Raw genomic sequence first — 144,179 nt, 5'->3', positions numbered from 1 at the left:
AAAGGAATATGTCCCAGACAAAGGAACAAGATAAAACCCCCATAGAACAGTTAGGTGAAGTGGAGATAGCCAACCTATCTGTGAGAGTGCAGAGTGGTGACCTTAAAGAGGATCCAAAAACCTGGAGAAAGAATGAAGAGCTAGAAGATTTAACAAATTTAACGAAGAGCTAGAAGACCTAAAGAGCAAATAGATGAACAATACAATAATTGAAGTGAAAGATACACTAGAAGGGATCAATAGCAGAATAAATAAGACAACGAATGGAAGAGACTCCTGGGATAAACAGTAAATGCACCAATATTTGCATCACAGTGGGGTCACAGAAGGAGAAGAGGGAAAGAAAGGGCCTGAGAAAATATTTGAAGTGGTAATAGCTGAAATATGGGAAAGGAAATAGGCACCCAGCACAGATTCCCATACAGGATAAGCCCAAGGAGAAACCCACTGAGCCACAGAGTAGTCAGATGGACAAAAAAAATTAAAGACAGAAAATATTAAAAGCAACAAGGAGAAGAGCAACAAATAACACACATGGGAAATCCCCTAAGGCTGTCAGCTGATTTTCCAGCAGAAATTCTGCAAGCCAGAAAGCATGATATATTTAAAGGGATGAAAGGGAGAAACCCACAACCAAGAATACTCTACCTAGCAAGGCTCTTGTTCAGATTTGACAGAGAAATAGAAAGCTTTATACACAAGCAAAAGCTAAGAACTCAGTACCATCAAACCAGCTTTATAGTAAACTCCAGAGGAACTCCTTTAAGTGGCAAAGCCCAAAACCAGAAATAAAATTACGAATGAGAAAGCTCACTGGTAAAGGCAAACTTCAAAATACAGAGCAAATATTGACAGACATAAAAGGAGAAATGGACAGTAACACAATAATACTGGGGGGACTTGAACACACCATTTACTAAATGGGCAGATCATCCAGACCAAAAATTAGTAAGGAAACAGGCCTTAAATGACACATTGGCCTAGATAGGCTTAATTGATATTTATAGGACATTCCATCCAAGAGCAGCAGAATACACTTTCTTCTCAAGTACACAGAGAATATTCTCCATGATAGATCACATCTTGGATCACAAATCAAGCCTCAGTAAATTTAAGAAAATTGAAATCATAATCAAGTGTCTTTCCCAGCCTCAATGCTATTGGATTAGAAATCAGCTACAATAAAAAAACCTCAAAACACACAAATATGGAGGGAAAAAATGAATCTATGTATACACTTTGTATGACAGATGAAAAACAGAATTATAACTCTCATGGTGTCAAGTTTTCCCAGGAATTATGAAATGAGCATTTTCATATCAACAGGATAAGTATTGTTATCCTCTTGCAAGATGGATTACCAAGGCCCTCCGAGGATCAGTAACTTTACCACAAGGCTCCTTATCTACCGAGTCACCTCATGAACCCACATCTGTCTGTGCAGCCTATGGTCTTTTCCTGGCTTTCTCATCCAGGCTTACATATCAGAGCCACCTGAGGTTGTCTGCTAAATATGTATCTTTGCTGGTTGGGATTCACGTTTTGCAAAATGTGTTACATTGATTCTAATGTACATTGATTATTCAGAATATCCTGTTTTCTTAAATGGGCTTAGCTTTATCATTATGTGTAAACTGTAAATACAACCCAGAGCTGTTAAGAGTATTTTTTCATAAATATATTATATCAAACTTGAAAAAAAAAAAGAATATTGTCTACAGCCCTGGAGGAGAAACTAAAGTCCTTGACTTTGTTTAATGGCTAAACTATCATTATTTTGTCTTTTGTTGTTTTTCAGGGCCATTAGGTATTTATTAGGCTTAGGAATTTTTTTAAATTAATTTCTTGCTTGATGGTTTTTCTTTGCTTTTGCGTTTTCCCACTTCTCTGATTAAATTTATACTTTGAAAACTGGTGAAGGCCTAGGAGGCTAGTTTTTCTACAAACAAGAGGCAGGTGGAGGTCATGGGCAGAGGGAGGGGGTCAGCTCTGGAAAGGCGTCAAAGTGTCCTGCTCGGTCACAAATGTGCTATTTTCTAGGTTGCCGCGGTTAGCCCTGGTAACCTTCCTACTGTTTGATATGTTGAATAAGGTGGATTTATAATGTGGTTTCAAGAATGACAACTAATGAACATAGAAAACGGCTAATGGAAAATCACCAGATTTGACCCCAAAATTCGCTCTGGTGTCTTCAGGCGAGCGTCAGAGAAATTTCCTACCTCTCAAGGTCCCCCTTTCCTTTATCCTCTACCATCCCCAGAGAAACTTTCATTCCCAGCCCTTGGAGTCTTTCTTCACTGTCTTCTTTCATCTTCCTTGAGGTTCAAACTCAACTTACCAGAAATCCTTAGGTCTGAGTCTCCATGTTCTCCGTCCCACGGCCCAGGTGAGTTCCTAATCAGACATCTCCAGCTCTGACTCTATCCCTGGAGACTCTGCCAGACTAGGAGTCAGGATTCTGAGAGCAAAGGCAGTGCTGATTCTCTGCTTATGCTCCAGCGTCTTGGTATGTCTAGCAGCATTGTTAGATGAAGAAAGATTATCTTTGGGTTGTCTCATATAATGTTGGTGACAAAACTTGAGAGCTTTGAAACTGGTCCCCATGCACAGAGGGCAAGGAGAGATGAAAGAGAGGCAGACCACTCCAGTCTAGCAGGTGGCAGATTTAACAAGCAAGGGAACTTACATACAAGGCTTGGCTTTGGCAACTACAGGATGAGTAGATTTCCACACCTACCCACCACAATCTTAAAAGTTTATAAGAGGAGGGATTTCACTGGCGATCCAGTGGTTAAGACTTCACCCTCCAATGCAGGGGGTGCAGGTTCAATCCCTGGTTGGAGAGCTAAGATCCCATGTACCTTGCAGCCAAAAAAGCATAAAATAGAAACAATACAGTAACAAAATCAACAAAGACTTTTTTAAAAATAAATACAATTACCTTAAAACTTTATTAAAAAAAAACTTGACAAGAGGAGATCTTAACCAGGTATAGTCATGTATAACACCCAGATGGTCTCAACAACACATTGCTCACTTAAGGGTGAGTCCTAGAAAAATAGTTTCCACTGTGGGAAAAGTGGGTAGAGCATACATTCCAAGGACAGAGGAGGAGGTTAGGAGCCTTCCATTGCCTAGGACCAGCTCAGGGGTCAACTGGCAGTCATGTCCTCTCAATGACCTCCTTCAACATTTATCTAGTGACTATGAAAACACCATCCCCAGAGAAATTTTCTGATTTGGAAAGGAATCACACAAAGTGATTCCTTATGTCAGTAATTATGTACATTTCATTTGGTTACCATATTAAAAATCTATGATGTGCTGGCCATGGGGTTCATGATAGTCTTGTTTTCACAAACAAAATATATAAGTCAGCAGTAAAGTGGAATTCTAAGTTAAAACTCACCATCCACCCACATCTGGCCAGTTCCCAATGGATGGCCTCTGCTGGAGTAGAGTTCTAAACAGGTCTCCCCAAGATTACCCAATCAAACACAAATCCAGGTACTGCTATATAGAAATCACAAAGGTGTAATTAAGGTTCAGCTCAGTTGCTCAGTCACTGCAACCTCATGGACTGCAGCACGCCTGCTCGTCACCAACTCCCAGAGCTTGCTCAAACTCATGTCCATCAAGTTGGTGATGTCATTGAACCATCTCATCCTCTGTCATCCCCTTCTCCTCCTGCCTTCAATCTTTCCCAGCATCAGGGTTTTTTTCAACGAGTCAGTTCTTCACATTATGTGGCCCAAGTATTGGAACTTCAGCATCAAACCTTCCAATGAATACATGAGGTTGATTTCCTTTAGGAATGACTGGTTTTATCTCCTTGCAATCCAAAGGACTCTCAAGAGTCTTCTCCAACACCACAGTTCAAAAGCATCAATTCTTCTTTATGGCCCAACTCTCACGTCCATACATGACTACTGGATAAACCATAGCTTTGACTATACAGACCTCTGTTGGCAAAGTAATGTCTCTGCTTTTTAATACGCTGTCTAGGTTGTCATAGCTTTTCTTCCAAGGAGCAAGTGTCTTCTAATTTCATGGCTGCAGTCACCATCAGCAGTGATTTTTGGAGCCCAAGAAAATAGTCTGTCACTGTTTCCATTGTTTCCCCATCTATTTGCCATAAAGTGATGGGACCAGATGCCATGATCTTCATTTTTTTGAATGTTGAGTTTTAAACCAGGTTTTTCACTCTCCTCTTTCACTTTCATCAAGAGGCACTTTTGTTCCTCTTCACTTTCTCTCTTTAGAGTGGTATCATCTGCATATCTGAGTTATTGATATTTCTCCCAGCAATCTTGATTCTAGGTTGAGCTTCATCCAGCCCAGCATTTTGCATGATGTACTCTGCATAAGCAGGGTGACAATATACAGCGTTGATGTACTCCTTTCCCAATTTGGAACCAGTCTGTTGTCCCATGTCTGTATGCTTCTTGACCTGTATACAGATTTCTCAGGAGGCAGGTCAGGTAGTCTGGTATTCCCATCTCTTTAAGAATTTTCTACAGTTTGTTGTGATCCACATAGTCAAAGGCTTTGGCATAGTCAATGAAACAGAAGTAGGTGTCTTTCTGGAATTCTCTTGCTTTTTCTATGATCCAACAGATGTTGGCAATTTGATCTCTGGTTCCTCTACCTTTTCTGAATCCATCTTGAACATTTGGAAGTTCTCGGTTCACATACTGTTGAAGCCTAGCTTGGGGAATTTTGAGCATTCCTTTGCTAGTGTGTGAGATGAGTGCAATTGCATGGTAGTTTGAACATTCTTTGGCATTGCCTTTCTTTAGGATCGGAATGAAAACTGACCTTTTCCCGTCCTGTGGCCACTGCTGATTTCCAAATTTGCTGGCACACTCAGTACAGCACTTTCACAGCATCATCTTCTAGGATTTGAAATAGTTCAGCTGGAATTCCATCACCTCACTAGTTTTTCCCATAGTGTTGCTTCCTAAGACCAACTTGACTTCACACTTCAGGATTCTGGCTTTAGGTAAGTGACCACACCATCGTGGTTATCTGGGTCATTAAGATCTTTTGTGTGTAGTTCTTCTGTATATTCTTGCCACCTCTTCTTAATATCTTCTGCTAGGTCCATGCCATTTCTGTCCTTTATTATGCCCATCTTTGCATGAAATATCCCCTTGGTATCTCTAATTTTTTTTTAAGAGATCTCTAGTATTTCCCATTCTATTGTCTTCTTTTATTTCTTTGCATTTATCATTTAGGAAGGCTTTCTTACCTCTCCTTGCTATTCTTTTGAACTCTGCGTTCAGACGGATATATCTTTCCTTGTCTCCTTTGACTTTTATTTCTTTCTTTTCTCAGCTATTTGTAAGCCCTCCTCAGACAACCATTTTGCTTTTTGCATTTCTTTTTCTTAGGGTTGATTTTTGATCACTGCCTCCTGTACAATGTTCCAAACCTCCATCCATAGTTCTTCAGGAACTCTATCAGATCTAATCCCTTGAATCTATTTGTCACTTCTACTTTACAATCGTAAGGGATTTGATTTAGGTCATACCTGAATTGTTTAATGGTTTTCCCTACTTTCTTCAATTTAAGTCTGAATTTTGTAATAAGGATTTCATGATCTGAGCCACCAGTCAGCTCCTGGTCTCATTTTGCTGACTGTATCAAGTGTCTCCATTTTTGGCTGCAAAGAATGTAATCAACCTGATGTTGGTATTGACCATCTGGTGATGTCCCTGTGTAGAGTCATCTCTTGTGTTGTTAGAAGAGGGTGTTTGCTATGACCACTGTGTTCTCATGGCAAAACTCTGTTAGCCTTTGTCCTGCTTCATGTTGTACTCCAAGACCAAACTTGCCTATTACTCCAAGTATCTCTTGACTTCCTACTTTTGCATTCCAGTCCCCTATGATGAAATGGACACCTTTTTTGGGTGTTAGTTCTAGAAGGTTATGTAGGTCCTCATAGAACCATTGAACTTCAGCTTCTTCAGCATTAGTGATTGTGGCATAGACTTGGATTACTGTGTTATTGAATTGTTTGCCTTGGAAATGAATAGAGATCATTCTGTCGCTTTTGACACTGCAACCAAGTACTGCATTTCAGGCTCTTTTGTTGTCTATGAGGGCTACTCCATTTTTTCTAAGGGATTCTTACCCACAGTAATAGATTCAGTGGTCATCTGAATTAAATTCACCCATCCCAGCTCATTTTAGTTCACTGATTCCTAAAATGTCAATATTTACTCTCGTGATCTCCTGTTTGACCACTTCCAATTTACCTTGATTCATGGACCTAAGATTCCAGGTTACTATGCACTATTGTTCTTTACAGCATCAGTCTTTACCTCCATCACCAGTCATATCCACAACTGGGTGTTGTTTTTGCTCTGGCTCAGCCTCTTCATTCTTTCTGGAGTTATTTCTCTGCTCTTCTCCAGTAGCATATTGGGCACCTACTGACCTGGGCAGTTATCTTTCAGTGTCATATCTTTTTGCCTTTTCATATTATTCTTAGGGTTCTCAAGGCAAGAATACTGAAGTGGTTTACCATTCCTTCTCCAGTGGACCATGTTTTGTCAGAACTCTCCACCATGACCCGTCCGTTTTGGGTGGCCCTACATGGCATGGCTCACAGTTTCACTGAGTTAGAAAAGGCTATGTGGTCCATGTGATCAGCTTGGTTAGTTTTCTGTGATTGTTGATTTCATTCTGTCTGTAATTAAGGTTACAGATCTTAAATTAGGGAGATTATCCCAGATTATCTGGATAAATCCAATCTAATCACTTGAGCCCTTAAAGCAGAAATATTTCTCAGGCAGTAGTCAGAGGGATGTAGAGGAAGAAGATGATGAAAGATGAGGCAGGAAGAAGAGGTCTGAGAGATATGAAATGTGATGAGGGGATGTCCCTGGCGGTCCAGTGGCTAAGACCACGTTTCCAACGCTGAGGACTCAAGTTCAATCCCTGGTTAGGTTAGGTTAGATCCCACTTGCCTCATCTAAGACTTGGCACAGCCAAATACATAAATATAAGTTTTTTTTTTTAAAGAAGAAATGTGATGAGATTTGACCCACTTTGGTTCGTTTTTATGTACAAAGAGAGCCAAGAGTCAGGAATGAGTGGCTTCTAGTAGTTGACAACAACCTCCAGTGGGCAGCCAGCAATAAAATGAGGACCTCAGTTCTTCAACATCAAAGAAGTGAATTTGCTTGACAACCAAAACAAACCTGGGGCAGGCAGAGGAATTCTCCCCCAGGAGCCTCCAGTAAGAAATGGAGCCCTGCTGACACTTTGATTTCAGCATGTGCAACCCTAAGACGAACCTGCCTGGCTTCCAACCTACAAAATTGAGAGAAAATAAATAGGTATTATTCTAAGTTACCATGATAGTGGAAATTTGCTACAGTAGCAATAGGAAATTAATGCACTAATTTCTAATGAGCAATTCATGTTTTCTAAATCCTGTGCCCTATTTAGTTTCCTAACCATCATTATCTTTGATTTGATTTCTCACTTTTTCACTCCTATTCACTAGGATGCAGAGATGGAGCCATAAAGTCCATATTTACTCAAAAACTGAGATCCATATTTATTATAGGATAAAGGTCATTTTGAGCATCTAATGGTGTGAAAATTTTCTGCCATTTACACATTAAAGTACAGGAAAGTTATTGTGTCCCAGAAATGCATGCTCATTTAACATAAAGCCAGTAGGTTTAAGGAGGTGAAAGAAAAGCTTTAAAATTCTGTCAAATGGATTTGACTCCATTAAGCCTAACTTTTACAAGAGAGAAACCCAATTTTAGAAGTGACCTTTAAGTACCTGCGTTGAATATTGGAAAGTTTTAAATGCCTTGTAAAAGCTCCAGGAATGGGTACAATATCATTTTTGTAAAACCTTGCAGTGGAAATCAAGGGCATTCGGTCAGAAATGCCAATGAACAGCTATGATAGAGCTTAAGGAAGCCAGGGTTTATTTTCTTCAACCATTTCCTTCAGAACCAGGGAACCATTTATAACTAGTGTGATGACAAAGACACGTAATGTTGAATGTCTCTCAACCATAGGGTCTAAGTGCAGTTTGAAAGAGCTGACTGTATAGTAGCACAATTAAATAGGATTTGGCTTATTGGAACTCATACTAATATCAGCTGCCCTTGCAAGCAGCAGCCATGAGTGAAGCGGCCTCACCTCCCTGATGACGGAAAGGTTGGGAAGACAAATGGGTGTACTCTGGAACTGAACGTAGCCTGCCTTCCCGCTGAGGTTTCCCTTCATGATAAAACCAGTAACCGGTGATATGTAGACTGCGTAGGCTCCGAACTGCCCTCTGTGTGCTGACGTGATGTTGGTATTGGGTGAAGGTGGTTCGGGGGTAGGCATGGCCCTAGGTGTCCTGCATTTCTGTTCACTAGAGTGGACTGTATAGAAACCAAATGCACATTTGGCATTCTGTGTGCAGTTTTTTAAAAACTTCTATTGGCACATGATTTACTTCAGATGTTATTTTTTGAAATTGTGAAAAAGAAACTCTTTTCAAAGAAGCAAAATCAGCCAATCAGCTGTCAATGGGCGAAGACACTAAAATCTGGACTCCATTTCTGGTTCCGCCAGTGACCTGGAATGTGAAAACGAACAACTTGCAGGTTAGGCACACCTTGGTTCACATTCTCCTTCTACCATAAAATGACGCTGTGCCCAAGGGCGTGGACCTCCAAGCCAGGTGGACACAACCTCTAGCCCCAGCTCTGCTATTTAGTGGCTGTGTACTTTTGCGTCACTTAAGCTCTGCAAATGTCAATTCCTTTATCTTTAACTGAGCATAATAACATTTTTAATAACATCATAAAAATGGTGTTATAATAAAATAGTATAATAAGTTTAGCATAGTGCCTTGCCTATGGTGAACACTCACAAATTGTACCTGTTATTATTATAACTATTAAATAGAACTGGCAGAAGCCTTCATGCAACACAGGCAAAATCAGGCATTCCTAATTTTCACATTTATCTACAAGTTTACATCATCAGAATCAAATGATCACCAAATAAATTGCTTTGCATAATCTGTCTCAAAAAATAAATCTCATTGACCACACACATCCCACCTCTGCAATTTTGTATTCCTGAGATGCTCCAAGCTGTAAAACCACCTCTCACTGTATGAATTCAAATAACACTGCTTGAAAAAAGGGAGAGAGAAGAGGAGAGAATGTGAGGAGGCAGCTGTTAGCAGAGGGCAAACAAAGCACGTTTGTCTCTGTCATCACCACCTGGCCCTGCTTCCAGAGCTCAGAGACCTTTTTTTTATGTTCAGTTTATTAATTGGGTTCCTGTCACCTCCTAAATCCACCACTGTCAGTCTGGAGCCAGGGTGGAGCGCTGTAATCTCAACACTAACCCTAGGAGGAAGCTTCCTAAAAACCATCAGGAGCCACACTAGGAAGGCTGCGAGGTGTCCCTGAAGGTGACAGCCCCTGCCAGTGCCCAGTGAAAGGACCGGCACGTGTTCTCAGGACCAAGGCATCCTGTCTAAACCAGTCAAGAAGCGTTTCTGATAACTTGTCAAACAAATGGAAATATCAAAAAACTAATATAGTCCGACACACACGTTGGCAAAAAGCATTACTCATGAGAAGCAATATTTGCTTCTTTTGTCCATATTCTGTGATCATAAAAATACTAGACAAGAGTATGGGCTGTCTCCAAGATAACAGAGACAGATACAGACACACATATGAGGTAGATGTACAGATCCTGTCATACATGGATATTGATCCCATTTTATATATATTGATAATATAATATATATACAGAGACACTTCGTAAATAATTAAATAAGATATCAAGGGAAAGCTCCTGGCTTTGGTATATTCTTAATAAATCTTCATGTCTGGCTTCAAGTCCCACTGTGACCTCTACCACCCTTTGATTATTCATCAGTTGATTATAAGTTAAAGGTTACACAGATCTTTTCTTATCCTTTCTCTTTCATTTTTAGCATTTCCACAGTTCTTAGGCTCTTCATTTAAAGTTACCCCTACCAGAAGGGGAAATCAATGTGGGAATTTATCAAGCATTCTTATAAAATATTATAAAAGAAAGTTATTGATACTGGGCTTAAATAAAACTTATATATTTCATTTCTCTAGATTTCCCTTGAAATCTATTAAAAATCCACCAAGTCTATATTAGCTATACAGATTCAAGAACCAATATTATTTCTTTAGTACTCATTTGGCTTAAAAACATCAGAAAGTTGGGATAGTATTTCAGTAGCAAGATCATTTTACATTAATTAATCCCATTTCAGAATCACCATTATTTTTAAGAAAGATTTTTATAAAATCTGAATTTCTTCTTTCACCTTCCTGTGAAAATATTGTAACAACATTTTCCTTTTATTGCCTTGCCCTTGATAGTTACCCAAATAATACTTTAGCTCACAGGAGAGAATTAAATGGCTTCTGTCCAAGCGAGATATTATTCTAGTTAATTATTAGCACTAAAATTCCAATTTAGAGTTCAACACACTCATAGACAGATGCTGCTGCTGCTATGGGTCAATGCTTCTATAAAAGACAATCTCGTTCTAGTCAGGTATGAAATTATGTGGAAAGGCTGAATGAGCTAATGGTACTGTGTGCTGTGGGTGTGTGCTCAGAACTCCTAGAGAAGAGGAAGGGCCACAGAGATTGCTTAGGACGAGCAAAATCTAGGACTTTTAAAAATGCAGTTCATTTACATTCTGCAAATTGTGGCTACAAATACCATTTATTGAATAAAATATAGTAAAGGACACTTTGGGGCATTTCAAAAGAAGTAGAGGACCCCCTGGCTCCAAGAAGGGCAGACAAGGCACAGAAATACAAATCCAGTGAAAAATGGCTTTACATACCAAAATACCCAAATTCAAACAGTTTAATCTGCCCTCAAAAGAATTTTAGAGGGCTCCAGGTTAAGAAGAAAGGAACAGAATTGAGGGGAGTAATTCAGGAGAGTCTTCAAGGGTTGAGTAAAACTAAAAGGGAATATTTCAGAAGTAGTAATGGTAGTATATATAAATACTTGAGTCAAGAACCAGCAGCTTCTGTGAGAGAGGAAGGAAATTCAGTACTAGCTGCTATGGAAGATATATATGAGAGTAAGAACAAAAGGTGGGGATACTTGAGGAATTGTTCTCTATCTTAACTGTGAGGATGTCTGAAGGAGAGTTACACTGCTCAAAATAGCCTGGAGTTAAAACTCCCCTCCAGGTCCTCCCCATCATTCTGTGCAAAACAAAGAACTCTCTCATCCGAAGAAAAAAATGGACATTAAGGCTGATTACGCCCAGCTGCCAGCCAGTCCAGCCTCTGGCCAATCTCCAGAATTCCTTGCTATAGCTGTTTAAGAGATAACTACTCCGAACAACCTTGGAGAAGAACAGGCCCCCTTAAGACAGTAGCTTTCCACATACATGCCTGTATATACTTACTCTTTTCTTCAGTTAGGGCAGCAGCTCACTGATCTGACTGCTGCCCCTTCTTGCTTCATTAAAGGTGATCTGTTCCTGTAAAGTGCCAGCCTCCTTCTTTTTCTGAACCTCACCTTCTCCAATTCCATTACCCTACAATGTCTACGTAGGTGTATACATTCATCAGAGTTCATTGAAATATAAATATAAAATAGGTGCAATTTCAAAAATGCAAGTTATACCTCAAAGTATATCTATATATTTTTTAATTAAAGATTTTAATCAATAGGAGATGAATTACTTGAAGGTTGATTTTTTTCTTTTTTTAAAAAAAAATGAATTTAAAAGCTAATAGTATCTAACAAGTATGCTTCCCAAATTTGAGTTTTTTAAATAAAAACACTCATAAAAATCACACTTTTGGAAGTGCATACAATTTGATTTAACCATATATGTTTTTATGTACACTGAATTTAGAACAGAGTAATTTTTATTCTTAATAGCTAACTGAACTAGGGTAATGTCTTCTTGTATATTCCCTAGTAACATAGTTAAATCCTAAATCCTTGGTTATAGATAAATGCAAATTTTATATCTTATAAGCAAGTATATTGCTTTTCCTGATACAAACTATGATGAGATCGAAGCTGTGGGGCTCTGGTCAACAGTATCATCACCATTAAATGTAACGTAGGGTGTGGCAGGCTATAGAGAGCCAACATTTCTGGCATAATTACCAAAAGAAAAAAAATTGAAAAATTAATACATTAGGGTTTTGTGGAGGCAATGAAGTTTAGAGTAATTCCAAAATCCAGAATGGGAAAAACACTTCCCAGGCGAGATGACCATTTGTTGTTCAGTCACTCAGTCGTGTCCAACTCTTTGTGACCCCATGGATTGCAGCACACCAGGCTTCCCTGTCCCTCACTGTCTCCTAGAGTTCCAAATTCATGTCCATTGAGTCAAAGATGCTATCCAAACATCTCATCCTCTGCTGACCCCTTCTCCTCTTGTCCTTAATCTTTCCCAGCATCAGCATGTTTTCCAATGAATCAGCTCTTCCCATCAGATTGCCAAAGGACTGGAGCTTCAGCTTCAGCATCAGTCCTTCCAATGAATAGTCAGGGTTGATTTCCTTTAGGATTGACTGATTTGATCTCCTTGCTGTCCAAGGAACTCTCAAGAGTTTTGCATTCCAGTCCCTTATGATGAAAAGGACATCTTTTTTTTTGGTGTTAGTTCTAAAAGGTCTTATAGGTCTTCATAGAACTTCAGCTTCTTCTGCATTAGTGCTTGGGGTATAGACTTGGATTACTGCGATAGTGAATGCTTTGCCTTGGAAGCGAATGGAGATAATTCTATCATTTTTGAGATTGCACCCAAGTACTGCATTTTGGACCTTTTTGTTGCCTATGAGGGCTACTCCATTTCGTCTACGGGATTCTTACCCACAGTAGTAGATATAATGGTCATCTGAATTGAATTTGTCCATTCCAGTCCATTTTAGTTCACTGATTCCTAAAATGTCGATGTTCACTCTTGTGATCTCCTGTTTGGCCATTTCCAATTTACCTTGATTCATGGACCTAACATTCCAGGCTTCTATGCAATATTGTTCTTTACAGCATCAGACTTTACTTTCACCACCAGGCACATCCACAACTGGGCGTCATTTCTGCTTTGACTCAGCCTGTCTTTCCTTCTGGAGCTATTTCTCCACTCTTCTCCAGCATATTAGACATCTTCCTTCGGGGTACTGGCCAAGAGATAAATGCTACTGGTCAGAGGTCAGTGACTGAGCTTGACCCACTCAGGGTGAAACCAGTAGAGCTTTTGTGTTTGCACAGATCTGGTAGATAGAAAACTAGAGGAGAATCAAATGCGAGGCTAGTTTTTACCATTGACCCTTTGCTGTTTCTATAGCAGCATGGAAGACTGGGGTCCTAGAGATGTTGGATGTCAAAAGCCAGATGAAATCTCCCACAGACTTTTGTTGCCCAGAAGGTAAAATCCCACCAAAGGAGAGGCCTGCAGCAATGCAAATAATCTCCCCCTGAAGACAGTTTCCCGGCTTTGAATTTGCACAAGGCAGCAAGTTAAAGAGTTGACATTGCCAAACCTTCAAAGAGCCAAAGTTTCAGGATAGACAGACTGAGACCCGCCAAAGCCTAAATCAAAAGCCTGGATAGGTCTTGGCTGAGGAAAAACAAGAAACAGAAGTAGATTGATCACAGACTCCTTAAAGAAGTAAACCACTGCTGTATTGAGAACAGGAATAAGATCATCAGATTTCTTTTTCAACTTAGCATTCTGATAACTCCCCTAAGTTCAGAAACTAAAAGGTGATTTATTGCCATTTTGACACGAGTCATAGTAACTATTACTGCTGCTGCTATCTCTGAGTCTGCTACTAATATTAACACTTGTTTAGCACTCTGGCTTGTAAGGTATGTCAATACACAAAATTTCTCTATAGAAATCCTAAGACACATATACAAAATTTCATTGTTATTATCATACATATGCTTATATGTGAGAAGGAAATGGAAGCTCTAAATAAAGAGCCTGTGAATTTGAGGGCATGTTTATTTTAATGGCTAGCATTGCCTAATACAGTGACCAAAATGAATATTCTGCCACTGCTGCTATCAAACCAGTCAGGGAAGCAAGTGGCATCCTATTTTCTATCTCCAACTGCTTTCCCTCTTGTTCACTATCACAAGCCTAAACACAAATGGTATCCTTCCCAAGAAAAAAAAAAAAAACAATAAAATATGAAGAAAAATTTTAGTGAATCAAAGAGGTTACGTGTAACAGTACTTTATTCACTAAAGTTAGAATTATCCAAAATACATAATTTTTAGAATACAGTAAGAGGTAACTTTTCATTTAGAGATAAATTACCACAAAAAGTCAGCATTGAGTGATGGGACACATAAAAGTGGCTGGAAGACAACATGCAGTAATACTTTTATGCCTATTTGTTTTAATGTCTTTTCTCAATCCCCACCCCCATCCGCCTCTTTGAACCTTAATATCCCCACTTATCTCCAGCACACAGCACACCATCTGGTATATACCTGCTTCTTGAAAAAATATTTTCTGAATGAATAAAACTTGCCTAACCTTGCAGTGTTACCTCAAGACTATCTCTGCTGTTTCCCAAACATGTGTCTTATCTGTTTTTTTCAAAGACAAGGGCCATGCGTGATGCTATCACTAATTCTCCAGTGGCAAATACAGCATACAAAAAAATGAATAGTATAATGATTTGAAAATCTCAAGAATTTGGACTTTGTACTATTTTCAGTTCCCGGTATCCTTGGCAATCCTAAGGAAAAATGAATATCATCTTCAAACAAAATTTTCTTTTCCTCAAAGAGCATATCTAATAATAGCAATCATGATGCCAGGCATTCTACTAGGTGCTGTGTTTGTGTGCTAAGTCACCTCAGTCACGTCCAACTCTTTGCAACCCCACAGACAGTAGCCCACCATGCTCCTCCATCCATGGGATTTTCCAGGCAAGAATACTGGAGTGGGTTTCCATTTCCTCCTCCAGGGGATCTTCCCAACCCAGGGATCGAACCCGGATCTTTTACATTCCCTGCATTGGCAGATGGGTTCTTTACCACTAGTGCCACCTGGGAAAACAGTCGAACAATTTTTAAATAAGCATATACCCCTGGGCTTCCCGGGTGCATCAGACGGTAAAGAATCCACCTGAAATGCGGGAGACCTGGGTTTGATCCCTGGGTTGGGAAGATTCCGTGGAGGAGGCCATGCCAACCCACTCCGGTATTCTTGCCTGGAGAATCCCCATGGACAGAGGAGCCTGGCAAAGCCTGTGCTGTGACTAAGCACAGCACACGTCTCAGCATTCCACTCCTAAGAATTTGTCCAAGAGAAAGGAAAGCATATGTCGGTGCAAAGACTTGTCCACAAGTGTTCATAGTGGTTTTATTTGTAATTGCTGAAAACTGGAAACAACTCAAATGTCTACTAAAGGAAGAATAGATAAACACATCATGGTGTATATATCGGAATATATTCAGCACAACATGGGTAAGTCTCGGGATGATGATATAAGTAAGAGAAGGCAGACACAAAAGAACATATACTATATGATTTCATTTATAGGCAATTTTAAAATGTAGGCTTACCTATAGTGACAGAAAACAAGACTGCTAATTGCCTAAGGATGGGTGTGGGACCTGGAGGGATACGGGGTAGAAATTGCAAAAGGACAACGGAAAACTTTTGGGGGTTATGGAAACTGACTTTTGTTCTGTTTTCTCAAACTCTCCCACAGACTTGGCACATAACAGTTAATCAGTGTTGTTGCATGAATAAATAAATAAGTAATTGCAGCCTATCATTTTGTAGAGCTTGGTTGATAAGGCAAAAACAGACATAGGACAATAGCTAAACATATGCATTTGTGTATGTATATGTATATATGTATGTGTGTGTGTGTGTGTGAATGTGTGTTTTAAAGTGGTTAATATTGCAGTAGGTTTTAAATGAGAAAGAAGGCAGCAATAAAGAAGTTAAAAATGAAGAAAGAGAAGTGATTAGAAGTGGGATAAAAGCTTATTTGTATCCTGATTTGAACATACACCTGTAGAAGAATTTGTTTTAGGCAAACAGAGTAATCTGAATATGAATTGGTTATTAAATAGTACCAAGAAATTGCTATTTTGTTAGGTGTAATAATGACATTATGGCTATACAAGAATATTTCTATTTTTTAAGCTATGAAAATTGAAATACACAAGGTAAAACGTCATGATGCTCAAGATTTACTTGTAAGTACAGCCAAATCTAGTCATTGTTGAATCTGGATAATAGCTATATGAGAGTTCATTATTCTCATCTCTGTATTTTCATATATGTATGCACAGTTTCATAACAGAAAGTTTAAAAAATATACTTAGTCTTTCACAATTCCAGCCAAAGAAAAAACAATGAATATAAAGTCACAAGCACAGAATTCAAGAGCAAGATCTGACACCTTTGAAAATTCATGCAATTTCAATCTCACCTTCTTCATCTACACCATAGAGATAAATGGTTTCTGGACCCATTTTAAGTCACTGAATTATTGTAATTTTCAAATGAGATAATATATAGAGGGGTACTTTGAAATGAAATCTTTGCAAGGTCTACGTCACTGCAATAATAATTACTTTAGGCAGAGCCACAGCCAGCTGGATGGTGCCTGTTGTAAAGAACAAAAAGGGAGACTCCCTCTGGGTGGATGAATTACAGAGGCCCTCTCTGGGCTGACCCAGCCTCTGCAGGGTCAGCTCAGTAGGAGCAATGGCGCCTCTTAGCAAAGAAAAGGGCTGGGCACCCTGGAGAAAGCAGAGCTGGATCTCTGCCCATGCAGATCCCCCAGGCTGGGTGAGTGAGGCCAGTCAACAAACCCCTCACCCTTCCATCTGAGTTTTATATGTGGTCTAGTCTTTTCATCCTAACTGGGTGGAAGCCACCTATCTCAGAGAGAGTTTGAGTGCAGTGAAAGATGAGAGACAGCAGCAGGTACTTTGGGGCCTGGGGTACCTTGAATAACAGTGACTGGTAAACTCATGGATTCCTTGAGGGCCCTGGATAGTTATGAGGGAACAGCAAGAGACAGGGGCACAGCTCAGAACAGGAAAAATTGTTTCCATGTCTTGGCTATTGTGAATAGCGCTGCTATGAACACAGGGCTAGTCTGTGTCATTTTTGAATGATAGTTTTGTCCAGGAATATGCTCGGGAGTGAGATTGCTGGGTCATATGGCAATTCTATTTTTAGTTTTCTGAGGAACCTCCATAATGTTTTCCACAGTGGCTGCACCAGCTTACACCCCCACCAACAGTGTAAGAGTGTTCCCTTTTCTCCACACTCTCTCCAGCATTTGTTATTTGTAGACTTTTTAATGATGGCCATTCTGACCAATGTGAAGTAATTTTGATTTGTGTTTCTCCAATAACTAGTGATGTTGAGTATCTTTTCACATGCCTACTGACCTGAATGTCTTCTTTGGAGAAATATCTATTAAGGTCCTCTGACCATTTTTCAAAGTCAGAAAGGGGAAGACAAATACCATATGATATCACTTATACATGGAATCTACAATGTGTCACAATGAATCTACCTACAAAACAGAAACAGACTCACAGACATAAAGAACAGATTTGCAGTTACTAAGTGTGGCTGGGAGGAAGATGGATGGACTGGGAGTTTGGGGTTGGTAGATGCAAATTATTACATTTAGAATGGATAGACCACAAGGTCCTACTATATATAGCATAGGAAACTGTATGTAGTCTCCTGGGACAAACTATAATGGAAAAGAATATAAAAAAAGAATAGGTGTATGTGTTTCACTGAGTCACACTGCTATACCGCAGACATTAACACAACATTGTAAATCAGCTATTTATTGTTCGTAGTTCAGTCACTAACTCATATCTCTGCAACCCCATAGATGGCAGCATGCCAGGCTTCCCTGTCCTTCACTATCTCCCAGAGTTTGCTCAAACTCATGTCTATTGAGTCAGTGACGTCCTCCAATATCTCATCCTCTGTCGCCCCCTTCTCCTGCTCTCAATCTTTCCCAGCATCAGGGTGTTTTCCAATGAGTTGGCTCTTGGCATCAGGTGACCAAAGTATTAGAGCTTCAGCATCAGTCCGTCCAATGAATATTCAGGGTTAATTTCCTTTAGATTGACTGGTGTGATCTCCTTGCTGTCCAAGGGACTTTCAAGAGTCTTCTCTAGCACCGCAATTTGAAAGTATCGATTCTTTTGCACTCAGCCTTCTTTATGATACACCAAGGCTTTGACTATATGAACCTTTGTTAGCAAAGTGATGTCTCTGCTTTTTAATACATTGTCTAGGTTTGTCATAGCTTTTTTCCAACAAGCAAGCATCTTTTAATTTCATGGCTGCAGTCACTGTCCTCAGTGATTTTGGAGCCCAAGAAAATAAAATCTGTCAGTTTCCATTTTTTCCCCATCTATTTGCCATAAAGTGGTGGGACTGGATTCCATCATCTTGGTTTTTCGAATGTTGAGTTTTAAGCCAGCTTTTTTTACTCTCCTCTTTCACCTTCATCAAGAGGCTCTTTGGTTCCTCTTTGCTTTCTGCCTTTAGGATGGTATCATCTGCATATCTGAGGTTACTGATGTTTCACCTGGCAATCTTGATTCCAATTTGTGTTTCATCCAGCCCAGCATTTCTCATGATGTACTCTGCAAATAAGTTAAATAAGCAGAGTGACAATATACAGCCTTGACATACTCCTTTCCCAATTTTGATCCAGTCCATTGTTTCATGTCTGGTTCTGACTGTTGCTCCTTGACTTGCATATAGGTTTCACAAGAGGCAGATAAGGTGGTCTGGTATTCCCATCTCTTTAAGAGTTTTCCACAGTTTATTGTGATCCACACAGTCAAAGGCTTTAGTGTAGTCAATGAAGCATATACTTCAATTTTAAAAAAAGAAAGACAAAGAAAAGGAAAAGGACTCGGTAACATGACACTACTTCCCTCCTTCATGATCTTGCTTTCTGCCAGCCCACACTCTTCTCCACCTGAAGGCAGAGCTGCCTTATTCTTGGAAGCTGAATTAACCATGTGGGCTAACAGACCAGAACCAGGAGCAAGCCAGGGTCAGGTTTCTGCTCTCCACTCTACATTAACTTGCTCCAAATTACTAAACCAAAAGCCATTATCACAACATCATAAACTGTATTTCTAATTAAGATGATATATGCCTCTTTCAGAATTACACATTCCAATTAGCAGGGAATAAAGTTATTCCTATTGTGTACTGCCACGCTGAAGATATCATGGAAAAAGTAAAAAATGACTTCAATTGCATAAAAGTATTAGTCTTTTGTCAGGCTTGTTCTGAAATATGGGTTCTTCAGACTCCACTTAATGGAATTATAGCTTCATTAAGTATATTTGCTTATAAAAATATATTCTTCAATATTTTAACAAAATGTCTCTCAGTGTTTTTAAATAGTAGCATGTATATATATCAGTTATGAGTTCTACAATCTCTCATACCTCATGTCCATGTAATTTGCATCTAAACAATTCACTTGACCTTATTCCAGATGATAATTTTACTCTAGGGACATGCTAGATAATTTTATTCAGGTGAGCCCTGGCATCATATTTCCCCATCATGTAATTATTCAATGTTTTTTAAAAACCCCATACTTGCTACAGTCCAATGATCCCTGAAAAAAGTAATTTATAATTATGTGTTATGATGGATGTTAGCTAGATGTATTGTGATGATCATTTCATAATATATACATATATTGAATCATCATGTTGTACACCTGAAACAAATGAGAAATGTCAGTTATATCTCAATTAAAAAGAAAATACTGACAATGCCATATATATGCAAGGACATGGAGCAACTGGAATTCTCGTACACTGCTGGTGAGAGTGAAAATTGGAATAAGCACTATGAAAAAACATTTGATAGAATATTTAATAAAAATAGACATATATGTGTGCTATGACCAACAAAAAACAAAAAAAGATGATTCCATTATGCCACAATATTTCAGTTCAGTTCAGTTGCTCAGTCGTATCTGGCTCTCTGCTACTCCATGGACTGCAGCAGGCCAGGCTTCCCTGTCCATCACCAACTCCCGGAGTTTACTCAAACTCATGTCCATCGAGTTGGTAATGCCATCCAACCATCTCATCCTCTGTCGTCCCCTTATCCTCCTGCCTTCAATCTTTCCCAGCATCAGGGTCTTTCCCAATGAGTCAGCTCTTCACATCAGGTGGCCAAAGTATTCGAGTTTCAGCTTCAACATCAGTCCTTCTAATGAATATTCAGGACTGATCTCCTTTAGGATGGACTGGTTGGATCTCCTTGCTGTCCAAGGGACTCTCAAGAGTCTTTTTCAACACCATGGTTCAAAAGCATCAATTCTTCGGTGCTCAGCTTTGTTTATAGTCCAGCTCTCACATCCATACATGACTACTGGAAAAACCATAGCCTTGACTAGACAGACCTTTGTTGGCAAAGAATGTTTCTGCTTTTTAATATGCTGTCTAGGTTGGTCATAACTTTTCTTCCAAGGAGTAAGCATCTTTTAACTTCATGGCTACAGTCACCAACTGTGACTTTGGTCAAAATCACTAGCAGTGATTTTGGAGCCCAAAAATGTAAAGTCAGCCACTGTTTCCACTGTCTCCCCATCTATTTGCCATGAAGTGATGGGACCAGATGCCATGATCTTAATTTTCTGAATGTTGAGCTTTAAACCAACTTTTGTTAAGCCACAGTATTAGCTCTCTTCTAGCATCCAGAGCAAATAAAAACTCAGAAATGTGGTATCTAGAAGTTCAAGGCTCGTGGATTTGAATTCCAGCTCTGCCACTCCCTCTCTAGCGGCTAGCCTTCCCTGGGTTTAGATTCATCACCTGCACAATGGGTTGATGAGGAGATCAAGTGAAATAATGCTTGCAAAACTCATGTCCTATAATAGGTGCTCATTAAATGCCAGTATCACCTAACTCAATATCTATAGCCCATAGTGGTGGTTTAATAAACATTCATTCAGTTTATTGAAAATGGGATTCCCAAAGAAATTTTTACTGATTCTGCAAATGAAGAATATCCTTTATGGAAGTAGAAGTTGAATCAACGACAGGCTGAGTTCTGGGGGGAAATTTCTAATAAGCCCTATGCCTTCCTTGCTATCCCATGCTGCTTGGATGTATCTTGGCACCCTTTCCCCAACTCTACAGAGGTTCCGATGTCCTTCATTGGCGTGCATTATAATCTCCAAGAAGCCTTCGCGTCACTGGGAATCAGTGGCACTCACCATTTAACCTGCCCAGAGACAGTTGCATTTTTCTTTTTTAAAAACCCAAGGTTTTTTAAAACTCTGGAGGTCCAGTGGTTAAGACTCTGCCTCCACTGCTGGGGGCCTGGATTCAATCCCTGTTTGGGGAACTGAGACCCCGCAAGCTGCAAGGAGCTCCCCCCTAAAAAAGCCTAGGGCATTAATTCAAAAGAAAAACAAATCAGCATGATTTTAGGCAACAAATAAACAGAAAAAATTATTTTGTGTGGGACAGGCATTTAGAGTCCAGGACAGACTTGGGACCCACACTCCTTAAATTATGGCGTTTAAACCACTCAGGGAGTCCTTGTTGGCACAATGGACTATGTAGTTACTCAGTGGGGCTTCCTTTGTAGGGAAAGACTCTTATACTTTGGAACCATTTCTTCTGGATACCCCTTGGCTATGCTTTTTACTCACTCAGTATGATCCCTCTGACTAAGAAATGTCAGTCAGAAGTACCAAAATCAATGTTTTATCTCACAGAAAAATTTGAATAACTTCAATAGCTTTTTTGGTCCTAGGGTAGGAATTTGAGGATTTTTTTTGTTTGTTTTTATTTTGGCCATGCCACACAGCATGTGGGATCTTATTTCCCTGACCAGGGATGGAAATCCCCCGCCCCTTGCAGTGGAAGCATGGAGTCCTGACCACTAGACCATCAGGGAAGTCCCAGGAATTTGTAATAAAAGAATACTTTTTAGGTGAGAAATGACTGAATTACAAGTTGCAAAAGTAATTTAACTTCCAGAAACTAGGAATTGTTTGCATTATGATCATAGATGCTTATAGATGATGGAGAATACACCCAGAATGATGAAATCCAGGAATAATACTTGAATTTCACTTTTGGCCATCTTCTTCAACCTGTCTTATCTCAATCATTTTATCAAAAATGTTAATAAGAAAGTCAGCAGTTTTACAGATACTAGAACATAATACACTCTTTCAAATGCATAATTATGGCTCCAACACTGGTGGAGATTTTAAAGAGGAAAGATCTTAATAAATCAAGAGAAGAAGAAATTTGAAAGCCTAGATAATTAATTTAAATGAGTGACTTTTGAATAATTAATCACTTGCAATTTTCCCTAAAATAAAGTCTGTGACCTTGGCTTTTAGAGTGCAAGAGATAGTATCCTCACATCAATGCTGTAGGAAAATCTATTACCGTTTATAAAACTATTGCTTCCTTCTGTTTCTCTTATTTCTAAAGATTTTTTTTTCCGTTATAATCCTCATAGCTCAAAGCAGAAAATAATGGAAAACTTTTCCCAGAAGTTACTAGAAGACCTTTGCTTAGACTTGTCTTCCCTTTAGATAGAGTTAGGAGAGATATCAGGGGAAACGAGAACCACTTCTTGCACTCCAGCATTTCTTCTTGAAATATCACTCCCAGAAAATAAACGCTTACTCCTCAGAAGGACAGTAAGAATTTTTCCTTAAAGCCTCTTCACTCCCTACCTCAATTAGGGCCTCACCATACCCTCTGGGGAAACGTTTGTTGGAGGACTAAGAATTGCCAACATCAACAGTACCTCCAGAAACGCTGGTGCCAGGCCCCCTAGGTGGTTTAAAGTAAGAAGGGCCTCCCAGAGAGCTTGATCCCCCACGAATATGAACAAACACAACTGGTTCTCCTACGCATTTGAGATAAGGGTGATAAGCCCAAGTGCTCAGTTTCCTGGGGTGGGGCAACACCTCAGGCCCTGGGCCACCCCAGACTAAACAAGCTGAGGCCAAGCTCCAAGGCCACACCCCCCTGGCCCCAGTTCTCAGCATTTTCACCAGCTGCTACCGACCACCCTTGACTTAACAATTAGGTCAAACCGTGCACAGGCTCTCCCTTTTTTGAACTGAACTCATTTATTCCTCCAATACCTCCGTTATCTTCCTTGTCACTTGCCTACCAGGGCTTTAAGAAATACTGAATAGTTGAATTGAACATCTTGTGAAACCCTAAAAGCGGGTGTGACTTCTTGCCTTGGTTAATCTCAGGGTTACATCACCTTCCCCTCCACTTTTTAAACTCCTCCAACACCTCTCTAACCAGCATCCTTAAGGAACAACCGCTACTACTGTCACAGGTTCTGGTTTCTTGACTTGAATTTGACCAAAGCACATATAGCTCAATAATGTTTATTTGCATGCTCTCCAGGTTTTTGCTGGTGTATGAAGGATGGATGGTCTTATTTGATCATCCATGTAAGGGTCCCTTACATCCCTTCTGGCCTTCAGGGGCATGGAGGTGACATCTGCTACTACATTCTGTGATTCCAGCCATTTGCCTCCAGTTGACAGGTCCTCAGATTCTGCACTTATTTCTTCTGCTGCCAAGCCTTTACCTCTGATTCCCTGGCCTCTGAGCAGCTCTAAATCCCATCATCAGGGCACACAGGGGCTCTGAGATCTCCTTCAAGCTGTGGTTCCCCATGGCATCAGGGCTCTCTTTCTCCATTCCATCACACCATCCCACTGTATTACTCTTTCTCTATTTTGGATATGGTGCCAATTGTTTTTCATTATTTTAATTGACGTATAGTTGATTTAGTTAGTTAGTTAGCTCAGTTGCTCAGTCGTGTCCGACTCTTTGTGACCCCATGAATCACAGCACGCCAGGCTTCCCTATCCATCACAAACTCCCAGAGTTTACTCAAACTCATCCCCATTGAGTCGGTGATGCCATCCAGCCATCTCATCCTCTGTCGTCCCCTTCTCCTCCTGCCCCCAATCCCTCCCAGGATCAGGGTCTTTTCCAACGAGTCAACTCTTCACATGAGGTGGCCAAAGTATTGGAGTTTCAGCTTCAGCATCAGTCCTTCCAAAGAACACCCAGGACTTCTCTCCTTTAGGATGGACTGGTTGGATCTCCTTGCAGTCCAAGGGACTCTCAAGAGTCTTCTCCAACACCATAGTTCAAAAGCATCAATTTTTCAGCCCTCAGCTTTCTTCACAGTCCAACTCTCACATCCATACATGACCACTGGAAAAACCATAGCCTCGACTAGACAGACCTTTGTTGGCAAAGTAATGTCTCTGCTTTTTAATATGCTATCTAGGTTGGTCATAACTTGCCTTCAATGTATTAATTTCTGGAGTACAGCAAAGTGACTCAGTTACATATATATTATATATATATTTTTTTCTTTTTCAGACTCTTTTCCATTATTACAATTTATTCAACATATGGAATATAGTTCCCTGTACTATACAACAGGACCTTGTTGATTATCTATTTTATATATAGTAGTGTGTATCTATTAATCCCAAGCCCCTAATTCATCCCTCCCCCACCACTTTCCCTTTTGGTAACCATAAGTTTGTTTTTTATGTCTGTGAGCCTATTTCTGTTTTGTAAATAAGTTCATTTGTCAATTTTTGGATTCCACATATAGGTGATATCATATAAGTGATTCTACATGTTAGTGGTTAGTCTCAGAGTTACCTCGCTTTCCCCCACTTTTTTAAATTCTTCTAGCCCCTCTCTGATATTTGTATTTGTATTTCTCTGTCTGGCTTTCTTCACTTAGCATGATAATTTCTAGGTCTATCCATGTTACTGCAAATGGTATTATTTCATTCTTTTTTATAGTTAAGTAGCGTTCCATTGTGCACCCACACACGACATCTTTATTCATTCCTCTGTAATGGACATTTAGGTTGCTTCCATGTTCTTCCTATTGCAAACAGTGCCAGTTTAACTACAGGTTTTCTAGACGCCTGCAGCTTTCCCTAGACTGTGCCCGTGGAACTTGGCCACTCATTTCACCATGTTCCTTCAGGCTTACACAAATGTTTCTATAGCTCAAGCCTTGTTGTGATTCACTCCTAAGAAAGCAGAATGAAGCAAGGACATTGGCATCTCATTCTCCCCACTCCTGCTCTGCCTCCCTCCCATCTCTCCACCTCTTCTTCAAATCAGAAGAATTTTCTTTTACTTCTTGGTCCTATTTGACAGGGCCTTGTCACAGATTATTTCCTTCTCCCTCAAAGTGTTATTTATACCCATCACTCACCTGGGAATCACACTGACAGAAAGGCTGCAGGAAAAAAATGATCTTGAGTTAAGGGAAAGAGGAATGAAAAATAATTCGCTTACATTTTAATATATTATTCCCACCACATGCTCCCTCTTGTACGAGTATGTACCCCTCAAAGGATATTTTTTCTTTTTTAATATTTATCTATTAATTTATTTAATTGGCTGCACCAGGTCTTAGTTGCAGCATGCAAGGTTTTTATTTGTGGCATATGAACTCTTAGTTGTGGCATGTGGGATCTCCCCAGACATGGAAGCAGGGCCCCTTGCATTGGGAGTGCAGAATCTTAGTCACTGGACTACCAGGGAAGTCCCCTCAAAGGACATTTATTTTTGTCTATTCTATTACCAAAAAAGTAACAGCCAGACTTCTGTCCTCCATACATCCTCTATGCCTGTGCTGTCTCCTTTATACTTGCATGTTGCTGTTCTTGTTCAGTTGCTAAGTCATGTCTGACTCTTTGCGACCCCATGGACTGCAGCCCTCCAGGCTCCTCCACCCATGGATCTCCCAGGTAAGAATACTGGATTAGGTTCTGCATTCCTACACAGGACCCAGAATCTAGTAGGAACTAAAAACTGTTTGTATTTGAATGAGTTAAATAAGCACTGTTGATCACCTATATGTACTTTTTCATTGAAATATAGTTGATGTACAAAATTATATTAGTATCAGGTATACTACATAGGGATTCAATACTTGAATATATTATGAAATGATCACCATAAGACTAGTAACCATCTGTCCCCATATGACCTTATTGCAATATTATTGACCATGTCCCTTACACTGCATGTTACATCCCTATGACATTTTATGTAACTGGAGGTTTGTAACCCCTTCACCTCTTTCCACTTCCACCCCAACTCCCTTCTGGGCACCACCCTTTTGTTTCTCTGTATCTATGAGTCTGTTCATTCTATTTTGTTCGCTTTGTTTTTTAGATTCCGCAAGTAAGATCATGAAGTATTTGTCTTTCTCTGACTCACTTCACTTGGCATAATACCCTCTAGATCCAATTCGTGTTATCACAAATAGCAAGAGTTCATTTCTTTCTTTACAGTTGAGTAATATCCCATTGTATATATACCATATCTTCTCTAGCCATTTGTCTATCTATCTATCAGTGAACACTTGGGTTTTTTTAATATCTTAGTTATTGTAAATGCTGTAATGAATATTGGTGTGCATATATCTTTTCAAATTAGTGTTTTCATAATTCTTTGAGTAAATACCCAGAAGAGAAATTGCTGAATCATATGGCAGTTCTATTTTTATTTTAAGGAAACTCCATACAGTTTTCCATAGTGACTGCACCAACTTACAATCCCACCAACAGTACATAAGGTTCTCTATTCTCCACATCTTTACCAACACTTTTTATTTCTTGCTTTTTGGATAATAACCAGTGTAACGGGTATGAGATGGTAGTTCAGGGTTTTTATTTCCCTGATGATTTTAATGGTGTTTAGCATCTTTTCATGTGTCTTTTGGCCATCTGAGTGTCATTGAAAACTGCCATAGAAATGGAAAATTTTTAAATAACATAGAAATGGAAAAATATTTAAGTAAAGGGAAAAAAATTTTAATTTTAATCAAGTTTTTGGGAGGTTTTGATGTTGAGTTATGTGAGTTCTTAGTCTATTTTGAATATTAACCCTCATTCGATGTATCATTTGCAAATATCTTCCCCCACTCAGTAGAATACATTTTCATTTTGTTGATAGTTTCCTTTGCTGTGCAAAAGTTTTGTTGTTTGATGTGGTCCCATTTGTTTATTTTTGCTTTTGGTTCCCTCCAAAAGGGACAAATCCAAAATTTGGAGGAGACAAACCCCAAAATACTGTTAGACTGATGTCAAGTAGTATACTACCTATGTTTTCTTCTAGGAGTTGCATAGTTTCAGATCTCACATTCAAATCTTTGATCAATCTGAGTTTTTCTTTTATAAGGTGTGAGAAAGTAGTCCAGTTTGATTCTTTTGCATATAGCTGTCCAGTTTTCCCAGCACCATTTCTTGCATCCTATGTCATAGATTAATTGACCACATGAGGGCGGGTTTTGCTGGACTCTGTTCTGTTGTTTATTGGTATACGTGTCTGTTTTTGTGACAGTGTCCTTCTGTTTTGATTGCTGTAACTTTGCAGTACAGTTTGAAATCAGGGAGGGTGATACTTCCAGCTTTGTTCTTCTTTCTCAAGATAGATATGGCTATTAGGTCTCTTTTTGTGTTCCCATACACAAAAAGTTTAGAATTATTTCTTCTAGTTCTGTGAAAAATGCCACTGGTATTTTGATAGGGGTTACACTGAATCTTAGGTTGTCCTGAGTAGTATGGTCATTTTAAGAACACTAAGTTCTCCAATCCCTGAGCAAGGTATATCTTTCCATCTGTTTGTGTCATCTTCAATGTCTTTGTCAGTGTCTTAGTTTTCAGAGTACAAGTTATTTACCTCTTTGGTTAGATTTAGTCCTAGGTATTTTATTCTTTTTGACGTAATTGTAAATAGGATTATTTTCTTAATTTCACTTCGTGATAGTTTGCTGTTAGTATATGGAAATGTAACAAATTTCTGTATATTAAGTTTATAACCTGGAACATTACTGAATTCATGTATTAGTTCTAATATCTTTGGTAGCATCTTTGGGGTACTTTATATATAATGTCAACTACAAACAGGGAGAGTTTTACTTATTCATTTCCAATTTGTTTTCCCTTTTATTACTTTTTTTCTTGTCTGATTGTTGTGGCTAGGATTTACAATACTGTGGTGAATAAAAGTGGTGGAAGGGGGCATCCTTGTCTTATCACTGAGCTCTAATTCTAGAGGAAGTGCTTTCAGCTTTTCACCATTGAGTATGATGTTGGCTGTGGGCTTGTCACTTATGGCCTTTATATGCTAAAGTATATTCCTTATATACCCACTTTGTTGGGAATGTTGAATATAAATGAATATTGAATTTTGACAAAAGCTTTTTCTATATCTCTTGAGATCATGATATAATTTTTACTCTTCAGTTTGTTAATGTGATTTATCACATTGATTGGTAGATATCGATGCTTCCTTGCAACTCTGGGATAAATCCCACTTGATCATGGTGTATGATCTTTTAAATGTATTATTGAATTCTGTTTGCTACTATTTTGTTGAGGATTTTTGTGTCTATGTTCATCAGTGATATTGGCCTGTAATTTTTTACTACTTTTACTGTGTATGTTTGCCTTTACCAGTGACATTTTTTCCTTTTATAATTTTCATATTTTTAGTTCCTTCTCTGTTTAGAGTAGTTTTCTTAGCACTTCCCATAAAGCTGGTTTGGTGGTGCTGAAACCTTTCAGCTTTTGCTTGTCTGTAAAACTCTTTATCTTTCCTTCAAATATGAACAAGAGCCTTGCTGAGTAGAGTATTTCATCACTTTGAATATATCATACCACTCCCTTCTGGTCTGCAAAGTTTCACCTGAGTAGTCAGCAGAGAGTCTTATGGAGTTCCCATAATTAGTTGCCTTTCCCTTTCTGTTTTTAAGATTCTCTCTGCATATTAAATTTTGCCATTTTAGTTATAATGTTTCTTGGTATGAGCCTCTTTTAGTTGATCCTGTTTGGGACTCTCTTTGCTTCCTGGAACTGTATATGTTTCTTTCCCCAGGCTAGGGAATTTTTCAGCTATTATTTCTTCAACTAAGCTTTCAGCCCCTTTTATCTTTCTGGGACCTCTTTGATGCAAATATTATTTTGCTTGATGTTGTTCCATAGGTCTCTTAAGTTATCATATCTTTCTAAAATTCTGTTTTCTTTTTGCTGCTCTGTTTGGGTGAATTCCACCACCCTATCTTCCCAGTTACTGATTTGTTCTTCTACCCCATCTAGTCTGCTGTTGAGCCATTCTATTGTATTTTTCAATTCAGTTATTGAATTCTTCAGCTCTGTTTAGTTCCTTTTTATTTTCTAACTCTTCATTAAAATTCTCACTGTGTTCATCCAGTTTTCTCCTAAGCATCTTTATGATCATTACCTTGAATTCTTTAATATCTCTACTTCCTCTAGTTCTTTTTTTGAGGTTAATCTCAAAAAAGGAGTATGTTTCTTCATTTGGAACATATTCCTGTCTCCTTATGTTGCCCAATTCTCTGTGTTTACGTCTATATGTTTAATTAGATCAGATATGTTTCCTGCTCTTGGCCTTATGTAGGACACATCCTATGGGGTCCAGCAGCATGCTCCCTTGGTCCCCAGAGATATATGCTCTAGGGATGCCCCCTATGTCAGCTGTGTGTATCCTTCTGTTGTGACAGGGCTGACTACTGTGGGTACGCTGGCAGGGAAGGCTGACTCTCAGCCAAGTTGGTTAAGAGGTCATGACTCATGCAGTAACTGCAGGCCTGATAGAGGGTGGGGTCGGCTTCCCAAGTGGCTGTCTATGTGGCCTGGAAGGATGTGGGGCTGGTGCCAAACACAAATGGGTGGAGCCAGGTACCAGAGTAGCTGTCCGTGCAGCCGGAGGGGTGTGGCTCAGAGCTGGTGCCAGCTCACTCTTGGGTGGGGCCAGATCCTTGGTGCTTACCGTGCAGAGAGGGATGATTCCAAAATGGCACTGCCTGTCTGGGGTTACCGTGGTAAAATAGGCTCTCCAAAATAGCCGATGTCAGTATCTCCATCCCTAGAGGTGCCCCAGTTACTTCCTGCATCTCTGGGAGTCTCTCTAAGATCAGCAAGTGGGTTTGGCCCAGACTTCTTTCAAACTGCTGCCTCTGTGCTGGGACTCGGAGCATATGAGATTTTGCACATACCCTTTAAGAGCAGAGTCTCTGTTTCCTATAGCCCTTCAGCTCTCCCAAAAATGAACCCTACTGGTTTTCAAAGACAAGTGGTGTAGGGGGTCATTTCCCTGAATGCAGGACTCCCAGTTGGAGTATCCAATATGGGGCCCAGACCCTTGCTCCTTGGGAAGAATCTCTATGATCATGATATTCCTCTCATTTATGGTTCTCCAACCCAGGGAGAGGGCTTCCCTGATAGCTCAGTTGGTAAAGAATTCACCTGCAATGCAGGAGACCTGGGTTCAATCCCTGGGTTAGGAAGATCCCCTGGAGAAGGGAAAGGCTATCTACTCCAGTATTCTGGCCTGGAGAATTCCATGGACTGTGTCGCAAAGAGTCGGACACAACTTTCACTTTCACTTTCTTTCAACCCAGGGAGAACTGACTGCCTCACATCTCCACCTATCTGGTTGTTTCCTTCTTTATGTCTTTAGTAGTGGGAAATCTTTTCTGCTAGTCTTTCTCTTATTCTCATAGACAGTTGCTCTGTAAGTAGTTGTAATTTTGGTGTACCCATGGAAGGAGGTGAGTTCAGGGTCTTCCCACTATATTATCTTGGTTGCCACTCTACCTATATGTACTTAGAAAAAAATCAATACTTTTTCTTTAAAAAAACAAAACAAAAAAACTTCTTCGGTGTAAAACTTTCAGTGACAGAACATCTACAAAAGTACTGGCCAAGAATTAAGCATTTCTCTTTTCCACTTTTCAACTGTGGAGTACTACATACAGTGATATTTTTTGTGAATAAAAAAGCCTTCAGTGTGACGCTATAGAAATGTCCCATTCTTGGCTGCCAGGCTGGCCTTCTCTAGATGTCCATTCTCTCACTTCTTCTAGCTTGTGATGTGTGACCCTCTAATGGCTTCCCTTTTGCATACCTATTCCACTTTTGTTTGAAATAGTTTTTGCTAAATCAAGGACTTTTTATTTTAGCAAATTCTCCAAGGTAATCAAACAGTGGATACTCTTTCAGATTAGATCACTGTGAAAGGTAGTTCACTGCAGGCAGCTCTAGGGGATAACATCTTCTCTCTCCTCGTAAGGATACCAAAAGTCAACTGGTAGATGGACAAGCAGGATATGAAATTCCCATTGTCCAATCAAGGTCATCTGAAATCGTTCCTTGGCAGACATTTTTTGTGTCTTTTACTTGCCCTTAAATGGGAAGGAAGACTGTCAAGCACCAACTTGAATACTTCAAAAGGTGCTAAACATAAACAGTGAAGAATACCAGAGAGTATTTTAAAAATTAGTTTCTAATAGAGCCTGTGTATGTGCCGTGCATGCTCAGTTATGTCCGACTCTTTGAGACCCCATGGACTGTAGCCCACCGGGCTCCTCTGTCCATGAAATTTTCCAGGCAAGAATACTGGAGTGGGCTGCCATTTCCTCCTCCAGGGAATCTTCCTGGCCTAGGGATCAAATCCACATCTCTTGTGTCTCCTGAATTGGCAGGCGAATTCTTTATCATTGTGCTACCTGGGAAATCAACAGAGCCTGTAGTATCTTCATATTGCTAGGAAACAGCACTGCTGCCATGCTGATTTACTACAAAAGCAATCACTCTAGGTTCAAAAGCCCCACCCACAACAGAGCTAATAAAACCCAGAACCTCTCAACTGGACACCATCCTGTTAGTTTTCTCCACTCAAAGAAAAGAAAGAAAGTGAAGTCGCTCAGTCATGTCCAACTCTTTGCGACCCCATGGACTGTAGCCTACCAGGCTCCTCCATCCGTGGGATTTTCCAGGCAAGAGTACTGGAGTGGGTTGCCATTTCCCTCTCCATCAACACAAACTCAAAAAAGGAAAAAATGTAGAGAAAGAAGTGAGTAACTAACCTGAAAGTATTCCTGTCCTTTATTTACTCATGGCATTGAAGTTAAATATTGCAGTGAAATAGCTCAGACTTGACTCAAATCTTGAATAATAATCCACATTGGTCATAGGCTAGACAATAGAAGACCTCAAGGGGCAAAGCTCTTGCATATTGTAATTTGGTATTTATGGTGTTCTATCGCCATCTCCTGGAAGAAAAGACCAAGAACACAAAAAGGGGCTGTAGGATTTCAGGCTTTAATGCAGATAATTTTCTTTAATTCTCAAGAAAGTAAACACTACTGTCATTGAAGATACATACTTGTATCCCCTTCCAGATGAATTAACATAATGTTGGGCAACCAAGAAACCTCAAAGGCAAATGTTCAGAACTCCAGCCTTGGTTACTTGAGAGCCAGAGATAACATCAAACCATTGAGTAATGAGCTTTTAGAGTTGTCAGTCCCCAGAGAAGATCTGACTTCTCATTAGTAAAGAGATATGAGAGCTCATTTTGCAAGAGTCAAAAGTACTGCAGAAACACAGAGAGACGCTAAAAGAAAAACTTCCACACTCAGCTTTGAAAGTAATCATCTTTATCTTGGCTTCTTAAGTCTTAGAATTTGGCAAAAGAGTTCTAAGGATTTTAAGACATTATTAATGAGATTAAGTATTTTTTCCAGATTAACTCTTGTTACCCAGGCTAGCTTGTGTTGGAGTTACTTACACATATGGCACAAACACAGCCAAATGAATTGGAGTGTAAAACAGTGAATTGTTTTACATAAGAACAAAAGATCATTGTGAAACATTTAAAAATATTATTTTAAAACACACTTTTATTTTGATCATTATGTATTTTCCATCAATATCCTCATGCAATGAGTGTACCAAAAATTATAAAACTTTACAGGAGAAAGGACTTTGGCCCAACCACTTCACAGATCCTAATCACAAGTTATATTCATACCATGAGGGGATAGCCTAAGGTAAACTCCCACTAATCATCAGGAGGGACAATTTAAACCATCTATTCTCTCTAAGTATTTGGCCCCCATCCTACCCCACTGCCCTGACTTTGGGGGAGTTTTACAACTTAGACAATGTTGCAATGTCCTAAAGTAACCAGAGATTGCTGGTTTCCTTTCTGAATACTGATTAAGCTTATTCATAAAACATGAAAATGGAACACAGTCTTAGGATTTTACAGCTGGAAGAGGCTCTTCTTAAAGAAATGATGAAAGTTATTTGCTGGTGATACCTGATGGCCTCTTTTGGAAGATGGCAGGTTTGAACTCAGTATTGAAATATGTCAGACTTTTTTTTTTCTTCTTAATTCAGCTTCTCTTGAGGGTCTACCCTATAAAAAGTACTGTGAGGAATATCTAAAAGGTATAACTCCTGTTCCCAAAAACCGACTATGGTTGCTCCTATGTTCCCAAGCTAGCCATAAATTGAAAAGAAACTGAAAATAAAAACATCATGGTTCAACAGAAAAGTTGATGTCTTAGAAAGACCCTGACCTTCAGTCTGTTTACAATGTATCTCATGTAAATGATACTTACTGTGGTAACTTGATAGAGTTAATGTGGGAATTCTTTCTAAAGCTGATAGCTAAGAGGAGAAATAACCCTTGTTACTGCCAAACTTCTTGGGGCAGGAACTGCCTACACAACATCAACAACAGAATTACAGTATTTCAACCTCCCAGTGAACCCACATTTGGGGTCAGAAGTCCAGTCTTCATAAACATCTAGAAATTTGAAATGCTTCATGGACCACAATCAAATTTTGAGATCTTTTAATAAAAGTCCATCCTCTCCTCCTCTTCATTCCTCTTCCTCCCTCATTGTTGGAGTCTTGGTTGCTTTGATGCTCAAGAAGTTTCGAATCCTTTCCCGAATCTTTCTGCTATCAGAACACTGGCATAATTTGTGTTTTATGACAAACCCATAGAGCTCCACTGCTTGATCGATATATAGAGGGTTTTGATACTATCAATTCAGCAGTTTTCTTTCAGCTTCCTGAAATCTCTCATCAAAATGAGATAGCCGTGCTGTAACTCGTCAGTAAGATGATACCACAGGAAACTGAGAGGCTGGTCACCTTCATAAAATTCATTTCAAAAGTTTCAAAAACACATCACAACTGCCCCTGGTCCTTTCCCTTCAGATTTCACCAGTCTCTAATCAGTTGATTTTAGGCAGTTTCTCAGCTCCCACCACAAACTCGACTGTCAGCATGCAGAACCACTTGTAAGGTTCCCTGCACATGCCAAGTGTACGTGCTCCTGCTTCTACCTCTTACACCTTTCCTTTGACAGTCTGGATAATACCTATCTGTCCTTTAAACTTCAGCCCAGGAGTTGCCTTCTCTAGGCAGTTTGGAGTCCCTGACACCTCTATGCTCCTCAAAGACCCTGCTTAGACCCCTGTCACAGCACTGTCACATGTTAGTAAAATTATTTTCCCCTCTCACAAGCTCTGCATTAATTCTGGGAAGGGATTAAGAGTTTGACTCTGGGACTTCCCTGGTGGTCCAGTGACTAAGAGTCTGCCCACTAATGGAGGGGACATGGGTTTGATCCCTGGTCAGGGAAGATTTCACATGACACAGGGAAAGTAAAAGCTTCCCTGGCAGCTCAGCTGGTAAAGAATCCACCTAAATGCACGAGACCCAGGTTCAATTCCTGGGTTGGGAAGATCTGCTGGAGAAGGGATAGGCTGCCCACTCCAATATTCTTGGACTTCCCTGGCGGCTCAGCTCGTAAAGAATCCACCTGCAATGTGGGAGACCTGGGTTCGATCCTTGGGTTGGGAAGATCCCTTGAAGAAGGGAACAACTACCCACTCCATTATTCTGGCCTGGAGAATTCCATGGACTATACAGTACCATGTGGTCACAAAGAGTTGGACATGACTGAGCGACTTTCACTTATTCACTTATCCAAAATCCAGGGCAAGTAAGCCCCATGTGCCCCGACTCCTGAGCCTGTGCTTTGGAGCTCAGCTCTAGGGAAGCAGCGTCCACTCACCACAACTAAAGAAAGCCCCATGTGCAGCAATGCAGGCCCAGAGCAGCCAATAGTTTGACTCTGTACCCAGCATTCAGCCTTGAGTGTAACATATAGCAAGTGCTATGCAAATGCTTACCAGATGGTGGCCATTCCTGATGGCTGAGACACTAGGGAAGGGCCTGCTTCCCAGTGGCACACAGCACCGTGGACAGACCCGACAGCTCAGATAGGTTAGAAAGATGTGACCCCATCTCTTCTTCCCTCCCCTCTTGTCATCTGTCTGGTGTTCTAGACAGTTCCATTTTCCACCAGCCAAAGTGTTAGATCCATCGAGAATAAACATTTAACTGAAGCAGGTTACAACTCCCTGGCTTTCCCAGGCCTCCCTGGAGAACTGCTGGCTCTCTCTGAAGTCCAGCAACACACAGGACCCCAGCAGTCGTGTGACCAGTCTTCTTGAACATGGGGTCACATAGCGTTGTGCCAGGCATACAGTTGACACTCGGGTATTGTAAGATTCTCAATTTTTCAGTCATAGCCTCAGCATGGCTGTCAACACTTGCCCTTCTCTCCCAACTCAACTCACTAAAAACCCAGGCTTTGTTGTTTTTTTCTCCTAAAGTCATCTTTGCCCTGAAAGGAGGTCTGTTTTCTCTCCAGGGTAGAAATTAATTGATTACCTTATATTTTAAATTTCTGGCTGATTCTATGAAGTCACCGTTATTTTGTTCAAGGGAAAAAGGATATTCAGGCAGATTCCTTAACTTTTGAAGACCATGTAACAAGGGAAACTCCATCTCTCAAATAACGTGTTTTGAGATCAGTGTCAGAAAGAATATTGAGCTGGTTAGAACAAAGACATGATATGTAGAACTTTCAGATGTACAAGCTGGGTTTAGAAAAGGAAGAGGAAACAGAGATCAAATTGCCAACATTCATTGATCATACAGAAAGCAAGGGAATTCCATTAAAAAGAATCTATTTTTGTTTCATTGACTATGGTAAAGTCTTTGACTGTGTGGATCACAACAAACTGTGGAGAAATCTTAAAGAGATGGGAATACCAGACCACCTTACCTGCCTCCTGAGAAACCTGTATGCAGGTCAAGAAGCAACAGTTAGAACCAGACATGCAACAACAGACTGGTTCCAAATTGGGAAAGGAGTATAACAAGGCTGTATATTGTAACCATGCTTATTTAACTTATATGCAGAATACATAATGAGAAATGCTGGACTGGATGAATCACAAGCTGGAATCAAAATTGCTGGGAGAAATATCAACTTCAGATATGCAGATAACACCACTCTAATGGCAGAAAGCGAAGAGGAACTAAAGAATCTCTTGATGAGTGTAAAATAAGAGGGTGAAAAAGTTGGTTTAAAACTCAACATGAAATTAAAAGATGCTTATTCCTTGGAAGAAAAGTTATGACCAAACTAGACAGCATATTAAAAAGCAGAGCTATCATTTTGCAGACAAAGATCTGTCTAGTCAAAGCTATGGTTTTTCCAGTAGTCATGTATGGATGTGAGAGTTGGACCATAGAGAAGGGTGAGAGCTGAAGAATTAATACTTTCAAATTGTGGTGCTGGAGAAGACTCTTGAGAGTACCTTGGACAGCAAGGAGATCAAACCAGTCAATCCTAAATCCTAAATATCCTAAACCAGTCAACCCCGAATATTCATTGAAAGAAGTAAAGCTGAAGCTCCAATACTTTGGTCACCTGATGGGAAGAGCCAACTCATTGGAAAAGACCCTGATGCTGGGAAAGACTGAAGGCAAAAGAAGGGGGCTGCAGAGAATGAGATGGTTAGATAGTATTATCATCTCAGTGGACCTGAATTTGAGCAAACTCTGGGAGATGGTGAAGGACAGGGAAGCCTGGTGTGGTGCAGTCCGTGGAGATGCAAAGGGTCAGATACAACTTAGTGACTGAACAACAGAAAATGTGGTTTCCAGTATTATTTTTTATCTCAATATTCTATATTATGAAGTAGCAGTTACTCCTTTGACCAATTTTGATGATCAACAGAGATAGGGCATATATAAAATAACACATATCATATTTTAAAACACCAATTTCTGTTAATTTATCATTAACACTTGGTTCAAATATCCCTTTTATTTTTTTCAGAAAAGCCTTCTTTTTTAAGTCTCCAATTAATTATTTTACTTTACATTCTCTAATACTACACTTTCACCATGTTATATAATCATTCAGTAATATTTTAATATTAAATTGTATATACTTTTTCATTTCCTCTCATCTCTACCACTGCTCCCAGTCTCACATGCCCACACTCAGGTTGCAGGTGGAGTTTTCTGTATGTACTGCCCTGAATTGTAAAAAACCACGCCTTCCAATTATCAGTTCAGTTCAGTCGCTCAGTCGTGTCCTACTCTTTGCAACCCCATGGACTGCAGCACGCCAGGCTTCCCTGTCCATCACCAACTCCTGGAGCTTACTCAAACTCATGCCCATAGAGTCAGTGATGCCATCCAACCATCTCTGTCGTCCCCTTCTCCTCTCACCTTCAATCTTTCTCAGCATCAGGGTCTTTTCCAATGAGTCAGCTCTTTGCATCAGGTAGCCAAAGTATTGGAGTTTCAGATTCAACATCAGTCCTTCTAACGAATATTCAGGACTGATCTCCTTTAGGATGGACTGGTTGGATCTCCTTGCAGTCCAAGGGACTCTCAAGAGTCTTCTCCAACACCACAGTTCAAAAAAGATCAATTCTTCAACTGTCAGTCTTCTTTATAGGCCAACTCTCACATCCATACATGACTCCTGGGAAAACCATTGCTTTGACTAGGTGGAACTTTGTTGGCAAAGTAACGTCTCAGCTTTTTAATATGCTGTCTAGGTTGGCCATAGCTTTTCTTCCAATTATAAAGGCCAGGAAACTGAGAAAGGATGGCTTTGTGTGTTGTTTTTCTGGAGGAGGGGAGTTGATTTTTTGGTCTTGCTTTTGGGTTTTTGTAGTTCTAAGAAACTGAGCCTTAAATTCCACAAGCTGAATCCTAGCAGACCTAGGGCAGAGACTTTACAGTAAACCCCATGATGTGATAATAGCAGGTGCTATCTTATACCCCAAATAAAAATAAGAGTTTAGAGTAGAAAAGGGAGAATCAGAGTCTACGACAGCATAAATAAGCTGGAGGTTCCCTGAGAATGAGTCTGCCCTTGAGGTCATAATCTGAGAGTCCTGGGAGCAGAGAGGTAGAAACCCCAGGAAAGCTGGGGAGGATCCCAGCACTGATGGGACACTGCCCAGCTTCTCAGAGTGTTGTCCAGAAGTGTACCAACCTTACGGAGACATTCACATTTAATCTGGAAGCAACAGATCGAGAAGATGTGTAGGTTGTTGGCCTGAGGGATGTCCCACTAAGCCTCATTGCCTGTGTTCCCAAGCTTTCTGAGAAGTGTGCAGAGTGGCTGAGAACCAGTCAGCAGTTCCTAAGAGCCCGTGCAAGTGAAGAGAGTGGGCGTGACAACCTGTTGTCTCAGCAAGATCCCTGTCAACTCCAGGGAAGGAATGGCTATGAGACATGATGTCCAAGGGTCAGGCAGAGAGCAACACACCTCCACGAGGACAAGTCAGGCCGCGGAATGGACTGACTTCCATGCCAGCAGGATGTATGAGCCCTGTCACAACCCCTTCAGTCTGCTGCAACAAAATGCCATTGACTGGGAACGCATAAACAACAGAAGTTTATTTCTCATGGTTCTGGAGATAGGGAAGTTCAAGATCAAGATTCCAACAGATTTTGTGTCTGGTGAGGACCCACTTCCTTGTGGATGACAGTCTTCTGGCTGGGTCCTCACCTGGCCAAATGGGTGAAGGAGCTTTCCGGCATCTTTTTTGTAAGAACACTAATCCCATTCATGAGGGCTCCATCCTCATGACCTCATCACCTCCCTAAGACCCCACCTCCTAACACATTCATTGGAGGTTAGGTTTCAACATATGATTTTTGTGGAGACATAAACATTCAGCCTATTGCAGGCCCCTAGGTACATGGACCCTCTGAGCTACCCCTGAGGAAACTGGAGAGAATTCTAAAAGAGACACAGACTTAAACCTGAATAGACTAAGTTACATTGAATTCGAAGGATTGAGTTTACCATTACCCAGTGGAAATGAAGGTTTATAAGCTGTATTAATTTTAATGAAGGAAATTTATCCTTTTCAAGTATATATTTAAAAGTATATTTAAACTTTTCCAAGTCCTTACTCTTAATGCACTAGCATCATTTATTCATTCAACCAAAAATCAAATGTCTGTTCCAAGCAGTATGATGAAAGCCAGAGATACACAGATAAATAAGCTGTCTTTAAGAAAGTTATGGAGAGACCCTATAGTCACATGTGATAAGTACTATTGTAAGTAAATACTATTGTAAAGATATATGTCAGGTTTCCCTGGTGGCACGGTGGTCAAAACCTGACTGCCAATGCAGGAGACCCGAGTTTGATCTCTGGGTCAGGAATATCCCCTGGAGAAGGAAATGGCAACCCAGTCCAGTATTCTTGCCTGGGAAATCCCATGGACAGAGGAGCTACAGTCCATGGGGTCACAAAAGTGGCAACACCACTTACTGTCTAGACAACAACAAAAATATATGTATTTGTTTCCTGAGGTTGCTGAAACAAAATGCCATAAATTTTGTGACTTAAGACTACAGAAATTTATTCTCTCATAGCTCTGGAGGCCAGGAGTCTAAAATCAGAATTGTGGTCAAAACAATATTTGTTAAATTAGGAAATCCATGGAGCACTCACAGGTAATTCACATATAATATACAAATCCATCCAAAATATATTTGCATAATCTGCTAATGAAAATAGGGTGGCTTTTACATATGCTATATAACTACACAGTCACACCTCGGAGATATTGAGGGTTCAGTTCCAGACCACTGCAATGAAGTAAATATTACAGTAAAGGGAGTCAAACAATGTTTTAAATTTCCCTGTGAATGTTCAAGTAACACTATATTGTAGCCTCCTAAGTGCACAATAGCATTGTGTTGTAATAAATGTACATTAATTTAAAAATACTTTACTGGTAAAAAAATACTAACCATCATCAGAGCTTTCAGCAAGTCATAATCTTTTTGCAATAGCAATATCAAAGACCACTGATGAGAGATCTCCCTGACAAATATAATAATAATGGTAAATTGCAAGAATGAAATATTGTGAGAATCACCAAAATATGACCCTGAAGACAAAGTGAGCAAACGCTGTTGGAAAAGCGATGATGATGCCACACACCTTTAACCTGTAAAATGGGCAGTCTCTGCGAAGCACAATAAAGTGAAGTACAATAAATGAGGGAGGTCTGCCTGTTTACGTAATTAAAATAACTGACCTAGAAAACTGTTGTGATGAAGCTGGTGTTGGATAAAAGCAGTATGGTAGCACGACACTGTTTTCTTTGTTGTCTGTTATCAGTTGGATTTTTTAAGTGCTCTGCTCTTTTAAGTCTTTAAAACAATTTTTTTTTTTACTTATTTTCTGGCTGTGCTGGGATTTCAGTGCTGTGTGTGGGCTTTCTCTAGCTGTGACAAGCAGGGGCTGCTCTTGGTTGCAGTTCGCGGGCTCCTCGCCGTGGTGGCTTCTCTCGTGGAGCCCAGGTTCTAGGCCAGGGGCCTCGGTGGCCGTGGCATGCAGGCTCAGTACTATGGCACAAGGGCTCACTTGCTCCCTGGCATGTGGAGTCTCGCCAGACCAGGGATCGAATCCATGTCCCCTGCATTGGCGGGCAGATTCTTATCCACTGCACCACCAGGGAAATCCTAAATACATCACTTTTTAAAGCAGCTTGAGCAGCCTACAATGGTATTAGATATTTTTATAAACAAATTCTCTACATTTTGTTGGCACTTTATTCTAAAATATTGGAATCGAGGCATTTGACAAATGAAGGATCAAAAAACTTCAGCTTGTGAAACATTTTACGGAATTAAAGTTTTTGAAAACCAAGTTTATAAACAGAGAAGCAATGAAATTTGTCCCTACCAAAGCAAGGAAGTTAACAAATGTAGCAGTGAAAATTTAAAGAGTATACAGGACTTTATTTTTAAAGTCCATAATTGCAATTTGGAAAATCTCAACTTGCGATAGATATTTTGATGGAGTTCCTATTTTTAATTGGATAAACTGGCATTCTGTTTCAGAATAGATTGGAATAGAGTTGAGAAGCCTACACTTTTGTGACATTTAAATTTGGACAGCCTTTTTGATAAATTTTGTCTTGTAAAAATACATGTCAAAAAAAAGATATTCTAGATTGAAGCAAAAATATCTGGGCCAAACTTTTTACTCATTTTAATATATAAAAAAATAGAATTGAGAACTTCCTCCATTTAGCAGAATTTGCTCTGATCTTATTACATATGTCTACATACAGCATGCAGTCATGCTTCATGCAGCCATGAAATAAAAAGATGCTCGCTCCTTGAAAGAAAAGTGATGACCAACCTAGACAGTATGTTAAAAAGCAGAGATGTTACTTTGTCAACAAAGGTCCATCTAGTCAAGGCTATGGTTTTTCCAGTAGTCATGAATGGATGAGAGAGTTGGACTATAAAGAAAGCTGAGCACCAAAGAATTGATGCTTTTGAACTGTGGTGTTGAAGAAGACTCTTGAGAGTCCATTGGACAGCAAGGAGATCCAACCAGTCCATCCTAAAGGAAATCAGTCCTGAATATTCATTGGAAGGACTGATGCTGAAGCTGAAACTCCAATACTTTGGCCACCTGATGCTAAGAGCTGACTCATTTGAAAAGACCCTGATGCTGGGAAAGATTGAAGGCGAGAGGAGAAGGGGATGACAAAGGATGAGATGGTTGGATGGCATCACCGACTCAATGGACATGAGTTTGAATAAATTCTGGGAGTTGGTGACGGACAGGGAGGCCTGGCGTGCTGCAGTTCATGGGGTTGCAAAGAGCCGGACACGACTGAGTGACTGAAATGAATTGAACTACTACATACTTCAACTCTGGCAGAGAGAATAGCTATATTCTCATTAAAAACACAGTCTTCAGATAAAAGTCAATTAAAGTTGCCCCAAATCTCCAAGTTATACATCATAAAATCCAATTTTGAATATAATAAGCAATTTTATAGAAAATTAGGACCATATTGGAATAAACGCATTATTTATTCAAAGAAAAGGCAGGAACAAGAGAGAAGGAGAAACACAATGTCATAGAGTTCAGAAGAAATGACACTGGGCTCTCAATATCCAGGGGTTCTGCATCTGTGGATTCAACCAACTGAAATTTTGAGCCAAACATTCATTGAATCCATGGATGCAAAACCCGTGGATGCAGAGGTCAGACAGTACTGTCACCACCTATCAGACTTGAAAATTCCTGGATTTTGGTATTCATGGGACCTCCTGAACCAATCCTTCCATGGATACTGAGGGGTGACTGTAATCAAAATATAGTTACATGGTATAAGGGGCTTCCCAGGTGGTATTAGTGATAAAGAACCCACCTGCTAATGCAGGAGACGTAAGAGACACAGATTCAATCCGTGGGTCAGGAAGATTTAACATTTAGATAATCAATATATCTGCCTTAATATTTTTAGACAGACTTTTAAAGTACAGCTGATTTACAATGTTGTGTTAGTTTCTGCTGCATAGCAAAGTGATTCAGTCATACATATACATTCTTCATTATGGTTTATCACAGGATCTTGAATATAGCTCCCTGTGCCCTATGTAGGATCTTGTTGCTTATCCATTAGGGAGACTTTTAACAACAAATTTTAATGGAATTTTTTTTTTTATGGGCAACAATAACATAAAACCAGTTTGTTGATTAATAAGTATATATTTAAAATTCAAATGACTGTAATAGTTTTTAACAACTCTTACTTCAAAAATTGTTTGGTTGATTAACTAGTTTCTCATCTAAATTCAGCCAAAGTGCAGATCACATGGCAAATATGAGGGTAGAAAGAAGGCGTTTTAAAGGTTCTGAGGGGTGCTGAGCCCTTCGTGACTGTTCAGACCATTGGACAGCATAAGAAGCAGGCAGGCAGTCTGTCAGGCCCCCACCCCCACTCCATCCAGAGCAGCTCAGCTTGTATCTGTTTTACCCATTAGATTGCCATATAAGCTCCAGTTTGAAGGAATGGTTCACTGACTAAAAATAAGCTTGAAAACACTGCAATGAGCAATGGAGTGTCAGGGACGAATTTTAAGCAGTGGAATAACACAATCAGGTTTACGTTTTTAAAAGTCACTCTGGCAACAAGAGGGGGACTAGGCACTTATGAAAAGTCAACACTGGGATTTATGCTAAATCCACATTATCAGTGTGTATTTTTCATAAAGTCCATTCTCCCTCTTACAAATGACAAAAAAGAATCATATTTCCAAAGCCCTTCCTGTGAGGAACTGCATGTTGAATTATGATTAAAATTTCATGAAAACTTCTGCTTCTTTTACTTTTTTTTTTTTTTTTTAAGAAAGACGTCAAGGTACCTATATTTTAAATAATATTTTAACATGGTAAAAGAATTTTACGTTATAATCAAAGGTGTGGATGAGGGGCCATGGAACAATCCAACAAACAAAAAGGGAAACTAAGAAACACATGGTGAAAAATTCTTTTTCTTTTGACAACATAATTTGATTTAAATTACAAATCAACAGGAATTACATTACATAATATGATTTGTTGTTTTATCTAGCTGCCAGGATGCTCAGAACTAAATTAAATGTTTGTAGAAACTGATTTATTGCAGCTACTTGCAATACAAATTTTCCTCTGCTTTGCTTCCTTATTTTGTTTTGCTTTTTACTAAACTGCTATTTTGAATACCATTTGGAAATAATGATCTAAAATTGTGAATAATAACTGGAGTGATTGCTAACATCATACAGAGCTTACGTGTACCGACAATGTTCTAGACCCTTTATATTAACTCATTTAATCCTCACTGAAACTAAATATGGAACTCTCTCTGGTTTTGGGATTAGTGAACTTATTTATAAAACATTGGTAACATCAAAGGACATCTGTTTTCCCTTTATCACCAGTATAAGCTTACTAAGAATTTCAGTGCTTAAAACCCATCAAAGCATCAAAACAGCCAATTTCAAAAAGTCATTCTAATGCACAAAAAGTCAAATCTCTAGAAGTCACCTCTCTGAGCCTCAACTCCCTCTTCTGTAAAATGAGTATAAAAATAATGACACATAATAACATTGTAGGCAGTTCTAATGAAAAAATTCATGTAGAATCTTGTTGAAAATTTTAATGTGAGAAACAAATGTTATTCTGCAAAAAGACAAGGAAAATTGTTTTGTTGTCATCTTACACATCTCATGCATTCCATTGACAAGTCACTTTCCACAAAAAAGTCCAGAATTTGACCACTTTTCAGCACTTCCCTTCTGGTCCTGGGCACTATCATCTCTCACTAGGACCATTGCCGCAGCTTCCCAATGGGTCTCCTGCTTTACACTTTTTTCCTCCTCCACACAGCAGGCAGAGTGATTCTTTTAAAATACGATGCAGCTCGTACCACTTCCCTGCTCAAAACACCCTAAGGTAGGCAGAATACTGACCTTGCAAAAATATCTGAGTCTTAGAAACTTCCCTAGTGGTCCAGTGGCTAAGACTCCTCTCTCCCAATGCATAAGAACCAGGTTCAATCCCTAGATCTCATATGCCCCAACTAAGAGTTCTCATGCCACAACTTCCACACGCAAGGTTCAGAGCAGTCAAACAAATAAATAAAAATCCTTGATTTTCCAGATATAATCACAAGGGTCTTTATAAGAAGGAGGCAGAAGTCAGAGGAGATGTGACAAGAGAAGGATGGAGGGGTGCCATTACTGGAAGGGGCCATAAGCCAAGGATTGTGGGGAGCCTCCAGAAGGTAGAAAACTCTCCCCAAATGTCCCCAGAAGGAAAGCAGCCCTGATGTCATTTTGATTTTTAACCCCATGTTACAGATTGAATTGGGTCTCCCCTTGAAAATATGTTGGAGTCCTAACCCCAAGTACCTCAAAAGGTGCCTTATTCAGAGTAAGGGTCTTTGCAGAGCTAATCAGCTTCAAATGAGGTCATTAGGATAAGTCCTTTTCCAATATGACTGGTACATTTATAGAAAGGAAAATTTCAGACACAGACATGCATGGAAGAAGAATGTCAGGTGATGCAGAAGGTGAAGCAGAGGTCAGAGTGATGCTGCTACAAACCAAGGGATGCCAAAGAATGCAAGTAAACCACCAGAAGCCGGGGGGCGGGGGGGGGAGGGGGAGAGGCTTAGAACAGATTGTTGCTCACAATCCTCAGAAAGAACAAGCTGTTGACACCTTGATCTCAGACTTTTAGCCTCCAGAAGACAATACATTTCTATTGTTTAAGGAGCCTCATTGTGGTACTTTGTCTGCCCCAGCAAACTAGTTTACCCTGTAAGACCCACTTGGGATGTTGGACCTCCAGAACTGTAAAATAATCAATTTGTATTGTTCTAAGCCATTAAGTTTGTGGTAATTCGTCAAGGCAGCAATAGGAAACTATTCTCCAAAGTCACCCCATTAGAAGTCCTAAAATCTGAAGTCTGTGCCATTCCAACCTGAACTTTCTCTCTGGCTTTGATGTTCAGTCGTTAAGTCGTGTCCAGCTCTCTGCAACCCCATGAACTGAGCACGTTAGGCTTCCCTGTCCTGTCCTTTACTATCTCCTGGAGCTTGCTCAAACTCATGTCCGTTGAGTCAGTGATGCCATCCAACCATCTCATCTTCTGTCATCCCCTTCTCCTCTTGCCCTCAATCTTTCCCAGCAGCAGGGTCTTTTCCAATGAGCTGGCTCTTCATATCAGGTGGTCAAAGTATTGGAGCTTCAACTTCAGCCTCAGTCCTTCCAGTGAAAATTCAAAGTTGATTTCCTTTATGATTGACTGGTTTGTTCTCCTTGCTGTCCAAGGAACTCTCAAGAGTTTTCTCCAGCACCACAATTTGAAAGCATCATTCCTTCAGCACTCAGCCTTCTTTATGGCCCAACTCTCACATCCATACATGACTACTGGAAAAACCATAGCTTTAACTATATGGACCTTTGTTGTCGAAGTGATGTCTCTGCTTTTTAATATGCAACCTAGGTTTGTTACAGCTTTCCTTTCAAAAAGCAAGCATCTTTTCATTTTGTGGCTTCACTCACCATCTGCAGTAACTTGGGAGCCCCGTTATTCTTCCCTCACTCCTTCTGTTCAAGCCCCACTGGTTTCCTTGCTGTTCTTAGAACATCCTTTTCACTCACAGAGGGCCTTTGCATTTGCTGCTTCCTCTGACCGAAATGTTCTTCCTCTCCCATGCTCTCTTATGTCTTTCAGGGCCCTGATCTTGAACGACCTTATCAGAGAAGTCTTCCCTCAACATCCAATGTAAAATAGCACTCTCTCCTTTCTGCTTTATTTTTCTTAGCATTTATCACCCTTCACGTGTTATATACTACATGTTAATTTGTGATCATCAACTCCTCTTGCTTCCATTAAAACCAAAGGACCTTGAGAGCAGGGAGTCATTTGGTTCATTCCTATGTCTCCATTAGCTATAGGTGCCAGGCACATAAGAAACACTCAAGACATCTTTATTGATTGAATGAATTTTGAATGAAAATTGAAATCAAAATGTCTGCCATATTCTGCTTCTAAAGTGATTTCCACTTAAACTGTTTTTTATATCTTTGTTTTGAAGCATATAAGCAATGAAACCATAGGCTCTGGGTTCATAAATTCAGTGTCCCAAGTGACTGTCATCAAAAAAAAAACAAAACACTGTAAGTTCACTGGGAAGGCAGCAGCACAGATTTCCTGCAGAACTTCAAAACCTTTCAAACCAGAGAGTCAAAAGCTCAAAGGCAGACTACGCCTGACCAGAGAAACCAGTCAAGATGTAATGATAGCTCTGGACTTATAATTAATCTCAAAAGGCTAGCTGGGCAATTAAGCCTGGGTTTGGAGTTAGATATTAAAATATTTTTAATGCAGTAATAAAGTAGAGTGGGCTTTTGTTGTTTATAAGGAATCCAAAACTAGTCCTAGTCTTCAAAAGCTCTTCCGTTTCCAATTTTAATATGATGTGACTATGGCTGACACACAGGCAGCCTTGAAACAGAAGTTATGATGCGGGTAGACGTTTAAGCTGCTAGAGAGTGCAGCTTAAATGAAAGCACTTCTCAATCTCTTGTTCTGATGATTGTTCCCTTCAACTTAAAAGTCAGCCTATAGGTAAGGCTCTAAGGGCTTTGTTTTCACCTCTGTTTTAACCATCAAGTCATCATCCTTTGTTTATTTGCATCACCTGGTCCATAGGTTTAAGACTTGTAAAGCCAAACATAAACAAAGGAAAGAATGAATGTGGCCATTCTTAAGCTTAAACAAAGTGTCTTCAGCTAATTATCACTGCTGGACATACATTAATGGATAAATAGCATAAATTCAACTCACATCTTGGGAGATGCTTCTAGACTCCTCAAATCCCCACATCAGTGATTGCCATTGTGCTGTGCGTGTGTACTCAGCTGTGTCTGACTCTGTGACCCCATGGACTGTAGCCCGCCAGGCTTCTCTGTCAGTGGGATTTTTCAGGCAAGAATACAGGAGTGGTTTGCCATGCCCTTCTCCGTGGATCATTCAGCTCCAAGGATAGAACCTAAGTCTCCTGCATTGGCAGGCATATTCTTTACCACTCAGCCACCAGGGAAGCCACCATTTGTAAGAGGAGGAATACCTAAATGCCCTTCCCAGATATTTTTAAGAGAGGAGGAGGGGTAAAATCTGATGAGTCAGAATCCAATAATACTCAAAGGGGCAAGTTTATTAACAGGTTTTAAATACCCACTTGTGCTGAACATTAATCCTTAGCCCCTGTTCACTCTCTATAGGAGCAACAGTCTGAGGGCTGTCCCTGAGACCCAATAGCCTCCCTGTTTCCCATCACATGCTCCAACCTGTTGGTCACTAATAAAATTTCCTCCACCGGGGGCCAAACAGAGTGACAAAAGATTCCAAACTTTGGATGTATGTTTGAGGGCAGCTGGGAGACTCCTTTTAGGCCAAAACTAGGCCAAGAGCTCCCTCTGTTCATCGCTAGCCCCCTGCACCCCAATCATGATGCGATCATTTGTCTTACCATCTGCTATTCATCCCTATATCTCCCTCAGGCTTTCCTGGGTCCCTCCCACCAAATGCTATTATCTGCCTTTGACTTCACTAACCATATAATTTCACCCTGCAGTATAAAAGCAAACATAAACTCTGCAATGATCCCTTCAGTTCCTTAATGGGCATTAAAAGACATTACCCATGGCTGAGTACCACTTGGCCACCAGTTGGGTACGCTTACCAGTTAAAACTCTCCCACATTTAAGAAACATGAACCTACATTACAACAAAATCACATGAACCTGCAGCTGTGAGCATGAACTTGTGACTGGTGAGCAGTCAAAACTGTATATAGTCGTCCCTATATCCCTGTAGGTAGATTGGTACCAGGAGGCCCGAGGATAACAGAGTCCCTTACAGTAAGCCCTTTTATCAGGAGTTTCCATATCCTCAGATACGGAGGGCCAACTGTATGTTAATATGAGATGCCTAAGATATTCTCCCTAACTACTTTTTTCCTGTTTATCATATAAAGCTGCTTAATTCCTTGCTATTTCAAACAGAAACCTCTGACATTTATACTCTGTCCTTTCTTTAAACCAAGTTTTTTTAATTGAGATACAGTTGATGTACAGTATAATATAGGTTTTAGGTATACAACATACTGGTTTATCCTCTTTTTAGGCCTAGTTTTGACTGATTTTTATAGGGTGGTCTATACTTCCTATTTCCATTTTTGCTTTTAGCACATTTACCATTTACACCCACATTTTAACTAAAATTATTCACCGTCTCTCCAAAGCCTTTAGAAATGTGGTCTGTGAGGTGGTGTGGGGAACATTCTATAGTAATATGATTAGATCTCAGCCTTTTTGTGAGTCTGTAGCTGCCTCTGGACTGTGAACCGCACATGTGTTTCCCAGTTTTTTCTCGGGTGGGACAGGATGGATAGATTGGGCTGACGTTAGGTATTTCCCTTCTTCCATGTGGAAGGCTAGAGCCTGCTAGAGTTGAGTATATCCCTTCCCCCAGCTCATTTAGGCTCTGATAAGAATACCCCTCTTGAGAAACCTGTATGCAGGTCAGGAAGCAACAGTTAGAACTGGACATGAACAACAGACTGGTTCCAAATAGGAAAAGGAGTACGTCAAGGCTGTATATTGTTACCCTGCTTATTTAACTTATATGCAGAGTACATCTTGAGAAACGCTGGGCTGGAGGAAGCACAAGCTGGATTCAAGATTGCTGGGAGAAATATCAGTAACCTCAGATATGCAGACGACACCACCCTTATGGCAGAAAGTGAGGAAGAACTAAAGAGCCTCTTAGTGAAAGAGGAGAGTGAAAAAGTTGACTTAAAGCTCAACATTCAGAAAACTAAGATCATGGCATCCTGTCCCATCACTTCATAGATGGGGAAACAGTGGAAACAGTGGCTGACTTTATTTTTCTGGGCTCCAAATTCACTGCAGATGGTGATTGCAGCCATGAAATTAAAAGACGCTTACTCCTGGGAAGGAAAGTTACGACCAACATAGACAGCATATTAAAAAGCAGAGACTTTACTTTGTCAACAAAGATCCATCTAGTCAAGGCTATGGTTTTTCCAGTAGACATGTATGGATGTGAGAACTGGACTATAAAGAAAGCTGAGCTCCAAAAAATTGATGCTTTTGAACTGTGGTGTTGGAGAAGACTCTCGAGAGTTCCTTGGACTGCAAGAAGATCCATCCAGTCCATCCTAAAGGAGACCAGTCCTGGGTGTTCACTGGAAGGACTGATGTTGAAGCTGAAACTCCAAAACTTTGGCCACCTGATGCGAAGAGCTGACTCATTTGAAAAGACCCTGATGGGAAGGATCGAGGGCAAGAGGAAAAGGGGACGATGGAGGATGAGATGGTTGGATGGCATCACTGACTCAATGGACATGGGTTTGGGTGGACTCTGGGAGTTGGTGATGGACAGGGAGGCCTGGCGTGCTGTGGTTCATGGGGTTGCCAAGAGTCGGACACGACTGAGCGACTGAACTGAACTGAACTGAAGAATACTCCAGCAGGTTAGGCTCTGGATAACTAGTTTCCCCTGAGGACAGGGCTTCTGAAGAACTGAGTGCTCTGGCATATTTCAAAATGGCTCTGTTCCCCTTGCCTTGCTGGAAGGTCTGCAGAGATTCTTTCTTCTCCAGTATCTACTGTGAGAACCTAGTGGAGCTCTGCAAAAGTGGGAGCCACCTCTATGCCCAGTCCTCTAGGAATTTTTAACTCTCAGGCTTGTCCATACTGAGTCTCTGTCAATTACAGTTCAGGCGTTTCTTCCCCACCCTTGGTTCCTGCAGTGGTTTCCACTCCTCTCTGCTCCCATAAATCAGGACTCCCCATATCTGCCTGTCTCTACAATCTTCGGGGCAGTGGCTTGCCCAGTGTCCTTGCCTCTCTTCCAGAAAACTTATTGAGTCTTCAGTCTGTTTAGTTTTTACTTCAGGGCCTTGTCAATTTTCACGGAGTCCATTAAACCGATTCTGTCTGGTTCCCCTTCCCCTCATTCCTCATCCTGTAATTTAGCTTTCTTTTTTATTCTTCTATATCCCCGCATATCCCATTTTCACTTTATATTACTGCCACTTTCCACATGAAAAATATTGTTGTATAAATTAAGATTCTATTGGATACAAGCAGGAGGAAAAAAACCACTAAAGCCAACTTAAGTGTGTAGAGAATGGAGCTGAATTTCCAGGGTAAGCTGGCTTCAGGAGCAGCTGGATTCATGGCCCAGAACTTGTCACTGAGACTTGACTTCTTTCATCTCTCCTCTTACCCCTGCTTTTTAATATGCGTTGACCTAATTTTTGGTGTCACTGCACTGCCAAAGTGGCTGTGGTAATTCCCACCTCATATTCTTGAGGTTTGAGTCCAGTTAGGATGACAGAGTATCTCCTCCGAGGCATCTAAGCAGTTCTGATTGACTTAAGTCACATGGCCAGCCCTGACCCAATTGCTGTGCCCAGAGAAACAGAAAGCATTGATTGGCTTAGATCTTGGTTACACACTATTGGTCACCTGTATGCCTATCCCACTGTTCCCCCAGGACACAAGGACCAAGAATAGCAGAGACAGATACGCTGATGAATACCAGGGACTATTACCCTAAGTAAGGCAAATGGCTACTGGATGACTAAAACACAATTATCCACTATATATATATATATGTATATATGTATATGTATGTATGTATATATATATATATATTTTAAGACTAAGTTTAAGCATCCCCATGAGACTGAGATCTCTGAGATAAGGGACTATATCTATTTTATTTTTGTACCTTAATGCCTTAAATGTCTTGAGCACTCAAAAAGCATGTGCTGAATGAAGAATATGCCTATAGGAAAACAGTAAAGACAGCAACTAACTGCTAAGGGGAGTCGGGAAAAGTTTCCAGGAGGATGTGGCACCTCAGACAGGTGTGATGATGAACATGAGTTCACCAGGAGCAGTGTAAATAGCAAGAAGGGCATCCAGAAGAAGTAATAGTCTATGAAAACATCTAGACCAGCATGGAACATTCAAGACTAAATCATCTAAATTCGGAGAAGTAGGAGATGGAACAGGACAAGGAAATGCAGGCAGCTTGTTAAAGACAGAAAAAAAAAAAAGAAAACCTAAAGATTTGTATTTATCTCTAGGTGGTGGCGAATCCATAGGCAAACTCCAGGAGATAGTGAGAGACGGAGAGGCCTGGTGTGCTGCAGGCCAGAGGGTCACAAAGAGTCAGACATGACTTGGCAACAGAACAACAACAAAAGTGGAGAATCACTGCAAGCTTTTGAAAGAGGGATTAATATAATTGAGTATTCTTACTTTAGAAAGAAAACATTGATTTTTTTCCTCTCCCAGTCTGTCCTCCCCACTGCTGTGAGAGTCAAGAAACCAATGAGGAGATTGATACCTAATCAGTCCAGGGTTTCCCAGGTGGCTCTGTGATAAAGAATTCACCTGCCAATGCAGGAGACACAGGAGACATGTGTTCGATCCCTGGGTCGGGAAGAACCCCTGGAGGGAGGGCATAGCAACCTACTCCAATATTGTTGCCTGGGAAATCCCACGGACAGAGGGGCCTGGCGGACTACAGTCCATGGGGTTGCAAAGACTTGGAGGATATGCCTGAGTGACTGAGCACACACGGCCAATTAGTCCAGAGAATAAAAGGGAAATCAAGAAGTATTTCTAGGAAGTAAAATTAAGAAGTGACAGTGATCACATACACTTAGAGATGGACACATAAGGGAAAGTAGATTTCAGATTGTCTGACAAGGCAGACAGCAATACCAGCAAAAAGGATAAGGAACAGAGAAAAAGGAAGTCATGCTGAAATATGCCTCTTTTTCCTCCTTCTTGCTTTGCTGTCTATGCTTTGCTTTTTCAATCCAAAGAAACATTTAACCTGTACTATGTGTAACATGTTTGGGCTTCTTGGTGGCTCAGATGGTAAAGAAACTTCCTGCAATGTGGGAGACCTGGGTTCGATCTCTGGGTTGGAAAGATCCCCTGGAGAAGGGACTGGCAACCCACTCCAGTATTCTTGCCTGGAAAACCCCATGGACAGTGGAGCCTGGCGGGCTACAGTCCATGGGGTTGCAAAGAGTCAGACATGACTGAGCAGCTAACACACACACACACACATGTGCAACATGGTTATGTAAGGTTGTTGACGAAGGGAGTGTGTGGGGTCAAGCTGCTTGCCATTCCAAAGCCAGTAAACAGACCAGGTTGGTGGAAAAGAAAGTTTGCTTTATTTCAGATGCCGGCAACTGGGGAGGGAGAGGGTGGCAGACATCTGTCCAAAGGCCAACTCCCCAACCCTGACAGACAAGGGGTGAGTGTTTTTACAGACAGAGTTGTGGGGTGGGGGGATGGCTACACGCAGAAACAACACAGTCATCTCCAACAGTCATCTTCAAATTGATCATCAGTGGTCTGACCAGCATCCTCTTTGTTGTTTTAGGTACAGTTAATCTTCAGTTCCAGGGTCATTTGTTCCCATTTCTTTGTGATCAATTCTCGGAACTGTAGCAGCTCTTGTCCTGGATACAGTCTGGTTATCATGTAGTTAACTTCTCCACCTGCTGTTTTGGTATCTGTAAGACAACTCACAAGATATGGCTCAGAATTTTATCTATCTTGAGAAAGAACTAAAGGTCCTTGACTATGCTTAATGACTACATTATTATTATTTAATCTCCTTTGGCTGTTCCTTTGTTTCTGTATTTCTATGATTAAATTTATTCTTTGGTTAGAGTTTCCGACAGACAAAATGCAGGCAGAGAACATGGTGGGCGGGGGGGGCCAAGGACCACAGGGTCCTGCTCCATTTCAAGATCTCCCCCAAACTGATGACTCTCTTGCCAAAGCTCCAAGGATAAATATGGGATGAGTTTTCTAGAAGCCTGTAAAGGGTTCTGTTATCAATTCACCAGCATAGAGGTATGATTTTCCCCAGGAGAGCATGACTGGAAATAGGAAGTCTGAGAAACCTAACCATAAGACCAAGTCATTGCAATGGAGGAGGTGAGGGAAGGCAGCCAGGATGGGTGCTAATCCTGCATTAGCTGACAATAACTGCCTTTTGTTAGAGTGTTTTGTTGCAGGATTCTCATCTGATAGAGAAGCTGGGTTCTCTATTGACGGGAGGGACTTGATTTGATTTTTATTGAGGGATAATTGATTTACAATTTATTTGTCCCAGATATACAGTGTGGTGAGTCAACATTTTTATATTATATTCTATTTAAAATTATTATAAAATATTGACTGTATTCCCTGTACAATATATCTTTGTAGCTTATTTTATGCACAGTAGTTTGTACTTAATCCCTTGCTCCTATCCTCCCCCTCCCTCTTCACACCGGCAACCACTAGTTTGTTCTCTGGCAGCCACTAATTTTTGAGTCTGATTCTGCTTTGTTATATTTATTTATTCATTCATTTTATCTTGTAGATTCCACATATAAGTGATAACATGAAGTACTTGTCTTTCTCTGTCTTATTTCACTAAGCATTACACCCTCTCAGTTCATCCACATTGTTGCAAATGGCAAGATTTTGTTCTTTTTATTAATGACTGAGCAGTATCCCATTATATGTGTATGTGTATATATCTGTTTGTGTTGCATACACCACATCTTTCTCCATTCATCTGTTGATAGTCACTTAGGTTGCTTCCATATCTTGCCTATTGTAAATAGTGCTGCCAAGAATGTTGGGGTGCATATATCTTTCCTAATTAGTGTTTTTGTTTTCTTCAAATATATATTCAGAGATGGAATTACTGGGTCAGATGGTAGTTCTATTTAGTTTTTTGAGGAACCTCTTTACTGTTTTCCACAATAGCTATACCAACTTACATCCTTACCAGCAGTGTACAAGGATTCCCTTTTTTCTACATCCCATCCAACATTTGTCATTTTTTGGTCTTTTTAATGATAGCTATTCTGACAGATGTGAGGTGATATCTCCTTGTGGTTTTGATTTACATTTCTCTGGCTAGTAATACTGAATATCTTTTCAAGTGCCTGATGGCTCTGTATGCCTTCTTTGGAAAAAAAAAATGTCTATTCAAGGGTTCTGCCCATTTTTTAATTGGGCTGGGCTTTTTTTTTTTAAATATATATTGAGTTGAGCTGTTTGATATTTTGTAAGTTGCTTGATATTGTATGAGCTGTTTATATATTTTGAATATTAACTCTTTAACAGTTGTTTGCAATTATTTTCTCCCATTCAGTAGGTTCTTCTTGCTTTGTTGACAGATTCCTTTGTGTAAAAGCTTTTAGGTCTAATTAGACCCCATTTATTTATAAAGGCAAAAACTTTTATTTCCTTTACCTTAGGAGACTCCCAAGGACATTGCTGAGCTTCCCTAGCGGCTCAACAATAAAGAATCTGCCTGCCAGTGCAGGAGACGCTGGTTTGATCCCTGGGTCAGGAAGATCCCCTGGAGAAGGAAACGGCAACCCACTCCAGTATTCTTGCCTGGAGAATCCCATGGACAGAGGAGCCTGGCGGGCTACAGTCCATGGGGTCACAAAGAGTTGGACATAACATAGTGACTCAACAACAACAACAAAGATATTGTTACAATTTGTGTCCAAGGTGGTCTTGAGGCATGTTATCACCTTACCTGATGTGGACGGGATCTGGTGAAAGCCACGGAGCAGGTAGACATTTTGTTAAATGTCTGCAGGCGGAGTTGGTTGCCGTTTTGCTGAACGAGGACACTGGTGGTGGCCTGTGTTCTCACGCTCCAGGCCAGAGGCCTGGCCCTGACGGCAGGCCCACGGTGGAGAAGAGCCCGAGCCTTGTCTTCCTTCCCGGCCCCCGCCAGCTGCCCTGGGAGAGGCAGAGCTGGGCAGGAGCACAGACAGGCTTTTCGGGTGCCTGGATGGAGGTCACGGCTCAGTGTGGTTCCAGGGAAACAGCCCTTGTCCGTATTGAGGAGTAAGGAGACAGAGTAAACCCCGCTCGAAGGATGGCACTGAGGCGTGGAAACTGTTCCACTGGTTTCTTCTAGGAGTGTATGGATTTTGGTCTTACACTGGTCTTTAATCCATTTTGAGTTTAAATTTGTAATGGGTAAGAAAATGTTCTAACCTCATTCTTTTACATTTAGATGTTCATGGCAACTTTTGATTAAAGTTGATCATTTTCAAATGCCATTTATATGCTTTAATGAATTAAATAACAGAGGATACTGTCCTCCTCCACAAAGTTTTGTTTCAGTTTGATTTTTTTTAGCCCTATACTTTGGCGACCTGATGCAAAGAACTGACTCATTGGAAACGACCCTGATGCTGGGAAAGATTAAGAACAGGAGGAAAGTGGGGCAACAGAGGATGAGATGGTTGGATGGCATCACCGACTCGATGAACTTCAGTTTGAGCAAGCTCCAGAAGTTAGTGATGATCAGGGAAGCCTGGGGTGCTGCAGTCCATGGGGTTGCAAAGAATTGGACACGACTGAGTGACTGAACTAACCTTGTGGGATCATGGAATTTTAAATATAAGCAACCTCGTGACTCATTTTTTTTTCTTATAAGTCATTTCTTTATAGCCTAGTATCATTTGCCTGGAAAATTCCAAGGGCTACAACCCATCGGGTTGTAAAGAGTCGGACACGACTGAACGACTTCACTCTCACTTTTGCATCATTTCCTTAAAGGAAAAATTAACCTCAGTAAATCAAAAACTGTATCAGTTTAGTTCAGTTCAGTCACTCTGTCATGTCTGACTCTTTGCGACTCCATGAAATGCAGCACACCAGGCCTCCCTGTCCATCACCAACTCCCGGAGTTTACCCAAACCCATGTCCATCGAGTTGGTGATGCCATCCAGCCAATCTCATCCTCTGTCATCCCCTTCTCCTCCTGCCCCCAATCCTTTCCAGCATTAGGGTCTTTTCCAATGAGCCAACTCTTCTCATGAGGTAGCCAAAGTATTGGAGTTTCAGCTTCAGCATCAGTCCTCCCAATGAATACCCAGGACTGATTTCCTTTAGGATGGACTGGTTGGATCTCCTTGCAGTCCAAGGGACTCTCAAGAGTCTTCTCCAACATCTCAATTCAAAAGCATCAATTCTTTGGCACTCAGCTTTCTTTATAGTCCAGCTTTCACATCCATACACGACTACTGGAAAAACCATAGCCTTGACTAGACAGACCTTTGTTGGCCAAGTAATGTCTCTGCTTTTTAATATGCTATCTAGGTTGGTCATAACTTTCCTTCCAAGGAGTAAGCGCCTTTTAATTTCATGGCTGCAATCACCATCTGCAGTGATTTTGGAGCCTAAAGAAATAAAGTCTGCCACTGTGTCCACTGTTTCCCCATCTATTTGCTATGAAGTGATGGGACCAGATGCCATGATCTTAGTTTTCTGAATGTTCATCTTTAAACCAACTTTTTCACTCTCCTCTTTCACTTTCATCAAGAGGCTCTTTAGTTTTCCTTCACTTTCTGCCATAAGGGTGGTGTCGTCTGCATATCTGCAGTTATTGATATTTCTCCCGGCAATCTTGATTCCAACTTGTGCTTCTTCCAGCCCAGCGTTTCTCATGATGTACTCTGCATAGAAGTTAAATAAGCAGGGTGACAATATACAGCCTTGATGTACTCCTTTTCCTATTTGGAACCAGTCTGTTGTTCATGTCCAGTTCTAACTGTTGGTTCCTGACCTGCATACAGGTTTCTCAAGAGACAGGTCAGATGGTCTGGTATTTGCATCTTGTATAGAGATCTATAAAAGAACTTTAAGAAGTCTACAAGCATTCTGAAACAGCCTTACGATTCCTTAGATTTTGAAACATTATACTGATGTCATAGGACTATCATATTCTAGAATTCCTTTATGTAGAAAATACTTAACTTTTAAATATCACATATTAAATAATGCTCTTTCTCCATTTTCATTACCATGTTAAACATACTAATTCCAAGAGTTAATATCACATTGAGTGACATAAACTATTTCCAATGTTTACTTCTAGAGAAAACTCCTTTTCTACCCCCACTGATTACTTCATTTCCTTCATAATTAGAATTATTATTCTCATATTCCTATACCTAAAGCTATTATTGCAGTCATGAAAATAAAATGCTGACACACCAGGCAGTTTTGCCACACCTATATCAAAGTAGTTCATCAAAAACAAATGGACAAACATTATTATTTTGAAGACTCAAAAATAATAATAGGCAACACAGGCATAGCTGACTTTTTATTGCATCCATTTATCCAGTCCTGACTACAGGAGACTTTTATTTTCCTTAAGTCTCTGTTGTTTGGATTTTTTTTTTTGCAATATGTGTCATTACCATTGTAAAGTATATTTTAAGTCTGTTAAAACTGAGTTAACTGCCAAGGATGTCACAATTCTTTCCCCAAACCCAATTTTAAAGGCGTTTTCAAATCTTAACTATTAAGCAGGTTTATAGCTTAGAGAAACAAGGTATCTGTTATAAATCTGAGGATGGCCTGTGCCATTCAGACTTGAGAATAATGTGCTTGAGAATATTATGCTCCAGAGATCCAGTTCCCAACTTCTCACCCTCAGGGTGTAGTAGGGTCAGCAACAGTACAATCATGACTCCTAGAACCTAGAGTCCATCATCACCATTTTCAGATCAAAAATAGAATGTTTCATTAAGCAGTGACTCATTAGTAAAAATGCACATTAATAAGTTTAAAAGATAATTAAGGTAATTTGCAAAAGAAATAAAGTTCCGGATAAAGAATGGGTAGATAATTTTCTTTGAGTGATGGATAACAGTGCAATAACCACCTGGTTACATAGCTCGCCTGAAGTATGGTTCCCTGGTGAGGCAGAGCAGACTGTTTAGTGCTGGCAGGCAGACGGAGCATAGGAAGGAAGGAGTTCAAAAAGTAACAGGGAAACTTCAGAGGTCATCTGACCCATACTGATCCTGATTCAAATCCTAGAGATGGTCACTGATGAGGAGTTAAGGCTGAATATCTTATACTTATCAAGGGGACATTTTAAAGTGATGAAAACAAACCAAAAAGGAAAGAAAAGGACATCTCGTTTAGAAGTAACTGACCAAACCACAGTTAAGCCATCTCTCCCACTCCTCAGCCTCTGGCAACCGTGAAGCTGTTTTCTGTATCTATGTGCCTGGTTTACCTAACTTTAGATTTCACATATGAGACTGTACACAGAATTTGTTTCTCTCAGTTTTACTATTGCAGTTCTCATAATGCCCTTGGGGTCTGTCCATGTTGTTGCAAATGGCAATATGTTATTCTTTTAATGGGTGAATAATATTTCTATGTGTGTATTTCAAAATTTCTTTTACATTCATCCATCAATGGACACTTAAATTGTTCCCCTATCTTGCCTGCTGTAATGCTGCATTCAACATGGAATTCAATATATTTTGCTTAGTGTTTTCATTTTCTTCTGATAAATACCCAGAAATAGTATTGCTGGATCATACGGTAGTTCAAATTTTAATTTTTTGAGAAAACTCCATACGGCTTTCCATAGTGGCTATAGCAATCTACATTCCTACCAACAGTGCACAGGGGTTTCCTTTTCTCTATATCCTTGTCAATACTTGTTATTTTTTAACTTTTTGATAATAGCCATTCTAACAGGTGATATCTCATTGTAGTTTTGATTTGCATTTCCCTGACGATTAGTGATGCTGAACATCTTTTCATTTGCCTATAGTCCATCTGTATATCTTCTATGAAGAAAATGTCTATTCACATCTTCTGCCTATTTTTTAATTCTTTGGCATATTTTTTACTATTGATTTATGAATTCTTTATACATTTTGGATATTAACCCCTTGTCAGAAATAGGATTTACAAATATTTCCTCCCATCCTATTGGCTATCTTCTCATTTTGTTGATGGATTCTTGGCTGTGAAGGTTTTTCATTTGATGTGGTGCCACTTGTTCAAAGTTGTTTTTTCTTTTGTTGCCTTTCCTTTGCATATTTTAGGCTCAAAAAATCATCATGAAGACCTATATCAAAGAGCTTACTGCCTATGTTTTGTTTTAGGAGTTTTATAATTTCAGGTCTTACATCAAAACTTTAATCCATTTTGAGTTAATTTTGTGTACAGTATAAAACAGTGGTCCAGTTTGATTCTTTTGCATCAGTTCAATTTAGTCACTCAGTTGTGTCTGACTCTTTGCGACCCCATGAACCACAGCACGCCAGGCCTCCCTGTCCATCACCAACTCCCAGAGTCCACCCAAACCCATGTCCATTGAGTCGGTGATGCCATCCAACCATCTCATCCTCTGTTGTCCCCTCCTCCTCCTGCCCTCAATCTTTCCCAGCATCAGGGTCTTTTCCAATGAGTCAGCTCTTCACATCAGGTGGCCAAAATATTGGAGTCTCAGCTTCAGCATCAGTCCTTCCAATGAACACCCAGGACTGATCTCCTTTAGGATGAACTGGTTGGATCTTCTCGCAGTCCAAGCGACTCTCAAGAGTCTTCTCCAACACCACAGTTCAAAAGCATCAATTCTTTGGTACTCAGCTTTCTTTACAGTCCAACTCTCACATCCATACACGACTACTGGAAAAACCATAGCCTTGACTAGACGGACCTTTGTTGGCCAAGTAATGTCTCTGCTTTTTAATATGCTATCCAGGTTGGTCATAACTTTCCTTCCAAGCAGTAAGTGTCTTTTAATTTCATGGCTGCAATCACCATCTGCAGTGATTTTGGAGCCCAGAAAAATAAAGTCTGCCACTGTGTCCACTGTTTCCCCATCTATTTGCCATGAAGTGATGGGACCAGATGCCATGATCTTAGTTTTCTGAATGTTGAGCTTTAGGCCAACTTTTTCACTCTCCTCTTGCACTTTCATCAAGAGGCTCTTTAGTTCTTCCTCACTTTCTGCCATAAGGGTGGTGTCATCTGCATATCTGCAGTTATTGATATTTCTCCCAGCAATCTTGATTCCAGCTTGTGCTTCTTCCAGCCCAGCGTTTCTCATGATGTACTCTGCATATAAGTTAAATAAGCAGGGTGACAATATACAGCCTTGACGTACTCCTTTTCCTATTTGGAACCAGTCTGTTGTTCCATGTCCAGTTCTTTTGCATGTGGCTGTCTAATTTCCCCAACATCATTTATTGAAGAGACTGTCCTTTCTCCATTATATATTCTTGGCCACTTTGCCATAAATTATTTGACATATATGTTGGGGTTTATATCTGGGTTCTCTCTTCTGTTCCAAGATCTATGTGTCTGCTTTTATATCAATACCTTACAGTTTTAAATATTATGTTGTTGTTGTTGTTGAGGTGCTCAGATGTGCCCAACTCTTTGCGAACCCATGGACTGCAGCACACTAGGCTTTCCTGTCCTTCACCATCTCCTGGAGCTTGCTCAAACTCATGTCCATTGAGACAGTGATGCCATCCAACTATCTTGTCATCTGTCGTCCCCTTTTCCTCCTGCCTTCAGTCTTTCCCAGCATCAGGCTCTTTTCCAATGAGTCAGTTCTTCTCATTAGGTGGCCAAAGTATTGGAGCTTCAGCTTCAGCATCAGTCCTTCCAGTGAATATTCAGGATTGATTTCCTTTCGGATTGATTGGTTTGATCTCCTTACAATCCAAGGGACTCTCAAGAGTCTTCTCCAACAACACAGTTCAAAAGCATCAATTCTTCAGCTCTCAGCCTTCTTTATGGTCCAACTCACATCCATACATGACTACTGGAAAAACTATAGTTTTGACTATCTGGACCTCTGTCAGCAAAGTAATGTCTCTGCTTTTTAATACACCATCTAGGTTTGTCATAGCTTTTCTTTCAAGGAGCACGCGTCTTTTCATTTCATGGCTGCAGTCACCATCTGCAGTGATTTTGGAGCCCAAGAAAATAAAGTCTGTCACTATTTCCATTATTTGCCTATCTATTTGACATGAAGTGATGGGATCGGATGCCATTATCTTAGTTTTTTGAATGTTAAGTTTTAACCCAGCTCTTTCACTCTCCTCTTTCACCTTCATTAAGAGGCTCTTTAGTTCTTCTTCACTTTCTGCCATAAGGGTAGTGTCATCTGCATATCTGAGGTTATTGATATTTCTCTAAGCAATCTTGATTCCAGCTTGTGCTTCATCCAGCCAAGTGTTTCACACAATGTACTCTCTACATAGGGCTTACCTTGTGGCTCAGTTGGTAAAGAATCCACCTGCAATGCAGGAGACCTGGGTTCAATCCCTCGGTTGGGAAGATCCCGCAGAGAAGGGAAAGGCTACCTACTCCAGTATCTGGCCTAGAGAATTCCATGGACTGATTGTCCATGGGGTCGCAGAGAGTCAAACATGACTGAGCAACTTTCACTTTCATTCTCCATATAAGTTAAATAAGCAGGGTGACAATATACAGCCTTGATGTACTCCTTTCCTTGACGTACTCCTTTAAACATCACAGGTTTCTAATGCAGTTTGAAATCAGGGAGCATGATGCCTCCAGTTTTATTCTTCTTTCTGAAGATTGCTTTGGCTATTCAGAGTTTTCTATGATTCCAGACATATTTTAGGATTATTTGTTCTATTTTTATAAAAATACCATTAGAATTAAATCTATAGTTTGGGTAGTATGGACATTTTAACAATATTCTTCCAATCCATGAGCATAAAATATTTTTGCATTTATTTGTGTCTTCCTCAATTTCTTTCATTAATGCCTTGTATTTTTCAACATACACCTCCTTGCACCTCCTTGATTTCATTTGTTCTTAGGTATTTTGTTGTTCTGATGCGACTGTAAATGATTATTTTCTTAATTTCATCTCCTGATTGTTTATTATTAGCATATAGAAATATAACAAGTATTGGATTTTATATTCTGCAACTTTACTGAATTCTAACAGTTTTTTGGCGGAGTTTTTAGGGTATCTACATACAATACCATGTCATCTGCTTATGCTGCCCTGCTGTGCTTAGTCATTTAGTCATGTCCAACTCTTTGTGACCCGATGGACTGTAGTCCGCCAGGCTCCTCTGTCCATGGGGATTCTCCAGACCAGAATACTGGAGTGGGTAGCCTTTCCCATCTCCAGGGGATATTCCCAAACCAAGGATTGAACCCAGGTCTCCCCTGCATTGCAGGTAGATTATTTACCATCTGAGCCACCAGGGAAGCCCAAGAATACTGGAGTGGGTAGCCTATCCCTTCTCCAGGGGATCGTCCCAACCCAGGAATCAAACTGGGGTCTTCTGCATTACAGGCGGATTCTTTACCAGCCAATCTATCAGGGAAGCCCGTCATCTGCATATAGGGTAGTTTTACTTTTTCCTTTCTAGGTTGGATGTCTTTCATTTTTTGCGCCTAATTTTTGTGACTAGGAATTCCAATACTATGTTGAGTAAAAGTAGTGATTGTCTTGGTCCTGATTCTTGTCTTGGTCCTGATCTTGGAGATTTCAGCTTTTCACTGTTGAATATGATGTTAGCTCTATGGGCTTGTCATATATGGCCTTTATTATGTTGAGGTACAGTCCCTCTATACTTGCTTTGTTGAGTTTTTTTCTTAATCATAAATGGATGTTGAATTTTGTTATTTTTTCTGCATCTATTGAGATGATCATGTGACTTTTATCTTTCAATTTGTTAATGTGCATTTCACATTTACTTATTTGTTGATGTAGAACTATCCTTGTATTCCTCAGATAAAGCCCAAGTGATCGTGGTGTATGACTCTTTTAATATACTGTTGATTTGCTTTGCTAATTTTTTTTCTGAAAGTTTTAAAAAATCTATGTTCATCAGGGATATTGGCATATAATTTTCTTGTGGTATCCTTGTCTGGTTCTAAATTCAGGGTATTGCTGGCCTCATAAAGTAAGTTTGGAAGAGTTCTCTTTTTTTTTTTTGGAACAGTCTGAGAAGAATTTGTGTTAATTCTTTCAATGTTTGCTAGAATTTACAGAATTTACCAGGGAAGCTATCTGGTCCTGGACTTGTGTTTGTTGGTAGGTTTTTGATAACTGACTCAATCTCCTTACTCTCAGTTCATTCACATTTCTTATTTCATTATAATTCAGTCATTAGACATTGTATGTTTCTAGGAATTTATCTCTCTCCTCAGTTGTCCAATTTATTGGGATATAATTGCTTAGTCTCCTATGATCCTTTGTATTTCTGTGTTATCCACTATAAAATCTCTTTCCTTCTGATTTTGAGTTATTTTTTTCTTGGCTAATCTAGCTAAAAGTTTGTCAATTTATTTTTCTATTTTTAAAGAAACAGTTCTTAGTTTCTTTGACCCTTTCCATTGTCTTTTTAGTCTCTATTTCATTTAATTCTGTTCTAATCTTTATTTCCTTCCTTCTAACTTTGGGCTTCATTTGTTCTTTTTCTAGTTTTTTGAGGTGTTAAGCTAAGTTGTTTGAAACTTGTTTTTTGAGGTAGATATTTATTGCTACAAACTTACTTCTTAGAACTGCTTTTGCTGTATCCCATAAGTTTTGGTATGTTTTAGTTCCATTTTCATTTGCCTTAAAATATTTTTTTAAAAATTTCTTATTTCTTCTTTGACCCATTGGTTATTCTGGAGTGTACAGTTTAATCCCTATTTATTTGTTAATTTTCTTGTTTTCTTTGTATAATTTCTAGTTTAATACTATTGTGGTTGAAAAAGATGTCTGATATTATTTCAATCTTCTTAAATTTATTTAGATTTTTTTGTGGCCTAAAGTGAAAGTGAAGTCGCTCAGTTGTGTCCAACTCTTTGCAACCCCATGGACTGTAGCCTATCAGGCTCCTCTGTCCATGGCTCTTTCCTGGCAAGAACACTGGAGTGGGTTGCCATTTCCTTCTCCAGGAGACCTTCCCAACCGAGGGATTGAACCCGGGTCTCCCATACTGTGGGCAGATGCTTTATAAAGTCTGAGCTACCAGGGACCTAACATATGATCTATCTTGGAAAACGTTCCACATGCACTTGAGAAAAATGTCTATTGTGCTGCTTTGGGATAGAATGTTCTAGGTATGTCAAGTTCATCTGGTCTAACATGTAATTTCAGGTTTATGTTTCTTTTGATGTATCTGGATGATATATCCATTGATATAAATGGAATATTAAGGTCCCCTACTATTACTGTATTGTCTTTTTATCTCTTTAGGCCTGTTAATATTTACTATATATATTTAGGTGCTCCTAGGTTGGGCACATAAATATTCCAAATTTATATCCTCTTGTTGAATTGATGCTTTATCATTGTCATGCCCTTCTTTGCCCTTATTAGAGTCTCTGTTTTAAAGTCTATTTTGTCTGATATAAACAACCCTAACCTCAGCTTTCTTTCCGTTTTCATTGGCATTGAATATCTTTTTCCAACCCTTCACTTTCAGTCTGTGTATGTCCTTATATCTGAAGTGAGTCTACTGGCAGCATGTAGACACGTTTTAAAAAATCCATTCAACTGCTTTATCTTTTTAATATTTTTATTTATTTGGCTGCGCTGAGTTTTAGTTGCAGCATGTGGGATCTAGTTCCCTGACCAGGGATCAAACCTAGGCTCCTTACATTGAGAGTGTGGAGTCTCAGTCACTGAACCACTTGGGAAGTTCCTGCTTTATCTTTTGATGGAAGAATTTAGTTCATTTATATTTAAATATTTGTGGCATGTGCTTATTCCCATTTTGTTAACTGTTTTCTGGGTGTTTTGTTATTTCTCTCTGTTCCTTTGTTCTTCCACTCTATTTCTTTGTATAATAGTTTGATGACTTTCTTCAGGGGTAAACTTAAATTCCTTTCTTTCTCTTTTGTACATCTGCCATAGGTTTTCACTTTGTGATTACCATGAAGCTTACATATAACCTGTATTTGAAAGTCTTTGTCTTTTCTTTCTAAGAAAAAGTCTTACCTAAGTTGATAAGTTTGAATGCATTCTAAAGCTCAAAATTTTTGCTCCCCCTCCACATTTTGCTTTCAGTGTTATACTATCATCTTGTGTATTCCCTGATTTTGTAATCAGTTATTTTACTACTTTTGTCTGTCAAACTTCATACTAGCTTTATAAGTGATTCATCCACTAATTTTATTATATATTTACTTTTATCAGTGAAATTTACTCTCATGTATTTTCCTGCCAATAATTAGTCGTGCTCTTCTTTTCAGCATAAAGTCCCTTTTAACGTTTATGATAAGGTTGGTTTAGTGGTGAATTCCTTTGCTTTGTCTGAAAAAAACTCTCCACTTCTGAATTATAGCTTTGTGGGGCTGCCTATAAGGTTGTCTTTAAACATTTTGAATATATCATGTCAATCCCTTCTGGCCTGCAAATTTTCTGGTGAAAAATATGCTAACTGTTGTGAAGGGTTCCTTCTATGTAACAAATTGTTTTTCCTTTTAAGTTTAATATATTCTCCTTGTCTTTAACTTTTGACATTTTAATTACAATGTGTCTCGATGTGGGTTTCTTTGGATTCTTATTTGGAACTTTCTGGGCTCCTTTGATCTAGATGTCTGTATCCTTCCCCAAGTCAGGGAAGCTTTCAGTCATTATTTTTTCGAATAAGTCATCTGTGCTTCTCTCTCTTCTCATTCTGGGTCCCTGTATAATATAATTCATTGGTCTACTTGATGTTGTCCCATAACTTTCTTAAGCTATCTTCACTTTATTCTTACTTTTGCTGCTCTGATTAGGTGAGCTCCATGCTGTGTTTTCAAGTTGACTAATCCCTTCTTCTGCTTCAGCTAGCCTGTATTGAATCCCTCTAACATATTTTTCAGTATTTATTGCATTCTTCAGCTCTATGACTTGATACTTTTGTTGAATTTCTGTGTTCATCCATTTTTCTCTCAAGTTCAGTGAGCATTCTCATGACCATTTCTTTGAACTGTTCATCAAATATGTTTCATAAATTTTCCCTGATGTTTTTGTTATTTAGAACATATTCTTTCACGTCTTCATTTTTCTTGAGTCTCTGTGTTGATTTCTGTGTATCAGATGAAGCAGTTCTCTCTCCCAGTCCTGAAGGAGTGGTCAAGTGTATTAGATGAACTTGTCATTCAATCTTGCCTTGGCTCTTGGTTGTCTCTAGAATCTTTGTGAGTGTCCGAACAGTTTATTTTTAATCACTCCCACGTACTGTGGATGGGCTAAAAGGGTGGAGTTCTGGCTCAGCACCTAGATGTACACTAATTGGAGCCAGACATTCGGGCTGCAGCTTTAAAGCGTGCAAATAAACACAATCCTGTGGAACCATAAATGGAGCCCTCCTGGCCACAAAGCCAGGTGATTCAGAGGTGTGCCCTGGGCTGGAGCCCCAGGTGAGTAGATACGCTTCTTTCTGAGAGATACTGGTCACCTGTAGCAAGGCAGAGGGAGAGTGCAAAGGTGGCATCCCCTACCCTAAGTTTCCTGAAAGCATCTCTGTAGACCTCCTCGATGTGTGTCAAACCTGAAGCCTGCCTCTTAGGCCAAAATTCTAGGACGAGCAAACAGGCTTCTTCACAGAAGCACTAGGGCTATGTTTCAGTCCGCCATCCGTGCAATGCTCTGCTGAGCACTCTCTCTCTCTGATTGAACAGTCCCAGGAGACCCAGGAATATAAGCCCCTTTGTCCACCAGATTCGTGTGTTCAAAGTCTGGCTCCTGGGCAAGCACACCAGCCACACCTGCCATAAAATCCAGGACATCAGACATGCGTAAGAGCTCCCTTCCTGGAGGTACTTCTGCTCTGGAGCTGGGCAGAGGGAGAATACAAAGATAGTGCTCACCTTCCCAGGTCTCCGCAAAGGTTTACTTTCAGCCCTTTGATGTGCGTGCGTCTAACCAGAAGCCTGCCCCTAAGGCTGCGATCATGATGGGCCTCTTGCACAGAAAGACTGAGATCCTGGATTCTTTGCCTTTTGGTAGGTTTTACAGAACTGTTGGTTACACTCCTGTGAGACCTATGAGCGTAAGCCCTGCTGGCCACCAGAGCCAGGCCACACAGAAATCTCCCCTGGCAGCAGCTGCACAAAGGAGGGCACCAGATAAGGGCCGAAGCTGCTCTCCAGGAGCTGAAGCAAGGCCAAGAGCAAAAAGGTTGGGTCTATCAGCCTCTGTTGCCCAAGAGCACCTCCGTGGCCTCTAAGAGTGTTAGCCTAGAAGCCTGCCTCTTTGGCCTCTTTCTCAGAAAGACAGGGTGTTCTTCAGTCTGAGTGTCCCGGGGATGGTCGTCTGCCAAGAACTGTCTCTGACTGTCACAGTCCCGTGGGAATCAGGAATGCAAGCCCTGCCCCCGGCCTCTATAGTCAAGTGATCAGAGTGTCCTTTGAGTTCCAGCCACAGAAAACTGGGGCATCAGATGTGTGTAAAGGCTCCCTTCTGGGAGATACTGGTGTCACGGAGTGGGCCAGACAGAAGAGGTGAGGATAGCACCCACTGAGGAAAAAGAATTGGCACCTGCGAGGGCCTTTGTCCCTATAAAGTGTCCCTGCAGGGCCCTGCCTCTCTGGTGGTTGCTGCAAGATTAGCTGGCAATTCTCCATCACATAAAGCCTGGGCACTCTCGAACAACTGCTTTTTCGCTGGGCCCTGGGGTGAGTGATCATGTGCACAACAGCCCTTTGTGTCTCCTGAAGCCGCACTGGTTTTCAAAACCAGGCATTGGGGAGGCTTGTAACAGGCACAGGTCTCCAAAGTTGGGGTGCCTGATGTGGGATGCCTCAGGGAGGTTTGTTTCCTAGGATGGATTGATGGTGAAACCATGTCTCAGCCTCGCCTACCCATCTTAGTGTGGCCCTTTTCTCATTTGCCACGTGAAGGAGCTGTTCCGCTAGTTTTCAGGTGTCTTTCAGAGGAAATGGTTCCATATGTAGCTGCAGACTTGGGAGGTCAGTGGGAAGAGCTGAGCCCACGATCTTCCTGTGTTGGCATCTTGGACTGTCCTCCTGTATCTAATTCATATCCTTATCTTTGTTTTTTTTTTAATCTCCAAATATACAATAATGTTGGCAGTCCGGCACTGACTTTAAATCAAATTAGCTTAATGTTTCACCATTTAGGATACTATTTATTGGCTTTTGCTAACCAGTCTTCAGTTTAAGTTTAGGAAGCCCAGGTGGCACAGTGGTAAAGAATCTGTTGACAATGCAGGAGACATGGGTTCAATCCCAATCAGGAAGATCCCCTGGAGTAGGAAATAGCAACCCACTCCAGTATTCTTGCCTGGGAAATCCCATGGACAGAAGGGCCTGGTGGGCTATAGTCCTTGGGGTCACAAAGAATCAGACACAACTGAGCACACATAATGTAATAGTTTAGGGACTCCCCTGGTGGCTTGGTGGTTAAGAATCTGCCTTCCAATGCAGCTCAGTTGCGTCCGACTCTGCAACACCATGGACTGCAGCACACCAGGCCTCCCTGTCCATCACCAGCTCCCGGAGTTTACTCACACTCATGTCCATTGAGTTGGTGATGCCATCCAACCATCTCATCCTCTGTCGTCCCTGTCTCCTCCTGCCCTCAATCTTTCCCAGCATCAGGGTCTTTTTATAAATGAGTCAGTTCTTCACATCGGGTGGCCAAGGTGCAGGAGACGTGGGTATAATCCCTGGTTGGGAAACTGAGATTCCACATGCCACAGGGCAACGGAGCCCACGTGCTCTAGAGCTCACGCTCTGCACACTGCAACTAAAGCAGCCTGCCATGAGCAGCTCACGCACCACAACTAGAGAGACCCAGTGCAGCCAAAAAATAACATTAGTTTATGCTGACAGTTTCTAATACTGAGGCATCCTAATATTTTCAAGAGTGACTAAAAAGTTTCTCTCAATTTACGTTTTATAACATCCCTCTCCCTCTTTACAAAAAGCCCAATTAATCATCAAAAACAGCATAAGAAAAATCAGAGTGGACTATTAAGCTCCTATAGTCAGTCATTCATGATTTAACATATTTTCCCATATACATTTGTTGCTTACTGTGTTTCATCTTCTTTATATATGTTAACCTTCTTAACAATTCTTTGCAGCTAGTACATATCCATTTTACAGATGGGAGAACAAAGATATTAACAAGTTACCCAAAGTGCCACAACTAAGGGATGGTATGGTCAGATGTGAACCCAAGTTTAGAGCCTAAACTCTTTAACATCTATTTTATAATGTTTCTCATTAAAATATTAGAGAAGACTTAAAGAAAAAAAACAGAAGCTCCAAGATGGCAGACCAACTTAATGTGCTATTTATTGTCTCCAAATTCTACTGAAATGACAGTAAACATCTGTGAATGGAAATAAATCCAAAATAATATATAGAGCAGAAGGGAAGGCCCATGTAGCTCAAAAATTCTGACAAATTCCTAGAAGATAAGAAGCAAGGAGGCATTAGAGAAGTTACAAACCAGAAAAGCAGGGATCCTTTCCGTCCAGTCAAGCTTCAGAAAGGACTCGAACCTGTGAGACATTGGGTACAGAGAGGGACAAGGTTGTTGGCGGTACTGTTTTACATAAAGGGCTGTCTGTGAACAATTAGCCCCCTCAGCTCTTCCCAACCATCCTCCCCCACTCAGCAATGTTTGCATAATGTTAGAAGAGAGGTGCTTTCTAAAGAAATTGAACTATATTACATGCACAAAAGGGGGAACAGGCTCTAAAGTTGGGAGTTGGCCCCTTGATTATGTCCTTGACAACTGGCATCATGGGAGGCTTCTGCAGTCCTTGACTCAGCCTACAGGACAGCAGCCGACTACGTAAAGGAAAGGCTTCCCTGGTGGCTCAGTGGTAAAGAATTCACCTGCTAATGCAGGAGACACAGGTTCAATCCCTGGTCTGGGAAGAATCCCTGGAGAAGGAAATGGCAACCCACTCCAGTATTCTTGCCTAGGAAATCCCATGGACAGAGAGGCCTGGCAGGCTACCGTCCATGGGATTGCAGAGCTGGACATAACTTCATGACTGAACAACACATAAAATGAAAAAGCAAGATATCCAGGCAAAAGGTATAGCTTGAACAAAGGTATAAAGGTTAAGAGCAGCATGGTGGCTGAGAGAAATATTTCACCCTTGCCTGAGGATAAAGGTGACTCCTAGGTGTGACAGATGCTGAGGCTAAAGAGGCTGACAGTAGCCAGGTCTAGAACTTTTACTTGCCCTTATAGGTAAAAAGGAGTCATTGAAGGATATAGCACAAGACTATGAATGGTCAAGACCATGGTCTTGGCAGCTGAGCGGCCTTGGGAATGAATGCTCTCTGGGTATCCTAAGGCAGCGGGTCCCAAAGTGTGGTCTGGAAAGGCATCAGGACTGTCAACGTAAAGGACAAAAAAAAAAAAAAAGCAAATTATTGTGCCCCACTCCAACCTATGGAACCAGACCCTCTGGAGGGCCCAGCGATCCATTCTAACAAGCCCTCGTGGTTAACTGTGATGCACACTCACTTGAAAACAACTCTTCCAAGGTAAAATACCTCTTGCTGCTAAGTCACTTCAGTCGTGTCTGACTCTGTGCGACCCCATCCTTGGGATTCTCGAGGTAAGAACACTGGAGTGGGTTGCTATTTCTTACCTCAAGACATTTCATCTCTTCCAAGAACCTTTTCCGCCCCATGTAGAATGGATCGCATCCTCCATTGTTACCCACTCTGTCCCCTGAATATAATTCTTATATAGTAGAATTCTGTGGTGTTTTGTTTATGACGCCAGTTTTCTCCTGGTAACCAGCACTTCTTTATGTCAGATATGGTCTCTCACCTGCCTTTGCAGGCCTGGCAGGACCTAGCTAAGTACTTAAGAAATTAGTTTCCTGAGTGAACCGAAATACCAATTAAGAAACATCTGCAGTCATCCAATCAACAGATGAAGAAATGAGGTCTTGAACACACAGTACTGGGGATGGATGACCTGAGAAATATTTAGCAAATAAAATTAGCAGAAGTTAGTAAGAGTTAACAATTATATACCACACTAGGTACCAGGCAGTTTTAAGTGCTTTACAAGTATTCCTATTTAAACCAATAAGGTAGCTACTTTTAGATGAAGAAACTGAGGCTAAGTAATTTACCGAAGTCAAATAGCTACTATTGAGCCAAGATTAAAAGACAGAAGCCAGATGTCTGGCAGCAGGCATTTTTATATTCTTTGTTATTTACCACTTTTTGCCTCCAAACTTGTGTTAAGATTTCCAGCTTGAGTGGTTGGATAAATGGGTTCCCAACAGCAAAGACAGAAAAACTGGGAAAAACCAGGGGAAGATGCTGAGTTCAGGTTTAGCTATCCTGTGTTTGAGATACCTTTATGGGGTGTCCAGTAAGTGATTTGATATAAGTCTGAAATACAGGACTAAGGTTTACAGATTTAGTAATCAACATGTAAACCATGAGAAATGGATGAGATGATCCAGGCAGGATTATATATAATGAGAAGACGTGAACTGAAGGGCCTAGTGAATAATATTTTAGCAAAACTAAGATACAGTGGCCTCATAGGTATTAGGAAGCCCCCAGAACACAGTAACATCCTAGAAGTCAAGGCAACAGGTAGTCAGTCTCATGGAGGGAGTGATCAACAATGCTGGTACCAATCTGAGTTCAGGTAAGAAAAAAGACTGAAGACCATTTTGGCATCTAAGACTTCACTGTAATTGGTTTGTAATCATCACCTATAGAGGGATGAGAGCCAGATTAAAGTGAAAACACAAAAAATCAGGAAAGCATACCTAGTTCTCTACAGAGATGGTATCTTGTAGAAGATACAATAAAAAAACATTTAAGTCTTTTTAGATGAGATTTCAGGGTATTTCTGAGGGTCCAGCAGATGGAACTAGTGTTAGTGGTACTGAAGATAAAGGGAAGAGGAGGAGGACTGATTTAACCGAAGACTCGGACAGGCTGGGGGCTTCCCTTGGGGCTCAGCTGGCAAAGAATCCGCCTGCAACGCGGGAGACCTGGGTTTCATCCCTGGGTTGGGAAGATCACCTGGAGAAGGGAAAGGCTACCCACTCCAGTATTCTGGCCTGGAGAATTCCATGGATTGTATATTCCATGGGGTAGCAAACAGTCGGACACAACTGAGCAACTTTCACTTTCTTCTGGGACAGGCTGGAGGAAGGCAGGCTCTGGGAGAAAGGTTGGACTTGAGCAAAGGACAACCAACTCAACCTCTGAGATGAGGATGTAAAGATAGGAATGGATGTGAGATTCTTAGGTGGAAGGACTAGAAAATGGCCTTAATTTTATTGACAAAATGATGTTAATGGTAATCCATGGGGTATGGAGACAGGGTTAAGTGTAATACTTAAAGATTTAAGGAATGGGGGAGGGGGCATCCCTAGATGCAATAAAAGGACAAGTATTTCATGAATAAATCATTTACAAAACCCAGGAGATCCAGATTAGGTAAAGACAAAGGATAAAAGAAACAGAAAATGGTGGGAAATATAGATCACAGGACTCTGAGGTCAAAAGTCAATTTAGAGCAAGTGAAGGCAGACCCTGATGAACAGGAGATTGCAGTTAGAGTAAGACAGAGTTTAAGTTCAAACAGCTCTGGATGAGAATATCTAAGCTTGTAGCCTTGAGAGCGGTAGCAGAGACAAAGTTTGATCAAAACCAAAGACAACATTGAATGGTACCTACATAATTACACTTCAGAAAACATAAAAATTGCTGGCACTTGTAGGAGACTGCTGTTTTTGTATACAACTTGAAATGTGAAGATAAACAAAAAAAATGCTTGAGGTAGATGATCCATTTCCTATGGGCCTGGGAGCCACAGCTGGTAACAAAATCTGTCACTCTGGAAGGTGTGAAGATGGTTGTAGAAGATATGGAAAAGATGGAGAGGACCCATTGAGTGCAGGAAACGCTTAGAAGCAACTCAGTGGCGGGGTGATTGAAAAATCTTGTAAGAATAGGTAGGAACGTCTGTGAGTTGTTTACCACGACCTAACTCTTCTGCCCACATTTTGCCTGTCAAAAAAGGGCCCTCAACAGAGCTGACTATTCTCACCAAGGCCTCATGAACAAGTATTTAACTGTTAGGCATGACCTTACGACTTCTTGCCCACGGGAAAGCCCTAGCTGACAGAAATGACTCTCTTCGCCTCTGCCACAGCAACTCACATTCCCAGGGGCAGCTTGGTTATCCAGGGTCCCTGTGAGGTGCTAACCACAATATTATGCAGAATGATAACGTATTCTAAACCACCCATTTTGGGGACTGTTTGTATTGCAGCATAATATAACTGTGCTTATTCCCAGCAACCAATCAACTGTTGTACTGTCAATTTCATTTCAAACACCCTGAGTGCCCCTCTAAACTTATACAGGTTCAGCACAACATTCCCTTTCATACAGTTTATTAATGTCCTAATTCATCAACAAATGTCTTACGTTCCTTCCAATCCATTCTTTAAAGTGCACCTAAGTATTTCTAGGTTTGCCATCACCTCACCCCTGAAATTAAATCCACAATGTTTACAAAGCCCTCTATAACATCTGCCCATCCTGACCTCTCCCATTCCACCCTAAGCCATATTCAGCTTCTGAAACACCATGACCGCTGTCTCTCTGCTTTTGCTAATCCTGCTCTCATTACATGGAGTCCATGACTTCCCTGGCTAGGGTTTGTCCTCAAGCCGAGACCAGGAACCCGTGCCATAGATGGTACACATATGCGTGTTTTCCCCGTACTGTCTCCAGTGGCAAGCACATAGTACTAAAGAGTATTGGTAGCAAGGCAAAGGAGGGGAAAGGTAAATAACTTTGATCCACTTAGAAGGATGAAGGCATGATAGTAACTTTTACATAAATCTTGAACACTGTAAGCAGGGGATATAGCAGTACAGACCAGCAGTGGGCCACCTCCTCTGGGTACACACATGTTCCTCTGCGAATGCAACTGATACTGAAACAAATTTCTACATCTTTTAAATGTAGGTTTTAAAGACTGAATTTTCAAGGTTTCCAAAATGAGCATTCTGAACTTACTAAAACTGTTGACCAATCAGCCTCATGAATACTTCAAAAAAATCATGTAAAAGGAAATTCAGTTTTATATTTGTTTATGCCAGTTCTGCTAAAAGGGACTAAAATGGTTCAGAAATTTGAAAGACTCACTCAATGATTGTGTTTCAAAGAATAAGCAACCTGATTTGTGATAGTTTTTCTGCCACTTGCCTCCCACCAACCAGTTTTTATTCACAAAGATTTTTTTGTCTGCAAACATCAACTAATCCTAGAAAAATAGCAAAAATGTGCTAGTCAGGTTTAAAGTTCAAATATATAATTTTGAAATTATACTCCCCCAAAATCACTATTCGGCATGTCTTTAAATATTACAGCTAAACAGGAAATTACCTGTACTGGAAAGCAAGTCTTTGTTCATTGTATTTACTTTCTTGAACTAAATTGTTCTCTTGAGAATATAAATGAGTAATTTTGAAACTCCACCTTTTAAGAACCCAAGTGTACTAGCTGCCCTTTTATATCGTACATCAATTGCAAAGCACTCACTGCCTCACATTGCCTGGTACAGTAGAAGCCCCTTTTATACTCTTATTTCCTTCAGCATGAGGAAGCACTTTATAGCCAGGAAAAAAAAAAAAGCCAGTATATTAAGTGGTTTAATAAAGACCATCCATTTAAATCAGAGGAGGTTGTAATATAGAATAGAAATATTTTCACTACATCATGATAGTTCTAATTAATTTGGTGGAAGAAAATAGACTGAAAACAGTACAGTGTATTTAAATTTAGTTAGAAAGATGAACTGACACCAAGAATGAAAACTTCTGCGTGTACAGAATCTCAGTTGGTTATAGCTAACAAGAAAAGGCTCTCTATAATAGTGGTTCAACTGGGGCAATTTTGCACTCTCCCCCTCTTTCCCTACTCCCCTGGGGACATTTGGCAATATATGGAGACAATTTTGGTTGCACAACTGAGGGTTGTTGATGGTACTACAAGTATCTAAGCGGGGAGAGCTCAGGGATGTTATTATTTTACAATGCACAGGGCAGCCCCCATGACACAGAATGATTCAGTCCAAAATGTTAGTGCTAGGCTGAGAAATCCTGATCTTAAAAGAACATGCATTTTTCTACTAAAGTCTAAACTGATTTCTAGAATAAGAAACTAGGAGTTTATTTCTAGACCTTTTAGGAATGCCTAATTTAGTTCATGGATGATGAGGATTCCAAGCAAAGCACACATCTGGTTTCTTAACAATACTGCATTAGGGTTATAGTTAAGATACCATTACACATATTTAGCTGCCCTGACCCATGTAAGCAGTTGGGTTTATATTAAAAATGAAATGTCTATGAAACAAGTAAAACAGCTTTTCAAAGTAACAGGATTATTACAGGCTATTAAATCATGAGGTCATCATGGTATCATATATTAACCAATTCCATAATACAATTCTTCAGAATTTCCCTGTGAGAGAGCATTCTAGAATAAAATCAATGTGCATCAACCACTAAGTTACTGATAATGGTTAAATACACTAATTCCAACACAACCTAATTTAGAAAGAAATTTCAGATAGCCTTTTCTCATCTAAGACTTCGGTGAAACAATTCAATTTGCCAAAATAATCACTAATAATCATTTAAGATCAGAACTAAAAAGTACAAAGAGGTCAGGGTATCCACATTTTCTCCACTAAAAAGCATTCTGACACATTAACATTACGAAGTCTAACAAAGTAAAATTACCTGCAATACTCCCATTAGTTTTAATTAAAGTTGATTTTTGTGAAAAACAAATTCCATTTTTAATTAAGAGCTAACTTTGAAAGTTACAAACAGCAAAAACATATTGCTGATAACTCTTGCCTAAACTACAGGTGTTCACAAAGTCTTATTTTTCTAGTATTAATAGGAAAATCAGCAACTTACTGTACTATAAAGGGAAAATAATTTCAGTGTGCATACTTCTTAAGAAAACGACCACACATGGTGAACTTTTGGTAGCTTGCCACATGATTATTTCCAATGTGTTCCATTTTGTAGCCAAAGGTATTAGGAGTTTTACTTAACTAGAAAAAAAAAATCCGTTAAAACCAGAATATCCTTTTCCCAAACAGTAAAATCGAACTGTTGTTACTACTGTCCATTTTCCATTTCACAAAGGATAAATTAAAATTTCAAAAACATGTGCGAGTCTGGAGTGGCAGTAATTTAAAAATTAGGATTTAAGAGCTAGAATCAACATCTGCTGAAATTTTAAAGCTCTTTAGTATAAAAATATTTACTAAGTATAATATATCTAGAGACTGGCAGTTAATTTTTACAACTTAAGTTTTTGGTAGAATTTTTTACCTTGGCAGAAAATGTTACTTTAACTTCTAAAAAACTGTCACACATTACTATATTTCTCTGTCATGTGGTTAAATACATCTTAAAAGGATTATTAACTAGTTAACTGAATTTTCTGACTGAGGATCTTGTGTATTTCATTAAACTTCAATCATGCCTATCTATATAATCATATTCACATATCTGAAACTGAGTTAGATATAAAAGGTATCAGAATATGCCTTTAAAACCGGTTAGATATGCCCATGTTATTTATCATTTACCCAACAAAAGTGAAAAAACAAACAAAAAAATGACCTGGTTATTTATGGTTATATAAAAATTATGTAAATATCAAACGTTTGTTGAAGTCTCCATATTCCAATTTGTGAAGAATTCCCAATGGTTAAGCAGCTTTAGATATCATTAATTAATATATGACCACATTTTAAAAATTATCATGCAGTGCAACTGACTTTTTTTAGGTTAGGCTTTGCCATATCAAATTTCCTTTCTGCCTTAGTTTCATAACGTAACAACCTAAAAACAACCCATATTGAACTGTCTTTGAAAAGAACTTGGTTAAATCTAAACAATTTAAATGTCCTCATCAGTGAACAGCTGTTTTATTCTCCTGAGGAACCATCATGTGCAGAACTGCTAAGCAGAACTTCCAAATAATTATTAAAAGACCAGTAAGCAGTATGAGTGATAGATTGTGACTGAACCCACACCTTCCAGAACCAGGACATCACCCACTAGAAGTATGAATTTGATCCGCACGACTTAGCATTTAAAATTTGAGTATTCTTTTTTTACTAATTTTGTTATATATGTGAATATATACATTATAATATATATCATATATATAAACATAAATCATATCGACTACTAGAAAAGAGCAGAACCTCTTTTGTTAAAAGACTAGAATTTCACCTATATTAGAAAAATTAGCCATTTTGCAAAACTCAAAAAACAAAAAACTACAAGCATTTCAGAAGATAAAAAAAACTGAAGGTGAAATCCAATATGTGAAAAGAGTTTGGATTTAACTTCAATTAACTAAGACATTCACACAACATATGCATGTCAGTCTCCTATTTGGTCCTAGAGCCTATAGTATTGTAATTTATTGTGAAACCGTGAAACCAAATACTTAAAATATATCCACAACATCTATACCACGGTAATGCATAGTACATAATATACTAACAGCTTGAAATAAATTTCTATTACAGTTTTTTGCAAATTATGGTATGATTATCACCTGCCACACACTCTGAAACAGTGCCAACTTCATGTAACGTTTCATGTCCACATACTAATCAAAATCCTTACTGGTAATGAAGTCTTATGCACGATCATCTGAATACTTGAAGTTAAGCTGTTCATCTAATAACCACAGTATGTTATCAATTAAAATCACCTCATATTTGCATGTTAAAGCAGGTAAGTCAAACAGCAGGAAAAATATTTCTAATTCACAGTTTCAAAAATAAAGGGTGCAGTTTTCAAATATCTGAATGCTTAAAATTCATCACTCAACAACTGCCTCCTTCAATACATGTAAACTATGTTTGCACAGCATTAGGAGATGTCTTTTATTTCAGAAGTTAGTTCTTACTGTTACAGGAGCACCACAAATTTGAAGGAATAGGCTACAGTGTGAAAGGAGCTCACTGAAGGATATGTTAAATAAAATTTTAACTACAATATAAGGTACTGCAAAGCTTTGCTTCCCCCCAAGCACAGATCCTCTCATCAGGAGTAGTCAACACTTACCAAATACAATATGTAAATTAACTCTAGAAGAAAGGGGGGGAAAAAAAATCTCACTCAACTAAAGGAAAATACTATTATTAGCTAACAAACCTGTGATAGCCAGCTTCAGAATTTTCCAAAAAATAAAATTCACACGCATACAGTTATTAGAATCGTTTGATATGGAATGTAGAGGTCCAAAGGAAATCAAAGAAAAATCTGACTAAGAATTTCTAAGGGGAAATGCACACACACAAATGGGTAACCAAGAAAAACTGAGTACTTAAATATTCAAATTTTAAATGTCTAAGAAAATTTATAATAGAAAAAGTGGCAAATTGTTGTTTTGACTTGATTTGCTGAAAACACCCGCAAATTCACACTGGCATGAAGAAAACCAAAGTTTCAAAAGTTCACTCCCCTCTCTCTCCAGATATGTGTTTTCTGTGCAAAAATAAATATCTGAAAATTGCACTAATACAATAATACTTATTTTAACTTTTGTATTATGAATAATCTGCACATGCTGCTTTACAGACAATACATATTTGCAAACTTGCTCATGCAAAATTAGTGTGCGCAACAGGGATATTGTTAATCCCCATACTTAAAAAATGATACCCTATTGTCTCTCGTAAACCGCCAACCCCTCTGAAATGTAACAAGTCTTACACAGGTAATTCTCGTCTGCCAGCTAAAAATCAATTTATGTTGCTGAAACAAAGTTACACAAGAAAAAGAAACATGGTTTTTGTCTTGCAGAATTTTTGATTTTTAAATAAGAGAAAATTTATAAAAGAAAGAAATTCATGGTCACAAAATTTTAACATTTTAATCCTAAACATTACAGGGTAAATATACTGGACCCTATCTCCATCAATCCTAACGTTTAGTTGTCATTTTAAATGTTGCCCTAACCACTAAAAACATTAGTGGTTTTACAACCTCTGGATTATGGAAATACATATTTCTGAAATAAATGCTACAAAAACAACAATGGAAGAAAGTCAAACTGTCTCCACGAAGGGAAAAAAAAAAAGTGGAACATTTTGAAGCTTTTAGATACTTCTCTTTTCATGTCTTATGATTAACCTGTCAAATCAGTGCATCATATGGTCAATGTAATGGTCCCAGGTTAAACAAATATCTAACTAGTGTCCATTGATTCCAAGTTAGTGGATGATGAATCTTTCTGGATACTCTCAAAGATGGCTGCCAGCTCAGGGTTAGAACTGATCTGCGACTGGAACTCACTCATCAGGGGACTCTTCTCTGCTTCTGGAATGGTTAGCAGCGCTGCCACTGCTCTCATGGCAGATCGCTTTAGTTCATCTTGCTTTTCAAACTCCTGCTTTACTGAGTTTGCTTTTACCTGGAACATTGAGTAAATTTATATTACATGCTATAAAAGGCAGCTCTTATACCAACAAAATCTAAGCACATAAAAATAAAGCAAAGCTACTCTTGCATAGATCCAAAAGGCACATTATTCTTCAAGCAGAGGTGTTTTGAAACTTTTTTAGCAATAGCTGTCTCCTTTTAAGGGAATATTTTATATAAGGCCCATTATAAAAACCAGAGTAGGATCTGCTTAGCAAGTCCTACTTTGTCGTCCATCAAACTACTGTTTGATGTTACCATATTTGTTCATTATTCTTCAAACATGTTATGTACTGAAATCTCTGTGCCTTAATTCATATAATCATTTTTGTATGAAAAGTCTTGTTTCACTTTCTGAACCTAAAAATAATACTGATTTTTTCAAGGTCCATTTTAAATACTGTCACGTGCATATATGAAGCCTTCTATGACTCCCACCCCCATTCACCTCCTCCAACAGAATTAAACACTTCATCCTCTTTTGTGGCCTTATCACTTTAACCATATCAGTACTTTAAAAATGTGTCACACTGTTACAACAAACTTTTAAGAATAGCATTTAACAGTGGTAAGCTTTCTAAAACATCCACAATTTTTGAAGCTAACTGCTACACAGGGTGCCAGCATAGTTAAATTTGGAAAACCACAGTACAGAATCAACTGAGAATCCTGAACATACCAAGTCTGGCCTAAAGCAACACATCAGTATTACCTTAGTTGTACACGTGGCACGTAACGGCTCAACAAGCCGGTCCAACCTTTGCAGCACTGCACTTGGACAAAGGGTAGACAATCTCACCAACATCAAAAATGTTAGCATCTATTATGAATAAAAAAGACAAAATTTAGATTCTGAATTTATTTTCTAAAGACAAATCCCAAATTCTGACAAAGCTTTTAAAAGAAAATGACTAGCCTGTGCCACAATGTTTCATTTTTATGTAGTCTGCCATTTGGAATCACACAGAATTCAAATCTAAGAAATTTTAGCTACAAGTACTAAAGTTATCTTTCATATGGTCCATGAGTACAGAACTAGAAAAGTGATTCTCAATCTTGACTGCACATGATTTAGAGCTGGGGAGCTTTCCAATTTACTTTTTTTTTTTTTTTACTTCACTCACTGGGATAGGATCATAAACTAACTCTTTTTCAAAAAGTTCATGTGCACCAAATGGAAAAAAATCAGTAAGAAGATAACTAGAAGAAAAGCTTTATAACAAGTTTCTACTGTCTTAGATTTTTCTAAAAAACAAACAAACAAAACCAAAAAGCCTGCTTATTCAGATTAATCCATTAAAGTCCAATAACCCATAGTCTTTTATCTTAAGACTATAAATTATAGAAGGATCCTATTCTTTCAGGGCTCTTTTCACTGAATTCTGGGAAAATCAGGTTATTCCATATTACATTATGGAAACATCAAAGTAAGAGTTCTGATAGTTGAGCTGAATACTGCTCAACTACCACTTCTGCCCTGCTTGATCAAAGGCCCTGAGTAGAAGATTTTTCAAATCACCCTTTTATAGTTCACATTTTAAATAGGAAGATAAAAAGCAGCTATGAGCAAAGATCATGCTCTAAGCCTAAGAGGTGGTAAAATTTCTTTGTGGTTGTGTCTACAGATAGCTTTGTGTATAACATCCTTTAACAACACTCTGATTCTCACTTCCTCTGCCAATGAAAAGGTTTCTGGATTTTCCTATGTGTCAACTGATGTTATTACACTGCACTGCTACTTTGTTTGCATATTAGAGAGTTTCTAACACACTAAAATCATGACAAGTAAACCAATCGTTCTCACTGAATAACAAGAGTAAATTACAAAGGTGAAAGTCACTAGCAAAAAGTATTCTTCTAAAACATTTTATCAACAGGCACAAACATCTCACCTTAATGTCATAATGGTCCTTCAAACCATCTTCAACGTGATTAAGAAATTCAAAGATATCAAGTCTATCCAGACAACTATCTAGAAGTGTGTACATACACTCAAAAGCTGCCTTTCTAATATCCAGGCCATCATCAACTGTATGCTTAAACGGACCCATTTCTACCTGTTGAAATACAAAGATATGTAAATATTCTAGAAAGTAAAAGACAAGCTTAGGTAAACAGTGTAATCTAACGTACCTCTCTTATAAGCTCCTTTCTAACTTTTGTTTCATTATAAAGGTGTGGAAGAACAGTATCCAGAAGATCCCTTATTAATGATGGCTTATTATGTGCTGCTGAGTTGAATGTGACCAAAGCTACTCTTCTTACATTTAAATCTGGATCTTCTAATGTTTTTAGGAAATCACCTGAAGAAGTCAAAGAGAAGCAACGTAGTTATATGGCAAGCTTAAAATTAAATATGCATTATATTGCTATTTTACTAGTGTTGGTATTATTGCTATTTCTTCATTGTGGATCATGAAATATGATGAAATACTAAGTGAACTATATAATTTCTTTTGACAACAGTTAAACCATCACATCGGAATGTGAGTGCATTTAATTGATATTCCTATTCTCAGCACCTTTAAATGCAGGAGTGAGGGCTCCCAAAGCTCCCAATTACTTTTATAGATAGTAGTTGATAAAAAGGTGGGTGGCAAAGAGAAGTGATGGAGTCAGCAACCATAAGAACTAGTAACATGAATGACTCTCCTTAAAGTTCAAAATTAGTACTCACCCTAAGAAAACTACCAACAGAAGTGCAATTGTTTTTTTACTCAAAAAGTACTTATTGAGCATTTATGGCATGAGGCACTGGGGATACAGCTGTGGGCAAGTTAAATTTATGCTCCTATGAAGTTTACATTATATGTATGCTATAGTTTACATCCCAAAGGTGAAATCTTAAAACCTGAGTTCAAAAGATAAATAAGGGTAAGGACAGATCCACTGCTGGAATACTGTTAACAAGTGTACAATTTATCAGATGACAGAGAAATGTGCCTCCAAAAGCTTATTTTTATCTTTAACAAGAAATGTATAAATTGACAAGAGGTCTAAGAGTAGAAAAGAAGGAAACTGAAGCCTGACATAAGACAAAAGTTAACTAGAGAAAGTGCCCAGGCACTCTAAACACAGATATAAGTCTGACTGTTCTTGCACATGGGGGAAAGAATATAGTGCGAAGATCTCTGGAGTCACACAGACGGTGATCCAAACCGCTTCACTTGTCAACTGTAAGACTGACTTTTAGCAATTTATCATAGGCAAGAGCCTCAGTTTCCCAGTTTATAAAGTGAGAATTATAAACTTTTAGGGCCACGGAACAGAATAAATAGCATGTACGTTACTGAACACAGGGTCTGGCACATGTATTCATTCGTAGCTATTCATCAATATGTTATCTCAACCCTATGATAAGTAATCTTTTAGAATACATGGTGGGGAAAAGGTGCCAGAAGACTTAAATGTATCACAACAGCAATTTGATAAAATGGGAAATGAAACAAAAGCTTCAAACATCATAGATTGGTAACCTCAAGACTGATCACCCAGGCAAGTTCTGACTACAGAAAAGGTTGAGAGACAGCTTGTGTTCAAAATGAATTTAAAGCTCCTCACCTCGGTCTGTTTAGAATTACTATGATGGTAAATTGCTTTTAAGTAAAGCTCCTAAAGTACTGTTACCATTATGGAAAAATAGTGACACAATCTAGGATCAGTGGTCCCCAACAACTTGGTCTAGGAATTTCAATTTTAAACAACCAGAATGATCATCATCTAACTGAGTAACTACACCAGTGACGCACACTTGCTGACTGTTGTCAACCTAGAAAGATGTCTCTTGAGATCTGGCACAGGTCTCTTCCTTTGTTTTATCTTGTGTAATGCCAAAAATGAGAGTAAACAAAGAAAAAAGAGAGGAGGAGAACAAAGGCAAGAATCTTCTGACAGAGACTTCCTATGAATTATCTCTACATCTCAGCATTCGCATCCATTTATTCTCTATGTCCCTCTTACTCTGAACTAGTAATCCCTTTGTGTAGTTCATTTAGACTGTGTTTTTACCCCTTCTGGCCCACAGCAGAATGGAATGAAGCGGCTAAGTTTCTATGCATACCCCTCTATCCTCTCTGCTGATATCCCCATTCTTTTGTCAAGAAAACATGAAGAATTAAGCTACTAAAGACTCTAGGGAAACTGATGATGAAAACAACGTAGGAAGTTATAAAATCATGAAAAATAATAGAGACGACCTTTTTCTTTCTTGGTTATCTCTTCTTAGGCTGACGGCTAAATACCTCAAGAATTATCTTTTTTAGTCTTAAATTTCCACCTTAAATTTAGAAGCCTCCACAGAGCCCCTTGGGAGCTAGAGGGATATAAGTAATAACAGAAAATTCAGGCATCACAGCTCAAATGAGATTCATGTACAACTGGGAAGAACTTCAGACTGGTCAGCTCACGTAACACTTCCCTTTACCCATTAGTTTACTTTAGGTCATTTCCAAAACACTATCATCAAATGTGTAGTTGACTTTAAAGACATCCTAGCATATTTACCTAATTTCAATTATTTGCAAAATTATGTTTTTAATGAAACAATTACCAGATCCTTAAAAGTATTTTAGTTCCTTGGAGATATATTTAGCTACTGAAATGATTTGGGTTTTGACAATTAACTACTATTTATGCAGTATTTTCATCTTCATTTCCACTTACCTATGCAGTTCTTTAATAGTGGATCAATAGGTTGTGGATGATCAGAAATAGTAAACTTCACAGCTGTAACCACTGAGCTTCGGGCATATGATGAACCTAATTAAAAATAAATTTTAAGTCTACTGGTATTTAAGTCCGCTAAAATCCATGGACATCTTTATCATTTTCAAACCACTTCAAGTAACATCAGTGTCTGTAACTCCTTAAAATTCCTTCTCTGATCAAGAAGGGTATTTCTTCTTTCCCTCAGGATACTAGTGGAGCAAAGTTTATTCATTTTGTGAAATATAATCTCGCTAGATCTCAAAAGGAACAATTTCTTCCAAGGAGGCAGCCTGAGAAACCAGCAGTGAAGGATCTACCCCTCCTAAAAGGGAACTGGTTTAACCACATCAGCAGATAAGATTATCAAATTTTTTATTAAAAATGGAAGCAATTTCTAAGAATGAATGGCCATTATTACCTTCTCCTTGGATAATAAGGGTTAACACTAGTAAATCTGAAAACTGTTCCCAGAATTTTTCATTTGAACTTAGTTCACCAATTTTAGTACTGTAATTAATATAAGCATGGTACTCTGGCTTTATCAATTCAAGAGACATCTATCTTTTCAACATTAAGACAAGAGAGTAACATTAAAATATATTCAACACTAGAATTGACACCAGATTTATTTAATCATTATCTAACTACACTCCAATTCTTTTAAACAACAAAATATCATTTGAACATGGCTCCATATCATAAGTTCTACATGTAACAAGATACAGCATTAGTCATCTTTCCAGGCAACCAAATACTAATAAGAATTTTTGGGGGGAAGGGGAGGGGAGAGGCTCAAAAGGGAGGGGAGATATATATATATGTATATATGTAATTATGACTGATTCATGTTGTTGTACAGCAGAAATCAATACAACACTGTGAGGCCATTTTTCTCCAGTCAAAAATTTTTAAAAATAAAAATTTTCTTAAATAAGAAAATCTAGGTACCCACCTGATATTAAATACCCCTTAAGCCGTGGAAGGAGAGTTTCTGGATCAATTAGAGTGAGTTTGCCTAGACATTCAGCAACAACATTTCTGGTTCCTTCTTCTGCACACTCACAGTGCTTTAGCAATAAGGCCCAGATGTTTTCAACATACGGTTTAAGGCCCACCACTGATGCAGAGCTAATAATTTCCTTCAAGGAATGAAGCAGTAGATACTGCCTTTTGGGTTGACTGGTTATTTCTTGTAAGACAAACGGCAGGTATTCAGGAAGGTTGCCCACACTAATGCTGCCTAATGCATAGGATGCAGCTGATTTGACTTCTTCACTAGGAGATGAGAAGGCTTCTAATATGACAGACTTTAGTTCCAGCTGCCCACTTAAGTCAATATGATGCCCAACTTCTCCAAGAGACAGTAGAGCTAAGAGGCGAATTGAATCTGTAGACCTTGAATTCTTCACATCTTGAATAAACTGACCTACTACAGCTGGTCCTTCTTTAGGGCATGCTCGAGTAAGAGCAGCTACACATTTGGCAATAGAATAATAAGACTGCTTATGAGTAAGAGCTGTGCTCTGAGAATAAACTGGGCCAGTGAGCATGCGCAACAAATCCATATATCCTAGATTATTTGTTCCAGTAACAACCAGAGCTTGGAAAAAGTCTAGCATGGCGCTAAGAGCTCCCCCTTGCAATAAAGGTGATCTAACAAGTCCAATAAGTTCATTGAGAATGGATCCACTTATCTTTGAAAGGGAGGAGGGATACACTTTTGCTAGTGTGGTTAGAAAACTGATCGCCATCTGTGAAACATGCATATCACTCTCGCTGATAAGAGGTGGGAGCTCATCTAGAACTGCATCAATCATGGCAGCAGTCAAGCTGTCACTGTAGTTTTTAATTAGAATATCTAGAGCAGAAAGCGTGCCCAGTTTCAAAGCTCTCTGGTTTTTCCTGAGGAACGAGGCAAGGATAGGCACCCCTTCTCCCAGGACAGGCCTCAAATCTATCTTCAAAGGGGACCCGGCAATCAGTGTCAACGCCTTCACTGTGGTTAGCCGTGTAATCTCGTTCTTCAGTCTCTCCAAGAAAATCTGAAGTGTATTAGGCAAATCAGAGCCCAAATTGTCTCCAAGGTTGCAAATAATTTGTCCCATACAGGAAATAGCCCTTTCCTTGACTTCCTGATCAATGTCAGCTGCTTTTAACCTCTTAATGGTACAGGTAAATAGATCTTTGATGTAAGGAGTCGCATCAAACGAGGAAGGCTGATCTAAAGGACGAATTACTTTGACAAGTTGTTGAGTAACAAGAAGAGCTTCAGATGTAATCTTGTAAAATGGGTCTCCAACACAAGCCACCACTGGGGGGACCAAAGCTTGAACGTGAGGATGGAAGACTTGAGGAGAGTGGTTACAGAGGATTACATACAGACAGGACAAAGCATCGATCTTCAAATTTGATGAGCTTGATTTATCATTCAGTGAGAAAATGATTCCTAAAAACCCAACCAAAAAAGAAAAATCCAGTCTTTTTATGCATGACAACTTTATGAAAGCAAAAATATAAAACTAATCCCTAAAAGACTGCTGAAGTTTCCACTTTATATTATCTCTAAAGTAATAGAAATTCCACAAGCTCTGATAAATATTAAAGTAAAATATTTTAGGGTATGGTTTTAAACTTTTTACTTTTAACTTTAGATATTCAATATTCCTATTAAAAAGTTAGTTCCATGTGCAAATTAAGTTGTCACAAATCATCCTTTTCAAGGAAACAATTATTTAAGCTTATCTAAGTCTTAATAATTCCCAAAAGTGATATACTATTTCTTGCATACCTGGTACAAGTACAGGAATGTGTTGCGTTAGGGCCCCGGGTAATACATTTACCAGTTCAGTTAACATGTTAAAACAACACTGTCGGGTCTTCACGCTTTTCTCTTTCATCTGTTTGTGCAGAGCTTTAACAATGTTTGGAACCTGTAATTATCAAGTGCTCATTAGCTGGTTCAGTTATTAGTACTTCCTCAGTTCACTTAACACAAATTACAAGGGATGGGGACAAATGGAAGAATTTTTCTGGTCAAATTCCTAATTCTGCTAACCGCTAACAATTTGTTCGATACAAACTTTGTTGCATCTACTATACATGTTCTCTTGTAACTATATTTGCTTGATACTGATAAATAGAGAAAAGCTATCATTAGCTTTCTACAGAGCAACAGAATAGCCTTTCTTGATTAATTTTACTCATGAAATGCACAAGACTAAATAGAAATCTAAATAATAATTTTCAACCAAGACTTTAGGAACATAATTTATAAACTTAAATAGTACATATAAGCAATTAAAGGAAAAAAGACAAATTATGGAAACGAAATCATTAAATGGGTCCTTGTTTTTGCTTTTCGTTGGCTCTTACAATGAAATCAACCTCACTTCAAATGTAGTTACAAGCAGCAGGAATATGAGTCAAAGACGTCACTTCTATATTTTCTAATGTTAGTGAAACCTAAATAGGGTATTTGCTAATAAGTCTTAAGGATAGCAGGATACAGACACATACCATATTGAACAATGATGTGAGAACTAGAGGCAAAAGAAAACACCTATCTAATTAATTCATCATAGCACCATCAAAATTTTTTGTGATTTTTATCTGCTTTCCATATACTTAAGTCAATTACTTATGTCTTGGATACACTTTCTTTTTCTTCTACAATTAATCTTCAGTGTTCACCTTTAAGTTCACCACAATCTTTTAAAATTTTTACTACTTAAAACAAAATAGCTATGACATGTACTTCCCTTCTCCTGGTTTAGTTGTTTAGTCTCTCTCAAGATCTCTTCTGTAATCCATAAAAATGGACATATATGTACCCCATGGGGCTGCTTTAGAGACTACATATAAGATAGGAAAATACCTAGTGTGTACTAAATATTCAGTAAATGGGGACTATACAGACCTAATATTTAGATCCTAAAAAAGATGTCCTAAAGTGAAAAAATATCTATTTTATCAATAATAGGTGGCATATAAAATCAGTAATAATATCAATAATGATACATGGCATATAAAGCCTGTGTGGTAGGCTTCAGTGTATGTTTAAACAGAGCATATCATTTCCACCTTGGGTAGACAGTTTTAAGTAAACCATTACTACAAATGAGAAAAGTGAGGCTTAATAAAATGTCTAAATAAATTGTCCAAGACCACACACACACAGAGTCCTAATTTCTCTAAATTAGAAGAGAAAGAAGCTATGAACACAAGTAGTCCAATTCTACTGCCTTAAGATTTCTCCATTAATACATTAAAGATAATGATATTTTATTGAATCTTAAAGCTAATATTGTTCAGCCAAGAAAAATCAAGAAAACTTCAATCAGAATAAATTGTAAGTAATGTTATATGAGGATCCATAAACTATTATACAAACATATCCCAGAAATGTTTCTCTAAAGCTATTCTGGAACTCCTATTTCCATACAAAAACACCATTTTAAAAGATCACATTTACTAGCAGGACTTTCAAAACCACGCTTTAAACTGACCTGACTCTGAAGCATTGTTAAAGGTGTTTCTCCCTGTTCCATTGCGTCAGGATCACACAGCCAACTTTGCACAGGACGAGTTTGCTTCAAAAGAGAAAGGTACGCATGAAATACATCTGCCTTTACATTCTCTTCGCGCTCTTTAAATCTGGATATCAGTGCAGGAGAGACGGTCTTGTAGAATTCTGGAAGCATTTCATGCCTTGTGCTAACTACAGCATCCAAGCACTTAGCAGCTGCACGTCTCACTTTCCAACTCATGTCATCATCGTCACTGTATTCATCATCACTCCCTAAAGAGAAGTTTTAATGTTAACAGACTATTAAACATAAGAAAAGTTTAATACAGAAAGTAAACTGATACTCCTAACTAAGATAGTTTTCTAACTTTTAAGATATACAGCCAGAGATAGGTTTAAAAAGAACTAGTTCATAAACCAGAAGCAGTGTTTACTTAAAAATCTACATATAAACCTCTAAAGAAAAATGATCTGATTGTGTTTTTAATTTGTTAAACATGTTCTCGTTGATGATGAGAACACATTAAACACTATCATTTATTAACACATTAAACTCTTCAGATTACAAATATGTGTAAATGTCCCAACCTTTTAAATAATAAAAGTTTAAATAATAAAAATTGAATAAAAGTTCAACTCAAAAGATTCACTTGACACTTCAGGAAAATCAAACAACTGGGGAGTTTGTAAGATAAACCATAAAAAAAATGATCACCAATGACATATCACACTGTGAAACTAATTTTTCAGGGGAGAAAAAAGAATCCTGACATTAGCTTTGTTTGTGGCTACATGGCTTTCCACTAAATTTGTTGATGGACTATTAGGAACAAATATGCATATTCTCAACTTATCAAAATATTATCTTAATATAGCTTAAAGAAGCTATACTTTCTCAGTTACAACAATAAAATGCTGTCCACAGAATAGAGCACTAGCTTCTCCAAACTCCTGCTAAACATTACAATATTCTAAGCTTAAGTATTAATAATTCCGTCTCACTTATACCAAATACTGTTAAATCAAGGCATTTGATTTGAAGAAAAATTACAGGGCACTATCAAGTAGACTATTTAAAGCAAATAAAAGAAAAATTTCCAGTGGCAACCCAACTATGGGAATAACTTTACAGAAATATACTTTATTGAAGAAGTTATAAAAATTAAATAGCCTAATAACTAAAACTATGGTTATATAAGTCACAATAACACTATGATAAAAAAAATATTAGGTATCAGAAAATGATGAGGTGCAATACAGAAAGAAAGAATGCTAAAAAGGGAGAAAGGAGTATGCAGTATGGGAAAGTCCTGAGATGGGAGACTGGATGAGGGAGGTATGTAAAAGAAGTGATCAGGTATAACCCCAAAGTTTTTGGCCTGAGAAACTAAGGAGAATAGAGGTGCTATTCTGAGATGGAGAAGTCTAAAGAAGAAACAGGTTAATGACCAGGCAGTGGAGGAAGGGTGGGAAGAAGATATTTTGGACATCTGGGCAGTGTACCAATTAAGCAGTTTTGCATATATGAACCTGGAATTAACAGGAAAGATCTGGGATAAAGTTTGGGTTTTCAGCATATTCATATTAAAGCCAAAAGACTAGATGAGATCAACAAGATTACAAGAAGTCAAGAACTGAGTCCAGAAATACTCCAATTTAGTGATCACGGTGATGAAGAGGAATCAGCATAGGGACAGAGAAGGAATAATCACAAAGACAGGACTAAAACCAGGAGAATGTGATTTTGTGGCAGTTAAGTAAGGAAATGGTGCTGGAAACTGAGGAACAGGCAGAGTCAAACATCTGAGGTCACGAGCAATCACTGCAAGACTGGATTCAAAAGAAAACGGGGAAAAAGGAGCTGGAGAGCATTTATTCTTTTGAGTTCTGTTATAGTGCAGAGAAACTGAGCAGTATCTGTTAAGAGTCTAAGATGAGATTAAGAGAGCGTTTTTGTACCTTTCTTTTTTTTAAGATGGATGAAATTACAGACTTTAGAGCAAAGGCATTACCTAAATTCATTCAAAGAACCAAACTTAAAAGTATAATTAACAGGAAACCCACCAACACATAACCCAATAACTTACTTAAACATTGCTATTATGATTCTTTAAACAGAACAGAGACAACTACACACGAGCAACCCTGTGCCCTTTGCTGCTCCTTCCCAGTAAGAACCACACATCTCAGCACCACCACGTCAATCTCAGGGACCTCAGAAAATCTCAGCACCACCACGTCAATCTCAGGGACCTCAGAAAATCTCAGCACCACCACGTCAATCTCAGGGACCTCAGAAAATCTCAGCACCACCACGTCAATCTCAGGGACCTCAGAAAATCTCAGCACCACCACGTCAATCTCAGGGACCTCAGAAAATCTCGGCACCACCACGTCAATCTCAGGGACCTCAGAAAATCTCAGCACCACCACGTCAATCTCAGGGACCTCAGAAAATCTCAGCACCACCACATCAATCTCAGGGACCTCAGAAATACTTGTATTATTCACGAAAGTTAAGTGGAGCCTCAAATAATACTTAAAATTTCTCATTAAAAGTAACTGCATAAAACAAACCAAACTGCTAGGAATATGTTATCTATAGGTACAATTTTAAAAATAAGATTCATTTCCCTCCTTACAAAAACACTGTGTAATCACTGGTAAGTACTTGCCAAAAGAAAAATACTTAGTAACATTTTTTTCAGCTTATTTAAAAAAATTAAATTGGGACAGAGTAATTTTGTTATCTACTTTTCATTCAACTTACTAACTGCTGTAACAAGTATTTACCTAGAACATGATTCTGAAAATGCTGCATACAGCTCAATACCTGGATGCACCATAAGTAAATCAACTTGCTCCCGCTGAGTATCGTGGTTATTCACACTTTCTCTATTATAGGCAAGCAAGCAAACAGTACATTCTGAGGCTAAGAATCATCTCCATCCATAATTAGTTCTTTCATGAAAATATAACAAATCCTTCTACTTAATTTGAAATACCTTGGTCGTCATCATCACCACCATCTGCATCCATGGCGTTTTCATCTTCATCTTCATCATCATAATTATAATTAGGATCGTAAGTAAGATACTTAAGACATATATTTATAATGGTAGAAACATGGGGATACACTTCCTTAGGACATCTGTAGAAAAAAACAAAAGCTGCCTTGAATAATTGTACTTATCTTCTTGATTCAATATCTGTCAACTTTATTACCAGATTTTGTCTTCCGTTTAACATAACATTGGAAAAGTAGTCTCCAGCCTTTTCAACACCAAAGATCCTTCATCCTTCCCTCTCACTGACTTCATGTTTTAGAAGAGATTTACTTTCCAAATTACTCTTTTTTAATCAATTTTAAGGTGAACTCTTCCCTCCTACCACCACCACCACCATTTTAACACTTTTGAAGTCAGGATGATTCTTACAATAAATGGTATGACATGGTTAGTGTGGGGTCATACAAAGAGAGATCTGTATACACTCTATCTTTTCAACATACAACTATAACACAAAGGCCAAATAAATGCATTCTTCAGTAACTAGCATTACTGGTGAAAATGGCAGGGTACATTAATTTAGGTTTGGTCTTATAACAAACTGCTTACTATTACTACAAACAGCAACAGTCAAGTCGCAAAACGCTGTGCTACAATGCTGTCAATCCTAGCCAGGAGTGGGGGGAAAAAAAAAACAATCTCGCTACTTAGCCAGTGTGATCTTCTCACACATAAACACAGTTATTATTAGAACCAAGGTTTTCAAACTGAGAATCACTGCCCTAGCAAAATAGATGTAACAGATCTCAAAATTGTTGGGGAGATACAAAATTCACTAGTATGTATTTCTGACCAGATAATTAATTTGTTCTGGTAAACCACATTAAGACAACTGAAAGACAATTATATAGACCTTTCCCAAGTTCTTTAAGTTCTAACAGTAAGGAGGAAACATTTCAAAATAAATGTGACAACTGTATTTTAAAATAAACATGATATTCACCTCAAATACTATATTGTTATCACTTATTATTTAAAACTTAATTAAAACATCTGAAATCCAAAATTCAACCCAGCTGTGAGTAAAATAAATCCATTTTTCCTCACCCACCAAATCTAGATGTTCATTATTATACTGTTCTTAAGAAAAAATTTTATTTGAAAAATAGAGATCTTAAAAACTTGCCTTCTCACAAATGATTCAAAGGCTTGAATGCAGTACTCTCTTAATTCATCGTCATCTACATTACAAAATTTTACCACCAAAGGAATTATCTTCTCAAGGTATTCACCTAAGAAAAGCATATTGGTTCTTATAAATATTCATTAATATGTTTTAAAGAAAATTTTTAATTATATAAATATTTCTTACCTATTCTATGACCAGCTTGCCTACTAATAGCAGCAATACATTGTATGTAGGTTCTTGTTGTTGACATGGAATCATTTTTTGACAACTCTGACAACAGATGTTCAATAAGATCGACAAAAACTATATTTCCACAGCTCATAACCAGATGGCCAAGAGCAATAATGGTTCTTTTCCTCACTGCAAGTCTAGGGCTGGTCAACTGGGGGAGCAGACAGGTCAGAATTGAAGGATGGAAATTAACAAGAAGTCCTCCTTGCCTTAAAATAAAATAAGAAGAAAACAAATAAATTCAAGATGTCCAAGAACTACTACAATTTCTGCCCTCTGACCATCTCTTGATTACTTCTTCTCCCCATTGTCTTTTCTCTACAAATCTATACACGTAGTTTCAACCACTTTGTTGGTTCAACGCCTCTCTCTCTCAAATCATTTCACATGCGCAGTTCAGTGACTCAACAGCAGTCACACACGTGTGTCCGGTGCCAGTGCAGTGCTGAAGTCACACACAGGACAAAAGGTCTAGCTGAACTCCCACCACTTATCACATCAGTAAGACTCCACTCAGTCAGAATCATCTCCCACTACCTTCTGTTCATTCTACAGTCTGGAATACTAGAATTTAATGTTTCCCAACTCAAGACTACTCATATACTCTGATATAGTCTATCCTTAAGTACATACACCTGTGCTCTAACCACTTTACAAAACTAAATCCAGATGCGGTTTCCATAACAAACTTGTCAAAGTACACTATACTCTGCGTTAATATTTAGTCCAACTCTGCCTTACATTACAGGCATTTGGCTTATCGCCTATAGTGAAGTATAAGCTTTTTGTGTGCTCTGATAGCTCTTCGCTTTTACGGTGTATTTGTACCACATGAAGGCACTTGATTATTTTCAAGTTCAAGTGAATTAGCCACAAGTAATGATGACTGTATTCAAGAAAATAAAGGGTAAAACAAAATATAAAAACTATGCTGAATTATTTAAATTACATATTATTTTTCAAGCTACAAGAAATATCCTTGCTATGTAATATTACATAAGTATAATTAGCTTTTTTCTTCCCTCACCCCTAACCACACATTTATAAAACAATTTAAATATGAATAATTTGACATTTTATTATATTTATCAGAAAGTGTTAATAAATCCAAGTATCTGTATGTAAGTAATAGAAACCACAGTCATGTTTACCTGCTTAACATATCAGCCATAATATCTAAGGCTTCTAGCTGAACAGAGACATCTTCCTGCTTTGCTATTGCACTGGTAAGACGCCCAGTAATCTTTTTACATACATTAGCAGCTAATGCAGAGCCTGCATGAAAAAGGAACCATAATAATTTCAAAGCAAGTATGTTGAATTCCACCTTAAATTCATTCTAGTTACTAAACACTCAGCAATCTAAACTTGATTTAGAAACTGACTCGAGATCCATGTCAGAAAAATGTTTCAAAATAGGCTGCTTTTCAATAAGTTATTAGACATAAACAAGAATTAGAGATAACTGCAGAAGAGTACATGAAACAGGGAAAACAATATCAATTCAGTAAACTCATACAGCACAACTATTTCTGTGCACCAGTGGGAATGCTAGCTATGGAGCTATTAGCAGCTATAATGTTTACACCTCTAAACTGGAAAGCACATTAACATTTTTCTCTACTTGAGTCATCTTTAGTAGTAACCTGATGAGAACCTTTCCAATCTAAGTAGAAATGTTGTTCCAGGAGACCCATCAATAAAGGTTATTAATGGTGTAAAGTAGATCTGTATTGTTACTGACCAGAGAGAGGAAAAAAAGGAAAAAGAAACTGTGAAAGTAAAAATTTGCATGGTTAACAGAATTCCTGTTAAGAGCCAGAAATCAGCTAAAAACAAACATGTTTCAATGAGAGGGAAAAAATGAGGAAAATTATCAATATAACTAATAAAAGGATGCTTGCTCCTTGGAAGAAAAGTTATGACCAACCTAGACAGCATATTAAAAAGCAGAGACATTACTTTGCCAACAAAGGTCCATCTAGTCAAATCTTTGGTTTTTCCAGTAGTCATGTATGGATGTGAGAGTTGGAAGAATTGATGCTTTTAAACTGTGTGGTTGGAAAAGACTTGAGAGTCCCTTGGACAGCAAGGAGATCCAACCAGTCAATCTTAAAGGAAATTAGTCCTGAATATTCACTAGAAGGACTGATGCTAAAGCTGAAACTCCAGTACCTTGGCCACCTGATACAAAGAACTGACTCACTGGAAAGACTCTGATGCTGGGAAAGACTGAAGACAGGAAGAGAAGGGGACAACAGAGGATGAGATGGTTGGATGGCATCACCAAATCAATGGACATGAGTTTCAGCAAGCTTCAGGAGTTGGTGATGGACAGGAAGCCTGGCATGCTGCAGTCCATGAGGTCACAAAGAATCAGATGTGACTGAGCAACTGAACTGAATACAACTATAAATAACATAATTCAGAGTTGGTGAAATATTTTTGAAGTAACTAATTAGTAAGGGTAAAGTAACAATGACATGATACAGTGAAGAAAAAAAGCCCATCACCTCTGGGTTAAAAAAATAATGGGTATGAATCTTCTTCTTCACCTAACAAGTTAATCAAAACTTTGGATGAACTGACCTAATCTCTCTGAATTTCAATTCTCTTATCAACAATCTACATCATTATTAAGACCTCCCATGACTGACGTTTAGACAAAGTGAAATAGTACATATGCATCATCTAGCATGACGGCACAGTGATTAATAAATATCAAGTAAATGAATGAAAACTACATACTGAGACTACATTTTTACCAATATACATCTTTCCATGAAAGAGAAATTTCACTCCATTTGCAGATGAAACAGTAACTTTAGACTGTTAATTTAAGCCAATAGCTTAGTAGTCAAGACCAATTCTAAAACTTACATAAAAATTTCTGTTGGAGATCAAAAGCTAATTACTTGACAAATTCATTAACTGTAACTGTTCTAAACTTTTTTAAATTGTTAAGTAGTTATAAAAGGCTAAGCCTGAATTAAAGATACTAGTAAACTGAAATCTTTCATAGCTATCTTAATAGTGTTAAGTTTTACACCATAAACTCTAATGCAAAGCAAAATTAATACTGAAAATGGAAAGCTAATCAAAATAACTCATGATTTTAGTTATCTTTTCTCTCATTGCATACACTGGTTTAACTCTTTTCTGCAAGTCACTGTACATGCAATGATATAAAATCAAGTTCCAACATCAAAAATTTTCAAAACTGGCACTCCAAAGAAATACTTAAATTTAATCAAAATAACTGATTTTTAAGCAAAAATAAGACTCTAGACTCTTTTCCCTTCACTGTTCAAAGGGATGTTTACAAAGATCTCTCTCTGTGACCAGGAGGAAAAAAAATTAGAGGAGAAACACTTCCATTTATAAAAGGAAAATAGAAGGAAAAAACACTCTTGCTTACCACTGGAAGCTGGAGGAAGTTCTCCAATTACTGTTTTGAGGCCAATACTTGAAATATCTCGAAGTTGTTCTTTATCAGAAAGCATGTTAGTGCAGAGGGTATCTACAATTGTCTCTACTTGGTATTCTTTCACTTTACTCACTAAAGGACCAAGACTGTAACACAAAAAGAAAAAAAAAAAAATTAACCTAGATAAAAAAACAGAAAAACAGACAAGTAGTATACGAATAAGAGTATTAAAAATTCTTGATTAATAAGCTTCTTGCAGTTTCCAATTTCTTTCCACTTATCTTCTTCATAGTATCATGAAACTCAAGATGCTTTCACCTGACCCCCACCCTTGGCAAACCCTTCAAATACACATCTTTTAACAATAAAAAAGCTAATTAGGAGTCTGTTCCTAACAAGAATCCCATGATTTACCTGCAATAGAAATTCCATCCAACCTATCACATTTTGCCAACTGTGATCCCTTCTTCCTACCATCTAACACCAACTTCATTCAATTCATATGCCCAAGAATTTATATTTCTTTTATTTTCTTGTTTTAAGCATCAAGCAATCAGTTGCAGAAAGCAAACAATCAGAACCTCTCCATGCCTCCAAAGCGTCTTCTATGTCTTTCACATTAGTACCTCATACTGCTATTATTTAGCACTGCAGGTAAGTCTGCCGGCTGAGGATGAAGGCAAGCTCTCCTTCTGTCCTTCCCACAGAACTTAGCACATAGATAATACTCGGGGCATGACTGTCCATTGAAGAGCCAGAGTACTCAAGACTACTGAATAACAAAAAGTATGGCCCTGATCTTCAAAAATTTACCATCTGGTTGGTGAGGTAAGGAACTCACATATAACTATTATAGAAATTAACTGAAGGCATTCACTACTCTGCGCAACTAGAAAAAAAAAAAGAAAGAAAACTTTTAAATGCAATGTTAGTATTTATTCACAGACAGGAGACCACACCTCAGAGACAAATTTTAGGTACTGGCATTTACTGGATAGTTAGAAAAAAGAGCATTTCAAATGGAAGGATCAGATGCTAGAATGAATACAATACACAGTAAAGAGATGAGAAGTCAAAAGACTTGCCTGACTTAGTCATTACTCATATTAAACTTTCAAGGTCGCTTTTCAGGGACCCCAAATCAAACTTCCATTTGTTGCTATAAAATATTGCCCCAAAAAAGGTATTAAAAAAAAAAAAGACAAAACAAACCAACAGGGACTTCTCTATTGGTCCAGTGGTTAAGACTCTGCCTGCCAATGCAGGGGACATGGGTTTGATCCGGCTCCAGGAAGATTCCACATGCCCCGGGGCAACTAAGCCCATGGGCCACAACTACTGAGTCTGCGCTCTGCAACAGAAGCCAGCCTCAAGGAGGAACCTGCGCACCACAGCCAGGGCGGCCCCTGCTCACCACAGCTAGAGAGAGCCCGCGCACAGCAGTGAAGGCCCGGAGCAGCCAGCAAAATAAATAAAAACCAACAGCAACAAAAGAAATAGAAAAAAAGGCAAAATGGCATGCTGAAAGCTTCCTACATCAATATTTACAATAAACAATGAACTCAAAAAACAATGCCATCAAAGGGAAGAAATTATGAAACTGAATAGAAGGAAAAAAAGCAAGACTTAACCATCTGCTGTCTACAAGACACATAATTTAAAAATAAAAACAGACTAAAAGCTGAAAGTAATAGAAAAAAGATACACTATGCAAATACTAATCTAAAAAAAAAAAAACTGGGGCAGCTATATTAACATAAGAAAAAATATATTCCAAGATACAGTATATTTAAAAAGGAACATTTTTACTCATAAAAACATCAGGAAGACATAATTATAAATATGTATGCCTCTAATCATACAGCTTTAAAATACATGAAGCAAAAATTGACATTATTAAAGAGAAAAACAGATAAACAGACAATGATAGTTGAAAATTTTAACACTCCTTCTCTCAGTATTTAATACCAAGAAGAAAAAATCACAAAGGATATATAAATCTGAACAACACTACCAGCTACCTTGACCTGACATTTATAATATACCGTACCCAACTTCCATAGAAAACACTTTCAAATATACACAGGGAGCATCCACCACAGTGAAGTCACTCAGTCATGTCCAACTCTTTGCGACCTGATGGACTATACAGTTCATGGAATTCTCAGGCCAGAATACTGGAGTGCGTAGCCTATCCCTTCTCCAGGGGATCTTCTGACCCAGGAATCAAACCAGGGTCTCCTACTTTGCAGGCAGATTCTTTACCAACTGAGCTATCATATGCTGAATCATAAAACCAATCTCAATGAGTAGACAGAACAATACAAACCAAAACAAAATAAACTTCTGTGAAATCTTAAAGAGTATGATTCTCTGAGCATATGCAATTAAGTCAGAAACCATTAAAAATAAACACCCAGATAACCTCTAAATATTTGAAAATTGCTTCTAAAGAACTGGTAAATTAAAGAAAAATCACAATGGAGATTAAAAATGCTTCAAACTGAATGATAAAAAAATAATCACAAACTACTTGGAGAAAATATACCTTTAAATGTTTAAGAATTAGGAAAGGAAAAAAGGAGCGGAAAGAAAAATAGTTAAAAAAAAAAAAAGCAGCAGCGGCAGCAATCAGTAAAATAAGGCAACACACAATAGGGAAAATGACAAACCTTAAAGTCAGTTCTTTGATAAGATTAGTAAATATTGTAAATCCTTGATTAAATGAATTGAGGGGGAAAGAGAGAAAACAAATTCCTAAAATCAGGATTAAAAGAGGGGGATATTCACTGACAACAATTGTTAAGGTAGAATATCCCGAGGAATGAACAGAAAGTACTGTAATAATTATGAGATAATGCAATTAACGGTTAAAAGATCTAGTATTATTTTAATTGCTGATCCTCTTCAAATATTTCTATAGCTTCAACACAATTTCAATCAAAATTTGAGCAAGCTTATTTTTAAAAAAGAACCTGAGAAACTGATTCTAAAATTTACATGAAATAAAAAGAACTTAAAAACTCAAAATACTCTTGAGAAAAGAAAAATGAGTCCAGAAAACTTACAAGACCTTACTTCAGACTTCTACAGATCTGTACCAGTGTTTCTCAACCAAGGGAGACTTCTGCCCTTCAACAAAAATTTGGCAATGTCTGGAGACCTTTTTGGTTGCCCCTACTGAGGGATGGAGGAATGCTACTGGCAAAAATAGTGTGTAAAAGCTGAGAGACTGCTACATATCCAACAATACATGGAACGTACAAGATAGTTCCCCATAACAAAGAATTATCTGGCCCCAAAACCCAAAAGCACCAAGCCTGAAAGCCTGAGCTATGCTAACAAAACAGTATGGCATTGGCATTAGAATAGACAAATAGATCAGTGGAACATAACAGAGTCTGGAAATAGACTTAACATTTTTATAGTCAATTGACTTTTGACGGAGATGCCAAAACTGTTTTGACAGTAGAGAAAGGAAGATGCTTTCAATAAATGGTGCTTCAACAACTGGATATCCATATGGGAAAAAAAATAACCTCAATTTCTGCTTCATAAAAATTAATTCAAGATAGATCACAGGACTAAAAATAAAAGCTGAAACTATAAAGCTTTTAGAAAACAAGGGAAAATCTTTGCAGCATAATGTAAACAGATTTCTAAGAACACAGAAAGCAATAACCATAAAAGCTGAAACGAATTTATAAATTAAGTCAAACTAAATTTTAAAGTAAATTAAAAATTTAAGATCAAATTGGGAGAAAATAATTAAAAACATATATGTGCAAAAGGACATATACCCAGAATATATGAACTACAATTCAGTAGTAAAAAGAGAACCTCAATTTTAAAAAATAGGGAAAGTCCACAAAAAAATAAATGGCAATAAACCAAACAGCATTAAACATCAGTAGTCATTCAGAGAAATGGAAATTAAAACTACACCTATACACCAACTGGAATAGATAAATTAAAGAGCAACAGAACCAGGACTTCCCGGCAATCCAGCAGTTAGGACTCCATGCTTCCACTGCAGGGGGCACAGGTTTGATCCATGGTACGGAAACCATCTGGAATGTTGAGAGTCGTAGCCAAAAAAAAAGTAACACGACCAACCATTGATGATAATGTGGAACAACTGGTACTTTCATGTAAAATGGTACAAATATTGTTTGGAAAACAATATCAGTTTCTTAAAAGTCTAAATGTTCATGCGTGCTAAGTCGCTTCAGTCATGTTCGACTCTTTGCAACCCAACGAGGTATCAGGGACCTCTATCCATGGGATTCTCCAGGCAAGAATACTGGAGTGGGCTGCCATTTCCTCCTCCAGGGGATTCTCCCCCACCCAGGGATTGAACCCGAGTCTCTTACATCTCCTGCATTGGCAGGCAGGCTCTTTACCACTAGTGCCACCAAATAAACAGCAATTTCATTCTTCCTAAGAAATAAAGACATATGTCCTGAAAATCATACAAGAATGTTCACACTACCTTTATGCACAATGGCCAAACCCTAAAAAGATATCAATGAACTACTAATCAGCAGCAAAAAGTCACAAAACACTAATATATCCAAAATAAAACCAACTTAAGGTGAACAATGTTGACCTCTAGTAAGAAGTTGTGAGGTAAGGATACAATTTTATGTTTTTCAAATGGTAATCCAGTTTTTTTTTAAAAAAAGGTTCAACTTTTCTCATGATGCCACCAACTGCATCATGTAGTTTCCATTCTATTTTCCACTACTGGTCTATGAATGTGTCACTACCTCACTGCTTTCATTAGATAAACATAACAGTATGTTTTCATATCAAGTAGGGTTAAACCAACACATCTCCAACTCCAGTGATTTTCAGGGCTTTTGTGGTCTATTCAAGCAAATATCCTGCCCCTCTTTGTTCTTCATACCAAAATGCTCTTTAGAATCAACCTGTCTAGCTTGTGGGGAAAACTTACTGATTTTTCGAGTTCAGTTACCATTAAAATAACCCAGAACTAACAAGTCTATTGAGTTAGTCTATCCAGGGACCTGAGATGTCTTTCCATTTGTTCACAAGTACATTTTTGCTATTGGTCAAGAGTATTTTAAAGCTTCTCTCCTATAAGTTTTTTAAAAGACAAAATTATATGCTTACTTTAAACCACACAATATCCTCACCCAAAGTCACCATTGTAACATTTGTTACATTTATTGCTAGGCATTTTGTCTTTCTGTTGCTGTAATAAATAGACATTTATTTCCATATCTTGTTTTATTTGCTTATACGAAGGCTAATTTTTGTTCATTAATTTTACAGCACACTCCTTCACTGAATTTTTTATTCTTTTCTTGATTGACTTGTTTTTGCCTATGACCTTTTAAAATTCTTTTATGTCTTAATTTCCTCCTCCTTGTCTTACAGTAGCTAATATCATCAAAAGAAACCTAATGAAGATAGAGAGATATTTGTGTTCCTGCCTTTAGTGTGAAAGTATCTGGTAGTTTATTGACTTTTGGGTTGAGGTATAAATGCGTTTGTGCACTTTTTAAAAAAGGACCTATGGATTTCTTATTATTAAATGCTTTACTTGAAAAAAATGATGAATTCACTTTAATGATACAAAGCATCTCTGACCTGTTCTTCACTCTGACATTAAATATGATGCCAGTTTTCAGAAGGTATTTCATTCCTCTAATTATATTAAGTAGTCTAGGTGTTGTATTTTATTTTTTTCTTTTAAATGAAGAACCAAAGTTGAATCTCTTCCGTACCTTGACAACTAACCAGATAGTTTTTTTTCCCCTGATCTATTAACATGATGAAATAAACATATTAATAAAGCACATAATATTAAATTGTCCTTATATTCAAGATGAAATTCACTTGGTCATGGTAAATTACACTTAATATACTACTATTTTATTTTGAATATTTAAATGAAACTGATGTGTAATCTTCTCTTTTAGTGTTATATTTAGGCAGAATTTGTTATCAGTATTTTGTTTAAAAGTATTTTGTTCTGAAATAGTTCTAGAACTATCTGTACTGGAATTATCTGTTGTTTGAAGTTTCAAACTGTGCGAAAAGATTTTTGGGCACGGAGTTTCTTTTGGGTGATGAGTTCTTTGATAAATTTTTCAATTTCTTGATAAAGCTACTTAGTAATTTATCTATTAGGACTTTCCCTCCTCCTAGAACCTGTTCTTGAGTTTTATCTCCTAATACAGTATTTTTGTTTATATCTTAATTTCTTTCTTATATTACTAAATATATGTCATTTTCTACCCAACCTGTTAAATTTTAAGTATAAGAGATCATCAAAAGCTCAGGTTTCTAACACGATTCATACTCAAGTGAATAAAGATCTGTGTACCTCTCAATCTGAGACAAAGCCTAAAGGCTAGTAATTGTTCAGCACATATGTTAGACAAAATTTTATTTGTTAGTAAGCACATACCAAAATAAAAGATGAAAATAACTACTGAAGTAAAACTAGACTCATTTGCTCTATTCTGCAACTTATTTTTTTTGAAGACCCATTTTATTTTAAACTTGCAAATGCCCCAAAGTAAAGAAAGCTGTATTACATGTCTAGAAAAATCTATGCTGACCAATGATCTCACACTTTGCCTGTTTTTACAGCAGATGTGTAAATCCTTAGCCTAAAATAAATTTGAAGCCTTTATAAGAAAATTCAAAAGTAATAATGAGAATGCTCTATTTAAATTAATACCAAATATTATAGGCCATACGAAATGAGATTAAATTCTATAATTTAACTTAATAGGAAGCCAAAGGTTGTACTTACCAATAACTATGTAAATTTTAAAGATTTCTAATATTTGATATGCATAAATTAAAAAGATGCACTAATACCATTTACCAGGAACTCAAATTCTCTACCCACCTGTCAATATCACGCCTAAAAGATTCTCTCAATGCACCACTCTCCAAGGTAACGGGAATTCTTTGTAACCACTGTATCATCAGTGTTAAGTGAACTATGGTTTTAACTACTGCTATCCTTTACTAAGTCTTATTATTTTTCACTTCCCTTATCATTGGTTTTTAAACTCCACCCCACCTTGGAATATACAGTAAGCAGGCCTTTTAACCTAGCTAAAAAATCTGGCCAAACAAGTAAGAGAACTACTCTTTCTAAGGTGTCATAAGATATAAGTACCATTGTCCTAGCCAATATAGAAACTACATATAAGGATATGTGTCTACACATACACTTAGTATAAACACTAAGTCAAGTCACCTACAAACTCTAAAACACTCCACAAAGGCATAGAACAAAACTAAGAAAATTTACCAGTACCATATTGAGCTTTTTAAAAGTTGAGGTGGTAGGAAGCAAGTAAAAAACAACTCACCATTTGACAGCTAAATTCTGTACCTCTCCATTTTTATCTTCCAGTAACTTCAAAATCATTTTCACTACCTTTCTTTCACTATCATCATCCAACTTGATGGAATCTTTCTGCAGTTCTGTCATCAAATCATTTGTAGCCATAAACCTAATAAAAGATTAAAATTTGTCAGTAATTAAAATTTTTAAGCATTAATAAAAATCACTGTTTTCAAATCCAATGCTATCACTCGTATATAAGTCCTGACGTACTCTTTTAGATAAGGTTATCACTGGCTTTATTTTCCTCAGGTTAGTCTTGATTTCAAATTTATTGACAGGACCTTCAGTGAATGCTCAGTCTAATAAAGCTGACTCTTGAGCAACGTGGGCATTAAAGGTGCCAAACCCCTGTCCTCCACATCTCATCAAAAATCCATGTATAACTTTACAGTCAACATCCACCTCCACACAATTCTCCATCTGCAGATTCAACCAATGGCAGATCATGTAGTATACACATGGTATGCATTTAATGAAAAATTTTCCCATGTTAAGTGGACCTGTGCAGTTCAAAACCATAGTTCTGGGGTGAACTATAATTGCATCAAGGCTTTTAGGGGAAGAAAAGTGCCTCTTTACTTTTACTTTGTGTGATTTGAATTTTATTTAGGAAGTCTTTTTAACATTAAGAATACCTTCCTGTGTAATACTGTTGTGTCAGATTGGGCGGCTCATATTACAAACCACTGGGAAAATTCCAAAATGCAAACTCTCACCTCCATCCCAACTCCCACCACCAGAATCAAGTGTATTTTCAAAAGGATGTTTTGAAGCAGAAAGCTGTTCCACCAGACGTCCAGCCCCCTTTCCTTAAGAACCACCAAAGGACAAAGGACAAAGTTTTAAACTACACACAAGCATAATTCTTATAAAGTCTTGTTAAACTGCTTAAAAAGAAAAGCATTATGGTCAAATTGGGATAACACAAGTAAATTAAGCCTGTGCCTTTAAAAAATTAACACAGTTCTAACTGGAAGCCCCTTCCCATTTTACATGATGAAAAAAATGATTTTAAAATCTCGTAACAGTCCAGAAAGTTAAAAACAAAAGAAAAAGAAAAAAACTGAATAGAACCATGCACGCAGTTCTACACAAAAGGCATGAACAGCATCTTCACCAATTATTTTACTTAGATAAAATCCATTAGACAGGCATATCAGTTAGAAATCTAACTAAGAATCTAAGAATCTCTGAAATGTTAATCATGAGGTTGAAGAGAAAACACGGTGATAATCAACTTAAATTTAAAAAAGCATATCATCCCCATAAAAAAAGTTATTTTATAGTTCTGAAGAAACTACTGGTACAGAGATTCCTTCCTTTATTTACCATTTTTTAATTCACTGCTTGATATGCTACAAAGGCTGGATTATGAGCAAAGGACCCTCAGAGAACTTATACTCTAATAAAGAAGTTGATTGATTTCAAAAATTCATAATTAACAGTTAAACATTTTTAAAAGCTGAAATGAGCATCAGCAAAATTAGCAATAGATAATATTTTTTTTTCTTTTTTTTTTATTTATTTTTTTTTCCAGTGGGTTTTGTCATACATTGATATGATTCAGCCATAGATTTACACTTATTCCCCATCCCGATCCCCCCTCCCATCTCCCTCTCCACCCGATTCCTCTGGGTCTTCCCAGTGCACCAGGCCGGAGAACTTGTCTCATGCATCCCACCTGGGCTGGTGATCTGTTTCACCATAGATAGTATACATGCTGTTCTTTTGAAACATCCCACCCTCACCTTCTCCCACAGAGTTCAAAAGTCTGTTCTGTATTTCTGTGTCTCTTTTTCTGTTTTGCATATAGGGTTATCGTTACCATCTTTCTAAATTCCATATATATGTGTTAGTATGCTGTAATGTTCTTTATCTTTCTGGCTTACTTCACTCTGTATAAGGGGCTCCAGTTTCATCCATCTCATTAGGACTGGTTCAAATGAATTCTTTTTGACGGCTGAGTAAAATTCCATGGTGTATATGTACCACAGCTTCCTTATCCATTCATCTGCTGATGGGCATCTAGGTTGCTTCCATGTCCTGGCTATTATGATAATATTTTTAAAAACCAGAAAACTAGATTGAGATAGTAAGAATTACTTTTTAATTGTGACCCTGAAACCAGAAAGTTCCCTCTGGTAATCTGTTAAAAAGTTTGCACTGTAAATCTTAAAAAGAAGTTGTTTGACCAGTTTGAAAGCTGTCCACGGCAGACTGAAAAGCCAATTTGTAAAATGTCTCTTACACATTTATTGCTTTAGGTATGGCACTAAGGGCTGAAATGATAAACTCAGACCGAGTCCCTTCCTTTGAACTTTTCATCTCACATGGCAGACAAACAGGTAAATTGGACAAATCTCACACAAACTTTTAAAAATACTCAAGGGTGTGTGGCAATGACCACACCAAAGAACTGACAGTTTGGATTTCAAAGGTTTAAGACGGGTTTCCCTGGAGAAAGCTGGTTTGGGATTTTAAACCTGTGTGCGTGGTGGTGGTGCTGGGAGGAGTATAGCACCCCAGAGTGAGGAGCAATTCAGGGTGTCTGAGACACAGGGAAACCTAACGGGAAGATGGAAATACAGGCGGAGGTTAAGATGGGAAAGGTTGTATATACTCATCCACTAGGTCCTGAGAACCTTTTATCTGTCAGGTACTGTACTAGGTGCTATGGATACAAGGGCTAGCAAAAGCAAACACAAGTGCTTCCTGCTACCTTGAAGCTTACCTAACAATCAAATTGAGGCATAATGATTTTTTTTAAAACTACATATATGAGTATTTACATCATATGTAGTTAAGAACTGAGACAAATGCTATGAAGGAAAAGAACATGATACAAAGACAATGGGATAACAAAATAACATGACCTAGACTGGAAAGAAAATTGTGTATCAGAAAGACTGACATCCTAAACATGAACAAGAACTGTGTGTGGGGAGTGGGAAGGTTATAACCAAGTAAGCAAGGGCCAAAAGATTAAAGAGATTTGAAGACCTTACTAAGATTCTAGTCTTTATTATAAAAGTGATGCGAAGCTACTGAAAAGCATGTGAGGTAGAGACAAAGAGTAAGTGCAATGATCAGATTAACACTTTGCAAGTATTACTCTAGTTCCACTGTGGAAAATAGTTTGAAGAGAAACAAACTTCATTTAGCAGACTGAATGGAGAACAGTAAGGAGAGCTACTGCAGCGGTCTAAGTGAGAAATGATCACAGCTAGAATTAGAGTTATGGCAGTCAATGGAGATGGAAAAATGGACACACAGCCAATTCTCATTATTAGCAAAGTAAAATGTGTTGTAACCCCCAAATCAATTCTCCAATGCTTTCACGTCATTTGCAGACATGTGAAGAACCATGAAACATTTGAATCACACAAAGCACGTATCCGCACACACTCCCAGCTGACACTGCCCAAGGTGATGGTCTGCCTTATTTCACCTCTCAAACTGTAAACAAGCATGCTCTTCTCAATCTGTCTGGGGCCACTTTTTTTTTTTGCATGTCTGTGCTTTTGTTGGTAATTTTGCTGTTTAGAGTGGCCCCTCCGGGGGCAGTGCTGAAGTGCTGGCTACTGTCCCCGAGAGCACACAAGGTCATGACGTGTCCTCCGGAAGAAGTACATATTAGACAAGGAACCACTGGGAAACAAGAAACAACCCCATTTGAGATTTACAAGATGAAAAATGAACAGGCTTTTGCAGTGGGTCAGACATGGGGTAGTGGCGGATGGGTTAAGCACAAAGCAGCAGGAGGGACGCAGGGTCTGGTCACAGCGGCTGTGTCTCCTGTCCCGGCGCAACGTTCCGGAGTAACCCCTGTCACCTTAGACGGTCCACTCACTCGTCTTACATGAGAGGGACTGAGACTAACAAGCCTGGTTTCACTACAGACTACACGGAATGGCCACTCCTCTGATCCAAATCAACAAAATCTCAGCAAAAGTGAAGATGTCAACGTCATGAATTACTGCCCTGAAGACCAACTTCATCTGCTCTTGGCCAAAAAAACGAAGATTTGGGGGGAGGGGAGAGATGCTGAGAAAGGGGGCCCAGTAGCCTCTACAGTCCAGGAACTGTTCTGAGGTTCATACCTAAACTTCAATTATAATACCCAAATGAATAATCCAAACAGATCTTATCTTACAGTGAAAGGATGTTTTCCTATATATAATCACACAGAACACCCATTTCAGTAAGTTAACTTAGCAACACAAAATACCAAACACCCTCCTAAGAGAGTGACTGCAACGTCTGCTCTGCAACAGCTGCTCCTCCGCTTTACCACGTCTCCTTGTAACATTCAGGAAGGTCTCAGGTGATGGAATTGCCCCTTTCTGACAACATCCACTCTAACGCAAACAAACCCCTGCCTCCTTAGACCTTCCCCAAATTATCCAAACAGGTACTAACAACCTCTAAAAGGTAACAAACCCAACCTGTGGGAGGGACACCTATACATATGAAAATTTCAAGAAGGAAAAAATGGGAAACAGTGTTTACATACGAAATAAACGAGCAAAGAAACCACTCACTAAGTTACCTGGAGATTGTTAGCACTTTGAGGGAGAGTAATTTCAGTCAGCTCAGGTGGGCAACCTCTTAAGAGTTTATCTCATCTATGGGAATTAGTGCTGAAGGTAATGATCAGCTGTGATATTTAGGAAGAAAATTCTAATGGAAGAACTACCAACGTACTGGATTAAAAAGAGGCCTGAGATAAGGAGACTAATTTGAGAAATACTCATCAGGGAACTAAAGTAAAGAAGAAAGGGTGATATCAAGGGTTCCAACTGGGACATTTGGTAGATGGTAACATTAACAGGACAAAATTGGAAAAAAGTTTTAAGGTGGGAGAGGAGGAAGTTGTGAGCGAGCGGACTTACTTCTCTGGGAGTCCCAGGTGGGTTAACCCACAGGCAGTGTCGTCTCATTCACTCAGATATATATTCTGGGGCTGCCATCATTAGAAACTGTGCCAAGGCTCTGCAGAATGTTACAGGCTAGACGGCCAGAGACTGCAACTTAACACACGTGGCTTATTTCTACTGAACTCAAAGTTCCCTGAGGAGGAAACTTATTCATCTTTAATAAATCCAATGTGGAGAGGCAGAAATAATGGTAGAAAGAGATACTCTGTACTGTACAGTGAGTGGCTTTCACAACACTTCTAATACACAAAAACAATTTTGCTTGCTTGCAACAGATTTAAAGGCTATTGGCAAACTGCATCTTCCAGTGAACAGATTACCTTTCAAAGATTTCATACACACCCCACTGCTGTCTCACTTTTTCTCATTACTTCTCTTAGTCATGAATCAACTTGGGACAGTCTTAATACTGTTCATGTAAATAAAACTAGTTTTTAGTCATCTTTCTTCTTCCCAGTTTCCTCAATGAGGTCCCTTTCTCCTCTTTTTCAGTGGTGAGACCTAACCATTGCTGACAGTGAGTGTTTGCAGTACCTGTATCCACACCTCCCTCCAAATCACATTAAGTGAAATCACATAAAGTACTGCCATCAACAGGCAAAGTACTTAAAAAATGCTCAGTAGTCACCTTCTTAAATCTCTACAAATCTATTTCTTCTGATTAAACCTACTTTTCTTCAAGCACAAGCAGAACAGATAATTTAGTCTCTCCTGTTATAACTGTTGTCATTCGGTCACTCAGTTATGTTTGATCTTTGCAACGCCATGGACTGCAGCACGCCAGGCTTCCCTGTCCTTTACTATCTCCTGGAGTTTGCTCAAACTCATGTCCACTGAGTCAGTGATGCTATCCAACCATCTCATCCTTTGTTGCCCCCTTCTCCTCCTGCCCTCAATCTTCCCATAATACATTATTGTAAATGCCCACACAGTACTTTCAGCTATTACAGGATCTGTAAGATCCCTTCCAACTCTGAAAGCCAATGATTCCATAACAGGCCTGAGATTTTTATTAGCATTTTAAATAGCTTTCAAGAGCAAATATTTTCCAATAGTCCAAACACATAAATAAATTTGGTGACAAACCGTTATCAAGCTGGGAAATTCTACAATGCAGTAAATTATTTTAAGATCACATCAAATAATGAGTAGATTTTACAATGATTTCTTCAAGAAACTTTCCCAATACTTATTTTTTTTTCCTTAACTCTGGAATTAAAATGCAATTCAACTAAAACAAGTTATCTATTGAGAACTACCAGGACCAAGGCCCTAAATAAAGTGGAGGATTCAGTTCAATAAGACAAGGTCCCTGCCGGCGTCTAACAAGGTTATCTATACCCTCTCCCTGAGTGGTGTTTTGTATAGAGTGCTCTCACACCTGCACTCATCTTCTCTAACTAGAGCTTCAAGACCTAGCTCAGATCACACCTTGCACGTGAATCTCCTTGCTTTCATGTTCTCTGCCACTTATGCCTGAAAGCTTAATTCAGCCCTGGGTTACTTATCTTTTTACAAATGTCTTGACCATTCAACAAGCATGCAGGTAATACTGAAGGCAAGCACTAATCTTCAACTTTTTGGAGTCCCTCTTAGGGAATTTAAAGTGTCTTCTAGCACAAACCATTCCATAAGCCTAACTTACAAATGAAATTGAAGGTCTTATTCTTAATGTCCCCTGGTAAAAACCTTGGTGAAGTAGAATATGGTAGTTAAGAGTTTATGCCCTGAGGGTATCTGGAAATCCTACATCTACTACTGTCAAACTGACCTTGGGCAAGCACTTATTGCCAGATCGAAGCTTCCTCAACTGTAACAGAGACTGCTTGTATCCACTTTATTAAAGTTGTAAGGATCAAGTGTATGAAGTCCACAGTAAGTATTAACTATTACGTACAGAGAGATAAAACAATGGTAAAAAATTTTTTTTAGCTTTTGATTCCCTGGAATACTTTAATTCAGTTGGTGGTGAAGTACATGAAAATAAAAGCAGAATATCATTAGTTACCTCAACCCACTGAATATTTAGGATTAATATTTATAAATGAAGCATTTGCATTATTTGTGCATATTAAAGTTTTCATTCTGTTATCTACAGAATCACCTAGCACTAAGCCTTACCATCCCATCTTCAAAGAATACAGTATACTAAAACACGAAAGAAAAAGGACCCTAGGTTTTGGTTTTCTCTCCCAATAAATTTGAGCCTATAATTTAAGTCCTACAACAACAAAAAGATTCTTTAAAAAATGCTGACACTCCAAAATTTAGAAGCCTGCATCCATTTCTTTACCCCCCTCACATTAAAAAACTATGTAGTTATTCAGAGACCTGAAAATCTGGCCCTGTAAGGGACGTTTTGTAATCATTCATGTCCAAGTTGCTCAAAAGTAAAAATTTAATCTCAAAGTAGTCTGCCCAAGATACCAGATAGCTTACAACAAAGAATCCTACAGAACTAGAACCTATATTTGTGACTAGTAGTCATATTCTCTCTGGATTCCACCATGAGGAAAATGATTGTTTCTTCCTTTTGGATGTACTGTTTTCTTTCCCCCCTTAGCACAAGGTAAAGTAGTCTGCATACATTAAGATTTTCTATAACATTAATTAATCTTATCCTCAAGATCCTTCTAGCATTAGGTATTTTAAAACATGTGACTACAACTATGATGATATTTCCAGCAAAATAAACAAGCATATAAATTTCTAAAGACAAATTAGAGAGCATCATTTTAAAACAGAACACATGTATTCAAATACAGAAAAATCTTGTACTTGACCACAAATGCTGTTTTAATTAATCTCTTAAATGTCAGTTATTTAATATACATAGTGCTTTGGTTTCAAAGACTTGTCTATTACTAAATGGTGTGAGCATATTACAAGTCTTTTTTTTTTTTATTACAAGTCTTAAAAACATAGTTATTAAGAGTATCTTTATGACAAATTACTGAAAGTCAGTTACTGTTCCTAGGCATATCTTCTATAACATTCACCAACTATTAGAAATATATCATTTTTAGGAGATTAAGTAATCCTCCAAGCAATGTTTTGATTTATTCAAGCCCAAACTGGTAGATAACCCTTATCAAGTTCAACACTGAGTATTACTCTTCCACATAATTTGTAAAAAAAAAAAAAAAAAACCCTCAAGCATATATGTATTACTTTGTTTTACTAAAAATGTAAGGAGGCGTCAGTCAATAATCACATATGCAGTATTATCACATGACTTGATTTCTGTATTTTCAATGGCTTGTACGGAAAGCAAGCAAAGCTCCAAAGGGAAACAACATTCTAATCCTTTAAGGAACAAACAACTTTTATTTCCCCCAATAATTTTTATTTTCACCCTAGAACTCACAAACCTAAAAATACCCCAAATAATCATCTCTTCCCAAAACACTAAAATATTTATTATGAGCAAACTAATTTTAAAAGTTTCGAATGCAATACTTAAAAACTCCCTAGGTAGCAAAACTTTTTGAAAATCATTCTTGGATTTGAAGCCACAGAACCAAAATGTATTTCATTGGCTATTTTAATATACCAGCATATCAATTTAACTAGCAACACGATTATTACATTTTTCATAATTCTTACACAAACAGAAAAAATTTCCCCCAGGACCTAAGGTTTGGGTATGTTCTCAGGTTTTAAAAGGTAACTGTTCATACAAAAAAAAAAAAAAAACCCCTTCGGCCGAAATTCAAATTGAAGACTATTTGTTCTTCACTTTAAAACGCACAGAAAATACAACCACTAGTGAACAAAACAAGTATCAAAAAATATAAAAACCCGCTTCAGATTGGGAGCTTATTTAAATTTAATTCGTGATGGAACAGAAGGCGGGAAGCAAAGAATATAACAATTACTACCGTGCAAAAAAAGAAAGGAGAAAGAAAACAAGATAATCTGTGAAAATATAACAATTCTTCAATATGCATGTGACGAAGGTCTGGAACCAACAGCACAAGTCTCCAGGAACAGAACTTTATAACAAACCTTCATATTCACCGCCCCCATATTAGAAAACTCCCTTCAATAAGATCCATTTGTTCCCTTTACTTTTTTGTTTAAGGTTCAGCAATTCACCTTTATGGTAGTAATTTTGAATATAAGGAAATAAGACTGAAACCCTGAGTTCCTGCTTGGGTTTTTACCTGCCAAAGAAAAACGACAAGAGATGCTGGCGGGAAAACTCTAGGAGTCAAGTTTCCACCATCCTGGCTCCCCCTCCACCTTCTTACCACCTTCACTAAAGGGATAATCCAAAGGAAAAGTTTATAACTCAACCCCGAAGACTTGTGAGGAAAAGCAAGTCGTTCAAGCAGAATGCACCTAGGCCCGCTCACATCTGCGGGCAAGGAGACGCAGCTGGGACCCCGCGGGGGCAGCTGCAGCAGCTCGGGGCCCACGAGCAGGGCGGCCTAGCGCCTTGGGCAGGCCGGCGGGTAGGCCTGGCCTCCACGTCTCCAAGCCTAGAGTGACTCCCTTGCCCACAGCGGTGCGTGATCTCGCCCCTTCACGCTACCTGGGACGCGAAGTCACGTCCTGGGAAGGCAGAGCATGCGGTGGGGGCGGTGGGGGACGCAGAAGGGGCCTATGACCGGAGATGGGCAACGGCCTAGAGGAAATAACGGGGGGAGGGGGCTAGAAGGTGAGCGAGGGAAGGGGCCTGCTGGGATCGGGGAGCGGAGGGTGGCCTGGAGGTGTCGGGAAAGCCGAGGAACCAGTTAAGGCCAAAGGGGTGGGGCAAGGCCTGTGTGAGGGCCAGGGCCACGGATGTGGGACGCCCGCCGAGGCGGACTGAGGGTCGGATTTCGGCCTCACCTGAAGTCCTTGTCGCTGGATGTCATTTTTTCCAGCAAATTGGAGATGTGGTACGAGGCGCTCGCCATGTTGACGGCCTCAATCCCGCCCGCCGGCGTTGCTGGTGCTGCTGCCCGCCGCCGCTGGGGCTCCTCCTCTCGCTCGCGGCAGCTCCCGCTTCCAGGGTCGCAGCGCGACGCAGACGCTGACTAGGGAGGCGCCTCGGCAGGCTACCCCCTCCCCGGCAAGGCGTGGGCCTGTCCCGGGGGAAGCAGAGGCTAAGGGGCCGGCCTAACGACGGCGATGCTCGCCGGAGAACGGGCTCATGAGCAGCGTGGAGTACAGCAGGGCCTCTCCGAAGAGTCGGACACTTCCACTCTCTCCGCACTCGTTCCCTAGGGCAAGAGGCCAAAACCCACCTCCTTCGCTCCGGGGGCGGGCACGGTAGACGCGGGACGCTACGGAAAGCTAAGGTCAGAGTTCACGGAGGTCTCCCCACGCACGCTGTGGAGACGCCAGATAAAGGGCAATCCTGTTGGCTGAGGCCCATGTCAATCTACACGTGATCCGCCTTTCAGAGGCCTGCCTACAGCCAAAGGAGCTGATCTCGCGATACTTAAAAGCGACGGTTAAAGGACCGGGTGGCTAGGGGGTTGAGGATACCTTCATCCGAAAAAAACTTGTTTCCTGTACGACAGTAAGAAAAAAAGTTTACGATGTTTAAGGCGCACAAGGCCTGGGAATAAAACTAATTAACAGGTTAGCTTGGGGCACCAACAGAATAATTATTAGAAGGAGCTTTCGTTGGAATCGGACGCGGGGCCTACATCCACTTAAACACGATGGTGTAATGTTGCCACGTGAAAACCACAAACCCCAGAATTCAGTCGGCATGTTATACTGGGTTAGGGTATGATTGGCTGAAGAAATTTGTAGCTTCCTTATTGGCTCCCGTGTGAGGAGTGAATGCTGGGATTTGTAGTCTGGCAAGGCAGCCGTGCTGGCTGAAACCTTTGGAGCGCGGCGGGCGAGGTTTCTGCAGCAGATTCTAATTTTCTCTTACAGCTGTTTTTGGTGTTATGGGGTGTGTGCAGAGCTAGGCTGCTGCGGTCTGGGCAGGCGCATTGCGGCTGAGTTGATGTTCTTGGTAGAGGCCTAGTAGCGACTTCTAGCACTCCTCCAGGAATGTCATAGTTGCCTCGTTCTCAGAAGGCAACCAGTGCTTCTGCCTGGGCTCTCAACGTGCATTGAAGAGCCAGACCCCTGAAGGAAGAAGGACGTAATAAAACCAACGGCCATGACCGATGATTGTATTCGGGGCTTACTCCTTTTGTTTAGAATTACTAAACGATTACCCTCTGTGTGCAGCATTTGTGGAATTGACAATCCTGCAGCTATTTCATTGTTCCTTAAGACATACACAGACAGCAATCGCGTATCAGATACCAAATCACGTGTGAAGGTGGCCAAGTTTTTGTCGCCTTCATTCGAATTGAAGCTAGCTAAAAGGCCTTCCTAAAAAAAAGAGAAAGCCTAGTTAAGAGAGGAGGAAAATACAGTCTCAATCTGTTATTGCTCCTGTTGGGAGAAAAAAATTTTAGTGGCTTCTTCCAAGTGTTAAATCTCAACGTTTCTCTACCGTTCTTTCCTATATCACCAAATGTTAATTTAGTGTCTTTGAAAAGACAGACATAGGCAATAACAAAATAGATGAAACATGATCTGTTCTCATTATTCACATTTAAATGTCACCTCATTACTTGTTTACCATTTTGTATTAATGCTGTTTTCCTCCGCAGTAGTACCATATCTCTTCCCTCATTTTTACCCAGGTCTGCTATTACTAGGTCCATGAGTACTTCAGCCATAATTCCTTTCTGCTCTGAACAACATTTTCAGAGTATTTAATATAAACTATACACACACCACACATCACACACAAGCTACTCATTTAACTTGTGTGAACCCCAAGGCCTAAAATCTCAATAATTTAGTGATAACCCCCCTCTTTTCTTTAGCCCGAATCTAGTAAGTCTAATACATCTAATAAGTCATGTATCTGCCTTCTGTGTGTATAAATCCTTTCATTTATCAATTTACAACTGAACTATAATATTTGTAGTAAGACAGCTTAAATTTCAATCCTGTTTACTGCTACTTATTAACTGTCTTAGGCAATTCATTTTAAGCTCTCTGAGCCTCTGTTTCTTCAAGGGTGACACAATGATGGACAGACTGTTTCTCAATAGGGCTGGTTTAAGAGTCAAATGAGCCATTGCCTTAGTCGGCCAGGATTGCCATAACAAAATTGGGTGATTTAAACAAGAGAAATTTATTTTTTCAACAGTTGTAGAGGCTGTAAGTCCAAGGTCAGTGAGCCAGTTTCTCCTGAGGCCTTGGCTGGTAGACAGCCACCTTCTCACTGTGTCCTCACGTAGCCTTTTCTCTATGCACCCACATCCTCCTATCTTTGTCATAAGGACACCAATCATAGGGCCCCACTTTTTAGCCTCATTTAACCTTAATTGTATCCTCATTTAACCTTAATTACCTCTTTAAATGCCCTGTCTCCAAATACTGTCATACTGGAGGTTAGGGCTTCAACATATGAATTTGAAGAGGAGGGGCAGAATTCAGTCCATAGCAAATATCCCATATAAAGTGCTCAGCACATTGTCTGAACATAATAATAACTAATTTTTTCACACTTGCAAAGGTCATGCAAAGAATCTTATAAAAGTTGACTATTATTATTACTATATTCTCTGTCTTGTCCCTATCCCAAACCATCCTACATAACCAGTTTAGAGTTTGCCGAAACTTTGTTTTTGTGGTGCCACTCACCAATTTTATAAGTTCCCTGGCTCTCTGCTACTGAACAAAGTCCAAATGTTTGAAATCAGTGACTTCCTTCATCTGTCCCTAATCCTTTCTGATCTTTCCCCTACTATTATAGGAATTGCTCAGGAATTCTGCTTATAGGAATCTGCTTTTTAAGTATGAGAGACGCAGAGAGGTTAAGAAACTTGCCGGAGATAGCAGTGAAGAGCAATCAGGATTAAAACTCAGGCAGTGTTGCTTCAGAACCCATGCCTGCAACGTCTGTACTGGAATGCCTCTCACCTCCCCTGTCTCCCTTCCTAAGATCTTGAACCAATCATCATGTTTATATGCTAGTCTCCAACTATAGTGTAAGTTCTTTAGAGTTTATACCAACTTCAAATCACTTCTGCTCCACTTAAGTTCTTACCCTGTGCCAAATTCATAGTAGGCACTCAATAGTACTTAATTTTATTTAGTATTCTTGACCACTTAGAGGTTTAATTTGTATATCACTGAGTATAGCTTGTCACTCAACAGTGGGAAAACGTTTTCCTTTAAGAATCTGTAAATGCTAAATTAATGATAAGTGCAAAAGAAAATAAGTCTAGATAAGGCTATCTTCTTAGAATTTTCTTCTTGGCCAGTAGTTATAATGCAAAACTGAGGCAAGAAATTTGATTTTTTAAAAAATGGTGGGATGTTCAGAGAGAACAGCATTGAAACAAGTATACTATCAAGGGTGAAACAGATCACCAGCCCAGGTTGGATGCATGAGAGGGGTGCTCAGGGCTGGTGCACTGGGAAGACCCAGAGGGATGGGATGGAGAGGGAGGCGGGAGGGGGGATCGGGATGGAGAACACATGTAAATCCATGGCTGATTCATGTGAATGTATGGCAAAAATCTCTACAATATTGTAAAGTAATTAGCCTCCAACGAATAAAAATAAATGGAAAAACAATTTTTTTAAAATAAAAAAGAGAATATACTAAAAAATGGGGTCTTTCTAGCTGTTGGGAGGTTCTTCAAATATGAACCAGTAGTTTAGCTTGTTTCTCATTTATTGTCTACACTGTGCCAGACACACCTTCCTGTCTATATCAGGACCACCTTGGGAAGAGAGGATTCAAGGAGAAATGTGGTTATTAGTTTGCAGAGTGATGGGTCTTTCCTCCTCTTCCCACTCAAAAAGAAAAAAAGAAAAACCCAAACAAGAAAACAAAAGAAACCCACTCAGAGAAAATGAGTCTCTCCGTATGAAAAGAAGGACTTGGAAAGCTTTGAGGTTTGCTCAAGGTGTTATTCCAGGTGAAGGAAAATATTTGACAGAGTGCATGAGACAGCAGTAATCAGAAAACAAAACAAGAGAGAAACAGTTCATATAGGTGCCCCAAAGCTTCAGATTAATCACCCTTTGCTTGGCCACCTATTGATCTATACCTGTTTGAGGAGGGCAGAAGAGAAATGGAGGCTAGAGCGGGATATTGCATTATAGCAGCTGCATTCCCTCTTATTTTTAAAGATACCCACCAAGGGTGGTGGCCATCACCCCTTACAGAAGTGACTTTGTCACCGTTGTCCTCCAGTGCCCTCCGTCTGGTGTGGCAAGGATGCTTGTGTCTCCAGTGGGCAAACCAAACAACTCTCTCCGAGGAGCTGACAAGTTGGCTTGTGTGCCCTCTCTCTCTGCCGTATGGAGACACAGAAAGACGGTAGTCACCTGCAAGCTAGAAAGAGAGCCCTATGGTATTCTGTTATGGTAGCCCAAGCCAACAAAAGTCTGCAGCCACCTGATATATTCAAGCATAGAATTTCTTAAGGTCCTGCCCATTACCATCTCAAGGGAAAGAGTACCATAAAACATATTTTGGTAATCATTGTTCCATTGCTAATTTTTTTCTGAACTGAATGCTGAACTGGTGATGTGGAAGAAGAGGGTCTTGGTAGAGAATAAGTTTAGGTGACGTTTATCTTAGTACAGCCTTATGCCAAGTACATGTGAACTGTACTTAGGTCATACATTTGCTGTAAATTGAGCTCTGTACTTACTTCTTACATTTGCTGTAAATTGAGTTAAAGGATCTAAGGAACATAGAGCTATTTTTTCAACTAGTTATTAATTTTTGAAATATAATTGTTGAATGTCAAAGCTGACATGTTAATAAGGGAGGTAAAGGGCAGTTCTGAATTGTGTTTCAGTATAGACAGCTTTGCACACAAATGAACAGATACAAAATGCTTCCTATTACAGATCATTTGTCAATACTGAATTCAACTTAGGTGCAAAAGGAAGTAAATGCTATACAACACTTATCTTAAGATTTATTTCCATTTGATTGAAAACACCCCAACAACTAGAGTTTTTCCTATAATCTACTGTCTTCTATATAACTGATAGAAGTTCTTAATTTTTAGTGGCACTCTAAATCAAATTTAATTGTCATTCTGTGAAGGAATTACTCCTTTAGAGATAGAAATACATTTGCATCATATTAGATAAAATCACAAAGATTAAGTCACAAAGTTTCTTCACTTGGAATATCTTCCATTTCTTTCTCACTTTTGACTTTTTTAGTAATATTGACCATCACCTGGCATTTTAAAATTATAACATTTTCTGATATGAACTTATAAAGGCACTGTCCAGGATTTTCAGACAACTAAAAATAGAACTTTTTAAGTGTAAAGCTGGTTATCAGTTTTGGCAGAAGGATGCAGGAGAAAGGGCTAGAATTCAGCAAATGCCGCATTTTGCTATAAATACAAATGTTTGCTGACGATGACTTGTCCTGTTACTTTAAAAGATAATCTGCTTACTGCCAAGTGGAAGTTTTAATTTGAGTGAGGGGGGAAAGGTGTGAAAGACTGAAGAGAAATCCTGAGCCCACAGAATCAGGGATTGGAAAAAAAATCAGAAAAAATAAAATTGAGGCAGGGGAAAATTACCAATTTTAGTGAAAACGAATTTAATGAAGTGGTACTGAGATTCTCTCAGCAATAAATATTTATACAGTGATATTAGTCCATTATTATTACTTATACTATCAGATAAAATGGTAAAAATATCACCTTCTAGAAAAAAATGCCAACCATAAAATATATTTTTTGCTCTTATCATTTTGGAAAATACAGACTTTTCTGTGTGATCAAGTAAACTCTCTTTGTACTTTGTGGAGAATGCAATAAAATTTTCCATCAATCTGTAAGTGTGAGAGCTTTGTTATAATGGAGGTAGTTATTAACATTTAAGATATGGTGCAACCTAGAATTGGTTTAGAAGAAAATGTTTATTGATTGAGGCAAACTATTACTTTTAACAGTATAACCAAAGCTTAACACAGGAAAAAATATTTGCAGAACATTTATTTGACAATGGACTTGTATTTAGAACTCATATAACTCCATAATAAGACAGAAACCTATGCTTAAAAATAAGCGAAAGATTTGAAAGACACTTCACTGAAGAAGCTACAGAATGACAAATAAATGAAAAGGTGCTCAATATCATTAGTATCAGGGAAAGATAAAGCTACACGAGACATCACTACATATTTATCAGAATAGTTAAAATCAAAAAGAGTGATCTTACCAAGTGTTGGAGAGGATATGGCAGAACAGGAACTCATGTACTGCTGGTATAGAACAGTTTGGCAGTTTCTTAAAAGCGAAAATAATCTACATATAACAGGTATTTCATTCCTGGGTGTCTACCCAAAAGAAATGAAAGTATATGTCTACACAAAGACAAGAAAATGATTTTTTCTTACCAGATTTATTTGTCATGCCAGACTGGAAACAACCCAAATATTTGTCAACAAGAGAATAGATAAGCGCATTGTAATGTATCCATACAGTGGAATATGTCCTGGAGATAAAGAGGAGCAAAACATTAATACACACCTATGGATGAGTCTCTGAATCATCATTCTGAGTGAAATAAGTAAGAGAAAAAAACATACATAATCTATGAGTCTATTTTTATATAATTTTAGAAATTGAAAGCCAATCTGTAGGGACACAGAGCAGACCAGTGGTTGCCTAGGAATGAGTGTGGAGACAGGGACAGATTATTAAGGGCTCCAGGACAGTCTTGGAATTGATGAAAATGTTTTTTAATTGCAGTAATGATTTCACATGTGTATATAAACAAAATGAAAAGGCACCCTATAGATTGGGAGAAAATATTTGCAAATGGTGAACTGATAAGGGCTTAATTTCCAAAATACACAAACAGGTCATACAGTTCAACAACAACTACCCAATTGAAAAATGGATAAGAGATCTACATAGCCACTTTTCCAAAGAAGACCTACAGGTTGCCAATAGGCAAAAGAAAAGATGCTCAACACTGCTAATTATTAGAGAAATGCAAATCAAAAATACAATGAGGTATCACCTCACAACAGTCAGAACAGGCATCATTAAAATGTCTACAGATAACAAATGCTCCAGAGGGTGTGGAAAAAAGGGAACCCTCCTACACTGTAGGTAGGAATGTAAATTGGTGAAGCCACTACGAAAACAGTATTGAAGTTTCTACCACAATATTTTAAAGTAATTAGCCTCCAATTAAAATTTTAAAAAATAAAAAAGAAGAAGAACTATAGAGTTGCCGTGTGTGTAAGTTGCTCAGTCATGTCCAACTCTTTGCGGCCCCATGGACTATACAGTCCATGGAATTCTCCAGGCCAGAATACTGGAGTGGGTAGCCTTTCCCTTCTCCAGGGGATCTTCCCAACCCAGGGATCGAACCCAGGTCTCCCACATTGTAGGAGGATTCTTTACCAGCTGAGCCACGAGGGAAGCCATGAGAGTTGCCATATCATCCAGCAATCCCACTGCTGGGCATATACATAGAAAAAACTATAACCCCAAAAGATACAGGCACTCCTGTGTTCATAGCAGCACTATTAACAATAGACAAGATACAAGCAATAACCTAAATATCCATTGACAGATGAATGGATAAAGAAGATGTATATGCAATGGAATATTACTCAGCCATAAAAAGAATGAAACAATGCCATTTGTAGCAACATGGATGGACCTAGTGAAGCAAAGGAAAGACAAATACCACATGATACCATTTAATGTGGAATCTAAGATATGACACAAATGAACATCTACAAAACAGAAACAGACTCACAGACATAGAGAACAAACGTGTGGTTGTCAAGGGGGAGAGGTAGACGGGGAGAGAGGTGGGGGAGGGATGGATTGGGACATTGAGGTTAGCAGATGTAAGCTATTATATACAGAGGGAATAAACAACGTCCTACTGTATAGCACAGTCAACTATATTCAATGTGTGTGCTTAGTCGCTCAGTTGTGTATGACTCTGACTGTAGCCTAGCAGTCTCCTCTGTCCATGGAATTTTTCAGGCAAGAGTATTGGTGCAGGTTGCCATTTCCTATTTTAGGGGATCTTCCTGACCCGGGGATCAAATCCACATCTCCTGCATTGGCAGGCAAATCCTTTACCCCTAGTGCCACCTGGAAACCCAACTATATTCAAAATCCTGTGACAAATCATAATGGAAAAGAATATGAAAAGAATGTATATACATATATGTATAATTGAATTACTTTGCTGTACAGAAGAAATTAACATATTCTAAATCAACTATACTTCAATTAAATAGTTAAAAATAAATAGATCTATTTATAAGCTATTAGTTTTCTGAACATGTAGTCAATTATTTTGCCTGTGTTCTACTCCCATATTTCCAATGGTTCTGAGACAATTCTGCTTAGATATTGCACAGTTACATTACATTCAATATGTTATACATATAGCCAGTTGATTCAGAGTGTAGGCTCTAACTCACAAAGACCTAAGTTCAAATCCTGGATATACCACTTAATCCATCATCTGGACAACTATTCTAAAATAGAATAATGCTAATAGTATCTAGGGTTGTATGAGATGAATGTAAAATGCTTGGCACAGCTACTTTATAAATAATACCTATTATTAAAAACCAAAATGATTTTTCTCCAAAAAATGAGCCCTCTTGTCTACCACTGCATTTCTTCTCATAGGTCCTGCAAATGTTCCCAGCTCTTAGATGGAAAATCTTGGGAAGATATTTGAATTTTCTATTTTTATATTCATTACCTATCTTCACTTCACCAGTTCTTCATTAAAATATCACTTAGATTTTCCCTTTCTGATAAATTCCCAATACAATTAGTCTCTCCAGGCTCTCCTCAATTTACTACCATATAGCATTCATTAAGCCCTTGCCACCCTAGATGCTAGCTGGGTGATTTAGATAAGTTACTTAACCTCACTGAACTTCAGTTTTCTCCACTGCAAATTGAGGATGACTGTATAATGCACTTAAAGTCCTTTTTACTGTGCCTGATACAAGAGTAATTACCGGAAAAATGGGAGTTACTTTTACTATTTCCTAATTCTATTCAATATTGATAATTAATGGTCATTTTAGCTTTTGTGGTTGTCACATCTCGCAGTTGCTTCATTGATTTTACAGTTCACAGAATCCTCTAAACATGTCCATACTTGCATTGGACTGTGGTTAGTCCGCTGGTCACTCCCTCCTCTTTCACAGCTAGTGTATTCCAAATGATTCTCAGCTCTGACTGAACTTAGAATCAACTGAAATGCCTCTTAGAAATACTCAGCCTGCACCCAAAACTAACTAAATAAAATCTCCAACTCTAATGTGCAGCTGGTTTTGAGAACCACAATTTTGTTTTGCGTGTTTGTTTTTGGTTTTGTTGTTCCTGTTTTGCTTTGTTTTGTTTGGCGTTTAATTATAGGATTTGCTTTAGGTTCTGAAGATCTGGGAGGAGGGCATAGCAACCCACTCCAGTATTCTTGCCTGGAGAATCTCATGGACAGAGGAGCCTGGAGGGCTACAGTCCATGGGGTCGCAAAGAGTCAGACATGACTGAAGCGACTTAGCACGCACGCACTGAAGATCTTATTTGGATCTTATCTTTACCATGAGACATGCTAGCTACCGCTTGCAGTTACTGAGTTTCCGCAAATTTAGATGTCATGCAGCAATATCGACCAAATCATTGGTAAAAAAAGAGAAAGAAATAAGATAATAATATAAATCCTGGAGAATTAATGAATGAATGCTGAATTAATGAGAAATTCATTAATTTCCTTAATTCATTAATCAGCACATCGGAGAATATCATTAATCAAGTGCTTTAATTTTAAATCGACATAAGAGCACTGATGATACCTCTTAATAACTGCAAACATCATCCCTTCTAAATCTTCTGCAAAGGATATTTTGAGAGAACCTGTCAAAGGACTCTATATATTATAATCCTATCTGAACCTGATATGAGGTTTATCTAGTATGATTTTCTTAATAAATCTATTCTCTTCCTAATCCTAGTTTTCCTTCCTCAGTTCTTAAAGACTGAACAAATTTATTCTAGAGTTTTACTGGGAGTCATAGCAAGCTCTTGATCCCATAGTTTTCAGTCTCTCTTTTATTTATTTATTTATTTTTAGATTTTTAACCTAACCCTGTATTTTAAGCACCTTTTCAGTTCTCTCCAAACTCCTAAAGATTACCAATAACTTCCTGGTGGACTGAGATTATATCATTTAGTATCTTGAGATATTATTCACCCAAGCCTGGAAATAAACAAGAGCAGATGAGTATTTTTCACTATTTTACTGTGTTAATCTCCATTTCTTCTTATTACCACTAATTTTATTCTTTATAAGTGATGATAAATCTTCATAGAAAAGACAGAAACATACTTAAGGAGCTAACAGAATTAGGGAGTTAAGTAATCGACTTAACATTCTCTATTCAGTAGCATTGTACCGTTCACCCCAATGGCATTCGTATACACCATTCTTGTTTCCTTAATTTATAAGAGTCATTTTTCTTGCTGTTAATAGTTTTCACAAGCTTCAGAATCTCCTGGGCTTTTAGCCTCACTGACATTTCCATATATTTCTTGCTGCTTCTCAAAATTATTTCTTCCTTTTCTTCTCCTTCTTCTTCTGAATCTTTCCTTCATATTTCTTTTCACATTTTTTTTCAAAAGTCTTTTAAATATAAATTCATGTACTCACTGGAGAATTCTCTGTGCATTCATATCGATAATTTTATATTCCTCCCCTTTCCCCTTTCATCACTGTCAGTCAGAGGTTGGCAAACTTTTTCTGTAAAGAAATAGACAGTAAATATTTTAGGTTTTCTGGGCCTGCAGTCTCTGTTGTATTTACTCAAGTCTGTCATTGCCGAACAAAAGTAGCCATGGAAGATACATAAATAAATGAGTGATTATGATCCGATAGAACAATATTTATGGGCACCTATTTGGGGCTTTTATATATATTTCACATGTTATAAAATATTCTTTTGATTTCTTTAATATCATTTAAAAATTAGTTTCAGCTGATGAGTCTTATCAAAACAGGTAGTTGGGTGTAATTCACATGAAGGCTGTAGTTTGTCAGCTCCTGCTAAAGAGGAGTCAAAGTCTTTAATACACACTGCAGTCAGTAGGGGAAAGTGATGATAATAAAAATAATCACGTAAATAAACTCTACTCTCTCTTAAACACATTTCTATTGGAAACTTGTGGGTTAAATTATATCTCCCTAAAAGAGATGAGATACTAACCTCTAGTATTTATGAAATATAATGACTAGATTTGGGTCCCCAAAGGCCTGGCATGGTCTTGTGGCTAGCATGGTACCATGTACAAAATGAGGAATCACAAATGTTTGGTCATTTGAAATGATAAATGCAAAAAGAGCTACTTTGAGTAGCTAGCATGTACCATGTACAAAATGAGGAATCACAAATATTTGGTCATTTGAAATGATAAATGCAAAAAGAGCTACTTTGAGTATATGTATTCACATTGTATATATATTAATGTACAGTTTTAAAAGTCATTGCATTGGCACTTGAAACTTATATTGTTCTTTAAAATATATTTTTGTCGGTTTTTTAAGGAAAAGAATATGGAAAGGACTATGGAGAGAAGATCAGGGATTACAATAGTGTACTATTCTAGAGAAAAATATTAGGAAACAAGAGAATACGATTTAGGTGGACAGATACTGAAAATAAAAGACATTCATTACTTGAGAGAATGGCTTGTTTTATATTCTATGTCTAAAATTCCTGTTCTTCTTTGACTCTTCCCAATAACGATACATTAGTGGTGAGATGGTTTGATGCCACAATGCCACCACGCCAGGCCTTTGGGGATCCCAGTGTAGTGACAGTACTTCATAAAATGCTGTCTGCAGAGGGGTTTGGACTCTGCAGTCAGTCAGACTTGAGCTCTTCTTTGTCACCTACAAACTGTGATCCGGGGCAAAATAGCTGATATTAGTTTTCAGGCTGATGATTCGAAATGCCACAATATACAACATGTGGACTAGAGGGAAGTGACTAGTTCTGACAATAGTGAGGACGGATTTCAGAGTTCTAGAGAAGGAAATAAAATTAGAGGGGGACTTTGAAACATGGCTAACACTACAGAAGGTGGAACTGGAATGGGCCCAGGAGAAAACAAAATATTCTTTAGTTTATAAATAAAACACCCATTGTTTTAAAATATTTATCTTATTATTTGGCTTAAATGTTTAAATAATATAAATGTTCTTTTATTACTATATGTGTATATCAATCTGCTATTTTGTTGTTTATATTTTATGAAATATCCAAATGAATATGCTGTGGAAAGTGCTCTGGTCTGTTATAACCCAAAATATATACATTTTAAACTATCATATATAATTAACCAAAAGTTACTTTTAAAGTAAAAGTTGAGGAATTCCACACATTAGTCCCATGCCTATCCAGCAATTTTTTTTTTAAATTTGTATTAAAATCTTGTATAACCCTAAGTCTATTTTACTGGCTGCTCTCAAGCTGACTTTAACTTTGATTTGAGCAGAATGTTTTCCACAATATGACAAACAGCTTAGATACCAGGAAAATTCTTTTTCATCATTGCACACAGCCTCTAGAAATATTGTTCTTGAGAAAATGTGACATCTTTTTCAAGTGTTGCCTCATCCTATTCCTAACGATTAAAGACATCAGGATAGTTGCTAATCAGGGGACTTGTAGATTTGAAAGAAAGTACAGGCTAGCCTGTACTTGTCCTGCAGGGCAGCGGTCAACTCAGTGGGAACAGGGTGGGTGTGTCCCCTCTGGAGATTATTCTAAACAACCCGTGGAGATACAGCCAGAAAGTAGGAGAAATTTGCTTTACATATTTGTATTTAAAAATTCTACTTGCAGAAGTTTTATTATGTGCATCATTTATTAGTATAATAACATGTATACAGTTTGTAAATGAATACACCACCTGTGGTGGAGAGATGTGTTCACTTATTTTTAAATGTTAGGGGTATGCAATTAAAAACACTGGGTGGAGGTTAATCATTACAGCCCCTTCTTCCCATTTTCCAGATGCAGCATCAGTCCAAGAGAGCCTAGATTACATCATTCCGTGGGCTGTGGGCACCATGGCTATGCTCTTGTTAGAAGCTGCTGTGGCCCTGAAACACTGCACAAGGAGAATTTGTGCCTTTTAAATCTTGGGTTCTGGGGATTATGCCAGGGTTGGTTACACAGCAGGAAAAAGTCAGACCCACGATGTCATTCAACATATCTTCTCCCAGAGACTAGATACACTTGTGAGCTAGATTTGGACTTTTGTGCTTGCTTCATGGGCATAAGTTTTCTGTTTTGCTTTGTTTTGTTTTAAACCTCAAATTACCCCATATCCCATGGCCCTGGTTTTAGTAAGTATCCTTGTCCTGTTCTGATTTTTCAGCTTCAGGTTGTCAATAACAAACAATAGTACCTTCATAATGAAACAAAGTGCACCGTTGTTGCTTATTGAATCATTTTGCATCTCACAGAAAATGTAATGGATGATAGTGACAGGCTTCTTTTACCTGCCATAGCTCCAAAAGAGGAGGACTTTAATCTCAACTGTAGAAACTGTTTGTTAACTCTTCCTGTGGGAAGCTCCAGACCACCACCATCACTGCCACCCCTCCCCCACCCTCCACACCCACCCTTTAGCCCCCCAAAATAGGCTGTTAATGAGAGAGACTCTCAATTAGGGGAATGAAGGATGCTCTGGTTGATTTTCTTTTTCTGGAATAAATTTTAGTTAATCTAAGAAAAATGCTTTTTAACCATTTATATTAAAAATGACTTCAATAAACCTGACCAAGGAGGTGAAAGATTTATATGCTGAGAACTGTAAAACATTAATAAAGGATATTGAAAATGATTTGAAGAAATGGGAAAATATCCCATGGTGTTGAATTAGAGGAATTAAAATGTCAAAATGACCATACTATACAAGGCAATCTACAGATTTAATGCATTCCCTATCAAATTATCCATTATATTTTTCAGAGAACTAGAGCAAATAATTCAATTTATATGGAACCATAAAAGACCCAGAATTGCAAAAGCAATCCTGGGGAAAAAGAACAAAGCAGGAGGCATAATCTTCCCAGATTTCAGACAATACTACAAAGCTACAGTAATCAAAACAGTGTGGTATTGGCATAAAAACAGATATATGGATCAGTGGTTCCATATACCCATTGAGGGTAGAGAGATCGAAAGTAAACCCACACACTTATAGTCAACTAATCTTTAATAAATAAGGTAAGAATATACAATGGGGAAAAGACAGTCTCTTCAGCAAGTGGTATTGGAAAAGTTGGACAGCCACATGATTTTCATGTGGCTGCTCACATGAAACACACTCTCACACCATATATAAAAATAAACTCAAAATGCCTTAATGACTTGAATATAAAACTCAAGACCATAAAACTCCTAGAATAGAACATAGGCAAAACACGTTCTGACATAAATCATACCAATGTTTTCTTAGGTCAGTCTCCCAAAGCAATAGAAATAAAAGCAAAAATAAGCAGATGTGACCTAATCAAACTTACCAGTTTTTGTGCAGCAAAGGAAACCACAAACAAAATGAAAAGACAACCTATAGCTTGGGAGAAAATACTTAGAAATGTGCTACCAACAAGGGCTTAATCTCCAAAATATACAGCTCATTTAACTCAATAACCTTCAAAAATAACCCAATCAATAGATGGACAGAAGATCTAAACAGACATTTCCCCAAAGACAACATACCAAGAGGCACGTGAAAGGATGCTCAACATCACTAATCACTAGAGGGATGCAAATCAAAACTACAGTGAGGTACCACCTCACAGTGGTCAGAATGGCCATCCTTTGAAAGTCTACAAATAACAAATACGAGAGAGGGTGTGGAGAAAAGGGAGCCCTCCTACATGGTAGGAATTTAAGTTGGTGAAGCCACTATGGAAAACAGCATCAAGTTTCCTCAAAAAACTTAAACGAGAGTCACCATATGAACCAGCAATCGCACTTCTGGGAATATATGTGGACAAAACTACAATTCAAAAAGATACAGCACCCCTGTGTTCAGAGCATCACTATTCAGAATAGCCAAGACATGGCAACAAAATAAATGTCCATTGATAGATGAATGGATAAAGAAGACGTGATACATACATACAATGGAATACTACTCAGCCCCCCCCCCCAAAAAAAAAAGAATGAAATAGTGACATTTGCAGCAACATGGATGGACCTAGAGAGTATCATACTAAGCAAAGTAGGTCAGAAAAAGAAAAATACTATATGATATCCCTTATATGTGGAATCTAAAACATGACACAAACGAACCTATCTATGAAACAGACACACAGACAAAGAGAACAAACTTGTGGTTGCCAACAGCAGGGGGTGGGGGGTGGTGGAGGAGGGATGGAATGGGAGGTTGGGGTGAGCAGGCACAAACTATTATACATAGAATGGATAAACAACAAGGTCCTACTATATAGCACAGGGGACAGTATTCAATATCCTGTGATAAACCATAATGTAAAAGAATATATACCTGAATTACTTTGCTGTTTACCAGAATTAACACAACCTTGTAATTCAACTATACTTCAATTTAAAAAACGACTTCAAGATGTTATAGCATATTTCATTACAGCAAAGATGACCAAGTCTCTCTCTCTCTCTCTTTTTTTTCTGATAAAGTATTCTATAGGGATTCAGGATTACCATTCTTTATACCAAGTTTCAATCTCTAGAAGTATAGCAGTAGGAGAATAAACAGCGTGTGTTGACCTCAAGGAAACATTTGACATTTAGGGATTACTTTCACAAGATACTTAAATTGACATCCTGTTCTTATCATCTACCCCTTTCTCTGAAAATATGTCACTGTCAGACTGTCATGGTTAAATTGGGGCAGGGGGTCTATTATGTCTAGTTTTACTTTAACCGTTCTTTTTAGTGACCAGTATATTAAAAAGCAAGTCTTAAGGAGAATAATCATTTAATGTTATGAAACATTTAACCTCTTTCTGATTCCATTTTCTGACTTCGTGTGAAAATTTAGCACTAAGGACTTTGAGAATATTTTTCATAATTTTTTTCACCAGGAAGGGCAGAAATTCTCTAATACAAGGAATAGAGAAAAATTTTATAGCTACAGGCATTTGGAATTTTTAGGCATACAGGTAACTTAATTTTCTTCTTGGTTTCCAATTTCTGCCTACACATGCTCTCAAGTTTGTTTTATATATTGAGCCCACTGCTGAGTACACATAATCTCATAGATGAAAGGGTTTATCATCTACAGTACAAGAAATAAGACATACAGTACTTATTTATCTTGGATACTCAGTAGTGGTCAGCCTACACTTGCTTCCAGTGTTTTCAGAAAGAAGTATTTCACCTTAAAAGGTGAACCCAGAGGATATAATTTCTGTACTAGTTATGACACTGTTTGAGTTTTGAACAACAGTCTCTCCTAAAATTATTTCCTGAAGAGTAAGCAAAAATTCAGCCTTAAAAAAATCATCTAATAATTTTTTTCAAGAGTGGGCACTAGTATAAATTGTTAGAATATGAGGTGCTTAATAAAATTTTTGAGTAATAATGTAAAATGCATCTATTTGTACAGCTTATAAATAATAGCTATGTGGAAAAAAATGGCCTTCCAACAAACACATAATTATATAGGGACAGTTTATGATTTTAAGATATAAATATCATTTTGCATTTGTTCTTTGAAATTTCTGAATTGTTATTTGGTAGCACAGAGCATCATGAGAGATAGAAGATGCTATCAAATGCTCTCAAATGGCAGCGTAAGGCAGTAATAAAACTTTGGAGTTGGACAGAAATGCGTGAGTTAGAAAAGAAGATCTAGCTTAACTAGCCTGTTTAGTATAAGAATAACAACTTCTAGTTTATAGGTTTATTGTGAAAACAAAATGGAAACATGCAGATACAAAAACCACTCACCACCTGGCAGGTGGGTAGGTGTTCTGCTGGAGGAGACATCTGACAGTGATGCTGTGCTAACCTGTTGAAGGTCTTAAAACTGTCAAAGGACCATACGCTTTTCTGGAGACTGAAAGAAAGATTGTGAGAAATAAGCAGTCAGGTTTGTATTTGGGGGGAAAGAAAGGCTGCTCTCACCCTCTAAATGTTTCCTCTCTTTTCAGCTGCAGTGTTCAGCTCCACAGTTCAGAAACAGAGCAAATTCTTCTCAGAAGTTAAAGTGCTTAATGAATGTCATTCCCATGGAAACTTCTGAGGAAGTCATGCTGATCAAGGGTAATTGATGATGTATAGAATCAGATACAAAATTTAGCTCTCCCTGCTTTTCAATCTATGTCTGCTTCTTTTACATCCATCAAGGATTCAGCCTGGCCTTTGCTTGTGCTCATAAGAAATTCAAAAGATACTTAGCTTATTATGTTCACAACCAGAACTTAGTCTTTATTCCTGTTTATCTCTACCAAATCACTTCACAAATCTTCTTCATAACATACTCCTGTACTTCTGCACTTGGGTAAAGCTTTGGGCCAAGAGACAAGCAGTTCTAACCACAGTGCAGTAACTGAATATAGTTTTGTCTTCATTTTTAGCAGTCACGATAAAAGAAAATTCAATTGTGTCAATAGCTTAGAGAGTGGTTAGTCACATCAGAATTCCTTTATCATTAGCTTCTTGAGGAAAACAAAGGGCTGGTTGAGAAGCATGAAGTTGAAATGTCAGGGACTCCTAAGCAATGAAACAATGGAAAAATAATCAATTTACAAAACTTTTATTTACAGAGAGTTTGTCAGGGCAAATTTACCTCTGTATACTCCTGGATCTCTTTCAATTTGCTTTAATAATATTAAAGAGTTTTTAATAGAAATAACTTAGTATATAAATGATTCTGATAAAAAGATAAATATTCAGAGTCAAGTTAACTTTAAAATCTCTTTCACATATGAAATGAAACCAACCCCTCGGGGATATGAACTAAAAAAAAAATGCACCTAAAAATTGAGAATTATGTCTTATTCAGCAGACTTTCTGAAGACTTCAAGCCCAAGAGAAAACCTCTCTGCTCAGAGACACTGCTCCCAAGAGGTAGGGGAGGAGTCAGGATACATAGAAATTTTGCATCAAAGGCCAGGTAGTCTGGAACTTCAAAAGATTACTGTTAAAGAAAACCAGACATCTCACGTTGATGAATTCAGCATTTTTTTCTGTGAAGATGCAAGAGTCAGGGCTCATTGAAATCATTCCTTTGATATGCACCTCTATGGCCAGGAAAGTATTCTCTTCTTTCCCATCCTGACTCCCCTCAGGCTGTAGTGGCTGATGGCTTGATGGCCACAGCATCCTTAGTTTGCTTATATGGCTGGCGACATTTTTCATTCACAGGGGCAAGGGTGAACCAAAAACACTAAGAGGGGTTCTTATAAATAAGGAGAAATATTTAGAAAACATGGCAAAGAAGTTTCTGCTTCCTCATCAGTCTTCTCGATCAACATCTACCGGAAAGTCAATGACCTGAGTGGCTCTGGAGTCCGGTGGTGACAGACTCAGTCAGAGGATCAGTCTTCAGGGTGCCTCGGCACAGATCTTGCTCTCAGCTGTGCGTCACTTTGTTGCTTTTGGACCGCGTTAAAATAACAGTTAAGAATAGCTGTTCTTTGCTTGAGCTTAATGATATCACAGAATTTTCTAGTTTTGCTTCTGGGCCACTATCAACTTACTAATTCAAATGAATTAGGACATGCGCTATGACAGACCAGTCAACCCCAGTATTTCTTTTTTACAATCTGAACTCCACAAAGGTGAACACTTAGAATTTTTGACATGAATCTTATGGAGTATAGAAGAAAAATATCACCCAAAGCAGGGATTTTCAAACATATTTTTTTTTACCATGTCACATGTTAAGAAAAATACTGTATATCACAACTCAGTGCAAGCAAACTTGTAGATACAGTTGGCCCATATCCACGGATTTGCATCCTCCGACTAACCAACTGTAGATCAGAAGTTTGATATATACAGTATATTTGATATATTTTATAAATGTGACTGTATATATACACACATAGGCATGTGTTAAAAAAAAATTTTACACAACATGAAAGTTACCAGTTAAGTTTTATTTGGAGCAAAATGAGGACTGCAGGCTGGGAGACAGCATTTCAGAGAGCTCAGGGAAACTGCTCTGAGGAGGTGAGGGAAGGAGCTAGGATATATAGGAGTTCTGCAACAAAGGACAGGTAGTAAGGAACAACCAAAGACGACTGTTAAAGAAACCAGATATCTCAAGGGAAGAAATGCAGTGCTTTTCTGTGTGTGAAAGATGTAAGAGTCTGGCTCACTGAAATCTTTACTTTGATATGCACCTCAGGTACTGGGGGCTTCCCTGTTGGCTCAGTCAGTAAGGAATTCACCTCATCTGCAATGCAGGAGACCTGGTCTTGACTCCTTAGTCAGGAAGATCCCCTGGAGAAGGGAATGGCTACCCACTCCAATATTCTTGCCTGGAGAACCCATAGACAGAGGAGGCTGGTGGGCTACAATCCATGAGGTCACAAAGAATCTGACATGACTGAGCAGCTAACACCTTCACTGGCCAGTATCCTGTGTTTTCACATCCTGAGCACCTCAGGGCTCATCATGTGGAGTGGCTGCAGGGAGTGACTGCAGTCTGACGGCTACTAGATGGCAGGTATTCTTTCCTTTCTGAGTTCCCTCAGGGCTCATCAGCTCTCCATCCACGGTGGCTGCAATTGCTGGTGACTGTGACATCCTTGTTTATTAACACAGCAAGAAATAAATCACTGCAGGCAGTGACCATAAGCCACAGAATCAAAAGACGCTTGCTCCTTGGAAGGAAAGCTATAACAGACCTAGACATTGTAATAAAAAGCAGAGACAAAGATCCCTATAGTCAAAGTTATGGTTTTTCCAGTAGTCATGTGCAGATATGAGAGTTGGACCATAAAGAAGGCTGAACCCCAGAGAATAGATGCTTTTGAATTGTGGTGTTGGAGAAGACTCTTAAGAGCCCCTTGGACTGCAAGGGGATCCAAACAGTCAATCCTAAAGGAGATCAGTCCTGAGTATTCATTGGAAGGACTGATGCTGAATCTCCAATACTTTGGCTACCTGATGCGAAGAGCCGACCCATTGGAAAAGACTGATGCTAGGGAAGATTGAAGGCAGGAGAAGAAAGGGATGACAGAGGATGAGATGGTTGGATGGAATCACTGACTCAATGGACATGGGTTTGAGCACACTGTGGGAGATAGTGAAGGACAGGGTAGCCTGGTGTGATGCAGATCATGGGGTCACAAAGAGTCAGACATGACTTAGCGACTGAACGATGCCAACAATTCCATTTCTCATATGTGTGATACTATAATTTGTAAGTAAGAAATATATATGTGGTCTTCCGTTTCTGGCAGAGAGCTCCTAAAACTGTTGGAATTTCCTAAGTGCTGAGTGCAATCAACGTATCTCTTGTCATGTTAATGAGCTGACTCCTGGAAAGCAACTAAGAATGGGAGTTGGTTGCCTGTGCAGTCTATTGTGTGACTAGAGGATTGAAACTTTCAATCCCACCCCCCTTAACCTCCAGGAAAGAAGAGGGGCTGGAGGTTGCATCAATCACCCATGCCCAGTGAATTAATTAATCATTCATCCTGAGGTAATAAAGCCTCCATAAAAACCCAGAAAAAGGCAATTTGGGGAGCTTCTAAGCTGGTGAATAAATGGAGATTTGGGGAGGGTGGCCTATCTGGGGAGGGCATGGAATACCACACCCTTTCCCCACATATTGCCCTTTCTATCTCTTCCACCTGTCTGTCTCTGAGGCATCTACTTTTATAAAAGTCTGGTTATCTAGTCAGTAAAGCCTTTGACTGTGTGGATCACAACTAACTGTGAAAAACTCTTAAAGAGATGGAAATACCAGACCACCTGACCTGCCACCTAAGAAATCTCTATGCAGGTCAGGAAGCAACAGTTAGAACTGGACGTGGAACAACAGACTGGTTCCAAATAGGAAAAGGAGTACGTCAAGGCTGTATATTGTCACCCTGCTTATTTAACTAATATGCAGAGTACCTCATGAGAAATGCCGGGCTGGATGGAGCACAAGCTAGAATCAAGATTGCCAGGGAAATATCAATAACCTCACTAACCTCAGATATGCAGATGACATCACCCTTGTGGCAGAAAGTGAAGAAGAACTAAAGAGCCTCTTGATGACTAATGGACTGGAATGGGTGAATTTAACTCAGATGACCATTATATTTACTACTGTGGGCAGGAATCCCTTAGAAGAAATGGAGTAGCCATCATAATCAACAGAAGAGTCCAAAACGCAGTACCTGGATGCAATCTCTAAAATGACAGAATCGGGACTTCCCTTATAGTCCAGTGGCTGGGACTCCATGCTCCCAGTACAGGGGGCCTGGGTTTGATCCCTGGTCAGGGAACAAAGATCCCACATGCCTCAACTGAGCCCAGCACAGCCAAATAAATAAATATTTTTTTTTTAAATGACAGAATGATCTCTGCTCATTTCCAAGGCAAACCATTCAATATCACGGTAATCCAAGTCTATGCCTCGACCAGTAACGCTGAAGAAGCTGAAGTTGAACAGTTCTATGAAGACCTACAAGATATTCTAGAACTAACACCCAAAAATGATGTCCTTTTCATTATAGGGGACTGGAATGCAAAAGTAGGAAGTCAAAAAACACCTGGAGTAACTGGCAAATTTGGCCTTGGAGTACAGAATGAAGCAGGGCAAAGGCTAATAAAGTTCTGCCAAGAGAATGCACTGGTCATAGCAAACCTGTCTTCCAACAACACAAGAGAAGACTCTACACATGGACATCACCAGATGGTCGACACCAAAATCAGATTGATTATATTCTTTGCAGCCAAAGATGGAGAAGCTCTATACAGTCAGCAAAAACAAGACTGGGAGCTGACTGTGGCTTGGATCATGAACTCCTTATTGCCAAATTCAGACAGAAATTGAAGAAAGTGGAGAAAAACACTAGACCATTCAGGTATGACCTAAATCAAATCCCTTATGATTATACAGTGGAAGTGAGAAATAGATTTAAGGGACTAGATCTGATAGACAGAGTGCCTGATGAACTATGGATGGAGGTATGTGACATTTGTACAGGAGACAGGAATCAAGACCATCCCCAAGAAAAAGAAATGCAAAGAAGCAAAATGGCTGTTGGAGGAGGCCTTACAAATAGCTGTGAAAAGAAGGGAAGCGAAAAGCAAAGGAGAAAAGGAAAGATATACCCATTTGAATGCAGAGTTCCAAAGAACAGCAAGGAGAGATAAGAAAACCTTCCTCGGCTTAATAAAGGACAGAAATGGTATGGACCTAACAGAAGCAGATGATATTAAGAAGAGGTGGCAAGAATACACAGAAGAACTGTACAAAAAAGATCTTCACAACCCAGATAATCACAATGGTGTGATCACTCACCTAGAGACAGACATCCTGGAATGTGAAGTTAAGTAGGCCTTAGGAAGCATCACTACGAACAAAGCTAGTGGAGGTGATGGAATTCCAGCTGAGCTATTTTAAATCCTGAAAGATGATGCTGTGAAAGTGCTGCACTCAATATGACAGCAAATTTGGAAAACTCAGCAGTGGCCACAGGACTGGAAAAGGACAGTTTTCATTCCAATCCCAAAGAAAGGCAATGCCAAAGAATGCTCAAACTACTGCACAATTGCACTCATTGCACACACTAGTAATGCTTAAAATTCTCCAAGCCAGGCTTCAGCAATACGTGAACCGTGAACTTCCAGATGATCAAGCTGGATTTAGAAAAGGCAGAGGAACCAGAGATCAAATTGCCAACATCCAATGGATCATCAAAAAACCAAGAGAGTTCCAGAAAAACATCTATTCCTGCTTTATTGACTATGCCAAAGTCTTTGACTGGGTGGATCACAATAAACTGTGGAAAATTCTGAAAGAGATGGAAATACCAGACCACCTGACCTGCCTTTTGAGAAACCTGTATGCAGGTCAGGAAACAACAGTTAGAACTGGACATGGAACAACAGACTGGTTCCAAATAGGAAAAGGAGAACGTCAAGGCTGTATATTGTCACCCTGCTTATTTAACTTATATGCAGAGTACATCATGAGAAACGCTGGGCTGGAAGAAGCACAGCTGGAATCAAGATTGCCAAGGAAATATCAATAACCTCAGATATGCAGATAACACCACCCTTGTGGCAGAAAGTGAAGAAGAACTAAAGAGCCTCTTAATGAAAGTGAAAGAGGAGAGTGAGAAAGTTGGCTTAAAGCTCAACATTCAGAAAACTAAGATTATGGCATCTGGTCCCGTCACTTCATGGCAAATAGATGGGGAAACAGTGGCTAACTATTTTTCTGGGCTCCAAAATCACTGCAGATGGTGACTGCAACCATGAAATTAAAAGACGCTTACTCCTTGGAAGGAAAGTTATGACCAACTTAGACAGCATATGAGAAAGCAGAGAAATTACTTTGCCAACAAAGGTCTGTCTGGTCAAGGCTATGGTTTTCCCAGTGGTCATGTATGGATGTGAGAGTTGGACTATAAAGAAAGCTGAGTGCTGAAGAATTGATGCTTTTGAACTGTGGTGTTGGAGAAGACTCTTGAGAGTCCCTTGGACTGCAAGGAGATCAGTCCTGGGTGTTCATTGGAAGAACTGATGCTGAAGCTGAAACTCCAATAGTTTGGCCACCTGATATGAAGAGCTGACTAATTTGAAAAGACCCTGATGCTGGGAAAGATGGAGGGCAGGAGAAGGAGGGGACAACAGAGAATGAGATGGTTGGATGGCATCACCGACTCGATGGACATGGGTTTGGGTGGACTCCGGGAGTTGGTGATGGACAGGGAGGCCTGGCGTGCTGTGGTTCATGGGGTCGCAAAGAGTCAGACACGACTGAGCGACCCCTGACTGATGAAAGTGAAAGAGGAGAGTGAAAAAGTTGGCTTAAAACTCAACATTTAGAAAACTAAGATCGTGGCATCTGATCCCATCACTTCATGGCAAATGGATGGGGAAGCAATGGAAACAGTGGCAGATTAATTTTTGGGCTCCAAAATCACTGCAGATGGTTGACTACAGCTATGAAATTAAAAGACACTTACTCCTTTGAAGAAAAGTTATGACCAATCTAGATAGCATATTAAAAAGCAGAGACATTACTTGGCCAACAAAGGTCCATTTAGTCAAAGCTATTGTTTTCCAGTAGTCACGTATGGATGGGAGAGTTGGACTATAAAGAAAGCTGAGCACCGAAGAATTGATGCTTTTCAACTGTGGTGTTAGTGAAGACTCTTGAGAGTCCCTTGGACTGCAAGAGGATCCAACTAATCCATCCTAAATGAAGTCAGTTCTGAATATTCATTGGAAGTACTGATACTGAAGCTGAAACTCCAATACTTTGGCCACCTTATGCAAAGAACTGACTCATTTGAAAAGGTTCTGATGCTGGGAAAGATTGAATGCGGGAGGAGAAGGGGACGACAGAGGATGAGATGGTTGGATGGCATCACTGACTCAATGGACATGAGTTTGAGCAAGCTCCAGGAGTTGGTGATGGACAGGGAGGCCTGGCATGCTGCAGTCCGTGGAGTCACAAAGAGCCAGACACGACTGAGCAACTGAACTGAACTGAAAAGGTCCACAATTCCCATTTTGTCCTACCAGGGGTAGAGTCTGTGTGGTTAAGGTTTATTTCCCCCAACTTTCTGAATTCCTCTAATCTTGCTATCTATTTGTAGTCTGTGGTTAGAAATAGGTTTTCCTATAGCTGTGTGGGCAGTTAGGTGATCATAATCAGGGAGCACTTCTGTCTGTCATAGCAGAAATGTGCAGAGGTGTATGTGACAGAGCTTGGACTCAGAAACCTGGGTTTGTAGCTTCCGCTCCTTGTATATTACACTGCCTTGAAAACAAAACATTTCACTTCTCCGAGCTTCAGACTAATAACAAACGTATAGGGTATTGTCGTGTGCCAGATGTAGTGCCAGATTTTAAAAGACAAAGATGACTAAATAATAGTGCATACCCCTAACATAAAAATGATAAAACTAGAATAATGTTCTCATAGTATTATTATGAGAATTAAAAGGGAGCAAACAGAATATCTAGCACACATGTTAGGATTATTTTTTCTCTCTTTTTGCATTTGAATCCATTTGTTTATGAAATAGCCTACAAATTTTGAAAAATGCAAAAACATGTCTGTTCCACTAAATGAATTATTAAAAAAGCAAATACTCATTTAACTGAAACCAAGATATAGAAATAGAATATTGCTGTTTACCCCAGAACTCCCTCTTTGCTTTATCAAATCACAACCCCTCTCTCCCAGAAGGTAGCCATTTGCTTGACTTTTATAGTTATGACTGTCTTGTTTTCTTCATGTGTATGTGTGTGTGTGTGTACATTGTTATTGCTGTTCAGTCTCTCAGTCGTGTCTGACTCTTTGCAACCCCATGGACTGCAGCACGCCAGACTTCCCTGTCCATCACCACCTCCTGGAGCTTGCTCAAATTCATGTCCATTGAGTTGGTGATGCCATCCAACCATCTCATCCTCTGTCAGCCCCTTTTCCTCCTGCCTTTAGTCTTTCCCAGCATCAGGGTCTTTTCCAATGAGTTGTCTGTTTGCATCAGGTGGCCAAAGTATTGGAGCTTCAGCATCAGTCCTTCCAATGAATATTCAGCGTTGATTCAGGTTGTGCATATAAATATATATATATGTATAATTTTTAAGCACATAGGTGTGCCTCTTAAATATTACAGTTTAGTCTGATTTTGAACTTTATATACAATCATTTTTACTTTTTACTTTTAAAAAGTAAGTAAAAGAAGCCTTTTACTTACACATTATAATCATTATTTTGAGTATTTTAATTCTTTTTTTAAAAAAATATTTTAATTGGAGGATAATTACTTTATGATATTGTGATGATCTTTGTCATACATCAATACGCATCAGTCACAGGCATACTTGTGTCCCCTTCCCCCTGAACCCCCCTCCCATCTCCCTCCCCACCCCATTCCTCCAGGTTGTCACAGAGCACCAGCTTTAGTTTCCCTTCATCACACATCAAACTCCCACTGGCTATCTGTTTTACATGTGGTAATATATATGTCTCAAAGCTTTTCTCTCAAATCATCCCACCCTTTCCTTCTCCCACTGAGTCCAGAAGTCTGTTCTTTGTCTGTGTTTCCTTTGCTGTCCTGCATGTAGGATTAAGGGCACCACCTTTCTAGATTCCGCATATATGCTTCAATATACGACACTCGTCTTTCTCTTTCTGACTTATTCACTGTGTGTAATAGGCTCTGGGTTCCCCCACCTCATCAGGACTGATTTGGCCACATGATGCGGTTGCAGGAACTTCATTCCCTGACCAGGGATCAAAGCTAGGCCCCAGCAGTAAAAGGACTGAGTCCTGATCATTGGACCATCAGGGAATTCCCCATACTTATCACCATTTAAAACTTATTTTAAAAATTACATCATTGTAAATGTGAGTTGTAGTTAGTTCATTTCTGTTGCTGTATAATATTCATTTGAATAAACATACCATGTTTTCTATTTTAATCTACTTTATCATCTGAACATTTGGTTTGTTTTCACTCTTTGGCTGTTACACAAAGTGCAGTGATTAAAATTCTTGTCCATGTCTAAGCCTGCCTTTCTGTACAGTATATACTTAGGAGAAGAATTGCTGGGTCATACAACATATATATCTTGGTTCCTGCTACATAATGTCTGTTTTCCAAAGTATTTACATGAGTTTACATTCTTGAACTTCCCTGATGGCTCAGTTGGTGAAGAATCCACCTGGAATGCGGGAGACCTGGGTTGGATCCCTGGGTTCGGAAGATCCCCTGGAGGAGGTCATGGCAACCCACTCCAGTATTCCTGCCTGGAGAATCCCCATGGACAGAGGAGTCTGGTAGGCTACAGTCCATAGGGTCGCAAAGTGCTGGACGCGACTGAGTGACTAAGTACAGCCCACAGCACGCTCCAACCAACAGTGAATAAGAGTTGCTTTCGCAGCACTTTCTCACCAGCTCCTGGTTATTATCAGACTTCAGCTATTCCAGTGGGTATAGATCTCATTTTAGTTTAAATATTGCATCCCTGATCACTGTGAGTCTGAACACCTTTCAGCCATTTGGGCATTTCCTCTTATGCGAAATGCCTGGTTAAGATTTTGCCCCTACTTTTTTGTGAGTTGTCTCTCTTTCATCATGCTTTGTATATAATCTTTTTGTTAGTATCTGTAATATAAACATTAAATAAATGACTTCTCCCACCCTGTACCTTGTCTTTCAATATCTTCCTAGCATCTTTTGGTGAACAGAAGTTCATAATTTTAATATTAGCCCACTGTATCAAAGTTTTCCTTTAAGTGCTTTTCTTTGTCCTAATTATGCTTTTTGAAAAGATCTTTTCCCTTATTATACTCCAGTGCTACTTCTGTTATAAATCAAGCATCCATATATGTGTAGTTCTGTTTGTAGTTTCTCTTTATGTTTCCATTGATCTATGTGTCTATCATTGTAATAATCGCACAAATCTTCTATATCCTCAGTGATTTTTATCTACTTATTTAGTCAGCTACTGAAAACTATATAGTATGGTTTCTCAACGTGATTGTGGATTTGTATATTTCACTTCGTAACTATCAATTTCTACTTCCAACATTTTAAGGCTAAGTTATTCAGTTCAGTTCAATTCAGTCGCTCAGTCGTGTCTGACTCTTTGCGACCCCATGAATCGCAGCACGCCAGGCCTCCCTGTCCATCACCAACTCCCGGAGTTTACTCAAACTCATGCCAATCGAGTCGGTGATGTCATCCAGCCATCTCATCCTCTGTCGTCCCCTTCTCCTCCTGCCCCCAATCCCTCCCAGCATCAGGGTCTTTTCCAATGAGTCAACCCTTCGCATGAGGTGGCCAAAGTATTGGAGTTTCAGCTTCAGCATCAGTCCTTCCAATGAACACTCAGGACTGATCTCCTTCAGGATGGACTGGTCGGATCGCCTTGCAGTCCAAGGGACTCTCAAGAGTCTTCTCCAACACCACAGTTCAAAAGCATCAATATTTCGGCGCTCAGCTTTTTTCACAGTCCAACTCTCACATCCATACATGACCAGTTATTAAGTGCATACAATTTTTTATTTGCTATAAATATCTTCCAAATTGAACTTATCATTCTTCTTTATTTCTAGTAATTGAAATAGAAACTTTTTTCATGCCATCCATGTTTTTATTTTCTAAATCTGTTACTTATATAGCACCTAGTTTTAATTATCTCAAAGTTTTTGTCTTTTAATTAAATCTTTTGGTTTATTTACACTTAACACAATTATGGATTCATTGGTTTATACAATTATCAGTCTATTGCCTCTCTGCTCCACCTTCACCCTTCACTGCCAAGCTTACGACACTGGGACATCTCTCCCTAGTCCGCTGGCACAGTGCTTAGCTTCGTCAGCGGAGGCCCCTGGAGACACAAAGGAGAGTGCAGACGTCAAAAGTATGTAGTATCCCCCATGGACAGCCTCCTCTGGCACTTAGAGGGAGGCTTCCAGTGAGTTTTTGTCATTGGGGAACCTCACTGGGCTCTGTCTTAGTTTAACCAGTCCCTTCTCTATGCTATTTCTAGTGTTGAACTTTTCGCATTGCATTATAATTTGTCTAGGAGTCAGTCTGAGTCCACTACTAGGATACAAGCTCTTTGAGAATAGGGTCTGTGTTTGTCACCTCTGTTCTACAGGGCTCGGCTCTGTTCTAGGCAAGAGCAATAATAGCTCACCTATTGTTTATGTTAACCTAGACTACGTAACCGAATGTCTGTTAGACATTGTCTCATGTGTTTGAATAAAGTGGACATTTGTGCAATGTTTGTTGATAAAAGTGTAACTGATTGTTCCCATTTTTCAGGAGAAGTAAGTAAGGATCATAAAGGGAAAATAACTTGCTGAAGGTCACATCACTAGGCAATGGCATGGTCAAAATTTAAACATAGATATGTTTCTTTCCTCTCTTCTGTGCTCGTTAAGATACAAAAATGATACTGCCAAGAGGGACTTTTTATTTTGTTGCTTTAGAATAGAATTTGAATTTGAACTGTTGTTGAATTCAAACTGTTCGAATTTGAACTCAATAGTAGGGAATAGGGAAGTGTCTTATGTCACTTTGATTATATGCAACCACTTTTCATATATGCACTGATAAGATGGGGTATTATTATCATCATGATACAGAGAAAGGCACTGAAATCCAGAGAAGTTGAGCAGAACTTCTCAAACCACGCAGCTTCTAAATGGCAAAGAAAGAATTCAAATCCAGTTGGTCAGTTTCTTGAGTTTATACTTGACTATTAATATACTGACTGACCAGATACCAAAAAGTTAAGGAAAATAATATAATTAATACCTCTGTACCTATCATTCAATATGAGAAATGAAACATTACCCCATGTATTGAGAATTTGGTGGCTTTCATTCATATGCATGTCTTTAGGTTTTTATGTATATATAAAAATTCTGTGCAATATACAGTATTATTTTCATGTAGTTATATAAATGACAT

The 144,179-nt window shown here is 38.8% G+C and overlaps 1 protein-coding gene across 2 annotated transcripts; it reads right to left on the bottom strand.

The window, feature by feature from the left end:
- Positions 1 to 78,508: 78,508 nt before the first annotated feature.
- Positions 78,509 to 114,760, bottom strand: CAND1 (cullin associated and neddylation dissociated 1). Of its 2 annotated transcripts, XM_043446396.1 has the most exons (15): positions 114,333 to 114,760; positions 104,522 to 104,665; positions 97,152 to 97,306; positions 94,885 to 95,008; positions 93,686 to 93,942; positions 93,500 to 93,605; positions 92,311 to 92,456; positions 89,286 to 89,578; positions 87,569 to 87,710; positions 85,733 to 87,226; positions 84,736 to 84,831; positions 82,207 to 82,376; positions 81,966 to 82,130; positions 80,786 to 80,893; positions 78,509 to 80,065 (listed from the first exon to the last, which is right to left on the bottom strand). In XM_043446396.1, exons 1-15 carry the CDS (start codon positions 114,398 to 114,400, stop codon positions 79,841 to 79,843), a joined length of 3,693 nt encoding a protein of 1,230 aa, XP_043302331.1. In that variant the 5' UTR covers positions 114,401 to 114,760; the 3' UTR covers positions 78,509 to 79,840. The 2 variants fall into 2 exon arrangements, with proteins under 2 accessions (XP_043302331.1, XP_043302332.1); XM_043446397.1 differs by lacking the exons at positions 92,311 to 92,456; positions 93,500 to 93,605; positions 93,686 to 93,942; positions 94,885 to 95,008 and having other exon boundaries at positions 114,333 to 114,759.
- Between the last annotated feature and the right edge of the window lie 29,419 nt (positions 114,761 to 144,179).

Source organism: Cervus canadensis, chromosome 25 (assembly GCF_019320065.1).
Source record: "Cervus canadensis isolate Bull #8, Minnesota chromosome 25, ASM1932006v1, whole genome shotgun sequence".
Taxonomy (NCBI): Eukaryota; Metazoa; Chordata; class Mammalia; order Artiodactyla; family Cervidae; genus Cervus; species Cervus canadensis.
The sequence above is the reverse complement of the archived record's forward strand: the minus strand, read 5'-3'. Positions and strand labels throughout refer to the sequence as shown.

Coding starts and splice junctions, on each gene's coding strand:
- CAND1 (XM_043446396.1), bottom strand. CDS start 114,400: ATGGCGAGCGCCTCGTACCACATCTCCAATTTGCTGGAAAAAATGACA. Junction 95,009..97,151: donor ACTTCCTCCAGCTTCCAGTG/GTAAGCAAGAGT, acceptor TTTTTCATGCAG/GCTCTGCATTAGCTGCTAAT. Junction 84,832..85,732: donor TAAGGGGTATTTAATATCAG/GTGGGTACCTAG, acceptor ATTTTTAATTAG/GTTCATCATATGCCCGAAGC.